This window comes from Papaver somniferum, chromosome 7, assembly GCF_003573695.1.
Source record: "Papaver somniferum cultivar HN1 chromosome 7, ASM357369v1, whole genome shotgun sequence".
Taxonomy (NCBI): Eukaryota; Viridiplantae; Streptophyta; class Magnoliopsida; order Ranunculales; family Papaveraceae; genus Papaver; species Papaver somniferum.
In genome coordinates, this window is record NC_039364.1 from 19,942,884 (window position 1) to 20,087,062 (window position 144,179).

General features: G+C 36.9%; 9 protein-coding genes, 2 long non-coding RNA genes and 1 pseudogene across 13 annotated transcripts; 4 read left to right on the top strand and 8 right to left on the bottom strand.

Moving 5' to 3' along the window:
- The first annotated feature begins 34,559 nt into the window (after nucleotides 1-34,559).
- On the top strand, nucleotides 34,560-35,050 carry LOC113294297 (putative glycine-rich cell wall structural protein 1). The gene is made up of 2 exons (XM_026542694.1): nucleotides 34,560-34,743; nucleotides 34,890-35,050. Exons 1-2 carry the CDS (start codon nucleotides 34,560-34,562, stop codon nucleotides 35,048-35,050), a joined length of 345 nt encoding a protein of 114 aa, XP_026398479.1.
- Nucleotides 35,051-38,078: 3,028 nt separating this feature from the next.
- Nucleotides 38,079-47,018, top strand: LOC113296624 (DNA topoisomerase 3-beta-like). Its single transcript, XM_026544930.1, has 15 exons — nucleotides 38,079-38,215; nucleotides 38,313-38,369; nucleotides 39,055-39,158; nucleotides 39,858-39,951; nucleotides 40,044-40,143; nucleotides 41,238-41,481; nucleotides 41,599-41,761; nucleotides 41,855-41,974; nucleotides 42,448-42,527; nucleotides 43,345-43,623; nucleotides 44,123-44,291; nucleotides 44,488-44,616; nucleotides 44,814-45,026; nucleotides 45,138-45,317; nucleotides 45,944-47,018. The coding sequence occupies exons 1-15, from the start codon at nucleotides 38,189-38,191 to the stop codon at nucleotides 46,577-46,579; spliced, it is 2,595 nt and encodes an 864-aa protein (XP_026400715.1). The 5' UTR covers nucleotides 38,079-38,188; the 3' UTR covers nucleotides 46,580-47,018.
- A 1,359-nt stretch (nucleotides 47,019-48,377) lies between these two features.
- Nucleotides 48,378-50,877, bottom strand: LOC113296625 (cleavage and polyadenylation specificity factor subunit 6-like). The gene has a single exon (XM_026544931.1). It carries the CDS (start codon nucleotides 50,709-50,711, stop codon nucleotides 48,639-48,641), a length of 2,073 nt encoding a protein of 690 aa, XP_026400716.1. The 5' UTR covers nucleotides 50,712-50,877; the 3' UTR covers nucleotides 48,378-48,638.
- Nucleotides 50,878-51,729: 852 nt separating this feature from the next.
- LOC113300570 (probable protein phosphatase 2C 39) lies at nucleotides 51,730-54,127 on the bottom strand. The gene is made up of 7 exons (XM_026549774.1): nucleotides 53,900-54,127; nucleotides 53,698-53,748; nucleotides 53,577-53,621; nucleotides 53,086-53,346; nucleotides 52,704-52,977; nucleotides 52,181-52,335; nucleotides 51,730-51,926 (listed from the first exon to the last, which is right to left on the bottom strand). Exons 1-7 carry the CDS (start codon nucleotides 53,912-53,914, stop codon nucleotides 51,789-51,791), a joined length of 939 nt encoding a protein of 312 aa, XP_026405559.1. The 5' UTR covers nucleotides 53,915-54,127; the 3' UTR covers nucleotides 51,730-51,788.
- Nucleotides 54,128-66,796: 12,669 nt separating this feature from the next.
- Nucleotides 66,797-69,650, bottom strand: LOC113296626. Of its 3 annotated transcripts, none has more exons than XR_003333084.1 (3): nucleotides 69,485-69,650; nucleotides 68,543-69,129; nucleotides 66,797-68,002 (listed from the first exon to the last, which is right to left on the bottom strand). It is a non-coding gene; the product is annotated as an uncharacterized LOC113296626 (long non-coding RNA). The 3 variants fall into 3 exon arrangements; XR_003333083.1 differs by having other exon boundaries at nucleotides 66,797-68,654; nucleotides 68,875-69,129; nucleotides 69,485-69,631; XR_003333082.1 differs by having other exon boundaries at nucleotides 66,797-69,129; nucleotides 69,485-69,631.
- A 24,248-nt stretch (nucleotides 69,651-93,898) lies between these two features.
- LOC113296627 (protein transport protein SEC23-like) lies at nucleotides 93,899-99,699 on the top strand. Its single transcript, XM_026544932.1, has 12 exons — nucleotides 93,899-94,944; nucleotides 95,061-95,234; nucleotides 95,416-95,577; nucleotides 96,240-96,382; nucleotides 96,714-96,789; nucleotides 96,904-97,076; nucleotides 97,177-97,258; nucleotides 97,442-97,519; nucleotides 97,905-98,066; nucleotides 98,182-98,445; nucleotides 99,042-99,146; nucleotides 99,276-99,699. The coding sequence occupies exons 1-12, from the start codon at nucleotides 94,171-94,173 to the stop codon at nucleotides 99,420-99,422; spliced, it is 2,340 nt and encodes a 779-aa protein (XP_026400717.1). The 5' UTR covers nucleotides 93,899-94,170; the 3' UTR covers nucleotides 99,423-99,699.
- Nucleotides 99,700-100,219: 520 nt separating this feature from the next.
- LOC113296629 (protein PRD1) lies at nucleotides 100,220-105,747 on the top strand. The gene is made up of 10 exons (XM_026544934.1): nucleotides 100,220-100,664; nucleotides 100,740-100,824; nucleotides 101,258-101,367; nucleotides 101,462-101,625; nucleotides 101,854-102,165; nucleotides 102,296-103,265; nucleotides 103,344-104,055; nucleotides 104,138-104,418; nucleotides 104,541-105,195; nucleotides 105,372-105,747. Exons 1-10 carry the CDS (start codon nucleotides 100,285-100,287, stop codon nucleotides 105,600-105,602), a joined length of 3,900 nt encoding a protein of 1,299 aa, XP_026400719.1. The 5' UTR covers nucleotides 100,220-100,284; the 3' UTR covers nucleotides 105,603-105,747.
- Nucleotides 101,530-102,374, bottom strand: LOC113296630. Its single transcript, XR_003333086.1, has 3 exons — nucleotides 102,227-102,374; nucleotides 101,847-102,113; nucleotides 101,530-101,669 (listed from the first exon to the last, which is right to left on the bottom strand). It is a non-coding gene; the product is annotated as an uncharacterized LOC113296630 (long non-coding RNA).
- Nucleotides 105,730-107,394, bottom strand: LOC113296628 (pentatricopeptide repeat-containing protein At4g14190, chloroplastic-like). The gene is made up of 2 exons (XM_026544933.1): nucleotides 107,006-107,394; nucleotides 105,730-106,910 (listed from the first exon to the last, which is right to left on the bottom strand). Exons 1-2 carry the CDS (start codon nucleotides 107,360-107,362, stop codon nucleotides 105,753-105,755), a joined length of 1,515 nt encoding a protein of 504 aa, XP_026400718.1. The 5' UTR covers nucleotides 107,363-107,394; the 3' UTR covers nucleotides 105,730-105,752.
- A 312-nt stretch (nucleotides 107,395-107,706) lies between these two features.
- Nucleotides 107,707-110,168, bottom strand: LOC113296631 (annotated as a pseudogene).
- A 999-nt stretch (nucleotides 110,169-111,167) lies between these two features.
- LOC113296632 lies at nucleotides 111,168-116,758 on the bottom strand. Its single transcript, XM_026544935.1, has 4 exons — nucleotides 116,341-116,758; nucleotides 116,148-116,267; nucleotides 112,635-114,302; nucleotides 111,168-111,967 (listed from the first exon to the last, which is right to left on the bottom strand). Exons 1-4 carry the CDS (start codon nucleotides 116,642-116,644, stop codon nucleotides 111,459-111,461), a joined length of 2,601 nt encoding a protein of 866 aa, XP_026400720.1. The 5' UTR covers nucleotides 116,645-116,758; the 3' UTR covers nucleotides 111,168-111,458.
- Nucleotides 116,759-131,501: 14,743 nt separating this feature from the next.
- Nucleotides 131,502-136,298, bottom strand: LOC113294300. The gene is made up of 6 exons (XM_026542696.1): nucleotides 136,224-136,298; nucleotides 134,247-134,384; nucleotides 133,334-133,790; nucleotides 132,301-132,927; nucleotides 131,948-132,044; nucleotides 131,502-131,565 (listed from the first exon to the last, which is right to left on the bottom strand). Exons 1-6 carry the CDS (start codon nucleotides 136,236-136,238, stop codon nucleotides 131,502-131,504), a joined length of 1,398 nt encoding a protein of 465 aa, XP_026398481.1. The 5' UTR covers nucleotides 136,239-136,298.
- Between the last annotated feature and the right edge of the window lie 7,881 nt (nucleotides 136,299-144,179).

Here is a 144,179-nt window from a genome sequence, read left to right on the forward strand (position 1 = left end):
AAACAAAAGCATTCCATTGATTCAGTCTTTGTAAATCCATGACAGGCTTAGCCGAGAGATTTATCCCTACCATCACTTTCTCTCTCTTTCGCGTTTGACCTTAGTGAATAGGTTAGTGCATCCCAGATCACATGGATCTCTTCCTGCATAACAAAACTCCCTAGTAACCTATTTTCATAAAAATATACTGCTAATCCTTGAAAACGTTGGATAAAGACCAAGGAAAACGCCTATAAAGTTACCATTAGGGATAGATCCATCGAGTACATGTTCCCTAGAGAAGGAATACTAAAACTATTAGGAATAGCACGGACAGGATCCAGTCTGTCCGCAATCGGCCTCACCGGAGAAGATGTAGCTCATTAAGAACGCAACAGAGTAAAGGAGCAACCATCCAGCTGACCCCATTTCTCTCCAAGACCAGATGATGATCTAAACTTGGAGGTTCTGACGAATATTTTCTCCAAAATTCGTTTAGGTCAAGGGCCCTCAACCTGATCACAGGGGACTCAGGAAGTTTACTTCATTTTACTATTTTACTTATAACTCTTTCATTATGTATCAGATTGACTAGTTCTTTTTCTGTCGGATTTTTCTTTTCGTCGTTTACAGGATAAACTTAACGAAAACTTGGAAAGGTTCCAAAAAAATTCGTGACCTAGACAAAAGCGTTGCAGAGCCACATCATAAATCGCCATCCGAGATGCATCTTGTCGTTTTCCTGTTTCAGAGGATCATGACCAGAACGCGACAAAGTATAAGATGAGACTAGCTTCCAAGACATTAATCGGCCAAAGCTCATACTTATCCAAAGATTCAAAGCCCCCGGTCGATATGCTATCTCAACACCCGTCCCATTAGAAAGAAGAGGAGTCCTAGCAATTGTACGACTAAGTTGCGATGACCCTCCATCTCGACTTCACCAACGATTATCCAATATCATTTTTCGATGGGATCTCAATTCACTCAAGAAGGAGAAGGATAATATTTTCGCACCTGAACCTACCAAGGGAAAAAAAATCTGAAGTAAGGCAAACAATTCAGATAAAATTCTGTTACTCGACATAAAACTACAACCATCTAGTGTCACTGAAGTAAAACAAAAGAAGAATAAATCTCAACGGTTAATTTTGCTACATAAGTTAACATGAATCCCTATCAAGACACATTGTAGAGGCATAACAACAACTTCACCTTGTCCACAAAGACACATATGGCAGTATGTCAACATGACTCTCCACAGACGTCTCCAACCCACAGATTATCGCTCGCCTGCCTTGAAGACTCAATCTCGTACGCTACAAGGGTCTTACTTCATTTTCCAAGCGTCCCGAGTCAATAGGGATACCTAGTCTTATATCAAACTGGGGACTAACGGAGAATCGTGCGTCACACACCTGCATGGCCAACAGGAGGTGGCCCAAACATCTAGTTTTCGTATAACAGATTTAGAAATGATCGGCTCAAGAGTCTCAAAAGATCGGGACACATCAAGACCATTCAACTCCCCAAACCCATAACACAACATGTTATTACTTGGGATTAGGTGACAAAATTTGATCTAAATAGATAATCAAATAGGCTTATCTGTTAGAGGAAGATTGGTATCAAAGGTATTCACTTCTACTGAAGAAACTCTTAAGATGTAAAGGACATCGTCTAATAGAATCAGGTGCATAGAACCTTGTAAGGTTCAAGAGACTGAGGAGCGTGACTGTAACTGAATCGCTTAGAGGGTGGATTCAGTCTCAACTACATTCTGGTCCGAAGTCTGATAGTAGGCTACTCTTTGTAGCGGCTTAATACGGTGTGGTGTTCATTCTAGACGAGGTCCCGGGGTTTTTCTGCTATTGTGATTTCCTCATTAACAAAATTTTTGTTGTCTTGTGTTTTTTCTTTTCCGCATTATATTTTTTATCTTTATAATTGGATTTACATAGGTTTCTACGTCTGGATCAATTTTGGTACCACAATAGAAGTTAACCAAACAAAAAATACCATAACTTAACGTAATAGCATTTTTTACTCGTCTGACTCATAAAAAGGCAAATTTAACCCTAATAATTGCATTTATTACTTTTATAACCTAATGAAAATGTCGCACCTAAATCACGTATGCCTAATTTTATATGTTCCAGTTTGTTCACCTAGCTCAAATCTCTGGTATACTCGATTTGATGATGGAATCGAGTAGTTTATCTCAACGTCTTCGAGTATTAGATGTTGATGAAAGGTTTTTAGGATTATTTTTGAAGCTTGATTTATGTTTATAGTTTCTTAATCAAATTGAGTTTCTGTTTCAATTAGGGTTTTAAGATTTGTTTCTGATTGAATTATTAGGGTTTTATCTGTTCTTGTGAATCTTAGTTTTCATGTTCTTTAAATTTCTTCAGTTCTGTGGAAGTTGGAAACTTTTTGACGAAGAAGACGACTCCCGATTCAGACGCAAGTCTGAGACTCAGACAGTATCGCATGGAAGTCGCGCATAAGACGCGTAAGTAGTGTCATTTTTGCAAAATTGTTTATAAAGTACCCAGCTTGTATGGCTTATATGTCTTAGGGGGATGTGGGTATCACAGAGGTCGCACATGTATCCAAAAATCAATGGTAGTTTTTTAAGAGCCGAGGTGATTTTCCTCGGCTTGTAGCTGTTATGTCAAGATGATATCGCACACAAGGTTCCCAGAATTAATGGTACTTTTTTAAGAGCCGATCTCGGATTGTAGCTGTTATGTCGAGATGATATCGAACAAGGTTCCAAAAATTCATGGTATTTTTTGGTTATTGATATGCCTTGGTCGTTATGCTCCTGAGTGTTTACTAGGTATGTCCTCTAAGTCAGATAAACATGGATCATCAAGGACTTCCTTTACCATATCTAATGATGGTTCTCAATTGGCTGAACCTGAAGACACTAGTGTAGTTATTTCACTGTTCACATGATATGAAGTTAGGGTTCTGAGAGAGAAGTCAATGGGATCTGTGGTGTTTTAATGGGGTTGTTATACATGGAAGAGAGAGAACTTTTCGTCTACAATGACCTATTTTTTAGATTTATATGAAGCTCGACACTGCGATGGTTATGCGACGTTATTTAAGGGAGTTGGAAGGTATTAATCAAAAAAAAGTACCCGGCTTGGTCCAATTTTTGAGCTTGTGCTAGTTTATGTAAACTATATCAAGTCGTGGTATTGGGCATAAATATACCCCCAAATGTGCCTTCCAAACACAATTTAACCTTCTACGTATTCAATCTAAGTAGATACGTCCGGTTAATTGAAATCGACTACGAGACTAGTTTCTTATAGAATTCGTATCTTGAAATATAGATAACAAGTTTAATAATTTTACATAATTCCGATTGAATTATTTGGATACGACTAAATTGATCTTGGATATTGATTTTTGAGATCGTCCAAGTACTCTGCTTAACAATCAGGTTCACTGACATTGTTTCTATATACATACTGATTGAGTAGAGGTTGAGATATTAACTCTATATACATATTGTCTAGGATCATTAAGTTGGTCTACTTGCAACTGTATTAAGTTTTGTCTATACGAGTTGTCGAACGAAAAGGTTGGGTGTATTTGGTATCCCTGCGTTTTCACTTTAAATTCGAGTTGTTCGAAAAGTGAGCAAACTACACTTTACCAGTTTTTTCTATGCTAGATTCTGGGTGCTTTTTAGTTGATACCTTCATTAGAAATCGATAACTGGAGATGGCTTTCTATTACTCTCTATGGATATCAGTGACGAGAGTTTCAAATAATTACAATTATCAAAAGAAACAAGAAGTATCCGACAATTATTCTTGGAGTGTTGGAAGGGTGCCTTGTGTAATTGCCGACTCATATGTTAGAGATGGGATGATTCACTAGGAAGTATGTGAGATGCTGGGTTATAAAGTTCACGAATCTGGACTAAGAGATATTTCATTGCCCATGAGTTTATGATCACATACCAATTTTTGTATAGGCTTTTGTGGTCTTTTAAGAATGGAAAGATTCTATTATTGAATTGCAATAGTTTAGCTTTATATGGCCTAAAATAAGGAAGTGCTAGAAAGCTAGAAATCTTAAAAAATCGGTGATAAATTATTTTTGGGCGCTGAAAATTATTTTGAAAGCTTAGATTCTCTGAACTCCAGTACTTTTGTGGGAGGAGAAGACAACTATTCAATAATCAATATGATCAGAACATGTGAATATGTTATTTAATTTTTGTTATTGGTTGTTCCGCGCAGTTTTTTAGTGAATTATGAAAGTAGTTGAAGTTTCAGATTAAAAAGTTAAAATGATGCATTTCCGTTTTCTTTTTCTAACTCGTACAACCTTAGCTAATAGTTAAAATGATGCATTTCAGTAATCTGTAACACACGTCGATCTTCTATTACCAAACGATACCAAAAATTTAAGGGGTTCCAGGAGAGACACTAAAAATGGGGAATCTAAAAATATGTTCTTATATTGTTGTATATAAAAAAATAACTAACATAGGTGAAATATATGAATTATGTTAATATAACTACGATAAAGTAATTTTTCTTGTATTAATTTGTTTATCTCAAGGAATTTTCTTATTTTTTTAAAGCTAGTTGTTGATGGTGGTTTTTAGTTCAGGGTTAAAATTGTAAAACCTTCGCATTTGATATGTCGTCACTCTGCAAAGAAAAGGATCCATGTAAAAGTGATGAGTGTTCAACCTCTCCACTGGCGTATTTATTGAGCAACTCAATATTTTCTCATGAAATTTATCCAGAATGGTGCATGCAGCAACAATCCCAGATATTCTGTAAATTTCGGCACCCTGCCTATATTATTCAATTAATATAAGTTTCTTTGAATGCTTTCTGTGCTATGTTCCCCGACTGAATCCTTAATATTGATATGGCATGACAATTTGTGTTCACTCGCAGCAGAGTGGCACGAATTTCCAAGTATCAAGGTTAAGGTCCTTACATAAAAGTACCCAATCGGAAAGCGTACTGCTTTCTGGCAATAAACTTAAAAGAATTCTGTGTCAACACATAGAATTCAATCAATTTTGTGATAATTCACAAGATTCAGATATTACCCCGACTAATTTGCAAAAATTAGGGTTTTGCGCCCTGCGCAGTATATTAGACCCCGTCGGTCGAAATTAAGCTTAGGCGAACTAGGAAATTAATCCGCCATGGATTAGTAGGTGCAAAATTCTACCCAAAATCAGAAAACAAGGGATAAAAGGAGCCGAGGGATAGGAGCAGCAACAAAGGGAGGTGTGGCCATGCCATAAGCCAGCCGGCGCCGCTTGCAAGTGGCCACACCCCATGTTGCCTGACCGGCCCCTATTTCCCATCGACCAATCAGGTCGCTTTAAATCCGCTACACGCACTTGTAACGAGGTCGCGCCCATAGTTCTTGTTGGCCCTCTTTCCATCGACCAATCAGTTTGCTCTAAATGCGCCACACACATTTGGAATGAAGCCGCGCCCATAGTGCTTGCCGACCCTCTTTCCATCGACCAATCAGGTCGCTCTAAATGCGCCACACACATGTGGAATGAGTCCGCGCGCATAGTGCTTGTCGGCCCTCTTTCCTTCGACCAATCAGGTCGCTCTAAATGCGCCACACGCATTTGGAATGAGGTCGCGCCCATAGTGCTTGTCGACCCTCTTTCCATCGACCAATCAAGTCGCTCAAAATACGCCACACGCATTTGGGATAAGGTCGCGCCCATAGTGCTTGTCGGCCCTCTTTCCATCGACCAATCAGATCGCTCTAAATGCGCCACACGCATTTGGGATGAGGCCGCGCCCATAGCGCTTGTCGTCTCTCTTCCCATCGTACAATCAGGTCGCTCTAAATGCATGCATTTGGAATGAGGCCGCGTCCATAGTGCTTGCCGTCCCTCTTTCTATCGACCAACCGAGTCGCTCTAAACCTGCCACAGCAACATGCCATGGCTATCCTTATGCATGTGGTCGTTCCCACATTATGGCCCTGCTATAATTCCTTTGACGCGTCCATGACACCATCTACATAAAAAACGTCACCGTTTCGCGACCACATGCCACAGGCGCTAATTAGGGTTGCGGCATGCCAAACCCTAATTTAGGCAGGGCCGCTATGACACACGCCACACACACTAATTAGGGTTGTGGCATGCCAAACCCTAATTTAGGCAGGCGCCACTGCACCATTATACCACTACTGGCGCCAACAGAGTGTGGCCATAATCAATGGCCACCCTTTCTCATGAGTTACAATCTCAGCCATCCAAATTCTCCACAGCATTGACAGGCCTGTGGCAAGTCTTAGGCGACCAGTCAAGACAAGCCTAATAGCATCACATGCTATTCTCCCGTGGAAAGTCTCCTGACTTTGACTTGCCACACATAGCAATCTGCTACACGTTTTCCACGAAAACACTCGAGACATCAAACATGTCACAAACTGGGGGATGCTCATCAGGGTATTGGTCTGGCGGTTTACAGCGTGCGGCGTGCAACACACCCATTATAAGAAAGTGTCAGAAAGCAGGGCAGTTAGTGGCGGCAAGAAGTAGTGTGTGTAAACTAACCCGTTTCCTTCCTAGTGGGAACGTAGTTTCTGGCATTTACACATGACCCCACTTCTCCATCACTCTATCATTCCCAGTTTCTACGAGATCAGGGTGCGTTCAATATGACTTGTATAAATAGGTTTTACCTATTTCAACCAAACAACAAGTTTTAGTTAAATAACAACGAAGTATCCAGAAAAATACCAAAGAACTGATAGCTTTCATTCCGTAAGCCAGTTCCAAATTATGATACAAGTCATAAAATAACCACACCTTCAGAATTAACCATTCTGGTCTCAACACCTTCTTCGCTTCCCTCCCTAAGACCAACCTTTCTCCTTCACTTTGTGACCAAAGCAAGACTAGAACGACCATTTCTTGGTTTAGGCCAGGATTGCACAGATTGATATCTCGAATATAAATTACTCCCGTGCAGTGCATTTATTTAAGGTATAGATTCATTTCTCATCCACACACCCAGATTTACCAAAACCGGCAGAAACAATTTTACCCATAAACAATTGGCGACCACAGTGGGAGATAATCTCTCGGTTGCTAAGCCAGTTTCTCAATTGTCATTCCAATCCTCCCAAACTCAAGATGGTGGATCTTAGGTCTAAATTCAATCATTAACCAAAATTCACTTCAATCACCAATCCCAACTTTCCGCCTCATGAGTTTCACCGACCATCCCAAACACTTCCAAAGCCGTCGATGCTCGAAATCCAATCACTATGGAAGGTATGGCAAAAATATTAGAAGATGTTGTCGCAAATCAAGCTGCAAAATAAGATGTTTTGTCTCTTAAAGAGTATGGCAAACCGGCTGTAGCAAGATCCAGCAAACATTCGCTCGGGGAATGCCACCAATTTCAGGGATGGCACAAAATGTTGAATCCTTGTCGGAGATCTGTGCTCCTGCCAACAACGATGCGGACATAGTATGTGGACGTATCCAAAGAGAGCAATAGAGAATGACCAACACCAATGTACCGTCCGCAAGCGCAGTCAACACATCACATGGTGTTACACCCTCTAGCACCAGCACCAGCAGCACCAGAAGCATCCACGAGAGACTGGAGGAGCTAGAGGAAACCAACCTCCCATTACCATTGTCGATTTAATGGAGAGACAGGAAGTTCTTGCCAAAAATCAGACGGACATGGACACAACTCAAAGGGAGAGAAAACAACGAACATCCGAATGATTATGTCAAGGGATTCAGAATTCGGGCGTTAGATTGTCATGATCCAGATGTGACTGAACATCAATTGGTGGAGTTGTGCATTAATGCTTTCTGGGTACTCTGTTCACAAAACCGTGTAATCTATGATGGAACATATATTTTCAGCCCTCAACCGCGTTGCGTTGGGCAGGCGATTTTCTTCAATTGGAGAATCTACCCCGAAATCCCAGTCTCACTTGGAAGGTAAGACTGGTAAATGTAACTGGGGATTCCTAACCACTACTCACCTGAAAGGTGTCGAGTAACGCACTGATTGACGCGTCTTCCGACTTCAACATTGTAACCATCAAGACTCTGAGAGTTGCAAGGGAAAATCAAGCAGAAGAAGCGTATTCATTCCCATGAGGAGAAAACACGACTTGCCGACCATCAATATTTGTGTGCCGTCTTCCCATCTTCCATATCGTATCAACTCGTTTTTCGAAGTCAAGGGTTAATGGCGCCCTCACTGGAGTTCTCTCCAGAATTTTTTTCAACGTTCTCTCCAGAAGCCGCTTCAACGTTCGCTCCAGCAGCCGCTCTGCCTCAACGTTCCCTCCAGGAGCCGATTCAATGTTCGCTCTAGCAGCCGCTTCAACGTTATCTCTAGGAGCCGCTTCAACGTTTCTCTCCAGAAGCCGTTTCAACGTTCACTACAGAAGCCGCTTCAACGTTTCTCTCCAGAAGCCGCTTCAACGTTCTCTCCAGAAGCCGCTTCAACGTTTCTCTCCAGAAGCCCTCCGCTTTAACGTTTTGCTCCGGAAGCCGCTTCAAATGTTTCGCTAAGCCGCTCCGCTTCAACGTTCTCTCCCGAAGCCTCCGCTTCACTGAAAATAAAAAAGGAATAAACTCACATACGTGAGTTATCAAAGCCCGTCAATGTTCATGGTCGTGGTCGCCAAGGTTCGTGCTCGTAGCTGCCGCTCCTTCCTTCCAAGACCCATGGTTGTAGCCACCACTCTTCCCTGCCAAGATTTGTGTCTGCAGTCACCAGTCCTCCCTATCAAGGATCGTGACCGTAGCCATCCAAGCACCATCCAACTTTTTTTTTGTTCCCACGAAAACGCAGTCTCTTCTGATCACAGTTGCTTCAAAGAACCGTTGCTGCTCGTTTGTTGATACCAGCTAGAGCTTCATCATGGCAACAACCAATATATATAAAGGTAATCCGAACTTGTGCATATTTTAGTTTCTCATGGAGGAAGTAATGGATCCACCAATACGGAGGCAAGATGGTGACATATTTATCATGGTTAATCCACCGACCATACAAGATAGAACCACGAAAACCACACTTGGGGACTGAGGCTCAACACGGAATCCCTTCTATGACGAGAACCTTTCAACTCAGAAGGGATAACCAACAAAGAAGTCATAACCGTGACAAGGTCACCACTCTTCAAAGATGTAGCGCAAGGATATCACCACCTCGTTGTCTAGAAGGCGCCTGACCAACAAGCAGTATTTGGATCAGCCATTCATAAGCATTGTTTTTAGTGAAGAATCAAAGAGGAAAGTCGTGCCTCAGCAAGACACACATACCAACTACACCATTTATTCTGCATCACCTACTCAGAACTCAACACCGCCTATCCAAGGCCTGCATGAAGCCGCACATCGGCGACAAAGCCAAATTTGGTGTTTTTAGATTTCCAACTTCATATGGAAAGGGTGCATGGGATGCCAGAAGTTGGATACAATGCAGATCTATCAAGTGCGACTCCCGCCCACTGATCAACAAATAACGTATCCAAAAGATTTCCGCCTTCATCAATTCGTCAACCACCTTACCAGCAAATACAATAGAAGTACGTCTTTCAAGAGAAAATAGGCTCAGGATAATTACACCATGGGACTGCCAGCACAGGATGTCCTCACGTCCCTCAACCAGGTTATTTCTGATATCAACATCATCGTCACTGTCAAAGCTTTACGAGCATCAATGACTCCAAAATATGCTGCAGAGATATATCACATATCCGGCCACGCCATCGGATCTATGACCAGACAGAAGTGCAACTGGGAACTGCTCATCGTATCCCGTTCGATACAATAATCCAAGATTCAAAAGAAGGTTCAATGGATGTCTCTTGGAATGAAGTATTTGAAGACTTGATAGCAGCACGTTGGCAACGGAATGTCTCTTAGCTCGCTTACTTCATCCAGCGGTTCCGGAAGATTTCGACCATACAAGCATCCACAGAATACCATCACCGCAATCATAAAGGCAAGAATAGGCCTTCCAGACACAGCTCAACAGTCCAGGAACCAAATAACTTAAAATCAAGGACGGATCAACAACGCAGCTACACTCTCTAAGATTAGCCCTGACATGATCATTGCCGAGCATATCCATCCCCGGAGTACAATGAAGTTTGGTAAATTTTGAAATCCACTGGAGAGGTTAGATGCTCATTCTTCTGGAGTCAGAACCTTACTACACATTCTGGAGAAGATCGATGTTACTGTTTGGTGGCTACATGCACAAAATAGAAAAGAGCACCTACCTTGAGTTCTCCTGGCTCGCCTTGCTGCTGATTATAACTATAGGAGATTGCTTTGTTGTCGTTGACGTTGCGAATAAATAAAGTCATTCACACTGAGCTAAATGTACAAGATTGATCAACTACTCATGGATATTACACTCGCAGCTAAAATACGAAGACAATATGAACTTACCTTGCCGCTAACGATTGACACGCCTATGATCGAGCTGCTACAAACGAACACAAGAAGCAGACAAGCGAATAATAAAAGTGGAGGAAGTTAGCACACCCTTTTATATGCAGAGTGCTTTTGGAATTCGAGTATAGGAGGGTTTTTGTTTTGAACCATGCACGGAAGAAGGCAGCTGGGCCCGCAGCGCCAACGCTGCATGGCACCAACCTCCACGACCGAACCAGCAACACGCCAGCACGAGGAACACCAGTCGCTCAACCTCCAATACTCCGTAGACAAGCCAGTCGCTCAACCTGCAACGCTCCATAGCCAAGCCATCCGCTCAACCAGCAATGCTCAGTGGCCAAGCTAGCAGCACGCCAGTACGAGGAACACCAGCCGCTCAACCTGCAACGCTCCATGGCCAAACCAGCGCCAATGCTCCGTGACGCAAAGCTCCATGGAGAAACCAACACCAATATTCTGTGACGCAACGCTCCATGGCCAAACCGACGCAAACACTCCATAGCACCAACTCCTCGTGGACAAGCCAGAAGTACGCCAACACAAGGATCATGGACCACTCATGCCTCTTGCCAAAGGTTAGTCGAATTTTTCTTGACAATCTCCGCATGTTTTTCCCTTTTGATTTTATCCTTATCTGTCACCATCTCATGCTTACCCGCAACAATTCGACTGTTACGTGTTAAGCATGGGACTTAATGTTGATGGTTGTTTTTAGTTCAAGGTTAAAATTGTAAAACCTTCGCATTTGATATGACGTCACTCTGCAAAGAAACGGATCCATGTAAAAGTGATGAGTGTTCAACCTCTCCACTGTCACATTTATTGAGCAACTCAATATTTTCTCATGAAATTTATCCAGAATGGTGCATGTAGCAACAATCCCAGATATTCTGTAAATTTCGGCACCCTGCCTATATTATTCAATTAATATAAGTTTCTTTGAATGCTTTCTGTGCTATGTTCCCCGGCTGAACCCTTAATATTGATATGGCATGACAATTTGTGTTCACTCGCAGCAGAGTAGCACGAATTTCCAAGTATCAAGGTTAAGGTCCTTGCATAAAAGTACTCAATCGGAAAGCATACTGCTCTCTCGAAATAAACTTAAAAGAACTCTGTGTCAACACATAGAATTCAATCAATTTTGTGATAATTCACAAGATTCAGATATTACCCTGACTAATCTGCAAAAATTAGGGTTTTGCGCCCTGCGCAGTATATTAGACCCTGTCGGTCGAAATTAAGCTTAGGCGAACTAGACAATTAATCCGCTATGGATTAGTAGGTACAAAATTCTACCCAAAATCAGAAAACAAAGAATAAAAGGAGCCGCGGAATAGGAGCATCAACAAAGGGAGGTGTGGCCATGCCATAGGCCAGCCGGCGCCACTTGCAAGTGGCCACACCCCATGTATCCTTACCGGCCCCTATTTCACATCAACCAATCAGGTCGCTTTAAATCCGCTACACGCATTTGGAATGAGGCCGCGCCCATGTATATTACACTCGCCTTGCTGCTGATTATAACTATAGGAGATTGCTTTGTTGTCGTTGACGTTGAGAATAAATAAAGTCATTCACACTGAGCTAAATGTACAAGATTGATCAACTACTCATGGATATTACACTCGCAGCTAAAATACGAAGACAATATGAACTTACCTTGCCGCTAACGATTGACACGCCTATGATCGAGCTGCTACAAACGAACACAAGAAGCAGACAAGCGAATAATAAAAGTGGAGGAAGTTATCACACCCTTTTATATGCAGAGTGCTTTTGGAATTCGAGTATAGGAGGGTTTTTGTTTTGAACCATGCACGGAAGAAGGCAGCTGGGCCCGCAGCGCCAACGCTGCATGGCACCAACCTCCACGACCGAACCAGCAGCACGCCAGCACGAGGAACACCAGTCGCTCAACCTCCAATACTCCGTAGACAAGCCAGTCGCTCAACCTGCAACGCTCCATAGCCAAGCCATCCGCTCAACCAGCAATGCTCAGTGGCCAAGCTAGCAGCACGCCAGTACGAGGAACACCAGCCGCTCAACCTGCAACGCTCCATGGCCAAACCAGCGCCAATGCTCCGTGACGCAAAGCTCCATGGAGAAACCAACACCAATATTCTGTGACGCAACGCTCCATGGCCAAACCGACGCAAACACTCCATAGCACCAACTCCTCGTGGACAAGCCAGAAGTACGCCAACACAAGGATCATGGACCACTCATGCCTCTTGCCAAAGGTTAGTCGAATTTTTCTTGACAATCTCCGCATGTTTTTCCCTTTTGATTTTATCCTTATCTGTCACCATCTCATGCTTACCCGCAACAATTCGACTGTTACGTGTTAAGCATGGGACTTAATGTTGATGGTTGTTTTTAGTTCAAGGTTAAAATTGTAAAACCTTCGCATTTGATATGACGTCACTCTGCAAAGAAACGGATCCATGTAAAAGTGATGAGTGTTCAACCTCTCCACTGGCACATTTATTGAGCAACTCAATATTTTCTCATGAAATTTATCCAGAATGGTGCATGTAGCAACAATCCCAGATATTCTGTAAATTTCGGCACCCTGCCTATATTATTCAATTAATATAAGTTTCTTTGAATGCTTTCTGTGCTATGTTCCCCGGCTGAACCCTTAATATTGATATGGCATGACAATTTGTGTTCACTCGCAGCAGAGTAGCACGAATTTCCAAGTATCAAGGTTAAGGTCCTTGCATAAAAGTACTCAATCGGAAAGCATACTGCTCTCTCGAAATAAACTTAAAAGAACTCTGTGTCAACACATAGAATTCAATCAATTTTGTGATAATTCACAAGATTCAGATATTACCCTGACTAATCTGCAAAAATTAGGGTTTTGCGCCCTGCGCAGTATATTAGACCCTGTCGGTCGAAATTAAGCTTAGGCGAACTAGACAATTAATCCGCTATGGATTAGTAGGTACAAAATTCTACCCAAAATCAGAAAACAAAGAATAAAAGGAGCCGCGGAATAGGAGCATCAACAAAGGGAGGTGTGGCCATGCCATAGGCCAGCCGGCGCCACTTGCAAGTGGCCACACCCCATGTAGCCTTACCGGCCCCTATTTCACATCAACCAATCAGGTCGCTTTAAATCCGCTACACGCATTTGGAATGAGGCCGCGCCCATGTATATTACACTCGCCTTGCTGCTGATTATAACTATAGGAGATTGCTTTGTTGTCGTTGACGTTGCGAATAAATAAAGTCATTCACACTGAGCTAAATGTACAAGATTGATCAACTACTCATGGATATTACACTCGCAGCTAAAATACGAAGACAATATGAACTTACCTTGCCGCTAACGATTGACACGCCTATGATCGAGCTGCTACAAACGAACACAAGAAGCAGACAAGCGAATAATAAAAGTGGAGGAAGTTATCACACCCTTTTATATGCAGAGTGCTTTTGGAATTCGAGTATAGGAGGGTTTTTGTTTTGAACCATGCACGGAAGAAGGCAGCTGGGCCCGCAGCGCCAACGCTGCATGGCACCAACCTCCACGACCGAACCAGCAGCACGCCAGCACGAGGAACACCAGTCGCTCAACCTCCAATACTCCGTAGACAAGCCAGTCGCTCAACCTGCAACGCTCCATAGCCAAGCCATCCGCTCAACCAGCAATGCTCAGTGGCCAAGCTAGCAGCACGCCAGTACGAGGAACACCAGCCGCTCAACCTGCAACGCTCCATGGCCAAACCAGCGCCAATGCTCCGTGACGCAAAGCTCCATGGAGAAACCAACACCAATATTCTGTGACGCAACGCTCCATGGCCAAACCGACGCAAACACTCCATAGCACCAACTCCTCGTGGACAAGCCAGAAGTACGCCAACACAAGGATCATGGACCACTCATGCCTCTTGCCAAAGGTTAGTCGAATTTTTCTTGACAATCTCCGCATGTTTTTCCCTTTTGATTTTATCCTTATCTGTCACCATCTCATGCTTACCCGCAACAATTCGACTGTTACGTGTTAAGCATGGGACTTAATGTTGATGGTTGTTTTTAGTTCAAGGTTAAAATTGTAAAACCTTCGCATTTGATATGACGTCACTCTGCAAAGAAACGGATCCATGTAAAAGTGATGAGTGTTCAACCTCTCCACTGGCACATTTATTGAGCAACTCAATATTTTCTCATGAAATTTATCCAGAATGGTGCATGTAGCAACAATCCCAGATATTCTGTAAATTTCGGCACCCTGCCTATATTATTCAATTAATATAAGTTTCTTTGAATGCTTTCTGTGCTATGTTCCCCGGCTGAACCCTTAATATTGATATGGCATGACAATTTGTGTTCACTCGCAGCAGAGTAGCACGAATTTCCAAGTATCAAGGTTAAGGTCCTTGCATAAAAGTACTCAATCGGAAAGCATACTGCTCTCTCGAAATAAACTTAAAAGAACTCTGTGTCAACACATAGAATTCAATCAATTTTGTGATAATTCACAAGATTCAGATATTACCCTGACTAATCTGCAAAAATTAGGGTTTTGCGCCCTGCGCAGTATATTAGACCCTGTCGGTCGAAATTAAGCTTAGGCGAACTAGACAATTAATCCGCTATGGATTAGTAGGTACAAAATTCTACCCAAAATCAGAAAACAAAGAATAAAAGGAGCCGCGGAATAGGAGCATCAACAAAGGGAGGTGTGGCCATGCCATAGGCCAGCCGGCGCCACTTGCAAGTGGCCACACCCCATGTAGCCTTACCGGCCCCTATTTCACATCAACCAATCAGGTCGCTTTAAATCCGCTACACGCATTTGGAATGAGGCCGCGCCCATAGTGCTCCCCGACCCTCTTTCCATCTACCAATCAGGTCGATCTAAATGCGCCACACGCATTTGGAATGAGGTCGCGCCCATAGTGCTTGTCGGCCCTCTTTCCATCAACCAATCAGGTCACTCTAAATGCGCCACACGCATTGGGAATGAGGCCGTGCCCATTGTGCTTGTCGGCCCTCTTTGCTTCGACCAATCAGGTCTCTCTAAATGCGCCACACGTATTTGGAATGAGGTCGCGCCCATAGTGCTTGTCGGCCCTCTTTCCATCGACCAATCAGGTACCTCTAAATGCTCCACACGGATTTTGGATGAGGCCACCCATAGTGCTTGCCGGCCCTCTATCCATCGACCAATCAGGTCGCTCTAAATGCGCCACACGCATTTGGGATGAGGTCGCTCCATAGTGCTTGTCGGCCCTCTTCCTATCGACCAATCAGGTCTTTCTGAATGCGCCACACGCATTTGGAATGAGGATACGTCCATAGTGCTTTCCGGCCCTCTTTCTATCGACCAATCAGGTCGCTCTAAACCTTCCACAACAACATTCCATGGCCACCCATGGCTATCCTTGCGCCTGTGGTCGTTCCCACATTATGACGCTGCTATAATTCCTTTGACGCGACCATGGCACCATCTACACAAAAAACGTCACCGTGTCGCGGCCACATGCCACACGCGCTAATTAGGTTTGCGACATGCCAAACCCTAATTTAGGCAGGGCCGCTACGACACAGGACACACATACTAATTAGGGTTGCGGCATGCCAAACCCTAATTTAGGCAGGCGCCACTGCACCACTATACCACTACTGGCGCCAACAGAGTGTGGCCATAATCAATGGCCACCCTTCTCATGAGTTACAATCTCATCCATCCAAATTCGCCACAGAATTGACAGGCCTGTGGCAAGTCTTAGGCGACCAGTCAAGACAAGCCTAAAAGCATCACATGTTATTCTCCTGTGGCAAGTCTCCTGACTTTGACTTGCCACACATAGCAATCTGCTACACGTTTTCCACGAAAACGCTCGAGACATCAAACATGTCACAAAATGGGGGATGCTCATCAGGGTATTGGTCTGGCGGTTTACAGCGTACAGCATGCAACACGCCCATTATAAGAAAGTGTCAGAAAGCAGGGCAGTTAGTGACGGCAAGAAGTAGTGGGTGTAAACTAACATGTTTCCTTCCTAGTGGGAACGTAGTTTTTGGCATTTACACATGACCCCACTTCTCCATCACTCCATCATTCCCTGTTTCTACGAGATCAGGGTGCGTTCAATATGACTTGTATAAATAAGATTTACCTATTTCAACCAAACAACAAGTTTTGGTTAACAACAACAACACGGTATCCAGAAAAATACCAAAGAACTGATAGCTTTCATTACGCAAGCCAGTTCCAAATTCTGATACAAGTCATAAAATAGCCACACCTTCAGGATTAACCATTCTGGTCTCAACACCTTCTTCGCTTCCCTCCCTAAGACCAACCCTTCTCCTTCACTTTGTGACTGAAGCAATACTAGAACGACCATTTCTTGGTTTAGGATAGGATTGCACAGATTGATCTCTCGTATCTAAAGTACTCCCGTGCAGTGCATTTTTTAAGGTATAGTTTCGTTTCTCATCCTCACACCCAAATTTACCAAAACCAGCAGAAACAGTTTTTACCCATAAACACTAGTATTTCATATTTGGTAACAAATAAAATGAATTTTTTCTAGTATATATCATTTTATGTTTGTAACTCACGACAAGAATTTTTTAATTTTGTAGTATAATATGTCAATCACATGTATCACATATAATATGTAGTATAACTCACATCATCATATGTGCAGAATTGTCAATATTATATCATATATAATCGTGTAAGCTTCAAATATTTAAATTTGATGGGACAATTTTACACGAGAAAGAATATTTTACTTTTTAAAATCTATTTTTCAAAACTGTTAAAAAATTGATCGGATGTTGAGAATTTCGTTTCTTGTTTTTAAGAAGTTTTTTTATGTTATTGTGTTGAGATTTTTGTTTCTTGTTTGTTTTAATCTTTTGGATTTATTTTGTTACCTTGTTGTAACTTCTTTTTATAAATACAGATTTTAGGATCAAGAATAACTCAAAATAAATAAAATCCCCAAAGATAGTTCTCAGAAGACGAAATCTGCTGAGAAATTGAAAAGTATTAAAGCGTCCAGTATGACACTTTCTTCTCTAAAGCAGCGCGTAAGAGTCAAACCAATATACTTTTTCGTTTTTTCTTCATACCAATTAGGTTTCAAAATCTGAAATCCGTTTTACCTTGATTGGGAACAGAATCTGCCACAAGGTTTGGCAGAAAATCTGTAATGAACTTTGATTCATTATCCATAGGTAAGCCACATAAGCAAGTTGAAACAAAAAATAGTCATGACCGTCGAGTTAGAATGAAGGGTAAGATATGTGGAAATTCTTAAATAATGGTGACGTAAATGTTCTAGCTTAATGCCAATATATTTTCCTGTTTATTAAAAAAAACGGAAACTTACGACAACAATCACAACATTAAATAAACTGGAAAATATAAAAGCCCCAACCTGATCATACAAAATGGTATCCACAATATTTTTTATCTTAACCTATAGACATACCTTGTATAATCTTTTTGATCCAATAAAGATTAAAGATTATCTTAAACAAGGTGATCAGTTGTACAAGTGAAAATACTTTAATTATAATGCGGAAATAAAGTAAAGCACACACCGAATTTTGTTAACGAGGAAAACTACAATATTGTAGAAAAACCCAAGGACCTAGTCCAGTTTTGAATACTCAATGAATTAAGACGCTAAAAAAAGTAACCTGCAACTTCGTATAGACAAGACCAAGCAATCTAAAATCCTAGTTACTCAGCTTCATCAATATTCTTGTTTTGATAACATCTAGCAGAACCCGAGTTCTCAATAGATGTTAGAGTACTAAACATCCTAGCAGAGCATATATTTTCTTTAGGACTAGATCTATTTAGTAGATCTTCTTAACTATTGACAATAACTTCTGCTATAAAGATTTCAACTGGTATGACAAGATTCCTTTGGTTCGTATTCCAAACAGTTAAAGGATCAAAACTGTTTGGTAACCAAACTCACTTTCCAATCACAATATCAAAATATATGATAAAATCTCAGTTTAGGATCTTTCACTTGTGATCTTTTACCAGATCCGAAACTCTTTGGTTAGGAGATCAATCAAGACAGTGACTACCGAAATAATCAATCTTGATTACAAGTTTTATGATAAAATCACAAATAACTTGTAGATCTCAAAAGACCTTTTTTGAAAAAAATAAACTGCTTTCCAATCAAGTCACAAAAAGTCACACCAAGATCAAAAAAAAAGGGTCTTCAATCTTTGATTTGATCTTCAAAGTAACAACTTGCAAAACCACCTGATGCCTCTATTGATTTTTCGTACAGAACAGAGTCTATTAACAAATAGATTCATCTTATAGATATAAAATCACTAAGATCTGTAGTATTCAAATATTCAAAGTCTTAAGTAGCCCTATATCGGAGAAAACTAAAACAACATACGATTCTACTTTCCCACCAGCTGTACATTAGACGCTTCTTGATCCCAAAGAAGTCTTTAAAGCGAAGCAGACATAAGAGATTTCACCTAAATAGATTATTCTCCTCCAAAATCAAGTATTTAAAGAATACTTAGTATTACAAGTAATACTGCAGTCGGCTTCCAGCAATGACTACAAGATGAAGTGTCTGCCTCGGGATCGAGTTTGTATGTTTAACAAACTTCTCTATTTATATACCAAGGTAGTTTCGATACCAAGTAATTACCAAATTCTGAAAATTCTCATAGATATGCAATAAATATACATATTTTTTGTTTTATCAATGTTACAGCTAAAATCCAACTAATATACCTTGAGTATCAAAGAATATATTTGAACCATAGATATATAAAATGTTCAAATACCTAATGTCAACATTCTCGAACTTTCCATATTAACCAAATATAATTTTCGATATCTCTAAAAACCCTAAAGTAATAGATAAACCGAAAAGTTATTTTAGGTTAAATTTTATGTTAAAAACATAAAACGCGATTGGTCCTAGTAGAAACAATTGGTACTGGTTCTACCATGACTCCCGATATTGGTAGTTATTGGTTCTACCTTGACTCCCAACATAAGTTAGGATCGGTTCTACCTTGATGTCTTATATATGTTGGGATCGGTCCAACCTCAGATCTTCAATGAAAACCGGACCATCAATCCTACCGATTTCTTTCAAATATGAAACTAGTTCGTAATTATACTTCCTTAAACTCATGTAGATAAACATAGTTTTCTAGGCATGAAATCAAACCTAAGTTCATTACACAATCTAGTAAAGAAGTTACAAAGATTATGCCTATGTCATAACTATGAAGTTCAAACGATAAGCATTATATTTCATAATTCGATATACCAAGATTGTAAAACAACTTGTATGTTCTTCATTGACACTTTTTTCATAATAAGATGATCAAGTCTCTAATACTAGAGTTACATATATATACTTTGTATGTTATGTTTTCAATGAATAAATACTTGAAAGAAACAAAATAGAAATGGAACAAGTCAAGTATGTAGTAATCTCAAGCTGAAGGATAATGTCTTCGTTTTCTACAATCCATCTTCACATATTCGTGAGTAACTTGAGCAATATTCAACATTCTGTCATTCGTAGTCTAACCTAACAAAGTTGACTCAAGTTCACTTATTAAGAGACTCGAGTTTTGGAACTAAATATGACAACCAAACTTGACATACCAACGTCTGGTGGGTTAAACTGAGCAATGGTCTAATAGTTAATTTGATTGGAAATTATATTGTGTATCATTACTTATTCTCTAGTCATCCCTCCTCAGCTTCGGGTTTAAAATCATTTATTATTGCTTTGCCTTTAGCAAACATAAACCCTATTTTTTCTTCTTTCTATTTCACCCTTTAAGAAATTATAAACTGAACTTGAAGAAGAATGCAAGCATTCCAGAGGAAATCTACCATGAAATCCTTATAAGTTTACCAGTGGAATCATTACTTGTATGTAAGTCTGCTTACAAAAATTTGTATGCCCTAATCTTTACTTCTGATTTGTTAAAACCCATATTACTATCCACAAAAATAATAACCATATTCTCGTATGCTTAGATTTTATGATGAGAGTGTAGTTGCAGGAAATGCTACACTACACTCTTCATGTGATTTCATCATTGATCAACTCATTTTAGGTTTTTATTCTTGATTTTATTGATTAATATTTGGATGTTCTTACAAGAAAAGATAAAGAACTAAAGAATGATCTCTACTCTAAACTTTCTCTCTCCTATTTACTTGTTTCTTCTCCAAAAAAGATCTCATCTTCTTTACAACTCGAATGACTATTTATAAGGAAATACATAGTGGATGACAACTAATCTGTCCTTTATTTTCGGACATGGTTTGCGACATTCTCGCAACCTTACAAATATTAATTTCGCAAACTCTCTAATTTTCGAAGGACTATCACATGTTTCTCGTGATCTTAGCTGTCATCATTTATTTTATCATTTCTGGAATTGTTCTGCGACGCTTAAGTGTTGTGTCATTAATAATTTCGCTGAAATATTATCATTGCGAGATTCTGATCCTACATCTTGCCTCTTCTCATATCTTTTCTGCGAAGTAGAGAATGATGTGAGAAATGGCGCAGCTATTCTCTTCTTTATATTCTGCATTTATCACACGTATTCTTTCTTCCATTTATTTCTCGACACGCCTTTTGTAACCATTGCCTTTTAACCGCTTATATCGAGGAGAAATTCCATCTATATATATTCCTTCTCACTCTCACTCTCTTTCTTATTCTTTTTATTTTCTCTGCAACTTCATCGTTCTTCTGCAAATTCCATTATTGCAACTTTTCTTCTTTCTTCTTCAACCTTTTTAAGTTCTTCTTCATCTTCATACTAGATTTTCATAGTTCGTAATTTTCTTCGAGACAATCTCCCTGCTATTATTTTTCATGGATTCATCAAGGTTAGTCTTCTTTTTTCTTCTTTATGAGTTTTGATGAAATTGATATATTTGAAATTGATCTTGTTTATTGCCTTATTTGATGTTGTTTATGTTGTTTATGTGATTCCCATACTCTTGTTATTTCAGCAAAAGCGGTTCCAACACTAAATTTACAATTCATAACCCTAACATTCCCAAATCACAGCATAAGGTTGTCGCACATAAAAGAAAGTCTGTGAATGAGAAGGTAGTAAGAAACACTATCTTTTTCTAATAACAATATTGTTGCCTCTGTTTCTTATCTGGATTGTAATTCGCAGGGTGATAAAGATCTTAATAAACCTCTCAAGAGATCTCGCCACCTTAAAACTGTTCCAACTTTTGTTCCCTTCCACCTACTCATTTCTTCCAAATCTCCTGCGACGTCTTCGCAAGATAAACCTTTATATCCTATTCGCGAAAATGCTGCCTCTGACTTCATTTCTTCAGCTGACCTTTCTATGATTGAAATTCCCCTTGTGGATCCTTCTGCGAATGAAAACTCTTCTCTTCCCATTGAGAATGTTTCTCAACCTTCTATCTCTACCAGTTCTCTACCCAAGTCTCTTCCTCTTTCGAAAGAAACCGTGGAAGGGATAGATATTTCTTTCAAAGTTTTATCTGAAATTTTGGATGACGGCAAGAAATCTTCTACTGATCCTATCAAGTCTAATGTTTGCGAAATTCTGAGCAAACATTTGGGTTCTGACAGAGCTGCTTCGCAGACAGCTTTAGAAAAAGAATGTAATGTTCTTCGTCTTGAAAATCAGAAGCTTCAGAATGTTTTGCTGGATCGTGACAATCTTCGCAAGAAGAATGATGAATTGAGAGGTATGATTTTCTTATCTATGTCTTTAATTTTCCTTTTCGATGGTTTTATCCTTCTCATGTTTAATTATCCTTGAAATCCCTCTTTCGTATGTTAAGCATTAATCCAGAAACGAATAATTGAGAGACATCAATTTGAATCTGCTTTTGAAGATCCCGTGTTGATAAAGAAATCTTGATGGATCAATATAACCAATTATATAATCTCTATTCATATTCTCTTGATCAGATAAATAATCTTACCAATGAAAATACATAATTAGTTCAAAGACAAGATCTACTAAGTAATGAAGTATATCGTCTTTCTTATTCTTTAACTAAAACTAATTTAGAGATGGAAACTTTATCAGATGAGAATAAAACCTTATCTCAAGAGAAGCGAACTTATTTAAACAAGATGGCGATATCTTTGCAACAACTTAGTATTCTCCAAAAAGTATGTGCTGACCAAGAGAAATCTCTTCGCTCTTTGAGAAATAAACTTAAAGAAATAACAGAGTCATCTATCGCTGAAAGAGATACACTCATTCAAGGTAGAATAGCTTTAAGAGTAAAGGCAAATCAGCTTAAAGAACAATATTCCAAATTAGAAGAATCTTATTCTTCTCTTGCTAAGAAAAATGCCTTTCTTATTTCTAAAGAGAAAAATCTTCAGTCTCGACTTAAAGGTTTAGTTGGAGATAAATTTGATGACGCAATGGATCGTTGGGAGAATAGTTGTCTATCCTTGATTCAACACCTTATTTCATAAAAGGAAGGTAGTCATAATAGTTTGACTGCCTTAATTATCTTTTCTTTGTCATATCTCTCTGAACTCTTTATATTAATGAAATTTTGTATTCTATCTTTCGCAGAGTCTGAGAAGAATCTTCATTCTTCTGTTTCTGTTTTGGAGGCTAAATATGCCAAAATTCGCAAAGAAAATGCATTGCTTGTCTCTACTCTTACTGGTTCTCGCGATCGAGCGGAAAGAAGACTTGATTATCTTGCTTATTTTAAGGATATTCAAGATAGGAATCATCATAGAGCACTTCTTCGCAAAGTTCATCTCCGGGCTGAAGTCCTTGTGAATGACATTTTATTATCCAACTCTCTTCCTCCTACATCAATTGATCCTTTAGAAGTAGATGACGATGAAGTTCCTCGTCCTGCTGATAGTGATTATGATTACGAAAGCGGTGCAGAGGATAATTTCTTGGAAGATGAAGAAGAGGTTCCTTTTAAAGAAGTATTTGCTGGTGTTAATCAGAATGAGAAAGAAATTTCTCCTGAAGAAGTAATTGCTGGCGATAATCAAGATGCTAATTATGGCGAAGATCAAAACCGAAATGAAGGAGAGGCTTGCGAGAATATTTGCGAAGAATTTTTGTCATCTCCTGCTACCGAAATTAATATTGAATCTTGAGCTATCTATCTAGCTTTGTCTTCTTGAATTGTCTTATTTTTATCACTTTTGCGAATTACATTTTTCTACCAACTTTGGAATCAACTTTTCCTTTTAATATTTTGTTGATGAGAAAGATAATGCTTCCTGTGTATTGATTCTAATACTTGCCTCTCATTATCTTTCTTGCAAAAAATAATCTGTTATGAATGCTTATAAATATTTTGTTTCATCATGTGGTCTTATTTTGCCTTCCTAACTAAAGGTCTTATTATGCCACCTTTTGTCATTGCGACAAAGTCGTAGGACGTATTTGCACTTTCATGCAAAAACCCATTTATCTTGCCTTAACTTTTTCTTCTGTATTATGGCCTCTTCAGTAATGTTGCGATAATATGACAGGCCTAATGGAGGGTGCCGCCCTTGCGAGTAAAAATCCTCATGACATTTGCGTCTTAAGACACTTATGAGCTCCCTAATGGAGGGTTCCGCCCTTATCTTCCCCCTGGTTGCCCCTTCAAGGAGGCGTACTTATACCATACAAGGTTAGATCCTCCCATCCAGTCTTAACAACAACCAGTTGTTTTCGCAGCCTCTTATCCCTTTTACCTATAGGGCTTATGGTTACGAGACTGCACCCTAAGTGGAGTTTTCTTCGGGCCGAGTGCAGTATAAGTCAAGACTTGTCAAGAATGGCAAGGATGCTTCAAACGCCCCCGGCATTCTTGACTCAACCGTGTACCTCGGCGCCTTGATCAAATCTGCACTCCTTGGGAGAGTCCTTATTACCTTAGTCGCCCAACCCAAGTCACATGCTTAAGCTGAGAATCCAAGGTGCCTCTCCCGGATGGGATTTATTGACCCCAAATCTCCATGACTCAGGTGCCGGTGTCGGTGTAGCCTTTCCCTGAGCCATGCAACAGGTACCCCCTAATATGACGTACTTTAGGTCTTACATTTGCCTCTTGCGAAATTTTATTCGCAAACTAAGGTGTACGCCATAAAGGTTCGCCCCTTTCTTTTATGTCATTGTTCTGTAATTATCTCTGCGAAAATTTCGCACATCATGATCTTGTTTTGATATGAGTAATCTCGCAATTATTCTTTCAAAATCCATAACTTCTCAAAGCTTCTTACGGATAATATTTTTTTAAGTACAATCTGTTCCATGGTCTGTCTACTCTATGAACAACATCTCTTCCTTCTGGATCCATTAATCTATAAGCTCATGTTCCAACTATCTCCTTAATGATGTAAGGTCCATCCCATTTTTCGCTAATTTTCCACCATTTTCTCGCTGATATATGGGTGTTTCTCGCAGAACTAAATCTCCTGGTTGAAATTCGCGTATTTTGACACGTTTATTATATTCTCGGTCTAGTCTTCGCTGATAATTCTCCATATGTTGTAAAGCTTTTTCTCTTGTTTCTTCTAACTCATCAAGTTTATTTAAAATCAAGCCCGCACTAAGATTTTTCTCCCAAGCTTCTCTTTTTGTTGTCGGAATAACAACTTCTGTTGGTAACACCGCTTCAACTCCATATGTTAAACAAAAAGGTGACATTCCAGTAGCTTCTCTTCTAGTTGTATTATAAGCCCATACTGCATTATGTACTTGTTCGCACCATGCTCTGTGATGTCCTTCCAATTTCTTCTTTAATATATCTGCAATTGTTTTGTTTGTTGCTTCTACTTGCCCATTAGCTTGTGGATACAAAGGAGTAGATTTTCCACATTTTATCTTGAACGCATTAAGTAGCATTTCTATATTCTGTCCTTCAAATTGTTTCCCATTATCAGATACTAACTGTGCAGGAATTCTGAATCTGCAAATGATGTTTTCAAATATGAATGTAAAGATATCTTTGTCGCGAATATGCTGTACTGCCTTCACTTCTGTCCATTTTGTGAAATAATCTGTTGCGACTATTAAGTATCTTATTTGTCCAGTTCCTGGTAAAAATGGCCCCACAATATCTAAGCCCCATTTTCCAAAGGGCCACACACTGGTTGAAGATGACAATGGTGCTCACGGTGCATGTATTTTCTTTCCATGCCGCTGACAATCTTTGCAACGTCTTGATATTTGTTTTGCATCTTCATGCATGTATGGCCAGTAATAACCTAGCATTTTTACGCTATGTGCCAAAGATCTTCCTCCACTATGATTTCCAGCATCTCCACTATGTAACATTTTCAACACCTTTTCTCCTTCCTCTCGTGTCAAACATCTGAGTGATGGTCCACTAAAGGATTTTCGGTATAGCAACCCATCTCTTAATTCATAATTCGTTGCTCGGCTTTTTAACTTGTGTGTTTCCAATCTATTTCTTGGCGTTTCTCCTTTCGCCAAATATGCATGAAGTTCCATTCTCCAATCTGCGACATTGTTTATTTGTTTTTATTTTTTATTATCTATTATCATCACATCCACGTCTTCCTCTTCTTTATTGATTGATGGTGACAGAAGTGTTTGTATTTTTATGCATCTCGCAGTTGGATCTGTCATCATGCTTGAGATGAAAGCAAAAGCGTCTGCGAGTCTATTATCTTTTCTTGAAATGTGCCTCCATTTTATTTTTGGGATTTTCGCTGACAATTCTTCAACCAGCTTCTTGTATTTCTTCAAGGATGGTTAATTTGTAGTATACTCTCCTATTATTTGGCGAATAACTAGCTGCGAATCACTAGTGATCCTGGCATTTCTAATTTCATTTCTATTGCGAATTTTAAGGCATGTATCACAGCTTCATATTCTGTTTCATTATTAGTGGATGCAAATTCCAATCTGAATGAAAAAGCCATCTTTATTCCTTTTGGCGAAATTAAAACAATTCCAACTCCATTCCCTTCTCCATTTGATGATCCATCTACCAATATTTCCCATCTACCAATATTTCCCATCTATTTGGTTCTGTTAATAAATCTTTTGGATCTCCATGCTCTTCTTCTACATCCATCATTTCTTCTACTGCTTCATCTTCTTCTAAAGGAAATTCTGCCAAGAAATCCGCAACAACTTGTGATTTTGGTGAAGACAAAATTTCATATTTAATATCAACTTGTGATTTAAGAGTCTACTTGTGCATTCCATCTCTCCACCCTTCCTGATCTTTTAGAATTCTTCATCACTGATTCAATTGGTACTTTTGTTAATACCTTTATCTTGTGTGCTTGAAAGTATATACAGAGCTTAAATGATGCATAAAATAATGCTAAGATTAACTTTTCAATCTTTGAGTAATTCTTCTCGGCAATATTAAAAGTTTTGCTAATGTAATAAATGGGTTTCTCCACTCCTGCATCTACTCGCAATAACACAACACTTAATGCATGCGACGTTGTCGCAAGGTAGATCAATAATTCTTCTCTTGGTTCTGCTTTTTGTAAAATAGTTGTATTCATAAGATGTTCTTTGATTCCTTGACAAAGCCTTTTCACATTCATCACTCCATTTAAATTTTGCACCCTTCTTGAGTATATCGAAAAAATATCTGCATTTGTCTGATGATCGCGAAATGAATCTCCCAATCGAAGCTAGAAGCCCATTCAACTTCTGTACATCTTTTATTGTTGCTGGTGTTGGCATGTCACGAACTGCTTGCACTTTTTCTGGATCAACCTGTATTCCTTCCTTTGATACAATGTAGCCTAAAAAATTTCCCGATGCAACTCCAATAGTACACTTCTCAGGATTCAATTTAATATTATACTGCCGCATTTGTTCAAAAATCTCCCTCAAGTCTTGTACATGGTCTTTAGCTTCTTTACTCTTTACTAACATGTCGTCCACGTATACTTCTAATGTTTTGTGTATCCATTTTGCGAACACCTTCTCTACTATTCTTTGATATGTCGCTCCCGCGTTTTGAAAACCAAATGGCATTTTCGTGTAACAATATAAACCTCTAGGGGCAAAGAAAGCAGTATGTTCTTGATCTTCTTCAGCGAGAGGGATTTGGTTATACCCTTTGTATCCATCTAAAGATGATACCCTATCATTTCCCGCTGCGGATTCCATCATTTGAGGAATATCTGGTAACGGAAAACTATCTTTGGGGCAATCTTTGTTTAAATCAGTGAAATCTATGCAAATCCTGATTCCTTTGTTTTTCTTTGGGACAATGACCATATTAGCTATCCATTCTGGTAGCTTCTCTTATAATTCCTGCCTCAAGTATTTTCTGTAGTTCTTCTTCTATTTGGGAATGGTAAGTTGTTGCAATTTTTCTTATTCTCTGTTTAAATGGTCTCACATTTTTGTCAATCTCCAATTTGTGGCATGCAATTGATGGATCTATTCCTGGTATCTCATCCATGTTTCCTGCGAAAATATCTTTATATTCTCGCAACAAGTTAACAGTTCTTTCTTCTTCTATATCCATTTTGGTCCCAATTCTCAACATTAGAGGATCCTCTATAGTCCCAACGTTTATTTCTTTTGTTGGTTCTGCGGCAGTGTAACTGGGTTTAGGTTCTCCCATTGGTGTTGGTTCTTTTATTGCTTTTATGGGTCCTTCTCCTTCTTCCAAAATTTCGCTGGGTATTCCTTTGCCTTCTTTTGCCCTTATCATATATACTCTAAATTATTCTTCTTTCTTTGCTTCCTTTGCCAATTTTCTGCGAAATTGTTTCTTTTTTGCTTGTCCTTCGTAATGCTTTACTTCAAACTGATGACATAATTTCGCATTGTCAACATCTCCTCTGATTTCACCTATTCCATTTGGTGTGGGGAATTTAATACATTGATGTAACGTTGATACCACAGCTTTTATCGCATGTATCCATGATCTTCCTAATAACATATTATATGGCGATTCCATATCCACCACGCACAATGTTACATGCGTTTCGATTTCTCCAAGTGGAATTCGTACCACTATCTCTCCTTTAGGTTTTGTTGTGGATTTTCCAAATCCGTGAACAAAATATGTTGAACTGGACATTTCTTCATCTTTAAATCTCATTCCCCGGAATGCGTGATAAAACATTATATCAACTGAACTTCCTGTATCGATTAAAGTCCTGTTCAACATCCATTCTCCTGTGGATTTTATTGTTGTCTCCTTCTCTTTTCGTGTAATAGGCACTGTGATGACTAACGGAGATGTATGGTTCAAACTTTCTTTTGGTATTTCTTCCGCCATGAATGCAATTTTTTGCTTTTCCCAATATTTCAAGGGTGATGTTTTTTCTACCACCATAACTTTCCTTCCTTCAAAATTTCGTTTATGTATTCTTCCTTTGATGTTTTCATGGAATTCATTAATCATCGTTTTTGTTATCATATTACACTCCAATCTTTTTCCATTTTCATTAATTCTATTCATCTTTCTTCTAACTGATTCACTGATTTATTTGATCACTTTCTTGACTTGAATATTCTCAATCAACAATCTTCAACTTTCGATCTTCAGTCCCTGTTTCTAGCGCCATTATGTAGTTGCAGGAAATCCTACACTACACTCTTCATGTGATTTCATCATTGATCAACTCATTTTAGGTTTATATTCTTTATTTTATTGATTAATCTTTGGATGTTCTTACAAGAAAAGATAAAGAACTAAAGAATGATCTCTACTCTAAACTTTCTCTCTCCTATTTACTTGTTTCTTCTCCAAAAAAGATCTCCTCTTCTTTACAACTCGAATGACTATTTATAAGGAAATACATAGTGGATGACAGCTAATCTGTCCTTTATTTTCAGACATGGTTTGCGACATTCTCGCAACCTTACAAATATTAATTTCGCAGACTCTCTAATTTTCGCAGGACTATCACATCTTTCTCGTGATCTTAGCTGTCATCATTTATTTTATCATTTCTGGAATTGTTCTGCGACGCTTAAGTGTTGTGTCATTAATAATTTCGCTGAAATATTATCATTGCGAGATTCTGATCCTACAGAGAGATGGAACAATAATCTTTACTTCATAAATTATGATTACTAGTCTTGACGCACGCGTGATGCGTCTGCCGTACTGTTAAAAAGAAAAGAAAACTCTTCGTTGAATAAATTTTTAATTAGCATCCATTTACGCAAAACGTGTTTGGGTAACATTAACATCACAGTCCTTCAACTCATATAATTTATACTTTGAAAACCCAACTCAAGAAACTATGTTACATCACAATCTGACGATTTTCAATGCCTCCAAAAATATGGAGTTGAATGAAGAGTGTTTTGTTATTCAATATTTATTAGCATTCACAATAGTCAAACCAACATTAAGGAAGATCTCTTTAGGAAGTTTATATATAACTTGATGTCACTTGAGAATATTTTTTGTTGCACCATCTTCTTTGGTTCTTTTAACTTGAGAAAGGCGGACAGTAGGTGGAACATCCAGTAAACTAATTTTCCATGATGGAACAATTCTGAGGTTGCCTTCACCGTCTCCATGTATAAACCAAAACAAATATTTTCTCATGGACATCGAGTCGTTGACTACTCGAGGATCAATAAGATTATCAGCTGAAAGTCCATATTTCAACATATTCCCATACCCCACATAAAGTGGAGTAATTATCAATTATGAGATTGGTTTTAAATCCATGAATATGGATGAAATGAATCTCTAGTTAATTGTAGCTTTCAGGATGGATAAGTAATTTATATCATGGTATTTGCAAACATCACTACGACAGTAATACTCTCTCTAGCATCACGACAAATATACCATATTATTATGGTATATCTTTTGTTAGAAAAATTTGGGTCACAAATATAATCAAAAGAATCCTTAATTCAGCTCTAAATCTATCATTGTAGTTGAACTTTAAAATGTTTCTTTACTTAGGAAAATCAACAAACACCTGAAGTTCACAAATATGCTCTTAGGTATTTTCTACATTCAGCTAAAGTTGACAGTCTAATTAAAGTTTCATCTAATGAAAAATCAATTAAATCTTCACTTCACAAAAACCCATTCAAAAATTAAAGGTTGAGTTCCATGAAAACCCATTCAATTTCATAAATTTGAATTAACCATTACATGATCCTCTGTTTATATTCTATTATCTTTGATTTCTTTCATGTAGTTGTATGTGTATGTGAGAGTACCAGACTGGGTTCTTGGTACTTTGCTGATGTCGGTTGCCATTCATACTTTGCATATCCATAATTGTCTTTTTGTTTCCTTGTTTTATCAAATGACACTTTTTGTTCAAATTTTTTTTTTCAGTAAAAATATATTTATATATTGTGAAAAGGAAAGAGAGCTCTTTATATAACAACCATCGGTTTAATCACCACCACCATCACCAAAATCATCAAAACTCTATTTTGCAGAATTAGTATTGGGACGAAGAACGAAGAGAATAAGAATAGAAAGCCCGCTTTACAGTTCAACCCTTTAGTGTAAATATGCAATTTAAAAGAGAGTTGCCTAACTTGTTAGAGGTAACTTAATAATTTAGCACCTCTGGATCAAATCTGTACGATGATCGAAAAAAGTCTCTGTTGTTATATTATTTAGATTGGCATAATCAATATGTGAACCTAAAAATATTGCTACAAATATGGATTGCCTATTCAAATCTTTAGGTTATGATGTTGTTTTGCGGGGTTCATGTGATGGTATGATTCACATATAGTTGATTGATTATGCTGCTGGTCTTGGAGATTTTTTATGTATTTGGAATCCATCTACAAAAAAATATAATGAAATACCTAAATCACCAAATGCGATTAATGTTTGATTACGTACTTTTGGTTATGATCACAAGACTGATGATTACAAGTTAATAATAGGTGTAGAAAATTGTGGAAGCAAGGATAGTACTCTAGTCTAAGTCTATACTTTAGCATCAAATTCTTGGAAAAACGGACAAATTGCACCTTATCAGTTTCTACCTATATTAGATTCTGGAGTGCTTTTTAATGGATACTTTATGTTAGAGCAATGCTCGGTCGAATTCACAAGTTTTGCTTTCTCAAGCTTGTTGTCAACGTTAGATGAATAAAACTATATCTTGATTTCTAGTCTACTAAGTCAAGTCTCGGACTAGGTATAAAAGTTGGTAGTCGAGTATCAGACATCACCCTCGAAGACTGAAATTGTTGAAAACATATGGAGAACTTCATCAACAAGGTATGCGAAAACTGAAGCATTCTATTTACTCATAATATTTACCATTATATCTTTATGAGACTATGTCGTATGACTTTTAGTAGATTTGATGCAAAAAAGAAATTCCAAGTCAAGCTTGTCTTGTTAAACATCTCGAAACAATTTAATGTCCAACAATTGATTTTGTGGATCATTTGGAATTTCCCAAGCAATGCTTTTATCATTTGGGAAGGCTTCAAATATCAAAGAGAGAAATTCAGAACTTATGTAATTTGGACTCAAGGTAGGTTGGCGAACTATTTCGCAAACAATAGTTATCTGAGTTTCTGGAATGCAGGAGGGTTGGCGAACCTGTTCGCAAACCTTAAAGTTCATAATGGGAAAGTTCACCAACTCAATGCACGAACTGTGGTGATCTGAAATTGGTGAAAGGCTAACGGTTGATTAACCCAGTTTGCAAATTGTTGTCATTTGGTTCACGAGTCGCGGAACAATTGGCGAACCCGGTTCACGAACCGTAGCATCCTGACTCGTGAATCATTAACAGATGCTCAATGAAATAGTCATTAAATATGTTTAACATTGTTATGACTTATACTGCTTATGTTCAATGAACCGTAGCATCATGATTAAAGTCTTAAGTGTTTAAATGAACACGATACTGCTTATTAGTTCGAAAGGTGTATTTTCCAAGAACTATCATTATACACGGTTCACGGTTCCGGACCACTGTGTATATTCTTCTATGTGATTTGAAAACAAACTTCTCACATGCTTACTTGAAACCTTAATTAGAGTTTCATTTAAACATAGAAGGTGTTTGCTTGAATCTCAAGTTATCTTAGCTTGAATTCTAAGCAACTTACAGTCTTGAACATCTATAAATAAAGACACTCTTTCAACTGGGAATTTCAATATCTAACACTTTGTGAAAACACAGGGGACACCAAATACACCCAGCTTTTTCGTTCGGCAACCTGTATAGTCTCAACCTCTACTCAATCGATATGTATATAGAAACAAGGTCCGTGAACCTGATTGTTAAGCAGAGTACTTGGACGATCTCAAAAATCAATATCCAACACAATCTAGTCGTATCCAAATAATTCAATCGGAATTCTGCCAAGTTGTTAAACTTGTTATCTATCTTTTAAGATACGAATTCTACAAGAAACTAGTCTCATAATCAATTATAATTAAGAGGACTTATCTACATAGATTGAATACGTACAAACCTGCATAAATCCAATTATAAAGATAAACAATATAATGGGGAAAAGGAAAAAAAAAACAAAACACTATAAATTTTGTTAACGAGGAAACCACAATAGTAGAAAAACCTCGGGACCTCGTCCAAATTGAACACCATACTGTATTAAGCCGTTATAGACACTAGCCTACTATCATACTTCATACTGGAATGAAGTTGAGAACGAATCCACCCTCCAGGCGATTCAGTTACAGTCACGCTCCTTACATCTCTTGAACCTCGCAAGATTCTACGCACTTGATTCCCTAGGCTGACGTCTTTTACATCCTAAGAGTTTCTTCAACCGAAGTGAAGACTTTTGATACCAATATGCCTATAACAGATAATTAAGCCTATTTATTTCCGTTTAGATCAAAGATCAAGGCGTGGAAATCTGTTTGCAAATTTTTGCACCTAGGATCTCCTTAAGCTCATCTTACCTTGAGGAACGGGGATGACTAGCTGGAGCTAGCTACCTGTTTTATTATTATTTTCTACGGAAAAAGTCGATAAATTTGTACACAAAACTAATAATTAGAACACCGCTGCCACGGTGAGACGGGCCGACCGAAAAAAACACAACACCGCTGAATCATAATTTAAAACAGAAATTCTTAACTGGCCGAGAAAAAAACCACGCAAGAAAAACCGCCTTTCACAGCCCATCCCCTGCACGTCTCCAGATGACGCGGGCCCACTGGGATCCAAAAAAAAAGAAAAGAAAACTGTGAGAGGCGGTTTTAGCCTGATTTCTTCTCTCGTATATAGAGAAGCACTGAATTTAAAATTAACGGATTACTCTTACTTAGCTGACACGTGTTACTTATAAGCTGTCTTACATATATATTGTATATGATACTGTACAAAAGAAATTTGGCCGTACTTTTTTCTTTTCTTTTAAAATCCCCAACTATATTATAGTTTTGGTTTATCATTGGAATTTTCATTTTTGTTCATGTCTGCATCGTGTTCTAATTGAAGGGAATTTCATACCAAGTTAGGTTGCGTGACGTTAGGAGTGTTCTAATTCGTGAACACTCCTAAACGAGTGTATATTTCACATTTTAATCTCTATCCTTGATTTAATTTAGAGTGTTATGTAACGAGGATCATGATTCTAAACATGGAGGGTAATGGGCCATCAGTTAAATAATCAACCAATCAGAAAAATATGTGAAATATACACTCGTTAGAGAAGTGTGACCAGATTTGGACTCTATTTATTCACACGACTCCACGTCCACCGATACAGACACATGGGTTCCGCTGAAACGTGTCTTCCATCTGTGACGCATGGGCAAGTTGTTAGGTGTAATCAATTATAAGAATTTTGGATAGTTTTGTCATTTAATAAAATGAATACCTATCTTCATCCACTGGCTCTTCGAATTTGCAGCCGGCAGTCCGCCATGACCACACCTAACTTCATCTTTCAGTCATCATGGAGCAGGCTCGTATTGTATGATCTATTCGATTGGAATTAGAAGTTGATTATTTTTTGTATATCGATTAGTAGTTAATGGTATATTCGATGGGATTGGATATTTGGATTAGGCAATTATCTTTGATTCGATTAACTTTTGAACTGAAGGAGGTGGAGAGGACTGTGGTGGTGGAGCCGATGGAAGAAGATGAAACTGAATGTTATGAAAGTAATGGTGGTGATGTTTATGCTTTTGCTGGAATGTAATGGTGATGATGGTGTTTTTCTGGAATTTAATGGCGGAGATTCTGGTGGAGGTGGAGGCGCTGTTGGTGGTGGAGGAGCTGTCGGTAGATATGGTGTCGGATCTGTGGGTAGTTGTGGATGTGATGTTGGTTTTGTCGGAGGTGGTGGATGTGGGTGAAGAAATGTGATGGTGAGAGTGCTATCCATAGAGGTGGTGGCGTTGGTGTTGCTGGCGGAGAAGGAGAAATAAGATTTGATAATTGCAATTGCAATTGCAACTGCATTTTTCGTTCGATTGTGGTGTTGATGTTGCTAGCGGAGAAGGAGAAGAAGGGTGGTGGATCTGTCAGTGGAAGTGAAATTGGAAAAGGTGGAGGAGGGTGGCGGTGGGGACTTCAATTTTCTGTCGATTGTGGTGCTGATGTTGCTGGTGGAGGAGGAAGAGAAAAAGGGTGGTCGAGTTGTTTGCAGAAGTGAAATTGGAGGTGGTGGAGGAGCTATCGGTGAAGATGGGGGCGGATCTGTAGGTGGTCTGAATTGATGGTGACGATGGGATAAAGAGAAAATAAGAGATCGATTCAGGAAAGAATGAGGGCTAATTTCGTCTATGAAAAAGTAACGAAGCTACGGAATCTCAAATCTTTTTTTTTGTCAAATTGAAAAATTTCGTTACTCTACTACATTTGACAAAAAATTGGCCATAAAAGGACCCTCCGGTGGGTCGGCCCAATTAACTGATAATTAGATGCAAATTTTATTTTTTTAAGAACCATTTTTTAGGGATCATGGTTTTTTTTGAGAGGATCATGATTTTATTAGGCCACCTTTCCTATAGTTATAAGGGATGTCCTAAAACATTGAAATGACTAACCTATTCTTAACCTAATTTAATTAAAACCAACGCAATAACCACCTATATATATATAACCACCACCTCCTTCCACCATCGTCGATTATCACCACCACCACCAACCACCGATTACCACCACCGCCGCCCACCACCGATTATCACCACCACCAACCATCGATTATCACCACTATATATATATATATAACTTAATTTAAAACATTAACAAAGATATTCTCACAAACCCATTACTTGTCATTCGTTTTTGGTTGAATAAATGAGAAGTAATCATCAAAATGAGTTGGAAATGGAAGTTGCAGAGAGGTTTAATGGAGGGTTTTTTTCAGAGAAAAGTTCGGTTATCAAGAATTAATTTTTTCTTAACCGAACTCAGAGTTCGGTCGATTCGCAAAAAAATACTTTTAACCGAACTCCTTGTATTAGAACAACATAAGTCCATAAGTTCGGTTCCTTCGCAAAATAAGGATATCACTGAACTTTAGTTTACGAAAATAATGAGAAGTCCACAAGTTCGGCTCGTTCGCAAAAATGTTAAGTTTTCTTTGTAACCGAACTCTACCTTTGAAAATTCGTAACCGAACTCTACCTAATTCGTCAAGAAATAAATTTAGTAGTAACCGAACGTTTACCTAATTGCATATATGCATATATATAAGCCCAGTTCGGTTGATTCGCAAAATATGTTGAAGCTTGCGAACCAACCGAACTTCTAACACTAGGTTACTTTTAACCTGCAGTTCGGTTGGGAACTTGGTTGCATTGAAGTTTGCGAACTAACCGAACACAAAAGATGTACCCAAATAAATTGTTAAGTTCAAAGTTCGGTTACCTACCATTTTATCCTAGGTAACCGAACATTATACTGTACGACCAAAACCTCCATTAACGAGCGAGTTCGGTAACCTGCGTGTTTGGAAAACGTAACCGAACTATACTTTCAGGTGTGTTCGGTTACATGTTCTTGACATATGGTAACCGAACTGGCCCAAATCTACATAAAAATTTTCATTTTTTTTTAAAGTTTGGAGCAATTCAACCAACATTATCCAAGTTTGAAGCATACCTGGGTACCCAGATAACCTTCCTCCGGTTGTGGTTGGTAAAATCCATCGTTTTTCATGTTTTCCTTTTTCATCTTCTCTAACTTTACTCTCTCAATAATTCTACTTCTTTAAAAAAAAACCATCTGATTTTTTAATCTCACTAATTATCTTTAACTTAATCATCTCACTAATCATTACACTAACTATTATTAACACTAACTAATCATCACCTAAAATTAATTAGGAGGATAATTTAGGTATTAATATAAATATCTAGATAAGGGGTGACCTAGATTTACTTCTAATGTCTTTACCCAAAATAAAACCATGCCCCCCTCCAAAAAAAAACCATGGTCCCCACAAAATCGTTCCTTTTTAAATTTGAATATTAACAAATGAGTGGGCCCAAAATTTTTGCTTAGGTAGATTTTAAAAGTTGGCACAAAATAAAAGTGTTGTTACAAGTTTACAAAGTGATTTCGTTGGAACAAGATAGAAACCTGTTTTGAGGCATACTCAATTTTTTTTGAGGCATACTCATTCATTACACCATTTAAGATGGGTTTATAAGGGGTGTCTAAAGGTAGTTCAATTACCTATATATCCTTAAACAATTTAAATTACTAGAACGCCCTTATCCTCAAAAACCTAAAATCAAAAATCAAAATAAACTTTAAACTTAAACATCTTGGACTCCAATTCAATCAAGAAATTGATCAAGCAAAGCAAACACGAATCAAAGTGAGCGATATTGAAGTGCGAAATCCAAACCTCAATTGCTCTTAGATGTATTTTAAAATGTATGTGTAACAAACCCATCTTGTTTTTGATTGATTTTATTTTGCTTGATCGATAGAATATGAGTTCAAAGATGAAATTAGGGTTTTCAGAAGATCAGTTGGGCTGATCTTGGAGTATCAATTTTGAGCCGAACCTAGTGTATGATTTAGAGAAACACTATGTTCGGCTCACGCGACTTTGCTAAATTTTGTTTGAATCAGCCGAACCTAAATTTGTCAGTTTCAGAGTGAAGTTCGGCTGACAACTTTTCAGCCGAACCTCAATTTTTTAAAAATATACCTAGGTTCGGCTGACAAGTTATCAGCCGAACCTAGGTATATTTTCAAAAAACGGAGGTTCGGCTGAAAAGTTATCATCTGGTCAGTAGATTTGGGTTTTAAAAATTCATTTTTTTGAAAGATTCAACTTATAAAAAGAAATTAAACCTCGTATAGAAGTCTACCTCTGATTTGAATCACCCATTTTGGTCACTTTTAATCACTAAAATCTCAAAATTCAAAACCCAAGTTTTTTCACTTCTTCTTCTTCCTCTCAAAAATCCCAACTCTCTCACATAAATTTGATTTATCTACTAATTCACCACTATTAATTTTATTTTTAATCAATCCTTAAAATTCCTAGCTAATCAAATCTAATTATAATCATTAATACTAATTATGTAAGGGTAGTTATGCCATTATCAAAAAAAGTGGATAAAGAGTGATGTTGTTTTTTATTTAGTGATCCTATTTTGGCATTATATAGTGTGCCTCATAAAAAAAAATTAAGTATGCCTCAAAACAGGTTTCAAAAGATAACCCCAAACGGGCCCGTCTTCTCTTCAAATTTCGAGCGAGTTCATGAGAAACTAAAACCAAACAGGAGACTGAGTGGGAAATAGTCTCTCTGCAGTCTGCACACGAAATGGCTCCTCCTCCCAAGGTTCTCATGGTGAGTATTCTTCCTCGATCAGTCTTTCTTTCTGTTCTGTATTCTTCTTTAGGGTTTATCTTTGATACCGCTTTCTTTGATGTTGTTGCTATATCAGGTTGCTGAGAAACCTAGTATAGCTCTTTCGATAGCTTCAGCACTTTCTGGTGGTCGAGTAAGTTCCTTTCTACTACATCTTTTGATTTCAATTTACAAAAAATAAAAATAAAAATAGGGTTATTATGACTTTCAAAGTTCTGGATGGAGTTTCGAACGATTTTTGGCCAGTTATCAGTTTTAGGTTGAGTTATTTTTAGGGTTTGCATTGCTACCTGTAATTGCTTAAATTTCAGATGGGAAAATTGTGCTGGACACTTATTTGTAATTCATGTAATTGTAGAGTTAACTTGAAATCAGTTTAGTTCAACACTTAATTTTTGTTGATAAACGTAATCTAAAAAATTTCTCAATGTTGAGTTGAACTTCCTAAAGTCTATTTTAGACTCTAGATTAACCTAGTTTAATATAATGTTATAGTAAGCTTCTGTTTAAACACTTCAATATTTAGTTGATTTCTTTTCCAGTTTCTTTTTTCTTTTTCTCGTGGATTGTCTTTATTTTCTATACGTGGTTTAAAATAACTACGTAATGACTTATTGGATGGGAGCCTTGAGTGTCATACGGCTGAAAGTGCCCCTTGTCCAATCTTGTTGAGGATGCTCTGCAACATTGTCTGACTACAAGCCAATATCTGAATTGTTTCTCATTTGAAGTAGTCAACACTATTGTTTCTTGTTGTGGTATTTGTTACATGTTGATACCGTCCATGAATTATAATGTGTATCGTATTAATGCTATAGATGTCAACGCGGAGAGGTAGTACCGATGTCCATGAATTTGATGGAACATTTCAAGGATCTCATGTGCAATATAAAGTGACGTCTGTCATTGGACATGTTTTCAGGTATCCGTTCTCCTTGTTTCACTAATGTGGGTTAATACCAAGTGATCCAACTAAACTATGTGATTTTGTGAAATTACTTTGAGTAGTCCCCACAATTTTTTGCTGTCAAATATTTCATTGAAATATTGTTTTCTTGGTCATCTTTGTGATGATTTATCTGGCTTGAGTTTCAAAAAAAATCGGATGAGTTTTATCATTTCGCGGATGGATTTGTTCCTAACCATACATCTAGTCTCACGTCAGTTGAAAAACATGCATTGTAAGTGTTGATGCAAAGTTATAATGAGAATGCTTTTGTTCAGTTGTAGTGATTTGGATCTTCATACACTGCAGTGCTGTCCATTTTCAATTGACTTAAAGAAATGGACCAGATATGATCAAATTTGTTAGATGATTTTGATAATATTTTAAGTTAGCATTATGCTAGCTATAAGCATTACACCTACAAAAGTCATACAGTAAACATGATTAACTCGTGAAAGAGAAGGTTGCCATTGGAGTGAGAGGCATATGAATATTTGCACTCCGTTAACTTTTCATCTCTAGCATTTATCAGACTGTCTGAATGTGAATATAAGTGCTTATGAACAATTTGTTACGGAATGGTTGTAAATTTTTTTATGGTGTAATACTATATGTTGCAGACATGCATTTTATTGAGAAAATAAAGTTCTGAAATTGTATTTTCCCCTATCTTAGTGTTGATTTCCCACCAAAATATCAAGACTGGGCAGTCACTGATCCTCTAGATCTCTTCAGCGCTCCAATTTTAAAGTCAGAATCAAATCCCAAGGTTAGGCTCTTAGCTTATTTATTCTGTATTCTGGAAACCTAGATTATATTCTTTTGGCTTTTGGCATGTCCTGATATTTTTCTTGATGAAAGGCTCATATACGTAGGCATTTAAGTCAAGAAGCTCGTGGGTGTGGGCATCTTGTACTATGGTTGGATTGTGATCGCGAGGGGGAGAATATTTGCTTTGAAGGTAATTCTTTCTTCTTTCTTCTTTCTTTACAAGTTATATGGCTATGGAGTGTAAGTCTCACCACTGAGCAAGGATACTGATATGTATGGGGTTTAAAGTATCATTCAGTTTGTATTTCTAGTTAGGTAGTAGGTAATATGTGTCTATTGTGTTTCACCACTGTTTTATCATTGTTAAGTTTTGCCTTATCAATTGGTAACAAAATCATAATCACAAGAATCTATGAGTATCGATTACCACAAGATCGAATGGCTTTGATACCAATTGATAAGTGCAAAATTTGTCGAAGAAGGAATTTTGTGAATTTAGAAGGATAAATTAGAGAGAAGGGATGAATTCAGGCGGAGAAGGAAAGAATAGCCCGCATCAGAGAGAGAAACACAGATAGAGAAACACCATCCATATGCATGCTCAATAACTCCGTATCATATATATGTATATATATTGCGCACAGTAATTACTCTCTAACTACCTTATAGTAGCCATATATTCCTACCATACCAAATATCCTTACCACACCATACCTATCAGAAACCAGGGGTAGGATCACACACAGATTATTTCATGTTCATATTGGTATGCAGACTTAGTATGAAAAATCAGAAATGACAAAATTGTGGGAATAAGCTTCAATTACACATTTGATATATGTGTTTTATGCATTTTGAGTAGTTAATTACACATATATTAACTGTTTGATATATGTGTTTTGCACTCGTTATGAATTCGATTCTTTATATGCCAAAATTAATAGATAAATTGGAACGTGTTCTGAAAATATGCAACATGCTTTTACTATTTCACTTTGTCTTAAATGGTTGCTTTACCCTAACTCCTGAAATCATGTCATTATTGTAATAAACAAAATTAATTTTAATTTGACTACGAACTAATTTAAGAATTAAACACATTGTATGATGTTCTGAGATGTGTACTCTCCAAAAGTAGCTACTCAGATGTGAGGAGGATGAGTTAACGGGGGTAGTACACATAATTGCAGATGATTGCAATTTCCTTTCTTAAACTTGTATCTCAGCCATGTCCGGTGAAAAACAATGTTTCGGTAATATTGAACGTCTTTTTGAATTGTTCAGTTATGGAGTGTACTGGAATTCATGGAAAAGAGGCTGGGAGAAGAGTTCATCGTGCTCGGTTTTCTTCTGTTACTGAGAAAGACATACTAAAGGCATTGGACAACCTTGTTGAACCTAATAGAGATGAATCACTGGCTGTAGATGCACGACAAGAGATAGATTTGAAAGTTGGAGTCGCATTTACACGGTTTCAGACTGGTTACTTTCAAGGAAAATATGGAAATCTAGACTCAAGAGTCATTTCGTATGTTGTACTCCCCTTGTTATCTGCTTATTCTCTTTCTTTTGCTAACTCAACCCCGGCTACTCTTGGTGTTATCTTAGACACTAGATAATCATTTTTTATTACTGCTTGTTTCAGCTATGGGCCATGTCAAACTCCTACTCTCGGATTCTGTGTTCAACGGTATATACAAATTACAGCTTTTAAGCCAGAAAAATTTTGGGTGTTGCATCCTTACCTATTAAAAGGCGGCTATGAGCTTCAACTTGAATGGGATCGCAATAAGTTGTTTGACTATGATGTGAGTCTTCATTTAGCTAGATATTTGGTTTTCCTCCCATTTGAGTTGATCATGTTTAAGGTTTGTTTATGTTTTCATCTTTTGATATAACAGGTTGCTGTGATGTTTCAAAAGTTGGTAATGGACGATGGAAGTCTAGAAGTTATTCATATTTCTTCGAAGGAAGAGACCAAAAGCCGTCCTCCAGGTCTCAACACAGTGAATATGCTTAAGGTAATAAAATCAGCAAACCTTTATCCTTTTAAATATAAAGTGTTAAAAAGCCTTCATCTCACTCAAACAAGCAGAGCCTGTGATTTTTTCTCTGTCACCTTATTCTTTTGACTTATGTCATTTTCGAACAAGTGCGGACCAGTTGGAATAATATGGAAAAACACACAAAAGATAATGCTAAGCACAAGATCAACTATCCAGCTCCCATAAGTACTCAAATTGTATATCTTACCACCTGTGAAACTGAAAGAACTTGGTTTAAAAGAATGTAACTCTCTTCCCTTTTGTTAAGGATCTGTGTCTAGCCTTAATCTACCCCCCAAGTTACAATACTACCAACCAGAACTTCATAACTTACTATTTATGTTTATGGTAGCACTTTCTTTTGCTATTTGTAAAATTTTGGTCCTTTAATACTTGAATAATGATAATCATTAAGAAGCTTAATTATGTGATGGTTTATCTTCTTAAAGGTTGCTTCAAGCGCACTTGGTTACGGACCCCAAATGACGATGCAACTAGCGGAGCGTTTGTATACTCAAGGATTTATCAGGTTTCCCCTCCCTCCCTCTCACATGTTTATTGTGGGCATGCTACAGTTTTTATTTTATGTAAGGCTGCCGGAAGTTTATGAAAACACCACTTCAAAACTTTGTGACCAAGATACCCTTAAATCATGTTTTCTTTTACCAGAGAACTTTATTTTGAAACCCTAAGTATCTAAACAGATGGAACTCAAAGGCAAGCTGTGTCACAACTTTTTCCCTGTAATCGAAATATTGCCTTTTTGTGTTTCTTATTATCGAAGGTTTTGCTTTTAGGTTAGCACTTTAGCTGCACATACTTTAGTTAATCAGTGCATTCCTCATTTCTTAAAAAAAATTCAGAATATATTCATAACCTCTTGGGTTCATGATGGTACTCGCCAAGCCTATTTCCAACCTACACATGCCAACTCTCTATCTTTATATACTGTTGTGGTGAAGTCTATACCAAAACATTCTTACCTGATGTTAGTCGTTTCTTGGGAAGATGCAAAGATATTTTTGTGCTAACATGTGAGACTCTTATATGATTCATTTTGTTCAACACCCCAACAACAAAGAAAAAGAAAGCTACGAACGGGGCTTGGGTTATGTATAGTATATGAGTTCCTTGTTTACTTCATATGTTTCATGCTTACACCATTGTTGTCGCACTGATGTTATGGTTGTTCAAACTGAGGTGAAACTTGTCCAAGAATGCATGAGTATTTTACTGTGAGGCCTATAGTTTTTTAAGTATATGTAACATAAATGATTTCTCCATTTCTTCCTTTTTTTCTTTCTTTCTTTTGTCTTCTTTATCTAATAATCCTATTGCTTATGAAGTTATCCGCGTACGGAGAGCACTGCATACCCTGCCTCATTTGACTTTAAAAGCACCCTTGGAGCACAACTTCATAATCCAACATGGGGAGGTTATGTACGGGCTCTTTTGGATAGTGGCTTTCATAAACCGAAGTCGGGAACTGATGCAGGTGATCATCCTCCCATTACTCCAATGCGTGCAGCAACTGAGGATATGTTAGGCAATGATGCTTGGAGACTATACCAATATATTTGTCAACATTTCATCGGGACTGTAAGTCCTGATTGCAAACATGTGAGGTAATACTTTTAGTCTTTAGTCGTTTCTGCTGCTACAAGTCCTTCTGTTTCACTAATTTGATAAGACTTATACAAGTTGTTGACTTTTGGCGTTAAAGTTGTTACCGCGTTGTTCTAGTTTATACTCTGTGTGTACACGAATCATCATCACTGTTTCTTTGGTGTTTGTTTGTGGTTGTTGTGCGCTAGTGCTTTCTACTCCATATTGTAAAAGAATCAATATGCTGTACTAGTAGATTTCAGACATATTAATTCTTATTAGGGCATAATTTCTTCCTTCCAATTTTCAGTTTTGTGTCTTCAAGGACACTCTTTGTAGTATGAAGATCTTTTTTTGTCTTACAAACTACATTTTATAGTTTCGTTGGGGTTGTAAGCCCTGACGCATCTTTGGACCTACAAAAACAAAAATGTGGAACAAGTTGATCTCAGATTCTCGAATACCCCGAAATTTAGAGGTTTTTATATCTATAATATTTTGTCCTTGTGATTAATGCAGGACAAAAGTAGAACTATCTTCTGGTGGGGAATTGTTCTACTGTGTAGGTCAGAAGGTTACAGTGAAAGGGTTTACATCTATTATGCCTTGGCTGGCAGTAAGTGAGAAGAATATTCCTCAGTTTACAAAGGGAGAGAAAGTAAATATTATGAAAGTTGAACTATATGAGGTACATCTGTAAAACTTCTACTTAATGTTGGGGCAATTTTCAAGGGTTAGTTTCTTAAAACTGCAGACACTCTGTTAGTTGTTGGTTAATGGGATTGATGTGATCACCTACTATGCTGAACCCATACAAATATTTGTTTGTAAGGATTTTCTACTGCCACTGAGTTTATTCTGATATGGAACATTTAAAATCTCAGGGTAATACCTCACCTCCAGATTACCTCAGTGAGAGTGAGCTGATATCCCTAATGGAGAAGCATGGGATTGGAACAGACGCATCTATTTCTGTACATATTAACAATATATGTGAGCGAAATTTCGTGCAGGTTCGAAATTCCCCCTTATAAATATTGTTCACTCTCTTTGTAGTCGAAGTTAACAACCCATAACATCAAAAGGAGATCATACTCTCGGATGTCTCTTAACCTTGTAAATATGCATCTCATTTTGAGTTCTTCATGGAATTAAAAGTTAATATTGATTATAATTCTTCACTGATGTATGGTTTGCATCTTAATTGCAGGTAAATGCTGGAAGGAGGCTGGTCCCAACGGCCCTTGGGATCACTCTTATAAAAGGATATCAGTGCATTGATCCTGACCTTTGTTTACCAGATATCCGCAGCTTTATTGAACAACAGATTACCCTCATTGCTAAGGGTCAAGCAGATCATTCTCATGTTGTGCAACATGTATTACAACAATTTAAGCAAAAGTTCTCTTACTTTGTTAAGCAGGTAATGAAATATTATGAACCTGTTGTAGTCTTTTTTTCAATTTTGCAGTGTAAAACATATATGTTGTAAGTTTTCTGCTTCTATTAAACATTTTCTGTATCTTTACTGTAGATTGATAACATGGACGCTTTGTTTGAAGCTCAATTCTCGCCACTAGCAGATTCAGGGCGTTTACTCAGCAAGTGTGGAAAGTGCACTAGATACATGAAATATATCTCGATCCAGCCTGCCCGTTTATATTGTGGGACATGCGAAGATGTCTATTATCTTCCACAAAAAGGCACAATTAAGGTACATTGTGTTATATTCTTTCATTGCTGGCATGTGCGTAATCTGTTGATAAAACTGCAATCCAGGTTTTCTTGATATGGTTACATAATAATATGACTATCAGACTACACTGAAAATTTCCTGCCTCGTCCTTACCTTCCCCTATTTCTTAGTATATATGGTACATTACATGAAAATCCCCATAAATGTAGAAAAGCTATAGATAACAGACTTACATGGCTACTAAAAGGGGTAAACTTGAAGCATATATTGCAGTTAGGTCTTAGAAATTCATTAAAAGCGGGTTTTTTGTTATCTGAAATTACCTAATCTCTAAATAGTGTTGGGATGATGTTAATATTGGTTATCAGATTTTTCGGGAACCTGTATCCATGTGCATCGGATTAGAGCAAGCACTCTGAAATAATTGATAACCAGGCCCTGGCTAGTGAAACTGTGTATCCGTATAGGCCATAGGGCGGAAACTCATTATCCACCATTATCCTTCATATTTATGCTTTTTTGGTAGTGGCCCCAAAAATCTTTTAGACGGATACTGAGTATTTGTTAAATAATCTTGTTACTGCATTCATAATCTAATCTAGTTTTCAAGTTGTATTCTAATGAAATAATTGATGCTTCTGTAGCTTTATAAAGAAATTGTATGCCCTCTGGACAATTTTGAGCTATTACTCTTCTCGCTGGTGGGGCCAGAAGCCAAGTCGTTTCCTCTGTGTCCTTATTGCTATAACAATCCTCCATTTGAAGGTATCGAGACACTTTTTGGTGCTCAGAAGCAAGGAAGTGCAGGGAAGTTGGGTAAGGGAGCTGGAATGCCGTGTTTCCTCTGCCCGCATCCCACATGCAAACATTCTCTGATTGCCCAAGGAGTTTGTGCTTGTCCAGAGTGTACCGGAACCCTAGTTCTTGATCCAGTGAGCGCTCCCAAGTGGAGACTCTACTGTAACATGTGCAACTGCCTAGTCTTCCTTCCTGAAGGGGCCCATCGGATCTCAACAACTCGCGATCGATGCCAAGAATGTGATTCTACAATTATAGAAGTGGATTTCAATAAGAAGACGACACCTTTAAGCGATGGAGCTACTTTGCACGTTGGATGTATTCTGTGTGATGAGCTGTTGCATTCGTTAATTGAAATGAAGCATGGGAGGTCATTTTTCAAAGGTAGTGGCAGAGGTAGGGGGAGAGGAAGAGGGAGAAGAGGCAGAGGGAGGGGTAGAGGAAGAGGGGAAGATCCCAAGATGAGTTTCCGGGATTTTTGAGATTGATTAAAGATACATTTTTCTGCCCCAACCATCAACAAATGAGCATCATGATAATCGTTTCCATCATAAACAATGCTCCGTCTTGGACCTGTAAACAGATGACTCGAAGTAGAATTTCAGTGTATCCAGAGCTTTTATGCTTTCAACAACATCTAGAGGGGCATCGGGATTAAACTTGTTCAATTAGCTACTTTGATTACGTTTTTATTCATGTCGCTGTATATATGTTTTTTTTTCAAAAGATTCCAAGATAAAATTTAGTTCAGGCTTTTCAGCTTGGAGACAAACTTAGTTCACTAGCCCTGCTTCTCAGCTCTTTTCTATTCACGAAAATGGTGACAAACACAATGACAATCTGGATCTTCACAATTTTCTTTATATCCAGAAAATCCTAAATTTCTCATTTCAAATTGAGTAAAATTTATTCAGAAATGCATTTATCGTTCTTGTTCAATCTATCTTTCACCGAATTATGCTTTTGAATCTTGATCTTGTGGAGAAATAAATTGTAGGTTGTCTTTATTTTGCTGGTTTGTTCGGTGGGTTGTGGGTTTCTATCACATTAGATGCCAGGCTCCAAATTTTACAATTGTTATGCTTCTGTTTTTGTGATTTGATTTGCATTATTCAAGGCCATGGAGAGTTGCACAGGTTTCATTGCAACAAAGTGTAGGCCGTTCGTAAAAGTTACCGACTGCCTCTTGGAAGATTGGGGGAAATTATCTTTAAAGGAAACCCTGCATCGACTTCATTATAATGAGGATGAAGACATATTGCACCGGGAACCGTACAGTATTTGAGATGACTGGATTAAGATGCAACCAGTTTCTGCTTAGAATTCGGAAGATGTATTTTTATGGTTACTGGTGCTAGCCTACTTTCTATTTTTTTTAGCATTAGAGTTAGCATAAGCTGCATCTGGGAAATTACGTAAATTTGAAGGCAGGAAGTTTCATACAGCTATACCCAAGTGTTAGATATAACACAACTCAAAAATCTTAATTCAGATCAGACAACGACATCTGTTAAGACCCTATGGCTCAATCCATACAGATGAATAAACCATGACGATATCGAAAAATAACTCTGGCAAAAATAAAATAAAAGAGGAGATAAAACCCACTGATTTGTAGATAAGAGCAAAACACACTTCACAGGTGAAAGCATCAGTGGAAAATCTAGGGCAACGAGCCAGTTTAGGTAGCTAGAAGAGTTCATTATCAACAAATAAGCAACTGCTGTTCATATACAAAGAGTTGCTAGACCTTCTCTGAATAACAGCCAAAAGAGCAGAGAGATGATATTAGACCAAGAGATGGATATACTTGGTCCCTGCCTTACTTGGCTATGTATCAGCTAGGTGATTTTTCAGTTCTAGGTATGTACATGCATGTAATATTCGGACCCTGACTAACCATAAGTATACATAGAGATATAATAGAAGTGGTATACCACTTTACGTTCATAGTTCTAGCAAAAAGAGCAGTTATCACTGGTTACAAGTCACCTGGGATTACAGCTGAAGGAAGCTTCAGATCTTGTGCATGCCCATTTAATTGCTGCATGAAGAGCTTGGTTTTCACCTTGCTCTGCATCTAGAGCTGAACCTGGGATAGTTCTGGCACTAGAAAAGTTTCCTGCAATACTATTAAGAACAACACCAACACATAAACTATGATCGCTTGCAGATTAGCACTCTCTTTTACTTAGGTTTTGTTTATTTTTACTTCTGCAGATTCAAACATACAACTTACTGATTTGTAGATAAGAACAAACACACTTCACAGGTGAAAGCATCAGTGAAAAATCTAGGGCAATGAAGCCATTTTAAAACTTACTGATTTGTAGACAAGACAGTTCACCATCAAGGTATCAACAAATAAGGAACTACCATTCCCATATAACAGAAAACACAAAGTAACATTTCCCACATAACAGAAAACTCGAAGTTACGGTTCAAAAAGGAAAAAAAAGCATGAAATAATTCTAGAACAAGCCTAACTTTTGATTCTAATGCAAATCAGATAAAGTCTAAAAGAAGCTTCAATGACTTTAGTTACTCTGAGGGTAGCCTTCGCCTTTTCGCATAATCAGCATCCCTTGATCTCGACCGCCTATGCTCCTCATGTGATATACGTGACTTGCTGTGAGAACTTGATCCTCTTCCCCTGTCCCACTCAGTCTCGTGCTCTATATCACGTTCTCTATATCTATGATGCTCCACGTATCTCTCTTTCTCCTCTCTGTAACGATCCCCCCTATCACGGTCCCTTTCCCTCTCTCTTTCACGGTCTCTTTCCCGATCCCTGTCTCGTTCTCTTCCCATATCTCTATCATCACGATGCCTCCTTTCTGGCCAATCGTGATCATGACCCACATCTTTTTCCCTTGGCATGTCCCTCTCAGGTGCTGGTGGCTCTCTGTCATCTCTATACCTTCTGTCAGGAGGAGGAGCCCCCGACCAATCTCGCTCAGGAGCTCTTTCTTTCTCCTTCATTGTATTTGGCCAAGCAGCTCTTTCATGAATCCCCTCCCCGTACTGTTCAGATGCAGCTTCCTCCCCATAACTGGAGTCTCCCACTCTGCCAGCAGGTTCTTCACCACCCCATGCAGCCATACTGGGATCTTGCCACATTCCCATGCCAGGACCCTCAACACCAGCTGTGGGCATCATTCCCATCCCATTAGCAGGCATATTTCTAAAGAAAGCAGGGTTTACGTGAGGAGACACTCCAGGTAATCCTACATTACCCACTTGAGGAAATGGTGACATCATTCCTGGAAAAGGTTGTGCAAGGCCACGAGGGAAACCTCCAAAACCACCCATTCCCATAAACGATGGATCAAATCCCTGTCCCATCATTGTTTGAGGATGCATCATTGGTGGAGCTGGCGCAAACCCATTAGCTCCATTCCCCATGATACCTCTACCTCCCATTCCACCCATTCTGTTCCTCATTGGCCCAACTTGTCCTCTTCCCTGAGCATTACCTCTTCCTCCCCAATTGCCTCGTCCGAAACCACCTCTATTCCCTTCGACGCCTTGGTAGTTTGCACCAGTGGATATGGTGTTGCCTCTACCTGCTCCAGCTCCCGCATCAGCAACTCCTCGTCTTCCTGGAACAACAGCTCCCTGATTTTGGGCCATATTCTGATTCTTATTCAACTGAGCCTCTCCCATCTTCTTAACAGTGAAAGGTGAAGCAAAAGCTACAACACATGGCTTTCCATTAAAGAGATGCCCGTTCATCCCTTCCTTACAAGCTGCTGTGGCAGCAGGATCAAAGAACTCAACCTGGCAATACCCTTTCGACTTACCACTGGCTTTCTCATCAAAGAATTTCACCTCCTTGACAACCCCATACTTATAAAGTTCTGCTTCAAGCTCAGCATCAGTTGTCCACCAATGCAGCTCACCCACATAAAGAATCGTTCCACCATTGACATTTCCAGCCGCATTCATGTTTCCTCCATTAACAGCATTCACCATCGGACCCCCTTGCCTATAAACTTCATTTCCAGCATTCATCATACCAACTCCATGAGGTTGTTGTTGTACTGGCACTAATCCTTGCGACGGCATACTATGCTGAACCATTTGGTTGTTGTCTACTTCCATTTTAACTGGTGCTGCTTCCATCTTCACAGATGTGTGATTCTGACCTAACGAAACTCGCATCCCACCTCCACCACCACCACCAATTGAACCCATCCCATTATTCTCCCTAAACCCTAAATTCTGATAACTAGGAGGAGGAGCCCCGGAACCACCAGACTCTAAACCACCACCACCACCGCCCCCTAAATCCTTTTCCATCTTAACTTGTAACCCACCACCACCAGCACCAGCACCACCAACAACACCAGGAATAGAAACCCTATTAGCTGAATAAGAAGACTCTGAAACGGGTTGTTCAATTTTAACCCCGTCTTGCTGTTTAAACCCTGAATCTTCGATTTTAGGATGAAGGGACTGATGAAAACCTTCACCCACATTAACATCATTATAAAGATCTTCATAATCATCATCTTCTTCTTCTTCACCCATGAAAGCTTCATCTGCTACAGCTGAAATAACTTGGTTTCTATCTCCTCCTCCTTCACCGTAACCTCCATCAACTTCATCCATAATTTATATAAATAATAAAGACTGAATTGATACAATTGATTATGTAAAATATTTATTCATCAAATAAAAGATTTAAAGATTGGAACTTTTTACCTGAGAAATACGATAAGAGAGAGACAGAGCTCTGAAAGAGAAAGAAACCCTAGAAAATAAATAATCTGAGAGAGTTTTGAGACAAGGGGGAAACGAAATCCTTTATTAAGTCACACTCTAGGATAAAATAGCGAAATTGATAGAGGCTGACACCAACTGAGGCAGACGCTCGATTTGTTAAGGGCACCCCCGTAGTCCCAAAGCTGTAACGTGGTGATACAATATAGAGGACACAACATCACCGGCATGTGGCTCTGTAAAAGTTAAGACTAAATGGGAATAAAATTAAAAATTTGGTCGTGCATCACTGGAGCATTTTTAATCTGGTAGCATCAGACAATACTTGCAAAAACACTTGATATATGTGTGATTTTTGTTAAATAGTATCACACCGCCTAGAACAATCTAGGTTCCATGCTTAATAAGTCTTGGAAAATCCTAACCTTGCAAGCCGGTTTTTGAGGTTAGTTAGGCCCGAGAATTCCTAACATGGTATCAGAGCGAGAATTCCTAACATGGTATCAGAGTCAGACCCCTCAGAACGCTATCCATGTCCATCAGTCAGTGTTCCCGTGGTGTCCGTACCGCTCATCAGTCAGTGTAGCCCAGTCAACGGCATGTCATACCCAGTGTAGCCCAATCAACGGCGTGTTCAGTGTAGCCCTAGTCGTTGAGGGGGGTGTTAAATAGTACCACATCGCCTAGGGAAACCTAGGTTCCGTGCTTAATAAGCCTTGGGCAATCTTAACCTTGCAAGCCGGTTTTCGAGGTTAGTTAGGCCCGAGGATTCCCAAAGCCGGATCAATCTTTAAAAAACACTGACAGAACGATTCCGAAACCAAAATGATGTAAACCAACACATGTTTATTTATGAATTACAGTACAAATTTTCAAGTCTACAACAATATTAAAAGAGTGTCTTTTCTTGAGAGATTGGTGCATAAACTCGAAAGCAAGCCAACTGTGACCCCATAATCGAGATGGTCACTGAAAAATTACGACAATACATGAAATGTCATCTTTACTTCCTCTATCCAGAGCTTCCTCGACTAAACTTTCAGCCGCTTCCTTAGCGTCATCTATGTCTTTGATGCAGTCTACTGCTTCTTGGTTAGACATCACCTAAAAAGAAAATCGGATTAACCTTCCGGCCTCTTTTTTCCATTGCAGTATTTCTTTTTAATCTATTCACTACTACATTGTCCATAATATTAAACAGTATTAACCAGTACAGAAGAGGCTGACAGCAGTCAAAACAATGTTATACGGAAAAAAAACCATCAAATTTCCATTCGAGTAAGGATAAAAAATAATTAGCGCTGAAGAGCACAGTGGAATGTGAGAGTCTACAGTTTCTCTAAAAAATAACCACATACCTTCCACAACCCATCACTTGCCAGAATAACAAATTCAGTATCCTCGTCGATTTCCTCTACAAATGTATCTGGTTCTGATGTTATGTGTTCCTTTAGTCTCCCATCTCCGAACGCTCTCGCCATTGCCAACTGTCCATCGACACGTGGTACGTTTCCTGTGGCATTAGTCATTTGCAATTTTCACAGTCAAGCGAACTGTAAGAAAAAAGATGCTAGCTAATTTACCCAAATGCTACGAAGAAAAAATTTGTTGGTTCGTTTCTTCTTCATAATTAGAAAAAAGAAACATCATAAAACTCGTAGAAAAAAATGGAATTGTGTACAATTGTTATACTTAGTAATCAAATGTCTCCGCAGTCTAAAACTCCAAGTCCTCTTAAGTGGAGGAATTTCAATTGTACTGCTTAGTTATCAAATCTCACTGCGGTTTAACACCACAAATATATAATTCTCCAAAGTGGGGGCTAACACCGTAGCTAGTAACATTTAACAACTACTTCAAGAGAAAATGAGTCAGCAATACCTGGCCTTTTTATTACACGTCCACCTCTGCTCTCAATTTCGTCCTTCTCTTTCAGTGGTTCATGATCTACAGTTATCTGTTTGGCCACACCGCCATTGCATATAACTGCACGAGAGTCCCCAACGTTCGCTACAACCAGCTTTTTCATATCAATCAGTAGAGCTGTAACTGCGGTTGAACCCCCTCGTGCACCAACTACTTCATTTAGTATTTCATCATCGGTATTCTCATAAGCTCTTTTGACTGCAGCCTTTGTATCCGTCCAGAAGTCGGGCTACAATATATTCAATTCTCTGTCACCATTTCCATAACCGCATTCACCTTTTAATATGGATGGATTATTACTACAATATTACACATCTAGTTTCATGAGTAGGCTTACCTCACTGAGGATATTTTCAAACAAATGCTTCTGTAAATACTTAGCGACATCACGACCTGAATGTCCGTCAAAAATTGCGTATAAACCTAGCTCGGAGTCATCAACTTGTCTAGTTTTCGCAACAATATAGTCTTCCATAGCATGACCCTGTTTCCCTTGTACCAAATGGTAACCATGTGTAACATACTTGCTCATACCTGACAAACTCTTCTTCTCTTCTCCTTTCTCTTCTGTAGACAACTCCGGCGCAAACCCGTCTTCCTGCCAAGAACCAACAACATAAATATTAGGAATTATAATCAGAATTTTCCTCGTTACAGGCAAACAATGTACAGATGCAAAAAATTTAAACACAAGTGAACTACTTGAGCTACAGACTGAAGTTCAATTCGTAACTAAAGGGCCACTGAATAATGTTAAGGCGGGTTATTTTTTGAACACTAGTCTGGACAGATGAGATTAATCACCCAGAGTTAAGTTCCTTAACATACCTCAAATTTGGTCGATAACTCGTCCTCTAAAATTGCTTTCTTTTTCTGCCATTAAAATAAACTATAATCTCAATCCATTAACAAGTACCAAAGATGAAACAACAATGTAAAACTGAATGACCTTCATTTCTGCTTTGAATTTGTCTTTCGGGTGATGTTTCCTCTTGTGTACCTGCAACATAGTTAAAATGACAAACAATTGACATGCATCATGATTTCCTATGACCTTCTTCAATACAATTGAGCAACACTGCTATTCAGCATAATGCACATTCGGATGGCGAACTAAATGAGTGTGTACTATGTAAGTATAGCTGGCTTACCTCAACCTTCATCATTTCGATGTTCTGATTAATCGAACGTTGAGCAGCACAAACTGATTAAGAATCCCTCGAGCAAAAACTGTACAAATACAAATGAATTTCAAGATATCAATATAAGAAAGTTTAATGGAAAATTGAAGAGTTGGGGTGCATATATGTAGTTGTTTGTAAGGAACTAAAGAAAGGCAGAATTGATGATAGACGCGTGTTAAGAGGGTTTTTGATTATGTGTTGAGTGTCGAGCGTAGTGGGCGGGACCCCACTTTGGATAAATGGAAGATTTTATGTTAACCCGATACTGTATTTATCATCTCTCCGACACTGCTGCTGTGACGAGGTTGTTATTGCCTGGTGTATATGTCTTGGGAAAATTAGGTGCAGGCTCAAAAAATAATAATATTTTCATTGTCAAGCCCACATTTAAGTTTAAGTACCGTGACACCCATAATTATTTTCGTGACATTCATAATTATATGAAATTATTAAAAATGTCTGCATGACGAATTATGTATCCGCATAACGGGTTATGCATCAGGGGTATAATTGGCAACGCAACTTGGATATAACATATCTAAAAATCCGCGCCTCGGAATTTTACAAATTTTTTATCGTTGGAAATCTTTTTAAGAGAGCTACGCAACGAGTACAAACAACAATATCAAATTTTTGTTTTTACGAAAAAATTGTAGGTGATCAACATTTTAGGCAAAATTTTCGAAAACTTGATACATAACAATTATACAGCCACCAAAAAAGATGCATAACACATTCTGCAGACGCATAACGAATTATGCAACCATTTTCTCGACTGCATAACAAATTATGCATTTGCATAACAAAGTTATGCATCTATAACAAGTTATGTAGCCATTGTTTTGGTTGATTTTAGTGCGTACATAAAAAAATTGATGCATTATGCAGCCATATTTTCGAATGCATAACAGGCTATGCATCAATTTTCTCAATGCATAAAAGATTATGCAATAATTTTCTCGTTGCATAATGCATTATGCAACCATATTTTCAGATGCATAATAGGTTATGCATCAATTTTCATGACTGCATAACATGTTATGCAGATATTATTATTGGTGCATGACAAGTTATGCATTCTTTGTTTTTGTTGGTTTCGGTAGTGACAAAAAACCACGTATTGAAAAAAAACATATATGTCAGCAAGATGACTAGGATGCGAAGAATGGACAAAATATTTTGCAGAAGGCACTAGCGCATATCAACAAAAATGACAAAGAAAAATATACATATCGAGAGTTACCTATAAGAATAAATTTTTTTAATGCCAATGTTATGTACCTTATTGCTTTTGCAGTGCCAGATTGATTTCCTATAAAAAGTAAACAACTTAAACGTCACTACCAAGGAGTAGTCTACATCTCTTCTCCATCTTCAGTTACCGATAACCCCAACAGCTCAAATGGACGACAGTGCACTTCCTCCTTATCCATCATCACCGTTCATACTACTGATAACGATAACATCAAACACCATTGATAGCACAACATCATTACAATATCGAGTCTCAACTCCATCTTCTTCATCTCGGTCTTCCCCATCACTGATTATCATCACTAATGCCATTAATTACAGTAACCTATTTCTTCTTTCCCTGTTCTTTTCAAACTTGGCCAAGCTCTCTATCCGCCTCTTGAATTTCACCATCAGTCACCTTAACCAGCAATCCATGATCAGGGACGGACCCAGAAAGGATAATTTTCCTTTTAAGGTCCGGGATAGAAGTCTTGGTCGAGTAGTAATCTTTTTTTTTTTGCTTGTGGACTGAAAAAACTACCTGGGCTAAAGCCCCCTTTAGCCCAGCTGTTGGTCCGTCCATGTCCATGATCATCACCACTGTCTCATATTCCTCTCATGTCTTATAACTGAACACCCATCCATGAGTTTCTCTGCTAGTAACACATCAAATCTCAACCACGGAATCCATTGATTGAACCGGCATCAGATCTATACCTTGTCCATAACCCTTATGAGATACAGAATAAAGAAACCTTAGGGATATGACGAAAAAAACGAAATATAGAATTTTAGAAAATATGGGTTTCAGAGAAATTTTATCCCAAAAAATAGGCGCGCGCATGAAAATTCTTGTCCGTGGGTTTCAAGGTGGAGAAAATGTGAAAACTGGGTTTCCCTGTAGTTTTCACATCAGTTGTATTACTGAAAGACAGATACACCAGGCTTCATGTCCAATAGTATGTTTGTCTAAGGCCCAAGATCGAACTTCCTTTTCCCAATCGAAGATAACTTCCGAATCGCAGTCCTTCCTGATTCTAGAATTTTAATTGGTTTTTGTGTTTCTCATAATCATACACTATATATATATATATGCGAACAAAGGTATGGTTCTCACGTTCCAGTGTTCTGCGCACTTGGAATAGGGCTTTTAGACATGGATAACAATGAAGCGACTAAAAAGGTAAATTATTAATCTCATTAATCTTTGTTTTAAGTTAGTGATTGTTGTGTGATCACCAAATTTATGCATTTTTCTTTTAATTAATAGAGTTGGGACCAAAAAAATTTATTATTTTAGCGAAGTTATTAACTTATCGAGTTAAAATTCTGCTTTTCCAAGTCCAGGGAATCATAGAATTTTATTATTTTAGCCAAATAATTAATTTATTGAGGATTAATTTATCGACGTTATACTGTATTATGCAGGAATTTTCCGATGTTATTCCCGTTGAACTACCTGAATTATTAAAACAAAATTGGATCGAGGAATCACAAAAACTTTGGGATCTTAATAATGATAATGAAATTAGGTCCCGTATGAAGCATGAGAAAATGTGTTCAAAAATTCATGTATGTGGTTCCGTAGGTGAAGGATATGGAGCTGTTTTACAAGATTCCCAGATGGTTCCGATTGCTGCTAGCTCTAGAAGAGTACATAATCTTTTTTTTTTGATGCAAACCAACATATATTAATACTAAGCAAAATACAGATATCCTAGACTGGCTTTACATTTATCCTTCCTGATTTCTTCCATGAAAATATCAGGAAAGTTGCATGATAATCAAAAGATGATCTGCCAGTTCTAGCTTTGTTAGCAATTACATGCGCCACATTGTTTGCCTGTCTTTTAACATATTTAACATCAAACCAAGAAAAACAAGATAGCATTTGCCTTATTTCATATACAATACTTCCATTCGTACAATGGACTGAAGATTTGGCTTGCTTCACATAGTTGATCAGGTTAACATAGTCACCCTCAAACACCACCTTTGTCAGGTTTTTATCTCTAGCCCAGTTAATAGCTGCTTTAAAGACTAGACACTCTGCCTGCTCCAAATCTATTCCTCCATCAATGATCCTCCCTCTGATGCCTTCACAGTTTCCTGCAGAATTGCGCATGATTAAACCAATGCCAATGTAAAAGTTATTACTATCAAATGATGCATCCATATTGATTTTAAGGATATCAGCTGTCGGTGGAGACCAGCAAACAACAGTTTGCTCCTTACTGTGGTGTTTCTCAGCTGCACATTGATTAATCATATGCTTTATAGAATAAACCGTGGAGTGCATATTTGGTGTTTTATTTTCAAACTCCTTGAGACATCTATTTTTTCCAAATGAACCAGGCAGTTATCATAACAGTGGGAGTCCAAACAGAAGCATTATCAGCTTTTTTAGAGAACCACGAACTGAGCCAATTTCTAACCTGAGTCTGATTCTGTTGCAAAGAAGAAGCATTTATGTTCATACTGAACCACACTGCTCTTGAGTAATCATAGTCAATTAGAAGATGCTTTAAAGTTTCCTCATGTTGTGAACATCTTGCACACATTAGATTTATATTTTGGTTTACCTTGTGCAGTTTTTCTTTTGTCAGAACAATATCTCTAAAACACTTCCAGATGAATAATTTAACCTTGTGTGGAACATTCACTTTCCACAGACTTTTCCAAACTGAACTAGGAATGTCAAAGTTTCTTTGGTTATTAAAAGTTCGTGATTGTTTCACTAATTCTTTGTAGGTTGACTTGATGGTGAATTCACCTGTTCTATTTAATTCCCAAATTAGCTTGTCTGTACCATGTTGAACTAGAGGCATTTTAAGAATAAGTTCTGCCGTTTCAACTGGAAATACTCTATATATTAATTGTGTATTCCACCTTCTAGGGTTTTGTAACATAAAGTATGAAACATAGACTATTCTGATTGGCTCTAAATAATCATCTTTAGGAAAAGGGGGCATGTTTAGTCATCTCACCCATTTATCATACCAAACCAAGATTTTTGTACCACATCTTACATCCCATCGATGCAACTGTCTAACATAAGCTAGACCCTCTTCCAATCCTTTCCAGATCCAGGAGCTATTGTTATGTGTTTGTTGAAGATGAAGAAAGCTGCAGTATGGGGAATACTTAGCTTTCATAATTTGAGCCCAAGGTTTGTCCTCCTCAGTACACAGTCTCCATGTTAATTTGATCATAAGAGATCTGTTGTACAACTCTAAATTCCTGAAAGCCAATCCTTCTTCTTCTTCCGGAAGACACAGAGAGTTCCAAGCAATTGGATTGAAACCCCTTTTTTTTCCGACCCCACCAGAATATTCTTTGAATTAATTCAAGCTTAGTGATAATAGTCTTGGGAAGCTTGAAATTACTCATATAGTGTGTTGGCATTGCATCTAATACTGACCTTACAAGAGTTGTTCTTTCCTCCAAGTTAAGAGTTTTAGAACACCAGCCCTGCGGTCTGTGCTCATAAGAATCCTTAACAGTAGCAAATGAATTAGTTTTGGATTTTCCTAGTAGTATAGGAAGACCTAAATATTTGTTGGAAGTCACCAATTCCTTAACTCCCAGATTACTTAAAATACTTTGTTTTTGTTCATCTGAAATGTCACCTACAATAAATGCTGACAACTTACTGAAATTAATGATTTCACCTGACATAAGACTGAACTTGTGTGAGATATCTTTTAAGTGATCAACTCCCTTCTCCGTAGCATGAAAAAACAGCATACAATCATCTGCAAACAACAAATGATTAATGGCTATTGATTTGTTTGTTGCTTGTATCCCTTTTATGGAATCTGTAGCCTCTGCATGCATTAAGGATCTAGTGAAGTATTCCATGAATATAATGAATAAGTACGGGGACAGTGGATATCCCTGTCTAAGTCCTCTCGTAGGTCTGTATGCTTTACACATATTACCATTCAGACGTACTGATACAGAAGTAGACGAAATGCACTTTTGAATAATTGTTCTCCACTCTTCACATAAACCCAAAGAGCTCAACATTTTATCAACAAAAGACCATTCTATTATGTTAAATGCTTTTGACATATCAAGCTTGAGAGCTACTAATCCTTGTTTCCTCTTAGATTTCTTCATTGAGTGAATCAACTCATGAGCCACCACAATATTGTCATTTATATATCGCTTTGGAACAAAAGTTGCCTGTGTATGAGAGATGATTTTCTCCGTTAGAGGTTTCATTCAGATTACTAATAATTTCGAGATTATTTTGTAGGTAATATTACAGAGCCCAATTGGCCTGTAATCACTCGGAGTCGAGGGATGATGAGTTTTAGGGATCAAACATGTAATGGTTTGGTTGATATGAGGTGGTAGATACTTAGTACGGAAAAATTCTTGTACTAGATCAACCACATCCTTTCCAACTACTGACCATTGAGTTTGAAAAAAACCCAGCAGGGAATCCATCAGGCACTGGAGCACTCCAGCTAGGAGTAGTGCTTAAGGCTTCATAAATCTCTTCTTCCGACGGAATGGAGATTAAATTACTATTTTTCTCAGCTGTAACTATTGGGTGTATTGATTCAAAAGAATTCTGCTGAAACTCTGGATTAGTAGAAGTAGCAATAGATTGAAAATAAGAAGTAATAAGGTTCTCCAGATCTTCCATGGAATAACACCACTCCCCATTACTTTTCTTCAAAGATGATATGTGATTTCGCGACCTTCTTTTATTTGTTATAGTATGAAAATAACTTGTATTATTATCCATATCATGAACCCAATGATCTCTTGATTTTTGATTCCAAAAATCTGCTTCAATCTTTTTCCAGTATTCAAGTTGCCGAATAGTATCACATATCTCTCCCGAAATAGTGTCACTAAACGGTTGTGCTTGTCACTGAGAAAGATGTGTAAGTAAATGCTGGACATGAGATTGGATACTACCAAAATATTCTTTATTTCATTTTGATAATTGCCTTCTCGTTGTCGCTAACTTAGTATTGAGATCCACATTCGTTGGTGTAGAAACCCAGGTATTTGAAACTAATTCAGTACATGTAGAGTCATGTAACCAACACATAAAGAACTTCCAACCATAGCTTTGTTTAGGCCTAATGCTATCAGTAATCAATAACAATGGACAATGATCAGACCCCAAAAATGGAAGGTGCAAGACTTTAGAGTTAGGATAATCTCTGACCCAATTAGAATTTTGTAGTGCATAATCTATCCTTGATCTTTTATGTCCCTTTCCATTAATTTTGTTAGACCAAGTATGTTTTGTACCTACATATCCCATATCCATTAAGCCCACACTGTCTATAACATTGCACACCCAATTATCTAAAGAAGTTATACTAGTAGAAGCTTGCTGATTATTTAGATGAATGTTTAAATCACCTATAATCACCCAAGGCTGATAGACATTATCACCCAACTCTCTAATGAACTCCCATTGCTTTTGTTTCATCTCATAATGAGATGACCCATAAACACAAGAAAGAAGCCATTCTTGTTTAGACGCATTTGAACTGATTAAGAGGTGAATCATGTTATCATTGCTGCAAGCTATATCACAAGGGAAACCATCTTTCCACATCAATACTAATCCACAAGAGAGACCAATTGAACTTACAATGAAGATATTGGGTAACAATGTTGCTGTGTTAAAAACCTAGCTCTAGATTCAGAGATTTTGGTTTCCATTAGAAAGACAATGTCTGGATTATTCTGATGTATAATGTAAGCCAAGAAGTCCCTAGTATCTTTGGAAGCAAGTCCTTGTACATTCCATGATAAAATCTTCATGGTGACTTGAGAATAATGTATATGCTAGTTGGCGTTATGACAACCAGTAGAGTAACTACTATGGATAACTAGTGAAGAAATGGGAGACTGAAAAATGCAATACTAATTTGAAAAAAGGAAACGCAATCAAAGTGTAAGAAATATGAGATTGATTGATAAGTACCTGGTCATCAGCGCTAGAAGATGTTGCTTTATGTCTCTTGGATTGGTTTTGCTCAGAAACTGTACCATGGAAGGAAGTGCGAGAATTAGTAGATGGTGAATGCTCATCAAGACTCACATATTCATACCCTGACCCATATAGATTATAATCTTTGGGATTGAAACATGATAGATTATCCTCCACCTGGTTAATGAGTTCCTTCAGTGGTTCCTTATAAACTTGATCAAGATGAACTGTGTCTGGGTTCAGGTTAGATACATTGAAGTCATCAAAATTAAGATCAAATTCACCTAGGGCCATATAAGCTTTAAGGAGCTCCATGTTCGACCCATATCCACTTTTTTGACCCATAGACATATTAAATTCTCGCAGTTGATTCTCCACATAGTCTTCAGACATGTTATCTAAAAAATTACAACTTCCTAGATTCCTAAGAGTATCATACTGCATGTTATTGGAGTTGCTAGGACCACCTTCTTCAATTCTTATTATTTTCCCCTGCCTCTGGATCAATCTGTCCTTCAAATTTTCTATTGCATGTATTTGTTACATACCTTGAGAATTGCCTCCAGCATCAGTATCAGAGAGATCAGATGACAAAGGAATATCTCTGACCATTTTGTCTTTATGTTGCTCCTTTAAATTAACTGAATCTTTAGAAACTTCCACAATGAATTGCGCTGGATTCTGCTGGATTTCATGCATGTACGTTTGTTCAGCCACAACAATTTGAGTATTCTGATTCTTGCTAGTACCCTCACGATTTTACTCCTTAGCCTTTTGACTAGCCTCCAGTGCTTGTTGCTTTGCATCTTTGGTTTTCCTTACATCTGGGTTTGTCCATGATGGAGGATCATAAATTGAAGTGGAGAAAAGATGTCCCCTTTGTTGCTGAATTAGATAAGCTGCTATTGTAGAACAATCCGCTTCATTATGATCTATGGTTTAGAAGAAATCACAGAGGTTAAAAGGCTGTTTTTCATAATACAGTCTGATCCACACTTCTTCACCGGCAACATTTTTCACCCAGAAACCCCTACGAAGAGGATTACACACATCTATAACAACTTAAACTCTTTGTATCTTTTCTTTAGGGACAATACAATCCGGCGGATCTAGTTCTTTAACCTCTCCCATTGCTGCAGCTAATCCATACACTATATTGACAGTTGCGAACCCTGGCTGCATGTTGTAAAGCCTTAACCAAAATAGTTGTTTTGTCAGATCCACTAAACTTTTTGGTATTTCTGGATTCCATGGAACAAGAACAAACAAATCTCCCTCTAGAAACCAGGGCCTTAACTTTAAAACCACATCATACTCCTCTTGTGTCTGAAATTTTACCAGATAAGATTCATCTTCCTCTTTTTTAATGAAAATATCTCTGCTTTTTGGCCAAAGAATCTTTAACTCTTTATCCAAGTCACTAATTGAGAAAGTTCTGTCTGAATAAACTTTTCCCAGAACGCTGTATTTGAATTGTATTGCTCCTTATCGCAAATCTTCTGAAGAAATATTTGGTTCTTTCAAGGCTCTTAACCTGTCTGTTATCGATGTGGAAGCCATTTTGTGTTGGACTTGGATAAGTTCAGAGTCCATAGTAAAATCAACAGCAGAACAGAGAAATGCTATAGAGAAGATAACGAGGAATAAGTTCCTTATAAAAACTACCTTACCTCTTTTCCAATATGTGAATGTTGAACACTTGTTGGAAACCTTCTTACAATCATTTAATAAAATCATCTTTGTAACTGGGCGGCAATAACTGTAGCAACTCGAAACCCTAAAAAGCATTTCTACACTAATCAAACAGATAGCTTTTAATACCGTAATCAATAATCTATAATCAACAAGTATTAAAATAGTCTACGCGTGCATTAAGTGAACCAATAGTGAATCCATGGCAGCAAAACTCATTGATTGCGCAGAAAAAAGGCAAAACCGCTCCAATTTCCAGCAACCCTTATGCTCTGAACCAGGACCTAAAAATAGAAGAAAAATCTAACCATGTTAATCAAATGTGTCAACGATTAAGATTAAACTGTAAGGAATGAAAGATAAGATGAAATCTGTAAGATTGAAAGAAAATTTAGATTTTGCAGTGCATGAGTTAAACCGATTTTTACTGAGTTAGTCGCCGATTTAGAGGAAAGAGAAGAGAGCTCTAGAAAATTCCTTTAGTTGCCAATGCTGAAGAGTACATAATCTATCAGACAGTATTTCTGAAATTTATATCACGCTGAATGCCGTGGCACTAGCTGCCAAACTTGCTCTTATTGCCAAGTTTTGTATTTTAAATTGTTTGTCCCTTCCTTTTATTTCTATAATGTTGTTATGAGTATTTGTGAACCTTAGTCAAGATATGAGAGTCCTCCTGGTGAGCATGAAGGAGGTGTAGAGCATTTGGAGATGCTAATGCATCCTGAAGATAAGGGAGACATCGAAGACATTTATCGTCTCACTTCGTCTATTATCAATGATCTTAAACTACTTCGTCCAAGTGGTATAAAATACTTAAGTGTCCAGCCAGTGTATACCCCAGACGGCAACAAAGCTGTGGAGTTTCTTGCTAAGCTCGGTGAAGGCCGGGATATGAAGTTTGCAGAAATCTTTGAGAACGAAAGGCTATCTGACATCCTCTTTGAAGATGCCTTTTCTTGATTTAAGGTTACGTTATTTTCAAAAACAGTGACATTTTCACTTTTTGAATTTGGTCTGTTTTTTGGCAAACTGAAAAACTGAAAGTATCACGTTTCCTGAATGGATGTAGTAAAAGATATTAAGCCAAGATTTTATGTTCTTTTAGCTTTAAAGACATTCTCTATATGTTCAAAGATTTCAAAATGAAACTTATTATCGATGTTGGAGGAATGATTTTTGTGTAGAATTTTTAAGTTCATTTCTCAAAAATCTTGTACACTATACCAAATCTGTTACGAAAGTCCAACCATAATTTCAACTGAGAAATTATATGATAACTTTAATGCCAGATGATAATGAAATCTCACCAATAATTATAGTATCAAGCATTTAACAGACCTCCGAATTACATGAAATCCAAAATCAATATACTTAATCATCATAATTATCGTTAATGAAATCGAGGATATATAGGTATTATTAAAATTAAAAATAGTAGGATAAAGGATATAACAGCTACTACTTAGTAACCCATTAAGCCCCCAAAACCCATAGACTGCTCAGCCCCGGTAACATGATTCTTTCTTTAACTGCACAATCCATCCAAGATGAGTCAAAAAAATATTAATCAAGTACCCAATCTTTGCAAATATAATAAATAAAGTACAACGTTTTGTTGCAAAGAGTACATAATTTTCCCGAACAGAGTGACGAGACAAGTTTGTGGCCTACATTTCATAAAATGCCAAATAATAAATAACAAACTAACCATGCTCTAAGACATTTTCTGGACATCCACAATACTCAAATTCCAGCCAATCCTATAAAGAATTACTCCCTCCATTACTTTTTAATAGACCAGTTTTTATAAATAAAATATTTCTAAAAAATAGGCCAGTTTATTAATTGAGAAAGTCAAATGTTATTTTAATTTTCTGTGGACCATTTCACTTATTTCTTTGGCTGAGAATTGTCTAGAAGATCACTTTCAATAATTAGTTCTCTTAATTTCCTTAATTTTTCTTAAAAAAAGAAACTGGTCTATTAAAAAATAACGGAGGGAGTAAATAATAATCACATGCTTATGGCGACTTCCTAGCCTTCCCTACTGCCCACAACAAGCATGCAGCAAGACAGAATTAGGGATTCCCATCATCTTTTGAGAGCCATATCTTTGCACACGTAATGATACGTTCTATTTTTTCCCTGAGGGGATAGCCATCCCTTCTTGACGGTACTGCAAAACATAGAAGGCCCCAGTAAAAACAGCAGTAGATCAATTAAAATTCCTATAACAGGTTTAATCTGATAAGTATAATAACAATGTCTCAATGGTGTGGCGAGGGATATGCGCAATATAAGAACCACAATCAGTTTGCTTCTAGAACATAAAACCCTCTAAAAAACGATTGTTACAGAATAAGGAACAATAGCAAGTATCTTCAGCATGAACAACGATATTGCAACGACCAATCTAACAATCCGACTTGGCATAGTTATTGCTATTAATCGAGGGCGATTTCAGCACCTAGTGCCACTGCATTCAACCCTATACAGAATACAGAAACACTGTTCGATAGAGATCTAGAGCTAGCAGCAATAGGATTTAGTTGAGAATCCCGTAAAATTGCCCCATAGCCTTCACCAACAGAACCACAGACATGAATTTCTAACGGCATTGTCTCACGCTTCACACGAGACCTAATTTCGTTAATATTCTTAAGATCCCATACCTCTCGGGATATCTTAATCCAACTTTCTTTTGATTCAGGTGGTTCAATATCAGTATCAGTATCATCATCAGAAAGCTCCTGCATAATACATGATCAAACAACAACACTAACTTAAAACAAAAACACATGAGATTAATATAAACCTCTACCAGTAGGTATATACACACCTAAAAAAAACAAGCTATATTACCTCGATGGTGTTATTTTGTGGAGTGTTATTTTGTGGAAGATGGTAAACATCCTTGCATGTCACGCAATATACATGGGCAGGATGGATGGAGATGTATTTCATGTATCTAAGGCACTTGCGACACTTGATGAACGAGCGCGCTGCTGGCTGTGAGAATTGTGCTTCCAACAGCCCGTCCATGTTAACAATCTTCAGTGAGGATATAGAGTATGTGACGTAGCGGAAGTTTATGTTTTGGATCAAAAATCCGATAAAAGACCGAAAAAACTAATGTGAGATCAATAGATTCACAAAAATGATGATAAAATAAAGATAATAAAAAATAAAAGATAAATTTGATATATTAATCAACTTACGGCACGGGCTGTTGATTGTTGCTGTTATTGGTTAATTCTTAAAGTGGGCACAACATCTACTCCAAGGCTATGCCCGTGCTCTTTGAGCTATCCTTGTTACCGTAGAACGGGACGGGTACACCATGCTCATATACATAGGTTTGTCGATGTTGTTGTGCCCAACCATGGACAATAATTGTTTATTTATAATTATTTTGATAAGACGGTAATTAAAATAACAATTTCGGGACTAAGTTTTTTCCAATTAATCTGTCATCCTATTAATTATTATCTTTTGACATCCCTACAATTATATGAAATTTGGTATGCGAGCTCTAAGACCAAGCCATAGAGTAGCGTAAATCCTTTAGCTATGACTATATTTTAGCCAAAAGCAACCGTTATGGCCCATCCCTTGGCTAGAAGGTGGGGAATAGGTAAACCTTGGCAGATGTGGGAAGCGTTCTAGCCAAGAAATAGCAAGAGACATGCAGTTTTATTGATAATGAACTTCTAATGTCGAATGAGTGTGCTTTCCACATCATGTAAATTTCTGAATGTAAGAATTCTTTACGGTCATGCTTCATCCCAATATATGCCTGGACTTGCGTTATTCAAGTGCATTGTCATGTAAAAGTTGTACCTTATACAAAGGTAACAAATGGTTAAAATACAAAGGAGAAAGGGCTAATGACATCCTGCTTTAATCACCATTACACATTTTTTTTTTATAAAGGACTACACATGAGTCATCATGTTACACGGTGGTATAGTTACGTTAAACTATTAGATTGTGTCATGCCTTTGAGAAGCTAAATGTGCTATAAGAATTACAAATTTAACTAAACCAAAGGAAACCTGTAATTCCCTAAATTAAAAGCTATAAAGGATTACAAATTTAACTAAACCAAAGGAAACCCACAGATCCGTCTAATTTAGCCAACTTAGAGCTTAATTGTTCGTATATGATTCATAAAACATTACAGTAAAACACATCCTCATAGGAAGAACCTTGCATGTTCATAGCTCTCTAAATGATTTGCAGAAGAAAAGGGGGGAACAATAATCATTTACATGGTTGACATCTGACTTGGGCGTACACTGACCTTGTCCTGGTCACTCTTTTCTTTCGCCAAATTGTCTGCAACTTCTAAAAAATATTATACACAGGACGCTGTATGTGTGAATATTCTAACCTTAGCCAACATTGGGGAGCTGCTACTGCCATCATGTGTACAACATTGTAGGGGATGAGTGTGGCAATGAATATTGTAGGCTTCGTATTCAAACCCTTCAATCACCTTCATGTGGTCATTTCCTTGCATGTAAAACATATTTCAATGGGGAGAATTAATGTATTTGAGCAACATATATTGAGGTACACATAAATATACACTCTTCTTTGGAAAAAAAACGACCGATATAAATACATGTATTATAGAATTGACAACATAAGCGTCTACAGAAACTAACATTGCACCTGCTTTATTGTATATATAATTGGATATATTTGATATTCGAATTCGCAGACTGCATATAATACGTCGTAAACCAAATAAGGGAGAGTATCTAAGACAGTAGAATACAAATAAGAAGAACACGCATATTTTACAATTAACAGAGACAAAATAGCCAAATAATTGGAGAGATACCAAGTAATACCAAGCAAATTCACAAAGAAACAACTAAAACCAACACCTCAACAGATTGGCGATTTGCGGGTCTGTACGAAATGGAAAAACAGCTGAAGAGAAAGGAAAGACGAAAGGAAAGTATAAAAGATTTTGGTGGTCAGAACACCAACAATATCCGGAAGCACATCAAAATGCATTATTTTGAACCTTAGGCTATTTCAACAAAGTTGTGAATAATTTTTCAAAGACAAAGATATTAGTTCCCTGACCTGTTATATATGTGTAAATTGAGTGCAAATTTCAGCATCATGTGAAGTTGAACTTCTGCCCGAGGATTGAGCTGCCACCAAGTGATAAGGGAACACTTCAACTTGTCGATTGCCACTCATCAAACATGATACAATAGCCCGAATTTTTTTTTAAAAAATTATCACCATAATTAGCATGCGAATGAAATCAGTTGCACCTTATATGTGTGGTTATGTCTAATTATGCATAGAGAAAAGACCATCAAGAACCCTCATATGATGAGATTGGTTAAAGAGTGGCCTATAGGCTCTAGCCCAACGTGCAGGGTCTAAACTCTGCACACAAAGTTCTAAATGTTGGATAAATCAAGGACTTAAAAGTTAAAACTCACTATATATTACCACCATGAGGGTTGAACCGAAAACCAAATGAATTTAGAAGTTAATTAATCAAAGTAATAGACAAACTTTTTGCTTTGTGGGTTATCCAACCTTTAGTTGGATAAATGGAGAGGTCAATGCAGACATACTCCTAATTTGGGTTTACATCATATAACATATAGCTTTCGTGATTAGGTAATTTGATTCGTCGAAACATTCTTAATGTGATCCAGTAAAAGATTGCAAACTACCTGGAAGGTCATCATAAATGACTCAAATGTATAGTTAAACCACTTTTGCAACTTTTGGGATCTCCGTTTCATAGCCATCCAAAATAGAAAGAAAAAGAATGAAGAGTTGATACTGCGGAAACAAATATCCATAGGAGAAACCATTTTTGCAAGTTGTTAGATCTTCCAATTTCATAGTATTAGTAAACGAATGAATGGTTACATGACACAAAGAAAGACTTACAGTCTCTATGTTAGGACAACTTAAACAGAAAGAAAGATTCAAGCATCACATATACCTAGTCAAAATATTTAAAAAAATCACTAATCATTTCGTGTAGATGTTGTAGTACCTGAAGTTTGCCAATGTCAGGTTGAAAATCAACAAATGATTCAGAGCATCAATTAAAGGTCACCAACTCAATACATAAGCAAGTAAATGGCCGATTGAATAAGGCTGCAAATTATCCTGTAAGTTCGTACAGTTTCAAACCAAGAACCTAAAAGTAACTTGGGTTACTTACATTGTCATCGAGCATAAATCTAATTCGCCCAGTGAATTGCTACACCAACAATTCATGTTCCATCCTGTAGTATCCTCCCAAAAACTGAAATAACAAATTAGAACTTATATCGATCAGAAAAACAAATTTGAATCTATTGAGCAACAACAAAAAAGTTTCTGTAGGAATATAAAGTCTAAAAAATCACAAATTTGATTATAAAAACATTGAATTGATAAAAATACCATGCGAGATCAGTAGTAAGACGTTATTCAACGATCAAAATCAGATAAATTATTTCACAGTGAATAAAAAAATGCCTAGTTTTAATTATCTATTATAGTTCAATGGAAACCTGATTAAAAGAAGGAAGGTCTTGGGAAAACAGATCAACAATACGAAATATCAACAAAAACAATAAAGATATAGCTCAGAATTAGGATCAGAAGAAAAAGGAGACCTTCAACTGAAAATCCAAGATTTCAAATTATTTTTTCTTCTCTCGAATCCAAAAGTTGAAGGGGTTTTGAATGGTATTGATTGAGTTCTTTTTTTTTTTTTTTCTTTTTTTGGGTTTTTTTATTTGTGTTTAACGGTGTAACGGAAGAATAATTATGAATGAGATTTAATTATTTTGGACGACATAGATTATGTCGTGGCCCGTACCAAAACTAATTTCAAGCTAGACATGGTTCTGAAATAGGCTCTGCCCGACCACCAAAGTAACGAGCCCTTATTAGTTAACCTGACCTAACGCGCCTAAGCTACCAAAAAAGAAAAAATAAAGCGTGAAAGCGCAAAATAAAAACGAGTGGGACTCGTTTGGTTTTTCTTTTTTTGTGAGCAGTGTACAAACATGAAGGAAAAATTAATTTTCTTTTGCAACGTGGTTAAGATTTGGACTTAGACTTTTCTTCTCGGGATTGATAATTTTTTATCCTTTTTCTTTTTTTTTTGAAGCATCCTATTGATATTGAGAATCAATATTTGGGATATATAGTCGATCAGATACGGGCCATGCGGCAACGTCATATATTTGCGAGACTACGGCAGGGCTGTGGGTCCTGGCTAATTAGACCGACCAACAAAATACTGAAATTCGCATAAAGGACTACGGTCGGGGTTGTAGGCCCTGGCTAATTTGATCCCATTAACAAAATACCAGAATTTGCGTAGGGGACTACAACTAATTTGACCCAACAAACAAAATACTGGAATTTGTGTAGGGAACCACGGCCGGGCTGTAAGCCCCGACTAATTTGACCCCATCAACAAAATATCGGAATTTGCGCTACAGCCCCGACTAATTTGACACGACAAACAAAATACTGGAAGTTGCGTAAGGGACCAAACAACAAAAAGAAAAGAAATCAAAAATGGTTGAGCCCCGGCCGTAGGTCGGAATTTGCGTAGGGGACTACGGAGGGGATGCAAGTCCCGGCTAATTTGGCCCGACCAAAAAAATACCGGAATTTGCGTAGGGGATTACGGCCGGGACTGCAGGCCCCGACTAATTTTCCCAGACCAACAAAATACAAGAATTTGCGTAGGGAACTACGGCCAGGGCCATCAGCCCCGGCTAATTTGACACGACCAATAAAATACTAGAATTTGCCTAGGGGACCACGGACGGGGCTGTAGGCCCCGACTAATTTGGTCCGACCAACAAAATACTGGAATTTGCATAGGGGACCATGGCCTGGGCTGTAAGCCCCGACTAATTTGACACGATCAGAAAACACTAGGGTCGCAAGCCCCAAACAACAACAAAAAAATCGAAAAAAGGTTGAGCCCCGGCCGTAGGCCGGGGTGATACCTAGTATATATATATTTGTTGCACTTGTTCGATTAGTTATATAATTGTAGATCATACTCCTTAGGAGTTCAAAGTGGAATAAGACATCGTTATTGTGACGATTTCGCAATACTATGAATTTGTATCATGTATATTACTTTATATCATCAGTTGCTAGTGTGATGGACCTGATGGTCGATCTATCAGCAATGGAATTGACAATGAAACCTTTTTCCACCATTATTTTTATGTTTCTGAAGTTGTAGAATGTGATGGTCCTATTTCTATACCTCCAAAGTATCACTTACCGTTTTTCTACCCATTGTAATCATTCGATGATGTCTGTGAATGCAGTTCAATTACTTCAATTTACTGTAACTTTTTAATATTCCTACTTATAATTTAAATTGAATCTCCAATAATATTATTATTAACTCGTTTAGAGTGCCAATTCGTATGCGTTAACCCATAAAACCGAACTACATTCGTGTCTCCCAGTTAAGAAATCCCGTGGTTGCTCATTTTTTCCCGTCATTAGATTTTAGGCTCCCTTTCCATTGCTTGAATAATTCTATCATTTTTTCCATTTGGGTTTATCAGTGTAACCTTTGCAGAAAATTAGTGAGTATATTAGATTTTATTGGTGCTGAACGGCTGTTAAACCTAAAACGTGTTCCAATTATAGTATCCTTTCTAAATTCCTATTCCGTTGGCGATCAACCTATGAGGGAGGTAATGTATTTTCAGGGTATTTTTTGGTCCTCTTTTATGTTCATGGTGCAAAGAAATTTTCAATAAACTCTCATTAATTATAAATTTTGCAAGCGATGCGTGAAAATATGATTGATATCTTCAAATTTTGACCATATATTGTGAAGTAACACATGAGAGGGTGCTTTGTGATCATTCTATTTTAAGATCCTACGCGAAGGTTGTGCCAATCAAATCCTCATACGGGTATCAATAGGCATAAGCTGGTCAATCAATGGTTCTTCATGTTCTAATGCAGTTTGTTTCATCTAATATAATTCAAAACCAATCACATCCTCTTGGAGTCTTAGGATCTAGGATGGGAAAATATGGATTTTAAAAACGGCTTCCCTTCAGATTTCATGTCATTAAAACTTTTGCTTATTGTCAGAGTCCTATACAATAATGCTCTACGAATCTAGTGTGAAGGCTTCTAATCACGCCATAAACAGTATGCCAAAAACCAAAATGGTTGTTTCTCGAAAATGTATTTTTGTCTGACATTTCCCCAAAAAAGAAAAAAAAAACATAAAATCTTTATGGTATGTTTGCACCGTATGAAGAGATGTAATTTCAAGTTTCATATAATATAAAGAAAAAGAATATTAATCAGGAATCCCCAATCCATTTGATACCAACATGTACATGACATAGTGCAAATAAGAGGCTAAAATTCTGCAGCAGAAGTAGCAATACAGTTAAAAAAATATTTAAAAATTCTAAGGTCAATAACAATGGAACCAGCGCTTTCTTCGTTAATTATTTTCACTCCATGAAAATCTTCTTGGTTTTGGCCGAAGAAGTCAAAGTTAAATTGGACAACATAATAAAAGATTAAATGGTAAGGGTATTAAGAAACATAATATAAGAGTAAAAATGAATAGAGAACAATCATATTTGAATATCTTTTAACTGCAAACGAAGAAACAAAATCCAAATCACAAAATACGACATTAATAAATAGAAACGAAAAGAAACCAAGTTGCATATATGACCAAAAATTTAGGCATGAGGTACCACCATTCTTTATAGGCTAAAAATGTAGATTTTGATTATGAAAGAGATTAAGTTAAAAGGGCATTTAATTTAGAATAAGAGAAACGGTTTCATATTAAATGAGAAAAGTAACTCCCAAATAAATGGCATTGAGAGTGTGGAGAGGAAATTAAAAAACTTACATATGTGGCACAATCTAGACCACTCTTTGCATATAGATTGAAAATCTTAAATCTGGAGCTTAATCTCAACCCTTCTTTATATGTTAAAAATGTAGACTCAAAAACTTAAATCTAGACCGTCCTTTATGTGTTCCAAATATAGATAACCGTCCATATGGAAAAATACCATTGTCCCTTATAATATAGATTAATAATATTAATTGTAGAATTGTATATCTACTATGCCTAGGCCTTCTTATATAGACTTCAAGGGTTCTAAATATAATTAGGACTAGAAAAGGAAATCAAAGAAATTAGGAAATAAATCTTAAACAAAGAAATAACCAAGAACTAATAAAAGGAAATTCTAATAAGAACTATAATAGGAAATATAGAACCAATGAGTAGGATGTCCTACATCAGTATGATTAGCAAAAGCAGAGAACCCCAATAATAACTGTTCAAATGCAATGCACAACTAGTATTATATCAACAACCTAAACACTCAATCACATCTCTCACACCACGTTAAGAGTTGCGCTTACCTCCTCTCTCATCGGCCGGTGAACAAAACCCTCGCTCCTGATTGGCTGAAAAACAAGTTAGCCCCCTTACATTTCGTAAATGTTAATCCACAACCTAAACACCCAATCACATCTAACACCACGTTGAGAGTTGCGCTTACCTCCCCTCTCATTGGCCAGTGAACAAAACCCTCGCTCCTGATTGGCTGAAAAACAAGTTAGTCCCCTTACATTTCGTAACCGTTAATTTTTAATAGAATTTGCTCGATCTGACGCTCCAGACCGAGCGATAGCTTAGCAGAATTCTTACACCGTGTTTACATGATTTTAATAAAATCTGGAACTTCGGATTGGCTGCAAATAAAATGCCATATATATCGGATGCTAAAATATCTATAAAAATCTTTGGGGAAAAAACGAAAAAAAAAAAGAAGAAGATCTTTCAAAAAGATCCGATAACTTCCATATTTTAAAAAAATCAACGTAAATAGATTTTTACGTTGAATATATAGTTCGCATAAATTAAAAATAGTTTCGCTGAAAATATCTTTTTGTCGTTAAATTAGGCATAATATAAATTTATTTTTATTTCTTAGAAAAAGTCTTGTTAATTTCCGTATTTGATTTTTTATGTTCAATTCTTAACTTAAAAAAAAATATTTAATTAATCTAAATATGTGTATATTTAAGACGCCATGGATTATTTTTTAGGATATTTTGATTTTTATACGGAAAAATCTTTAAAACATCTTATTAATTTTCATATTTTAGAGAAAATCACTTACCACACGGTTGCCTTTTTATAGATACCAAGATCTTTTAAGATATCCTTGGCATGTAACAAAATCTTACCAAGATCTTATTAATTTTCAAAACTTTTATTACTTACCATACGGTCTGTTAGCACAACATCCGGTTCGTGACTCAGTGTTATATACGGCATCTTAAACCTTGTTATACACGACAGTTTCTCTAATTAGAGTTTGGATGTTTTTGGTATTATTGTATATTAGCAAATTGTCTCACTGTACATATATATCTATGTATGTCGAGTCCTGTGTAACTCTCAAGTTATAAAGTTATAAAAGAAGTTCTGTTAAACCGTCTTCTTGTCTCTCTTCTCTTCTTACTCTAAACCTAAATAACATTTACCCTAACCTAACAAGTTCTGTTTTGGTATCAGCCCTTCTCGATCCTAAACCATGTCAACAGAGTCTTCCACCATGTCTTCAACAATGTCCTCAACTGTTTCTGTTGTTATCAACTCTACCTTTTCTTCTCTACAATCCTCTGCAATGTCGTCCATTCAGTTTTCTCAACCTCATCATCTGATTACTGTCAAGCTTGACGAAACCAATTACCCTTTATGGCGTGCCCAATTTTTGCCCTATCTTCAAGGATATGATTTGGATGGTCATGTCACTGGTGAAACTCCTTGTCCTACAGCTACACTTGCGGAAGATTTACCAAATCCAGTGTTTCTTACATGGAGAAAACAAGACAAAATCTTGGTTAGTTGGCTGTTTTCATCTCTTACTCTAGATGTTCTTCGTCATGTGCATCGACTAACTACATCAAAGGAAATCTGGTCCTCTCTTGAGTCTCTTTATTGTTCCAAGTCCGATGCTCAAATCCATCACCTACACTGTGAATTACGTGCTTTAAAAAAAGGCTCTCAATCCATGCGTGCATACATCGATCGTGCTCGAGATCTTGTCGACAGTCTTGCTGCTGCAAATACGGTTGTTACTGATAAGGAATCTCGTCATTGTTTACTTGCTGGGTTAGATAGTTCCTATGATGCTATTGTGACTTCTTTAACTACTACCATGAGTTCATTGACTGTGGAAGACTTCCTCACTTTTCTCCTTACCTTTGAGTTGTGTGTCGAGCAACAAAACAAGACACTGAACTCCCAGCCAGTTGCAAACGTTGTTTCCCCATCTCGTTTTAATGCACCAAGCTCGTCTCACCCCTCTTCAACACAACATGTTGCTCCACCTGCTCCGTCTCGCTTTCCTGTTTCCAACCGGCTTCAAACCCAACGTAGTGCTATTCCCTGCCAACTTTGTGGACGTAAAAATCATGAGGCTCCAGAATGCTGGAATAGGTTTGATCGCAGTTTCCTTCTTCCTCGACGACAACCACCATCATCTGCACCTCGTGCATATACTGCATATGGACCTGGTTTACTTCCTTCCCCTCCGTGGACTCCTGACAGTGGTGCTACAGATCATATCACCAATGATATCTCTCATCTTCAATTTTCTACTGAATACACGGGACCGCATCAGATTCAGATGGGTAATGGTTCCTCTATTCCGATTTCTAGTGTTGGAACATCTATTTTAGGAACTCCAAATCGTAAGTTACAACTGCGTAATGTTCTTTTTGCTCCGCAAATATCTCACAATCTCTTATTTGTTTCTCGTCTCACCAATGATAATAATGTTCTATTTGAATTTCATCCGAATTTTTGTCTTGTGAAGGATCGATGTACCAGGAAGGTTCTTCTTCGCGGCAGTAGTAAAGGTGGTCTCTATCATCTTGATGACTCGTATCAATCTTCTAAAGTTTCCGTAGGAAAAGGTGCTAAAGTTTGCGTAGGAGAACGTGCTAGTTTACAAGATTGGAACTCTATATTGGGACATCCAATGATGCGTACAGTTCGTAGAGTCGTATCTCAGTTTTCTCTTCCAGTTTCAACCCATACTATCAGTTTTTGTTCGGCTTGTCATGAACATAGGAGTCATAATTTACCTTTCAATTCTAGTAAAAACTACGTATTCAAATCCATTAGATTTAATTATTTCCGATGTATGGGGACCTTCTCATATTTTATCTAATGAAGGATACAGATATTATATCATTTTTATTGATGCGTTTAGTCGATTTACTTGGATGTTTCCTATGTCTTATAAATCTGATGTCTTCTCTATATTATTTTTGTTTCAAAAGCATGTTGAAAATCTTTTTGATCGAAAAAATCAAAAAATTTCAATCTGATAATGCTCTCGAGTATCGAAAACTTACTCCGCATCTTCAAAAACTTGGCATCTTCCATCGTTTTTCATGCCCACATACTTCTGAACAAAATGGTTTAGTAGAACGTCGTCATCGTCATATTCGTGAAACTGGTCTTACGATTCTAAATATGGCTTCTGTACCATATTCTTATTGGTATGATTCCTTTTACACTGCTTGTTATCTAATGAATCGTGTTCCTTCGACTTTTATTAATAACTCTTCTCCATATGAAGCTCTTTTTGGAATTCCACCAGACTATACTTTTCTTCGTGTGTTTGGATGTCTATGTTTTCCTTACTTACGTCCGTATAGGTCTCATAAAATGGAACCTCTTTTTTTTTCATGTGTTTTTATTGGCTATAGTCCGTCTCAAAAGGGTTACAAATGTCTTCATATTCCTACTGGTAGAATATATGTCAGTCGTCATGTTGTTTTTGATGAGACTACCTATCCATTTGTTGCTGCGTCGTCACCTTCTCAGGTACATCCTCTTTCACATACTTATGTATCTTTACCACCTGTATTCCCCACCACTTCTACACATCCGACAACACCTGCCCAAGAATCTTCGTATCCACCTGCTACTACAGCTCCAGCTCCACGTCTGACAACACCTCCACCTACTTCAGAACAGCCTACTGCACCTGCTTCAGAACACCCGACAACATCTGCCCAAGAATTTTCGTCTGCACCTGTTTCTAATACAGCTCCAGCTTCGCGTTTACTACTGTCAGCTCCTGCTACGGAATTCTCTTCTTCACCAGCTACTTTCCCAGTACAGTCAACGGTCTCTTCACCTGCTACAGCACCAGTTCCAAATCTCCTCTCGACATCACCTACTTCTAATCAGACATCATCTATCTCTAATTCGGCAACATCTAGTCCTAGTCTGATATCACTTGCTCCCGTTACAGCTGAAGTTCCTGCTCTTGGGACACATACAATGGTTACTAGAGCAATGGATGGCATTTTAAAACCAAATTCTAAATATGCATTTGTATGTGATTCGCTTCTTGAACCAACTTGTATTTCACAGGTTCATAAATATCCACAATGGCGTACATCATCAGATGACGAGATAAATGCATTGCTTCGAAACGGTACCTGGTCACTCGTTCCATATCATCCATCTATGAACGTTATTGGATGCAAATGGGTTTTTCGTATCAAACGAAATCCTGATGGTACAATTGCACGTCGCAAATCTCGCTTGGTTGCAAAAGGCTACAATCAACAAGAGGGAATCGATTACTATGAAACGTTTAGTCCGGTTGTTAAACCATGTACTATACGTATTATTATTACATTGGCTTTATCTTCCAATTTGCATATTCATCAACTTGATGTGCAAAATGCGTTTTTACATGGACAACTTGAAGAAGAAGTATACATGAAGCAGCCTTTAGGTTATGTGGACTCTCGATTTCCTACGCATGTTTGTAAATTACATCGTTCTCTCTATGGACTTAAACAGGCTCCTCGTGCGTGGTACCACAGACTTGGTACTTTCTTGGTCCAAATTGGATTTCTCACTTCAAAGTGTGACTCATCTCTGTCCATTCACAATGGTACCTATGGTACTATTTATTTGCTGGTCTATGTGGATGACATCATAGTTACTGGTTCAAGTACCACAAGTATTACTTATATTCTCAATCGTTTACAAAAGGAATTTGCAATTAAAGATCTAGGTTCCTTGTCTTATTTTCTTGGTTTATTTCTTTCTCAACAACGCTACGCTCATGATCTTCTTGTGCGAGCAAAAATGGATGGAGTTAAACCAATTCAAACTCCACTTAGTACTTCTGGTGATATGTCTTCCGATCGTAGTACCTTATTATCTGATGCTACTGAATATCGTAGTATTGTTGGAGCTTTGCAGTATCTAACATTTACTCGTCCAGATCTTGCATATGTTGCCAACAAGGTATGTCAGTTTATGCATGCTCCTACCGAGTTTCATTGGAGTTTGGTTAAAAGAATACTTCGTTATCTCAAAAATACAACTACTTTTGGTATACTTCTTCGGCCATCACCTTCGCTCCAGTTATCTTTTAGTGCGCACACTGATTCTGATTGGGCAGGTTCTCTTGATGATCGTCGTTCTACTAGTGGTTATTGTGTTTATTTGGGTGGTAATATTATCTCTTGGAGTGCTCGTAAACAGAAAACGGTATCTCGTTCTAGTACTGAAGATGAATATCGAGGACTTGCAATTGCTACTGCTGAAATTATGTGGATTCAATCACTTATTTCGGAGCTTCGTATATCTACTAGTTCCCCTCCTATTTTATGGTGTGACAATCTTGGAGCGACTTATCTTACTGTCAATCCTATATTTTATGCACGAATGAAACATATTGAAATTGATTATCATTTTGTTCGTGATCAAGTTACTTCCAAGCTTCTTGATGTTCGTTTTATATCATCTAAAGATCAAATTGCGGATATATTCACAAAACCGCTTTCTAAAGATCGGTTTTCTCTTTTACGGTTCAAGCTTACGGTTCAGGATAACCCGTTACTCTTGCGCGAGGGTGTTAGCACAACATCCAGTTCGTGACTCAGTGTTATACACGGCATCTTAAACCTTGATGTACACGGCAGTTTCTCTAATTAGAGTTTGGATGTTTTTGGTATTATTGTATATTAGGAAATTGTCTCACTGTATATATATATGTATGCCGAGTCCTATGTAACTCTCAAGTTATAAAGTTCTGTTAAACCGTCTTCTTGTCTCTCTTTTCTTCTTACTCTAAACCTAAATAACCTTTACCCTAAACTAACAAGTTTTGTTTCGGTCTATGCCCATTGGATATATTTTTGCTAACAAATCTTGGAACTGCTAGAAAAAATATTCGTCCATATTTAGATGAAGCCAAATATAGTTGTTGATCCAAGAAACTTAGTGAAAGAATAGGAGAAATTTCTTAGTATCCAAGTTACCGAGTTATATATAAATGATACAAGGATACTTGGATAGCTGGATCGGAATTTTTGGTTGGTGCCTCTTGGACATTCTAGCAAAAGTCCGAGGCTAGGTTTAGGTTTTCGTTTTTTCCTAGGTTTTCGATGTTATGTTTCCATTAGTTTTCTTAAACACATCTCTCTGATGCTTCTTTTTCTTACAGAGTGATCTGATGTTTCTCTTTCTTATATACACAGTGACGTTTCTCTCTTTGTAAAGCAACACCATCTAACAGAGGTGGAAGTGACGGGATAAATAACGTGGGAGAATTTTTTTATTGTAAGCTCTATTAACCATCGTTAGTCTATTATTCGTCTTTCAATCTGTCATTTGAATCATTTTACAGACAAAGGTTTTTTTTTTTTTTGGAACGAAAACCCACACTTGATGAGTTTGCCGTCAGGATTGCTCGCCCGATATGTCTTTACGTTTTTGTTGAATGGAAAACATCATGAATTGACGTCATCTTTAATTTTGCATTTTTTGTAGGGTTTGTGATGCGAATCAGGTCCAGTTGCGGTCTGGGATTCTTGGTATATATTTTTAGCTGGGCTGTCTTATCCTGGCTACTACTGCTAAACTGCTAACCATGTTCTCTCGAACTTCTTGGTTATTGGGATTTAGCAGAAGTTTCCAGGGAGGGACAACTTAGTGGCCATCACATATTAAAAATTAAGGAGTCGTTCGAAAGAGCTGTAGCGATTTTTGTTCACTGCTGTTTGTAGTTAACGCATGAGAGAAAACAATCTTCACCTAAGTTGTGCCATACCATTTTAAGGTACTTATACAATCCAAAGAAAGAAAGATATAAACAATCTTTAAACAAAACAATCTTCACATGTATGACTATTGCTGATATACGTGTACCTAACACCTGTGAATGTGATGAAAAACAATGAGCAAAAGAAAATTTTATTTTCATGTTAACTTTTACAGCTTGTTGTTGTGTTACTATGAAGTGTTGATATACGTGTACCTAACACCTGTGAATGTGATGAAAAACAATGAGCAAAAGAAAATTTTATTTTCATGTTAACTTTTACTGATGAATATAACTGGGTATGGTCCTAATCAGTTTGTTGTTGTGTTACTATGAAGTGTTGGTTCAACTATGGGAAAGGAATAACTTTAACGAATGTAAATACAGAAAAATATTGTTGCATTCAACCATGTCAGGTTTGTCTCGAGTTTCTATCTTAATACTACGGTAATTATACTATTTGCTAGCCGGCACGATCTTTTGGTTTTGGAGCATCAATACATTGTTGCATTGTCTTTAACAGAATCGGTGAAGAGTTTGACAGATTCTGAGCTCAACTTAAGTAGGATTATTATTATTATTATTATTATTATTATTATTTATTTATTTTTGAAGCAAAGTGGGAATTATAGGATTGCTAAATACAGTGCACAAATGCTCATTGCCTTATCTTTGCTCATTTGCCTTCTTGGTAGATAAGATCTGTTAATCCAAGAATTTCTGAATGAACATTTCTCTGTTCTGAGGCTCCAACCACCTATATAACTCTTATGTACTCGCTCAAGTGAAATGTACCCATACCGACTATTGCTCAAACTGCGGTCCTCATGTAAGTGGTATATTTGTTAGTTTGTAATAGCAGTATATCAATATATACTTGACTTTGATATTGCGCAACAAGGCCCTAATTTTCTTAGTTACCGCGGTTCCTGTTGTTAATGTTTATTTCTTAATTTCGAATTCTGATAATTTTTTAAAATGTACAGGTTCTTCAAGTTTGTAAAATAAAAATGGTGGTACAACAGAAGGCTTATATGGTAATGTATAAGTTTGTTGATTTAGTAAAAAAAATGGTGTTATAGCAGAAAGCTTATAATTTATAATGCAATTATAAGCCTTTGTAAAATAAAAATGGTGGTACAACAGAAGGCTTATATGGTAATGTACAAGTTCGTCGAGTTGGTGGAAAAATAGTGTTACAGCACAAAGCTTATAATTTATAATGCAATTATAAGTCTTATAATGTTATTTTACGTTCGTGACTTAAAATTACGGCCTCACTCCCAATTACGTTCTTATAATGTCAAATAAACATCATGGCAAGTGTGATGGGAAACTTGGAATGAGAGATAACTATGTGGCTGAGGCACGTCTAAATAACCTGGCATTTTTAGGGGCGACCCCGAAAATATTAGGGGCGACTTTTTTATTCCCAACCCATATGCAATGTTAAGGAATGTCCAAAAATGCGGAGAATACTTTAATGCCCTTACATAATCAGAAGTTATTTTGTGTCCGATTGTAAATACTTAATCGGGAGTTAAGCAACTTAAAGATGCTGCTGACTGACATAAATTTGTGTTAAATGCGTATTTGGGGCTATTATTAATCGGAAGTTAACGATAAATTCATTTACTACCGATTATAGGCTCAACCAAAATTCAAAAAAATAGGGGTTTTGTAAAATCTCATTTTGGGGCTACTCTGTATTGGGTAGTTATATAAACTATTTTGACTACCGAATATGGTTGAATATTTGCAAAGAGAACCACTGTACAATCGGAAGTCAGGATTTTACCTCATCTACTACCGATTATAGGCTCAACCAAAATTCCAAAAAATTGAGGATTTTTGAAAAATCACATTTTGGGGCAACTCTATATTCGGTAGTTATATGAACTATCTTGACTACCGATTATGGCAGGATTTTCGGTAAAGAGATCTACTGTATAATCGGAAGTCAGGATAGCTTCATTTACTACCGATTATAGGCTCAACCAAAATTCCAAAAATTGAGGATTTTTGCAAAATTATATTTTGGGGCAACTCTATATTCGGTATTTATATGAACTACCTTGAATTCCGATTATAGTAGGATATTTGCAAAGAGAGCCACTGTATAATCGGAAGTCAGGATACCTTCATTTACTACCGATTCTAGGCTCAACCAAAATTCAAAAAATTGAGAATTTTTGCAAAATCTTATTTTGGGGCTACCCTATATTCGGGAGTTAAATAAACTAAATTCACTACTGATTATGGTAGCATTTTAGCCAAAGGTCTACTTTAATTGGGAGTCAAAATAAACTTTTTCACTGCCGATTATAAGATAATCAAAATTCAAAAGATAGAGGATTTTATTTTGGGGGTACTTTATATTCGGAAGTTATATAAACTAAATTGAATTCCGGTTGTGGATTAACTTCCCGATTGTGAAGTTATTTACCGATTGTAAAGGGTAGTTTGGCTATTAAAAAAATGGGAGATAAGGGATGGCTACATTTTACGTTTGAGTGACTTTTTTTTGTCTTTTTGTGTCGTTCCTAATTCTTTCGGGGTCGCCCCTAAAAATGCGAGGCTAAATAAATGGGCTAAGCGCTCATCAAGCTTCTTTAAAAATAAAAAATTCAACTAATGACAAGTAGTTCTTTTGGTTATTGAGCTCCAATATGTGCAGACATGAGAACTGGTGCACCAATTGTAATGAAATGAATTCATTTGAGCTTTCTTAATCTAAATTAATTTCCTAATTACAATCATGTTAAATATTAATTTCCGAAATAATTTGAGGGGCCACGATCGGAGCGGTAGAATCCGGTTAATTTAATATGAACAACAAAACACCATGCCACAGGCCCAGACTAACTTATATGCTCAATCTCATAGCTAATTTTTAAATGAAGACTATGTAGGACCTTAGATATTATAATCCATGGTTGGGGCCATAAAACCCGGCTAATTTGGCCCGACCATGGTTTGTCGATTTTTATTTCTTGGTTTTTTTCGGTGCGGGATTTTGTTTATTTTATTTTTGATGATTTTTTGCATATACTCATCGATTAGTCATTCAAGGCTCATGAATACCAATTTTAGGTGAAAGACGACGCGAAGTTTGGTTCTTTTGAAGCATTAGAATTTTGTGATTTTGCAGCTTACATTTTTCTTCAGGGTTTTGTTGGTTTTTATTTTTTTGTTTATTTCAATGCAGGGTTTTGTTTAATTTATTTTTGATGATTGTTTTGCATATACCCATCGATTAGTCATTGAAGGCTCACGAATACCAGTTTGAGGATCGAAGCTTTGAAAGATTAAGTAATAGTGATTTATTTTTGTTTTGATTTTGTAGGTGAAAAGAACCTACAAAATCTTAGGTGGCTAAAAGACTGGTAACAAGTAAGTTTACTTTTTGCAAGAGAAGGAGTTACGGTGTTCATCATGGATGAGAAAGATAGAGAAAGAGCAGTTAAATCTTAGTCGTCCGTTTTGAAAATTTTCATTTCTCAATCATTGGTCATTAATATTCCAAGGTTTGGTTCGTTGTACTCCAATTATACCCATTCCTTCATAGCCTATCTATATTATTGTGTGGATAGTTTGAATTTATGTATAACAGGGTGAATGATACCAGCACCAGTATTTAACAATTTTCTTTGGCTTGCAGCAGTTCTTCTTTTTTTTTTTTTTTTTTTTTTTTTTTAAATTTGCGGATGTGGTTGGAGAGATCCCGTTTTGTATATCTTATTCTCTTCATTCATCTAATACAATACTTATGCTACGCAGGCACATAAATTCTTCTGAGGTCTGCAACTGATCAGTAACTTAAATACACATTTTACAACTCTTCGAATTTATAATGGAAAATGGCAGATAAAGTGTCAAGCTTCTGGGGTCCTGTAACATCAACAACGGAGTGGTGTGAGAAGACTTATGTCTGTTCTTCCAATATTGTTGAATTCCTCTTGCCATTTTTTGGACTTATAAATACCTTATCACAACAATGAGACATCAATATGTTATTCTCTTCATTCATCTAAGACAACATTCATGCTATGCATGCACATAAATTTTTAAGAGGTCTGCAACAAATCAGTAACTTGAATACATGTTTTACAACCCTTCGAATTTATAATGGGAAATGACAGATAAAGTGTCGAGCTTCTGGGGTGCTGTAACATCAACTGCGGAGTGGTGTGAGAAGAATTTAACGATTGAAGTTCCAATAAGTGGAATTTTGATCCCTCTCTAAAAAGATTGGCGGAGAAACAATATTTTAATGGATTTTGTTTTAAGCAAACTCTAATATCTTCTTTTTGCTATATATATAAAATAGTTATTGGTATATATACGATCCAAGCTTTGAAAGATTGGGTGATAATGATTTATTTTTGTTTTGATTTTTTAGGTGAAAAGAACCTACAAAATCTTAGGTGGGGTAAAACACTGGTAACAAGTAAGTTTTCGAGTTTTGCAAGAGAAGGAGTTACGGTGCACACCATGAATGAGAGAGATAGAAAGAGAGTTTTTAAATCTTAGTTGTCCGTTGTGAAAAATTGCATTTCTTAGACATTGGTCATTAATGTTCCAAGGTTTGGATCGTTGTACTTCGATTATATCCATTCCTTCATAGCCTATCTATATTATCATGTGGATAGTTTTAATTTATGTATAACAGGATGAATGATACCAGCGCCACTATTTTGCAATTTCCTTCGGCTTGCAGTAGTTCTTTTTTTGTTTTTGTTTTTATTTGCGGATGTGGTTGGAGATCCCGTTTTGCATATCTTATTCTCTTCATTCATCTTAAGACAATACCTATGCTATGTAGGCACATAAATTTTTCTGAGGTCTGCAACTGATCAATAACTTAAATACATATTTTACAACCCTTCAAATTTATAATGAAAAATGGCAGATAAAATGTCGAGCTTCTGGGGTCCTGTAACATCAACTACGGAGCGGTGTGAGGAGAATTATGTCTGTTCTTCCTATATTTTTGGATTCCTCTTGCCATTTTTTTGGACTCATAAATACCTTATCACAACAAATGACACATCAATATGTTATTCTCTTCATTCATCTAAGACAATATTTATGTTATGCAGGAGCTTCTGGGGTCCTGTAACATCAATTACGGAGCGGTGTGAGAAGAATTATGTCTGTTCTTCCTATATTTTTGAATTCCTCTTACCATTTTTTGGACTTATAAATACCTTATCACAACAATGACACATCAATATGTTATTCTCTTTATTCATCTAAGACAATATTTATGCTATGCAGGCACATAAATTTTTCTGAGGTCTGCAGCTGATTAGTAACTTGAATACATATTTTACAACCCTTCGAATTTATAAAGGAAGATGGCAGATAAAGTGTCGAGCTTCTAGCGTGTTGTAACATCAACTACGAAGTGGTGTGAAAAGAATTGTATGTGTTCTTCCTCCTGCCATTTTTTGGACTTATAAATACTTTATCATAACAATGACACGTCAATAAGTGTATACACTGATTAGCAGTTAGTATGATTAGCATACACATCGATGACCTTGAGGGTAATCAACACTATATAGCATTTTTCTCTTACAAAATCTACTGACCAATTTTGACCCATCTTTGTTCTAATTCTAAGCAGTTAGTTTGATTTTATATAAGCAACTGAGTGTTAGGATTAAATAGAGTATTTTCCAGTTTTAACGGATAATCCATAAATTTTTCTTTTTTTCCACATGAATCATTTAACTTGAGGATTGGGTATTTTATTAGTTGATGATCATGTAGAGAGTCTGAACTTTCTCGGCTATACAATATGATGTGAAACATTTTATACAGTAATTTGTGTAGCAACCTAACAAATATACAGTAATTTGTGTAGCAACCTAACAAAATATTTCGTCGAACATTATTGCAGTCAGAACCAAACCGTGGTTGTCATAAACATGGTGATTGCAAAGACAGCTAAGTTACTCATTCAAGTTTTCAGGGGTAACTACGCGATTCTCACGCTGATGTGCATACACGTTGTGAATTAGTGAATTATGCATACACATTATGAGTAAAAAATGTTTCTTTTGTCTGTAACCATCGATTATGCTGCCCAATAATTTAAAAATAGGAATGAATATGAATTTTTAGTTTAGGTACATGCCTCTAATAAGATAACAAAGGTTTACAAGAATGTGAAGTTTTGTATCATAGACACTGAAGATTGCATTATGTTTCTCACCAACCAAACATGATCTATGATTCATCTTCATATATGGATAATCTTTGAAATTTGAAAAGGCCATTAAATTTAAATTTGCAAATGAGTAGCCTTTAAAAATTAGTTCGATGTTTTAGAACTTATCTTTTTTGTTGTTTTTGTCTATTAAATGGAATTTCAAATGTAAATTACACGCAATAATGTTTCTTATAAACTGGTATGGTTGTGCAATGAACTCAAAATTATAAAGAGCAAGACCAAATACTGGATTTCCTCATCGGCTTCTTTAGACTATCATCAGATGAGTAGCTTCCCAATCTCCCTCTTGAATTTCAAAGGTCAAGTACGCTGCCAATGAATAAAAATGTTTTCTAGGTGAACACAATTGCAAAGAAAACTTTGGCTTCGAGCAAGTAATTCAGTGCATTTAATATATTTTGTTTGTGTTCATTTGTTTTGCACCTTTGGCTAAAACTCTGTTTACGAATCATGTCTATCAGCTATCAACCAATATGTTCAAGTATATTTCTACTTATTTGGGGTCATGAAATTTGAACCATAATTTACAAATTTTACAAAAACTGTTAGGACTTCTTAGTACATTTTAACTATAAATGTGGGTCTTTCTTTTTTATTGTTAGGAATGGAAGATTTAATGAGCCATGCTGCTTGGATATATAGGTATTGAAATGCACATATAAGCTTAGCTGGTGGGATCAACATTCAATAGGCGCAGATAAGAAAACATGGTGAGAGCGATAAAGTAATTCAAAAAATCGTATAGTGTGTTATTTCACAGGTACAACAATATATATATATATATATATATATATATATATATATATATATATATGGGTGTACCGGTCATTTTTAGAAGCTTTGAATTTTGGTAATCTTATTGTCACTGTAATTCCAACTATCTTCATCTAAATTAAGTAAATTTGATTTACTATGTCCGCAATGTTACGGTTCCAAATGAACATCGTTGGTTCAACAAGGAAAAAATCCATGTGTGTTAGACCAGGCACAAAATTGAGCACATAAAATTAGCGGATTTCTCCCAGATTGTTTTTTATATCACACATTATATAATATGCTAATATATATTTGAAAAGGTTCTTAAGTACGTACATATAAATCTCTTTTAAGGTGTGATATAAAACTAATGATGCACCATATCTTTCTTATGATGACATTGGGTCTACTTCACAAATTGAGTCAAGGAAAAAAACGTGGATAGGCCAAAAACAATGAGCTCAAGGAAATGGTGAATACCCATAATCCTTCTTTAGTGCCAACCTTCTTTCTTTGATTGAGTGGTCAAGCAATTTAAAGTAGCTTTTTTCTTTTTTGATTCTTTGTCATGCTATGGCTTCTCATAAACGTTAAAAATTGTATTGTACTTGATGTTTTCTAAGGTTTTAAGTCATACTTACCTTTGGGGCATGGAAAACACCACTAACTTAGTAAAAGATGTGCCAATAGAATAAGCTTGAATATTCGTACCGTGTCATCCACATTGACTGGGACAGGGTATATGGGGTCTGGAAAATAAATAATCAGCATTAAAATAAATATTTATTTACTGGAACTACAAATGGGTATGTTTGAAGGGGCAACGATGCAATATGTGTTCCTAGCTCAAATCCTAAGTAACTTTATTGTGTGAACATGGAGCAAAAGTTTTTATTTTATCGGTAAAAAATTGGTGGTTATGAGTTGATTAAGTCAGAGCACAGAGCAAAATATAGAGCCGAATTCTCAGTAGCCACAACGAATGAGATGAAACATGGAGAAAAAGATGAAGGCGAAAGAGTAGATGAAAATGAAGAATACATCCATGTGTGTGCTTTCACGTCAATGGGTGTACACCTTGACAAAGACATGGAAAGTGGAACAGATGGTATGCACCTTCCGCTTGAAAAGATCAGTATACCATACAATCGTTGATTTTCTCCCACAACCACCAAAGAAGAAAATATGCCACCAACTTTGGGTTTTGTAATCACCAATTTTAATCTAATATTTAAGAAAGAAATAACGAATCATTTATCTCAACTTTGATAAAGAGATTTAAAGAAGAATAAGTGAATTGGGTGTGTCAATTGCTTCTCTTTTTAAGGAGAATAAAATGGTTAAAACTCCTTGCAATGAAAATGAGATCGAAAAGGGGTCCATGAAATGCTGAAGAAGATGAAACTTTGATACCTTATGTTTATCAATCTGGTCATAGAAATTGGCCTGCTCTTCCCAAATAAGTTGGTTAGTTAACCTCATACCCTTGCTTCTATGATCATTCTTTTATTAATTATTATCTGCAACTTGAAAATTTAAGCATAAAATGGGTAAGTTAGTGCATAATTCAAAGATCTATTTCTGAAAAATATCATTTTTTAACTTAAGTTAATGCACAATTACATTATTACACAAGTATACATTATCGACCATGTTGACATGATGGTCTGTTGGATCAATGATATCTTACAACATTGTGCTTTACCGGATCGAATTGTTTGTAGGACTCGGATTGAAGAAATAGTACTCAGGTGGAAATGTATTGTTGTGGCGTGGGAGTCCCTATATTTATCTTAGGGCATACTTCTTACATACTATATGCTACTTCTCGATATAAATAGGTTTCTCATGATAGGCTTAAAAGTAGAAACCACACCAATCTGCGTAGATAATCTTCAATTATTTGACATTACATTGGACTAAAACTCATAGCAATTTATAAAATATTATGTAAGTCATTGATAGTCATTGGAGTACTAAAACAGAGACTACCATTCGGTTAGCTTATACAATGTGAAATATTGGTGTTTTGATTGACGAAACGATATTTGATATTGAAAAAGATTGATGATTATTACCGATGAGGTCAAAGAACAATGGGTTAGTAACCGCTGGCAATGAGTTTTACCACATTTCACGTAAGTGCCTGTATTGAATTTCTTTGTATCTTTTTTTTATAGCAGAGAGCAGCACAGAAGGGATTAAGAACATGACTCTACTATTATTAGTATCTTATGATCAATAGCAGACTCCATTATTGTATATCATAAGTAATTGTTCAATTTGTTATTATTTGTATCGGACGACATACTCCATTAAAAGAGTATGTTTTTTTTTATTGATGTATATGGATCATCCATAAGACAAGCAATTGGCAGTTGATTCGGTATGGTGAGTCTTCATAGGTGTAATGCCAGTGAATTATAGCTTGGTGTGTTTTTTACTTTATATCTACGTATAAGTGAGATGTTTAAACATCGTTTTAAATACATATGGTTTTCAAATTTGGAACTTTTATACTTGAATCTGCGTGGTGGTTGTGAGTGTGAAGTGCATGTTTGGTGGTGTTGTGCGTGATTGGTGGTGGTGATAGCTGGTAATAGAAGCGTGTGCGGTTGTGAGTGTCTGGTCGAGGTGGATGCTGGTGGTGGTAGTTTATGTGGTGGCATAACTATAATAATAATGATAATAATTTTTGGTTTTTCTATTATCCAGATTTATCATTGATCTGTTAGTTTAGGATTAGGGAGAAGGGGGTTAGAATTTGTCGTAGTCGGATTTAGGTGGTTTCCCTATCACTAAACCTACAATATATCTTCACTCTATGTATTCTATAGTCGATATTTTAAGTTGGTCAATACATATTTATGCATATGGATATATTGTCAAATTCAAGATTGGCTTCATTCACAAATAGTGAGGCTTCGGTGACTATTTTGAACAAATCTTAATGACATGCTAAACCAATGACTTAATATCTACTTTGCAAAAAAAAAAATATGACGGGATTCTTTATAGCATATGAAATAGAAAAAGACTTTTCAAAGTTAACAAAGTTCACAAACCTATGATGTATTCCCCAGTCCGGAGATGGTAGAACAAGTGATATGCTCTAGACCGTTTATAACACGAATCAAGAGAACATGTAATGGGATTAACAATAATATATGGACGTCGGTATAATTCGGGGATAATTCTTACGATAACTTTTTTTTTTTTAAATTATTGCAATTATTATTTGTATGATACCTAATAGAACAATGAAAACGGGGAACCACATACATGCTTACATTAAGATAAAATATATTCCTTCCTTCAAGAACATAATCAATGATCGATATTTTAATCTACAATCGTACCACGAAGATTTTGGACCGGTATCTGGTGCAAGAAAAATCTGGGTGAATACATTCACGAGCATAGTTGTTCTCTGGAAAGGATCATCAAATACCAAGATAAAATTTGCAATATCAGATTTTACAACACTTAAAGAAAAAATAAATAATTCAATAGATCTGATATGTAATATATCAAACAATGCAGTAAGAAAATTTATTTATGTATAATAAGAACATTTGAACATAGTATTTAAAAATTTTGTTGGGATCTTTGAAAATTTGGATGAAAGGTAGAAAGCGAAAACCATGCACCCACACGTGATGTTCTAATACAAAGCCACAATGGAGTTTCAATAACGGTAACTATATGGGATAATATGACCACCCAACTAAGTGATTCTATCTTGGAAAACGATGGGGTTAGTCGAATAATAATAGACGCTTCAACAACCATTGAGCAATTTCAAGGTATGTGTAAAATTCAAATTAAATTGAGCTTAACAATATACTTTACCAACAAATATGTAATGCTAACAAATAGTATCGTTACATTGATAAACTTTTAAATCTCGACATAAATAAAGCTATCTCTGCAGTAACACTGCATGCACACATTTCTTATTATTTATTTTTTTGAAAATTGCATTTCAAAAATCTACATGTGATCTATATATCCTCCACGTTGGACCGTTTAAATTTGTTAATAAAGAAAAGTTTGGACAAAAAAAAAACGTGTAATTAAGTATTATTGCAAGTAAATATAGGCATATAAAATCTATTATTTTAAATCTAAAATTTGTTGAGTCAACTTCTTTTTAATTATTTTAATATCTGCCCATAAAATCAATACATGGATTTAGGTTTACAATACCTAAAGTGTATCAGAGTTCCTTATCCCTTTGAAAATTCAAACTAATAAAAAAAAGTTCAGGAAAATATAATAATTTGACCAGGGGAGCGGAGCGAAGCCCTGCCACACTAAATTAGCTGATCCAACTGGTCCCGGTGCGTAGTACGGGTTACATACTAGTGATGATACAAATACCAACTACCAAAATAATAAAACACATTACCTGCTTAACAAAGAAAGAGAACTTTTTCATAAATAAACGTAATACGTCTGGCACGACATTAGAATAATCTTCCATGGCAATGAGACTAATCTGTTGTTCGATAGGTTTGTGGATATCTGGCGAACAGAGGTCATGATCAATGCTTAGATATCCTCTAATAAGAGTGATCCCAAGAGCCGTTGGGACCAGCCTCCTTTCAGCTTTTTCAGCTTTTACCTTCAATAAGATGTGAAGCAAACATTAATAGCATGTTCCACAAATGCAAATGTTGTATACAACACTACAATATATAACCCTTTAATTCCATGGAGAACTCAAAATGGGATGCATATTTTCAAGGTTGAGTGAATTGTATTTGTAGAGCGAAATCTCAAACCTGCACGAGATTGCGCTCACATATATTGTTAATATGAACAAAAATAGATGCATTTGTTCCAATCCTATGATCTTCCATTATGATATCAACTCAGTCTCACTGAGGTAATCTGGAGGTGAGGTATTAACCTGCGATTGAGAAGTTCCAGATCAGAAAGAATTCAGCGGAAGTAGAAAATCCTTATAAACAATTATTGTGTCGGTTCAACATAAAAGACAATCATATCAATTAATTAACCATAAGGTAACAAAATGTCCACAGTGTCAAGAAACCCAGGAAACTAACCCTAGAGAATAGCCTCAATATTAATTCGAAGTTTTGCACATATACCTCATGTAATTCAACTTCAATAACATTTACTTTCTCTCCCATTGTAAACAGAGGAATCTTCTTCTCGCGTAATACCAGCCAATGCATAATAGATGTGAACCCTTCCGTTTTAATCTTCTGACCTATACAGTAGAACAATTCCCCACCAGAAGATAGTTCCACTACTGTCCTGAATTGAACAAAAAGAAGAGATGTCATGGATATAAAAACATCCACATTTCGCAGTATTTGAGAATCTGAGGTCAAGCTGTTCCACTTTAAAGTTCTTTAGGTCCAAAGAGGCATCAGGACTTACAAGCACAACGAAAATATATAATGTAGCATGTATGACAACGAAAATCCTCATATTATAAAGAGTTTTCTGAAGACACATAATTGTAAATTGGCAAGAAGAAATTATGCCCAAATGGGAATTAATATGTGTGAAATATTGACCTTGTACAATATAGACTCGGAAGCATTGGCGCACAACAACCACAAACAAAACCCAGATAAACAACAAAGTATAAACTAACAAAATGCAATAACAGCTTTAAAATGCAATAACAACTTTAACACCAAAAGTCAACTACCTTAATAGAAATGGTTACAGATATACTCGAACAGTCTCCAACCATATGAAACACTGTCGTAGTTATTGCAGCTGTAGGAGTAATGGGCGGATGATCACCAGCATCAGTTGCCGGTTCCGATATATGAAAGCCACCATCCAAAAGAGTCCGTGCATGATCCCCCCATAATAGATTAAAACATTGATTTTTAAGAATGCTTACAAAGTCGAATGATGCGGGGTATGCAGTGCTCTCTGTATAGGGACAACTTCACAGACAATAAGTTTATTAGATAAAGAAGACAAAAGTGAAAGAAATGGAGAAACCTAACATTACATACATTTGAAAATTTATAGGGCCTCACAGTTAAATCCTCTTACATACTTGGTTTATAGGATCCCCATATATGGTTTTAGACTTTCAGTTACATGTCCCCAAAAGGCAACAACAGCAGCAACAGGTTCTAAGACACCAATAACGACACTGAAGACATTGAAGCCACATAAGCCACATAAGATACCAACAACTAAGAGTTTCAGACCGATCCCGATGAAGCTCGGTACCGATTCATACCGTGTTCGTTATCCAATGACCGATTCAGGTTATATATGTTACCTTTACTGTTACTTTGAAAAAACATTTGACTAATGGGTGGATTTTTGGATCCGTTTATACCTGGGGCATCTGTTGTACCATATTTTTATAAAAACCTTTGAGAAATGGTTGGATCTTTGGATCCCAGCATCCCCACTGACTGTAGTTGTGTTATATGGTTTGAATGAGTTACTTTTAATCCAAACCAGACAATTTAAACCTGTTCTGATACATAGAAAATTGTCTGAAATGGTCAGGATACTGCCTCACATCTTGTAACTGTATTGTTCAGTTGATTTCTTATGCTTATGTTTGTTGCCTGGTTGAAATACTTGTAATGGTGAGAAATCTCATGGTATGTCGTGTAACTGATTCCGACTTTGAATCGGAGTGTGTTTATCAATACAGTTGTGGTTTTTGCCACTTTTTCGAAAAATATATAAAATTAAATTATAGGCTTGTTTGTATAACGTTTTCTTACCCCCGAACACCTGTGTGGCATCATCCATCCAATCAAAACCTTCTCCTCCTACAAATACATCTTCCAAATCCGAATCCTACCAAAAAAATCCACATAAGAAATTACCGCTACCCAAAAATCGACCATATAAATAGTAAAAAAACTCCAGCGATTTCCAAGGTATGCCCTTGAAGTCAAAATCTGTCTTTTATTTTCTCTTCATAATTTCTCTGATCCTCTCTCTCTCACCTTCTTCTTCTTCCCTAATCGAGTTTACCTCCGGTGACCCCTTCCCATCTCCGTCAAGGGGTCTCCTTCTTCATCCTCCCCACTAAACAGATCAAAGGAGAAACCCTACAATTCCTTCAAAAAAAAAAAAAAAAAATCAGAAAAAATCAGAAATTTTTTTGTAATTCAATTTTGATTTGATTTAATTTATCGAAGAGATGGCAGGAGAGATGGATGCAGAAGGAATTGATGGAGTACGTATGTCATGGAATGTTTGGCCAAGATCTAAAGTTGAAGCAAGTAAATGTGTGATTCCAATCGCAGCTTCAATTTCACCGATCTGGCATCATAAAGATATACCTAATCTTCCTTATTTACCATTAAGATGTAAATCATGTTCATGCATCTTAAATCCCTATTGTCGTGTTGATTTTACTGTTAAAATATGGATCTGTCCATTTTGTTTCCAGAGAAATCAATTCCCACCTCATTATTCATCCATTTCTGAACAGAATGTTCCTGCTGAACTATACCCACAATATACCACTGTTGAATATAATCTCCAACAACAATTTCAACAAAACCCTAATGATCCTGCGTCTGGGTCTGCTCCACCACCTGTATTTTTGTTTGTACTTGATACGTGTTTGATTGAAGAAGAGCTTGATTTTGTGAAATCGGCTTTGAAAAGAGCAATTGGGTTGTTGCCTGAGCATGCTTTGGTTGGGTTTGTATCATTTGGTACACAAGTTCAAGTACATGAGTTAGGGTTTGCGGATCTGTCGAAAGTGTATGTTTTTCGTGGTACAAAAGAGATTACCAAAGAACAGATTTTGGATCAATTGGGTTTAAGTCTTTCAGCTCAAAGAGGAGCTGCTCCTGGGGGTCCTGGATTTCCTCAAAGGGGGGCTGTTGGTAATGGGGTTGTGGCCAATGCGAGTGTTAGTCGATTCTTGTTGCCTGCGGCTGATTGCGAATACACCCTTAATTCAGTAAGTCAATTTTTGACAGCTAGATTTGTAGGTTATGGAAAAACTTATTCTGGGTCAATTTGGAAGAAATGTGGTTTGATTGTAGTGGTTAATTGTTGTCAATATTTGAATTTCAGGTATTGGACGAATTGCAACCAGATCAATGGCCAGTTCAACCAGGTCACCGAGCAGCACGATGCACAGGTGTAGCGCTAAGTGTTGCAGCGGGTCTGTTAGGAGCTTGCTTGCCTGGAACTGGTGCGCGCATTATTGCATTAGTCGGTGGGCCATGTACTGAAGGCCCTGGCACTGTAAGTCTTATAAATCCTCCTTGTGTGCGTGTTATGATCAAATGAAATTTGGAACATGGATTATATATTCTGAGTACTGAGTGAAGTCAAATGTACAATTTCCCAATGTTTAAGCAACATTTTTGCTGATATGTGCAGCTTTACTGATAATCATTAACGTTAATACTTTTGTGGTCAACAGATTGTGTCAAAAGAGTTGTCTGAACCAGTGCGTTCACACAAAGATCTTGACAAGGATGCAGCACCACATTTCCGTAAAGCTGTCAAGTTTTATGAAAATCTCGCCAAACAGCTTGTTACTCAGGGTCACGTTTTAGACCTTTATGCTTCTGCACTTGATCAGGTTTGTTGCCGCATTCCTGTGACTATCTTCTAGTATTTAATTTTTTGGCTACCTGCGAGTAATAAACACTTGTGCACAAGCAGCTGGTCTTTACTTTAGTCATGTCTAAGCTTTTTACTGCTTTATTAATGGAAAGCACATATTTGCTTTATTAATGGAAACACAATTATCATGTTCTATAATTTCATCTATGTTTAGTGTTTAAGAAGGTAGTTAATGGTACCTGTGTTCTTCTCCCATATCTTTCGGTAAATAATAATTGGTCCTCTCCTTGATGCTTATGTGCGATTGTTTAGTTTTTTACCCCCAACAGTTTGCTTCATTTAATAAGATATGGTTCTTTAGTTGTAGTTCTTAAAATGGATTCTATGCGTTGACACTTTAACTTGTGGAGTTGCGGTGTCCTGATTTTAAACTCGTCTATTTATTAGATTATATCCAAAAATAATAATTTCTGGGAATCACATGAGATGTTTGATTATATCCAAAAAAACTTCTGGGAATCACATGAGAATAGGTTTATGCGTACGGTTTATGCGTACATGAGAAGCCTTGGAATATATATGTTTAATTTCACTCGACATGGTTGAATACTTCTATATAGCTGAAAGATGATTTTTAATTCGAATGTCATACATAACATTTTGATTATAATTGTTCAGGTCGGGGTTGCAGAGATGAAAGTTGCTGTTGAGAGAACGGGCGGCCTTGTTGTTTTGGCTGAAAGCTTTGGACATTCTGTATTTAAAGACTCCTTCAAACGCATGTTTGAGGAGGGAGAACAATCACTTGGCCTTTCTTTCAAGTGAGTTTTCTCTGAATGATACACCAATTGCCTGTCTGAGAAAGTGCCTGGAGATATTTTGTGTTATTCGTTATAATTTTTGGTGGAAGAGCATGATTGAACTCAATTAAGAGTGCAACTTTCTCTGATGATCCCTGCACTTTTTCCAATGAGTAGTATAGCCAAGTGAACAACCAATCTTTTTCCTTTGTTTTTTGATTTTCAATATTTCTTCCTTTTAAGTCCTGTAGTTTTTGGCTATTCTTTCATCTTTCTGCTGGACATTATGGAGCTTGGGAGTTGTTTTATTTATCCTTTATGTTATCATAATAACCTCTGTGCATTATCACAGTGGCAACCTCGAGATCAGTTGTTCGAAGGAAATCAAAATCCAGGGAATTATCGGACCTTGCACATCTTTGGAGAAGGTTGTGATCTGCTCTTTTTGGATATGATATTAAGAACATGTTTTTTCTATCTAGAATTCAAACTAATTTTCTTAATGGCAAGACAACCTTAACTGATTACACCAAGTTTTGCAGAAAGGGCCAGCAGTTTCCGATACGGTCATTGGGCAGGGAAACACAACATCGTGGAAGATCTGTGGCCTGGACAAGACTACTTGCTTTACAGTTTTCTTTGATGTTTCACCAACTGATCGATCAAACCCACAAGGAACTGCAAATCCCCAATTGTACCTACAGTTTCTAACAAGGTACACCAAGTGTTTTCATCAAGGAGCTGTTGTTCATGTATTTCTATGCTTTTTTTATGTTTCCTACTTAGTGTTGACTGCATCTCATGTATGACTGTAGTTATCAGAATCCTGAGGGTCAATTGAGGCTACGTGTGACTACAGTTACAAGAAAGTGGGTCGATAGTGCTGTTAGTACAGAGGTGAGGTGCAAGAATTTCAAGGCTTCAGTTAACACTTTCTGGCCTTGAAACTTTTATTTTTCACATGCTTCTAAGTTCTATATGTTGTTGCTTGTCTTGATTACTGTTCTTATTAATTTCTCGAAGTTATCTTTGTAATATCATTGTTTATTCTTTTGATCCTAAGAAATATTGTCTTTACAGGAATTGGTAGAAGGATTTGACCAAGAGGCTGCTGCAGTTATCATGGCAAGGTTAACTTCCCTTAAAATGGAGATGGAGGTACTTATCAGTTGTAATTGATTTTGTTGTTTGGTGGTGCTTATGCTAAATATTGATTAGGGTTTTCACACTAGGTTCTCATGTTTCCATACCTGTCAAGATTATCTAGTCCATCATTTCCAAACATATACACCAGGATAGACTGGAAATGTTGAAGTCAAAAATTCAACCTAAATAACAATCAGAAGGTTATAGTTGATTAGGCTAGTTACTGTTTGGGTACATGTTGGTTTTGCTAATAGCTAATCTGGTTGATTCATACAGTCTTTTTTGTCAAGAATCAATTCAATTTGGTCAAATTAGAAGTGTTTTCCTTTAATAGTTTCTATGCATCTATTATTTTTTCGACATAAGTTTAAAATTACACTTCTTTTTCTCTCTGTAGGAAGAGTTCGATGCGACGAGATGGATAGATCGATCTCTTATACGTCTCTGTTCCAGATTTGGTGACTATAGGAAGGATGACCCGACTTCTTTTACATTAAATCCTTCTTTCTCAATATTTCCGCAGTTCATGTTTAACTTGAGGCGCTCGCAATTTGTACAGGTGACTCATGGAAGGGTTTTTTTGTAAATTAATTATGATCTTTAAATGAAGGCGATTAAGCATTCATTGTACATCAACATCTCTCTGAATTTTTTCTTTCAAAACTCTTATACAGGTCTTCAACAACAGTCCTGACGAGACAGCTTATTTCCGTATGTTGTTAAACCGGGAGTGTATTAAAAATTCTGTGGTCATGATTCAACCATCACTCCTTTCTTATTCATTTAACATGGGAGCTACACCGGCATTGCTCGATGTATCTTCTATTGCTGCCGATAGGATCCTGTTGTTGGATGCATATTTCAGCGTGGTTGTCTTCCATGGGATGACTATAGCTCAGTGGCGTAACTCTGGGTACCATCATCAGCAAGAACACCAGGTATTCCCTATATCATGCTGAAGATTTTTTGTATCAAGTGGTTACTCATCTGATTCAGTGACGTCCGAGTTCTCCAAAAACCAAAACAACTGTCGACCATTTACTCTCACCGTTCTCGAGTATAAGCATATCAGACTATCAGTGCATTTAGAAAAAAACATGCTCTTCTGATTAGAGTTTCAGGACGCAATTAACACGTAAAGAACAGTTGATTAAACATAACAGAAGAGAAATGCAAAATCTGTTTGCAAATTTGGTCATACTTTCTTTTTCCAACAAAATATTCCTGTGTTCTTTCTGAAACTGAACTTAGATGTCTTATAAAATGCATGCATAGATTGAATTTTTTTCCCCAAGAAATTTTAGTGTCTGTTTATGTTCCATTAGCAAGTTGGCGTCATGTGTTTCGCTTTGGAGTGCTATAATCTTACAAAAAGGAGTAAGCTTAATGCTGTTGTCATGTTGGTGATCATAATGTTTCCTAGTGCGATCCTGGACACCATAGTGTTTTGATGAATCCCATCATGAATTACTGACGTGAAAAGTTTATAACCAAATACTTGTAGTTTTCTCTTATCCTTCTATCGGTTCTGCAGGCATTTGCCCAATTACTGCAAGCTCCTCAAGAGGAAGCACAATATATCGTCCACGAGAGATACCCCGTCCCAAGACTGGTGGTTTGTGATCAGCATGGCTCCCAGGTCTGTATTTCATCCATGTCTTGTTGATAAATTGTTGTCACTTTTTTCTCTATACTCATCTTCCATGTTAATGGACACAGCTAAATTCCAGGATCTGTTTTCACACTGTACATTCTCTCTCTGTTTCAGGCAAGGTTCTTGTTGGCGAGATTGAACCCGTCAGCTACATACAACTCCCAACATGATGTTGCCGCTGGTTCAGATGTAATCTTCACAGATGATGTCAGTCTACAAGTGTTCTTTGAGCATCTCCAGAGGCTGGCAGTGCAGTCGTAAAAAATATTAGAAAGAGTTTTATTTATAGAATTTGTTTTTGGGATCTCAATGTGGTGGAAATACTTTTTGGGAGTGAGATTTTTCAGTCTTTCCCCCACTTCTGTTTCTCTCTTTTTTTTTTTTATTGGCCAATGTAGGAGGCCTCTTTATATGGTGATCAGATAATTTCATCTGTCATTCACGATTTGTGTCCTCAATTTTTACAGCCTTGTTCAATTCCATCAAGTTCAAGTGAATTAGATATAAAATTTAACTAATCAAAACAGTTTTTTCTTCAGTTTGATTCTAATATAGCGGCAAGCTGCGCTGCAAGCCCTTTTATAATCCTATTGAATATTTCCCAGCACCCACACTAGCAGGTTGTTTGTTTCTTCTGACTCGTCTGACTCATTTTATCCGAATCTGACTCATTATGTCTGGCTCAAAACTTATCAATTGGTAGAGTCGGACATCAAATCATTATGTCTGACTCATGTCTATCGTTTGAATCCGGTTAGATATGTGCCTATGAACAAAGTACTCAAATATCCTTGCGCCAGACATCAAAGCAATGAAAAAACAAACTGACATCTGAGTCAGATTCAAATTGTGAGTCGGACCCAAACAATGTAAATGCCCTGCAGCCCTGGCCCCTGGTCTATAAAAAAGAAAAAGTCAGTCAGACGGCAGTACAGTTTTTCTGACTCGGCTAAAATGCATCCGATTTACACCGTTAAATCTGCCTCAGTGACCTTCCAAAACTAACATAATTTCAGCTTCTCTCTTTCTCTCTCTTCTCAAATCAAAGAAAGAAAAAATGATACTGAAAAGAAGAAGAGAAGGAATTCGAAGAAGAAATCCTTACACTTACACAGATTCAAACATGGTAGAAGAAGAAGAAGAAGATTTCATAGAAGAAGATTTTGATTCAGGAGAAAATGAAGATGATGATAGAAGTAATTCATGTTCACAAGGTCATCGATCATCACTACGAATTGAAACGAAACAAGGAGGAAGTATATGTATATTATGTTTTGTTAACCTAATTTCAAACCCTGATTCACCAATTATTCACATGTCTTACGCACTTTCACAACTATCTCAAGCTATTTCATCGTCGACTGTTTTCTTAAATAAACTTCTTTCTTTTCATATTCATCTAATTATTAATCCGCTCACATCTGTTTTATCTAATTTTGATGATGAACCTGTTGCGAATCAAACTATTGATTTGATTTCGATTCTATGTAAATCTGATTATTCTGGTGGTGGTGGTGGTGGTGGTGGAGGAGGAGGGGATAGTGTTGATGATGATGGTGGTGGTGGTGAGGGTTATCGATCTGTTTCTCGTGAATTTATTGTCAGGATCTCTGATTTTCTCTCTTCTGGTTCGTTAGCTTGGAGTCGTCGTCAGATCTACATGGTTAGTGAACACAAAATCCCTCAAAATCACTGAATCCCCTACTTCTATGGTTGATTTTTTATTGTTTTCGCTCAATTTGAAGTTAATTTTGATCGATAATGTTTATTAAGTTTTGATTGCGTTTTCGTTTTAGGTTTGGAATTTCAATGTTGAAATTCGAAATTCAAAATTTAGATTAATGGCGGGAAATGAAAATTTTCAACCAAATTGGTCCGGTAATTTGTGCGCCCAAATTATGTTTGCACTCTCTTTACACTCTTTTCTATATGGGCCTTAGGCTTAGAGTAAAGTAAAATGATACTGTAGCCCATCCCCAGAGGGGGGTCAACTGCCCCTACCACACTGGATGATTACAATCTTATTCCTGGCATGCCTTGTACTGTAGTTTGCAATGTGGTCAGTTGACACCAACTCCTCCCTCTCTTTACTGCAGCTACACTGTTTTGGGGTTCTCTTAAGTAATGAGAAAAATGATCTTTCAGTCCACATCAAAGATAGAGGAGCTCTCATTTCTAACCTTGTCAATGGTCTTCAGTTGCCAAGGTAAACTCAGCATTTTGCATTTGAATGGAATGTTTAAACCATGCATCTATTGGCAATCCTGGTATAGTAATATTTTCTTGTAATTTTACCACAGCGAAGAGATTCGTGGAGAAATCCTGTTTGTTTTGTTCAAAGTATTTTTATTACAAGCTGGAGATGATCCAGAGGATTTACTTATCTACTGCCCCAAACTCTTGAGTTTATCACTGGAAGCACTCATGAAGACTCAAAGTGATGAAGTACGTACAAACTGTATAGGTTCGTTTTACATCTCCTCTTAGATAGCTTCTCCATTACCTTACCTGAAAGGAAACAATCAACTCAGAATTGTCACTACTACCTGAGCACTGTTCACGCTAACAAAGAATCAGCCGCAGTATGAGATAACTGGACTCTCTGGTCTCAAATTGCATGTGTTTCTTATGCGCCTATAAAATCTGTGCATTCTCTCCTATCTTAGTAACAAAAGAAAATTTTACCTTTCAGCGCTGCTGACAGTATTAGCTCAAAGGGGGTACTTCGAGAGCACGTTTGCAAACGACAACACTTGGAGGAGTTCTGGAGAAGAAGATAACTTCATGCAAGCAACAGGACCTACGACAGATTATAATACTATGACGAACTTGTTTGCTGAAGCCATAAAAGGCCCACTTCTTTCTTCCGACACGCAAGTCCAGATTGGCACACTAGACTTGATTTTTCATTGCTTATCAAGGGAAGGCCACAACACCAGTGGTGCAGCAATCCTGGTAGAAGAAAACATTGCCGATTACGTGTTCGAAATACTCAGATTATCAGGTAAGTAACCTTGCACTACATACTGGAAGAGTTGCATGCATTAATTTTTGTAAATACCCACCTGTCAATAGTTAAGCAGACTTTGAAACTCTTCTTAGTTGGCTAATACCAGTCTCATTATTCGTAGCAGGGTACAAAGATCCAGCAGTCATTTCTTGCCTCAGGGTTCTAGGTCTTCTATCAGTGGCTGAGAATCAATTCAACCAAAGGCTTGTTATCGGGTTTTCAACTCTGGTTCCTGTTTTGCATTATGTGTCTGAAGTGCCTTTTCATCCAGTCCAATCTCATACATTGAAGCTTATTTGGACTTGTATCTCGAACAGTCCAGGAACAGTCTCAAGTTCTCAACTTGAAGAGCTGGCTTTGCTCCTGACAGGTATGTTCAAGAGACATACCAATGGTGATATGGGCATGCTTCCAGAGACCTTCACGTTGGCTTGCTCAATCTTTGGGTCTATCCTGCAATGTCCATCTTCTGAAGGAATTACAACTCTCCTAGCGACAGCCAAAGAAGCCACTAGAAATGCAATCTTATCCTGTCTTTGTGAACACCAGAAACATCCTAACCATCTTCTTTTGTATGCTTTATATCTGTTGAACGAAACTCACGCATACAGTAGTGAAGAGAGAGATGATGTGTCGAACTCTGCAGAGTCAATGAGCTGTACCATAGACTTATGTGAGAACCATCTATTACCTTGGCTGCGAAGAGTTTTAGATGATATGGAGGAGGAAGACGCCATTTTAGGAATACTAGAAACTTTTCACATAATATTGCTTCAGGGATCTGATCAGCAAGCTAGGAAGTTCACCGAAGTTTTGGCTTCATCAGCTTGGTTTAGCTTGTCCTATGGTTGCATGGGGTTATTTCCAACAGAAAAGATGAAATGCAGAGTATATCTGATACTCAGTTCAGTAGTCGATTGGGCTTTAGGGGATGAATCTGGCCAACCCATCAGAGATGCAGCTCCACACCTCCCATCAGATCCCCATGACTTGCTTTTTCTGCTCGGGCAGAAGAGTGGCCATGATTTAGACTTGCTTTCCTGCCAATCTGCAGTTCTTCTAATATTATATACCGCCTCTTTATATGATGAGAGGTATAAATTTAGAATCCTAATGTTCTTTTTTATCATATAATCAGTTGCTGATTCTTATCCTTTCCGATCTTCTTGCAGACTTGCAGATGAAAAGCAGGTACTGGCTTCTTTGGAGCAATATATTCTTGTCAACCAAAGCAATTTTCTCTCCGGGGTTGTCAATTCAACGATATGGATCCAATTCATAAACTTATATGCACTATATAGGGGTAAAGCTAAAACGAGTTACCAGATTCCATACAGTCCAGAGGCTGAAAAGCTCGTGTTCTATCTAATAGACAAAGAGTGGGATCTGCTTTCTTCAAAAATTCATCCAGTGGCAGTAAAATGGTTGTTTCAACAAGAAAAAGTCACTGCACCTATGCTTAGTCAGATCTTGAATTTCAGCAGATTAACCTGGCCATATGGTGCCCACATAACTGTACCTGGCAACCAGAATGGGAAAGTAGATGTGAAATTTTTTGCAGACTTGGTTGCAGCAGAAGACAACTTCGCAGCAAGACTGCTAGTTTCTTTGTTGACGCAGCTGCAAAAGGAAGAATGTCAAGTAGAGAACACCACATCAGTACTGAATCTCATGGTACTAATCATAAACATCTCCCCAGATGCCTCAGATCAATTGTGCGTGCATGGAATTGGACATGCACTCCACAGTTTGTGTTGCATCTCAAGTTACAATTCTTCACACGAGATCTTCTTCACTTGCGCACTTCTGATCTTCAACATTCTACGCTCAGTAAAACCTGAACTACTCTCAGACCACGAAATTTGGCTTCTGCTTACCACGAAGGTAAATTGTCTGAAAGCCCTCTTTGATCCATTTTAGTAAGAAATGTAAAGTTGCTAACTGAGTCATCACTATACTTGTGAAGTTGCTGGAAGTCTTAATCCCAACATTGGCAGAAGGTACCTGTAAACAAGAAGGGCTCCTAGTGATAGGAATTCTTTCTCTAGTCCTTCACCTCTCCGCCACGGAAGCATTCAAAGAAGCTTCGCTTGCCATACTTGTCAATACACCCTTGATCTCTGCAGTCGATAATATCATCCACACAGCCTGCTCGAAAGGTCCAGCTCTAGTTGACCATGATGAGAGTACAGGGATTGGGGAGACTCTAATATTTGTGCTTCTATTGTATTTGTGCTCTTTGAAAAGGTTAGTCTTGTTCCGGTTAATAATCAAATTTGAAGTGCGCATTCTTTTGTTTGCTTACTCATTTTGTGAAGAAATACGTTGATCTTTTTCATCATTCTGGCACTAACCTTGTTTCCGCTCAGTATGCATGCTCTCCCTGCAGGGACTCTTGGCTGGAAAAGTAATCTCGAGCCTTCTGGTGCAGCAAAGCCACTTCATATGATCTGCATCCAGTGCCATGATTTATGCAGGCTACTACATTTTGGTACTCCGTTGGTGAAGTTACTTGCTTCAAATTGCTTGTTGGAACTGTTGAGCAGAATTTCAGATCAGAGAAGTAAAACATGTGATGAGTTAAATTGCTCCAATAAATACCTAAAATCTGTCATGGCTGTTCTGGAAGGCTTGGTGTTCGACAACGACGTAGGAGTAGCTATAAATTGTGGACTTTGTTTGTCAACAATCTTGGGATGGGAGAAACCAAGACTGATTGAAGATAGCAAATGGTGCAGGCTGATTGTGGAAGAACTGGCTTTGACATTGGCAGCTCCAAGTTTGGCGTCAAAACTGTTCACAAATCAACACAAGGCTGCAAGCCATGTAGCAATTGCATTGCTAAGACTAGACCCCGTGCCTCGTTGGATGAGATCTGTAGTCAATTGTTCTTGCATTTCTGGTATAGTTAAAAACCTTTCAGCTAATAATGTCACAGAAGAAATGGTTCGATTATTCCGAGCACTGTTGATCTCAGATTACCTGAAGACAGAGCAGATAGATGGTCTCAATAACGTATTCCAGGTGAGATTTCCAGGGTGTATTTCATGCTTTATTAAAGTATCTAAGCATCCTTTCCCTAGGCTTGATTTCTCACATGGTTTTTTAACCGCTTACCATTAGGCAGTAACTGCATACACTTTTGAATAAACACTTGAACATTATAGATACCCAAATAACTTTTTTCCGTCATATTGCAGGCTTGCAGGCAACACGAGTACACACAGTGTTCTGAGGAGATTGTTACAGAAAATCATTTTGAGATGGTAGTTGCTGTCCCAGATGACCTAGACAAAGTACGCCGGCTGCTAATCAGATTGATTTCCTCCGGCTCATCAACAAGTGAGATCTCCAGGGGAGTCCAATCTAGGAATAGAAGATTGTTGGACGAAATAGAACTGTTTTTCCAGGATGCATCTCAAAGAGAATAACAGTGAGCACAGACAGTGTAATAGATATAATTTATCACTTGTATATCAGTATATGGTTCCTCACAATATTGAGTCAGATCTCACAAACGATCAGTTCAAACCCAAACCTACCACGATAACGTCTCAAATAAACATTGTTATGACTAATTTTTAATGACTGGAATCTATTGATTTGTGTTTGGATACCAAGTCGATGAAATCGCGATAAGTCCAGGCTCTCTTTTCTCGTTCTTCTGGTTCTGCAGAAGTATACATTACTTCACAACTACTCAGAAAATAACCCTTCCCAAAAGCAGTTAGAACCAACGGATCAGTGTTCATTTCAACCTTTTTGTCTAAGAAGCCCATCCGCCTCCATAAATCAACTACCCCAGACACACGAAAGCCGATTACAGCAGCATCACATAGAACTCCCACAGTAATAATATCAGGTTTGACAGCCCTTGCTTGAACTTGCGAAAGCAATATATCCAACTGCCTCATATCTTTCATCTTCAGATACGCGAGAGCCATAATATTCATAGTTGTTATATTCCATGGAAATTTAGCTGTTTCCATCTCCCGAACAATGGAGTCCATGCCTTTTTTACTAAGAAGACGAGCCGCAGAAAGAAGCCGAAGACACCAAATGAGATCCTTCTTCCCATATCTTGAAGCCATATCAATTCCAAAATCATCTAACCTTGAAAACATGAAGCTTTTAATGTAAACTCCAGCTATTTTTCTAATCAAACTTTCGCCAAACGAGATCCTCGTGTTCAAAGCCCTGCGATATATCTTCTCCATCTCCTCTACAATTCCTAAATCTGTATAAGCCTCAAGCATTGCAAACAAAGTCGAAGCTTTCAAATCCAGCCTCTTTGACTGCATAGTTCGATAAGCTCGTTCCATTCTTTTGAGCAGTCCACCTTTTGCAAACTCCACAATGAGCAAATTATACGTAACACAGTCAGGCACACAACCTTCCGACTCCATCCTTTTCACACACTTACCCATCTCATCATACATTCTACACTTCCCATAAGCTTGAAGAAGTCCATTATAAGTTTCAACTCCAGGCTTCACACCACTTTCTTCCACCATCTCTTTCAAAAAGATTAACGCATTTTCGAAGTCACCTCCGTGGGCAAGTCCATGAATCATGCAATTGTAAACTCTCAAAGATGCACCAAAACCATGACCCTTCATTTCTTGCAAAAGAGTGACAGCTTCTTCCATAAGACCTGCTTCACCTAACAACACTATAATCTTCTCATAATTAACTTCATCAATTCGGGTTTTCTCCATGTTCTTCCATGATTCAAACACCTAAACAAATTCGTTCACCCCTAAGTTTCTTTACAAAGTAAAATCACAAACAAATTTAATCAATTTATAAAAGAACAAACAAAGGGTATGTATACCTGAAGAATTTGATTATACTGAGAGGTTTCTTTGAGAAACCTAATAACAGTCCAGAACTCATCTTTGCTCCAATCTCCTTCATCTCTGAGGATTTGAAGAGGGTTTGATTCCTCTTGATTGAGCTTATTCACTAAATCTTTCAGCTTTTGAGTTTGGGTTTTCTGTTTTATGGAGTCTTTTTCTTGGGTTTGGTTGTAGGGTTTAATGTAAGGTTTTGGAGATGATAAAGAAGAGAAACATAGGGAATTTCTTGTGTGTGATTTCAAAGGTGCGGTTTTTAATATCTGGGTTTTGCACCAATTCTTGTTGTTTAATGGGGTTTGGATGAAAGTAAATGAAACAGCAATCGAGTTCATGGGGGTTTGCTGTTTGTTAGTGAGAAGGCAATTTGGAGGTCTTGGGAAGAAATAATGATGTCCTCCTTCTGAAATGGTTTTCGAGGACAATACCATTTGCCCAACTCTTTTGAATGGCACTTATTGTTACACTCTGCTTACACCATGTACCGTGTGGCCGGAAAATTCCCGGCCATCATTTGGGAGGATACTGATTTTAAAATCAGAAATACAAAGGCTAATAGTGGACCAAAAAATGAAACTCAGTTTCCATGGACGTGAGAATTTCTCCGCCATGGTGTTCGCTCTTGGCTACATTGCGATCACTAATGGAAAAGAACACCAAATAAAAGCAGGCATACTTCTAGTCAATTTCAATGAGTAATGATCGAAGACGGATAGATTTACATGAAGACAGATAGATTTACATAAATTTTGTAATAACAATTACCATGAAAATTTCTATAAGAACTAAAGCTGGTAGTCCTGTTTTTTCATCCGCCCCACGAAACATAAAATGGAAAAAATACATATACATATATCTTTCACGGAGCGAGAATGTGAGCACATTCAAAATGAGCTTTCACCACTGTAGATAGGTCCCAGATTATCACCTTCCAAGCTTCCCAACACAAGAAATTCCCTCTGCGTTTCGTCCCACCTCGTATCAAGGACCTTGAAACGAACCAGCACATACTTCTCTATCTTGGAGTCCTTGTCATTCTAGAAAACTGGATTTTTACCAGGAAAGTGGCAGTAATCTCCCATCTCTTTAGCTGAAAGATAAACATTTCTTTTTTTAATGGGACCACAGCTTAGGAAAACCCCCAGTTTCATGATATTGGTTACAACGCCGCAGAGGATCTCTTCCCTGAACGGTTTGAAGGTGATACAGTTGAAAACAATGGGGAAGAGAACGTCGCCTGACCTTTTCGTCCCCTATGCGTTCCAAGGAAGTAGGAGCCACAAAATACCCATATTCTGAGGTAGCTTTGTGGTCTGAGAAGTCCTCCAACAACTGCAAGATAATAGCTTCTTCGAGAAGCAGCCCTTCACCATGCAGCTGCTCAGCAGGCACCACTACATTCCATGGCAATTCCGTGTTGAGATGCATGACTATTTACCCGCCCAAATAATAGAGAAAAAGAAAAAGCAGTTAGCTGCTTCACTAAATATTGAAACTAGGAAATATCTTTCTTCAGTTTTCTTCTTCTTCTTTTTTTGCTGATGCCAGAGTGTATATTGTTCAGTTGAACATATTATGGTGGGCAATGACAACAATATAATCCTAACAACTACACAATCATTTCCATTGCAACGATAACTAACACTCCAAAAAATAAATGCATCAGGAAAGCTGTCAATAACTAGGAGAAGGTTTTCAGGTTGTACACATGGTAAGAATGCAACATATGCCAAACTGTGCAAGGCTAGTGTCCGTTATCAGTTATTACTACTAGCCGTACATGAAAAGCTTTACCAACATAGAGCATATATCTAGATGTGTACTCAAATCTGATACAATTTATGCATTTGATTTGGATAGTCAATTTAGTAAGTCCACATGTGCCTCATATGCTTAAAGGAGCTCATACTTACAATTATGTACATTTTTCCCAAAATCATATCTCACTTAAACAAGGCAGACAAATAGTTGCATGATTCGTGCAGTAAATATACTGATATACGAATAAGTAATGAAATAGCTAAAACGTCTTTTAGGTGCTACGAGTGCATAAACAAGAAAGTACTTGAGTGTCTAGATAAACTAACATACACCAAACAAACTCAGATGTATGGAAACACGGGCTAATTGCCCTAAAAATGGCATAACTTAGCTAGAAATTGTAGTCTGCAGAGCTTGTATGGAATCCGCAAAACCAAAAATGGAAACCATGTTACCCACCAAGTAACTGTGACATCCACCCTAAAGTCGTTTCCATCTCCCTTTAAGGTCAGGGGATTTCTATGTCTCATTTCACCCCTTTTTCGAGATCGTTTTACTTAAAAAGAGTTGTTTGATTTCTGTTGATGCAGTAACTATAATGACATACTAACGAAAGAATTCTTATGTAACTTTCAAGGGTTTTTCACAGCTTGTACGAACTAATAACCAAGAGAGGCCAAGTATTTGACTGTCTAGATCAAGTAACTAGTACTCCAATATAGATGTAAGAAACGGATTAGTCAGTAATACTAAACCAAATACTGTACTAAGACTCAATGTGATATAACTCATAAAGAGAATGCTGTTAATTTGATGATGGGTATTCTAAGATACAGTTGATAAGTAATAATGCATATGCTAATCGAGTTTTTTCTCAGTCTCTAAGACCAATATAAGATAGCTAAATCTAGTCCACAGAGCTTGTATAAAATCCAAACAGTAACAGTGAAATTCAACCTTAAATTCTAGCATTTTCCGAGAATGGTTAAAGTTTAACCCAGGTTTGGAGTTTTAACATAACAATAAATAACATAGAGTGCTAGATCTCTCATGGATTTCACACACACCACAAACCCTCCTTCCCATTTGAACCCTTTATTTATTCTTTACCAAGTTTCTGAGACCTAATTACAACTAGTGTTCTTGCACGATTGATAACACAGAAAAAGCATAAACCTTAAAATTCAGTAAATGAAATTTAGAAAAACCCTAAATGCAAACACAAACAATTTCTCTTAGAATGAGCTGAAAAATACCAATCTGAAGAGAGCCAGAGAGTGATCAACAATGGGGGCAGCAGCAAGATGGGGTGGTAAGGAAACGCCTCCTCAACTCCTCTTTTCTTCACAGTTCACAGTCACACTAGAGCTTCCACTTCTTTGTTTTGGTACCAGGAGTCCAGGACTATGTATGGTGTTTGCCTGAACAATGGAGTTACTTTAGGCCCTTCAGGACATTGGTCGTGCTAAATCAGCGTTGAGGGCAATGCCAACCCTTTGGAATGGCATTAGACGTTACACTCTGCTTACATCCTCTACTGTGATTGGCATGGTGAACTTTTTTACTCAAGTCAAAATTTGAGGTTTATTTTTAAGTTGGACTGCTTATGTGTCACTTAGAAGTTATTTTTCAGTTTCAGGAAATCATGTCAGAAGTCAGTTTGCTAATATTATTTCATAACAATTTCTAAAAGTAGAAAAGTTAACCTTTTGTAAAACAAAATAATTTTACTTCTGGCTTCTGCTTCGACTTCTACTTCTGGAAAAACAGACTTCTGTTTCTGGTATCCAAACGCGCATGTTTGGACACACATCCAAATGTAGAAGTTACTTTTTGACTTTTGGAAGTCCAAAAGTCAAAAATCAGTTTGGTATTAAATTTCAGTACGATTTCTATAAGAAAAAAAAAGAAAAAAAAATTTTGTGAAGCAAAATAGTTTTACTTCTGACTCTTGCTTCTGATATCCAAACATACTATTAGTAGTGTTCAGAGAGCATCCACCGTGTTGGGTGGTATAAATGTCAAATTCAACGCGAAACTGAGTACATTGGAAGAAGGAAATGCCAATTTGGAGGGGCGCCCACGCACATCAGAAGTGTTTGTTGCCAGGTTCAATTTCATGGGGATGGAGCGTTAATTCCAAAACAGCCCGTCCGTAAAGCAAACTAAAACCCTGTTTGGCGAGGATCAAGCTGGATTAAAATTGAGCTTATTACCAGGCGCAAACAGCAATTCTCGTATGGACTGATGAGAAACAGTGCTGTGGCGCCAGAGTTCTGAAAGACTACTAGTAACAACGGATTGCACAACCAAGCAACGTAGTCTCACACTCTAACTAAAATGCATACAAAGTTAAGGAACAGGACCAGATATAAGATCTACAAGAAGAAGAAGTAGAAATTCCTCTTAAAAACAAAAAGATATCAACAGAATTTGCTTATTATCACACAAAATTAACCAATGAAATAGAAAAGCTCACAAAATACTTGTACAACCACACACAAAAACTATGGTCCAAAACTGAAAAAGAAAACCTATCCCAAGCCCTGCACAATTTCTACATGAAAAAGGTAGTAATATGAAACTTCACACACCTGAATCTATAAACTAGTAGTATCTCTACAGTAACCTAACCAGAGAACTTTGAATATTCAAGATGGCTCATATTTATCACTGGGTTTTCAAATTGACAGCAGATGAGCAACACATGAATGGTACCCATTGTTTCGCTTTCCTCTTTTCTCTGTGCATTGTCACTGGAAACCTTGCTGGGGAATCCCATTCCTTCTGCTGGTTTGTTTTCATGGCCCGTTCTGTGGCAGTTGTAGAATTCACAGTCTTGGGTAAGTGATCATCCTCATTTTGTTTGGTTTTCACCTTCTTGCTTTCAATTATTGACCCAAGGAGACTTCTTAATGAAGTACTATGTGCTTTCCCAGAATCAGAACTCAACTTTGCACTGCCATCTTCTTTCTTCTCCCCTTTAGTTAGCGTCTGGATTTCAGAAGCAGATTTTAGGTCTCCTTCATCACTGGATTTGGCCACAGATGTGACAGAAGGTGGCTCAAATCTGTCGATGCTTCTATTCTGCGAGTCAGTTCCTTGTGCTGCCTCCATCGACACAGGGGTATTAGTTCCTTGTACATCACTCGCATCTTTCAAGGAAAGAGACGTTCCATCTGCAACAAATAAATCAATCAGAACAAATTTACTAATTGCCTGGCACTATCGCTTCCTTTTCTCATTATCTTTGTCATGTTATCATCTTTCTGCATGAATTTAACCCATCTAATATGTTGAAGAACTCTATATATGACATACTATGGTACCCTCTATTTCCTAAACAATGTGGAGGAAAAGAGATACTTCTGTAACATACATACGAATTACAATTACAAAGAAATGGAGGATATGAACATTGATGTTAAGGTACTTGTATAAAACAAAATAACTGCTAAGTTCTAACCAATATTAGCAACAAGGACCAATCCAAAAAAAAATCAACAGTCTCGCAACAAGAACATGAAAATGGGACTCAGGTCAATGTGGTGTTCAAAGTCCACACCTAATAATTGAGTACAGTCTTTCTAACATATAATTGCATGGACTTCCCAAATCGGGTATCCAATAAAGTTACTGGTAGGTTTTCCAGAGCAATAGAGTGGGGACTTGGACCAGTTCCAACAACCCCTGGCCCCCATACAAAGCTATAGAGTGGGGACTCGGACCAGTTCTACAATCCCTGGTCCCCATGCATCCCCTCACTAAGTTTCTGAATTCGATCACAAAATAAACTTAAGGGGATCAAAATAAACTTCAGAGTAAAACATAATCCAAAAAAAATACCTGAAACAGATCCCCAATTTGCCTCCACACTATCAGTTTGACTAATTGTATCAGTGGAGCAATCTGGAGGCTGGACCACTAAACTATCAGACTGTTGCTGTTTCAGAAGGCTATTACCCTCTTCCACCAATAACGACTGAGAGTGAACGTCGGATGGTTCTCTAGCAGAATTCTCGATAATGGTATCTTCAACTTTTCCATTCACTGAGGCGACCAGCAACTCTTTGACTTCGGAGTTTTCAGCACAACTGTGGATCACTTCACTCCCACCACTGTCATTTAAATTTCTCTCTTCATGGATTAAATTCTCCACAGGTTCAGTAGGACAAACTGCAATTACAGGGGATTTTTCTGTGGAATTGGTGAAACTTCCCTCTGTAGCTACTCCGTGGCTGGTTACACTTACATTAGGATAATCAACTTTAGCTTCATCTTCACAAACAGCAATAATATTTACGGCATCAGAGGGAGAAGGTATTCTATCAGCACCAGCTGCAGCTACTGAATGTGCTTCAGGCACAATGTTGCTTGATTGATCTTCCTGACCACAATGAAGTTCCTGCACCCCAAGAACGGCATCTATTTCGTCCTTCTCGGTTTGGCTTAAAGCTGAAACATCGTTTGTATTATCGGGAAGGGATTCAACCCCATTATCAACTGAATCCATTGCTACCGGAATATCTGCTTGACCCTCAACAATTACCTCTTGTACCACCATTTTGCTAGTGGCCTCCTCCTGTTGAAGGTTGTCTCCATGAACTTGCTCTTCAGGCACAATGGAGTCGGCATTTGGACCCGATTTGCTGGAACTCAAATGAACTTCTTCATTATCATTTTCAATCACTTGGCTACAGTCAGCGACTACACCTAATTCTGGTTTCAACAGTTCATGGTCATCAGAATCCTCCACATTTACCTCAGATAGTTTTTCTATATCCACACGAGCATTTTCCGGATGAACAGATAAGTCCTCGTTCACTTCTCTGGTGATAAAAACTTCAGTATGACTAGGAGAAATTTCAGCTTGGGAAACCTTTGAGTCCATCATTGCTTCCTTGACTTCATCATCTGTCACTAACACTTTAAGGGCATCAACAATATCTGGTGAAATTTCCTGTTCCATAAGACCATCCAATTTGGAATCTATCTCAGAATCCTCGCCAGAAATTTTATCAGCTGAAGAATCAATAGCTGATGACGATGTTTCGAAACCTTCGACTCCATTATCAGCTTGGGAAACCTTTGACTCTATTATTGCTTCCTTGGCTTCATCATCTGTCACTGCAACTTTACAGGCATCAACAATATCTGGTGAAATTTCCTGTCCCGTAAGACCATTCATCTTTTCCGATTTGGAATCTATCTCAGATTCCTCGCCAGAAATTTTACCAGCTGACGAATCAATAGATGATGACAAGGTTTTCACTAGGTCATCCTCATTTATCTCACTGACCTGCTTGACCTCCGTGATATTCTCATCATTCGGTGTATTCTCAGAGTACAGATTTCCGGATTTATTTGCGCTGGAATCCACCAATAACGGCATATCAGAACTAGAGGCAAGATCTTCCTTTCTGCCATTCTCCATCTGATCTTCTACCTTTTCAGAAGCTCCAGGAGATTCGCTGTTGCTGTCATTTGATGGATCATTTGCTTGTTGGATAATACCTACACACGAATATCTAGCATGAGCCCGCTATTTAAAACGACTCATATGGGGAACGATAATAGCTTAACCAAAATTTGGAAATACACTACTTGGCTAAACAAAAAGTTATAAAATAAAGCAAGAAACAGATAATGCTCAGAGAAAGCCATATCTCTGAACATGAACAGTGACTTCTATGTACACTGTACTGCCAAATGCAAATATGCAGTATACGTGAACCAGTTTTATAGTTTCACCAGGTAACTAAGGTATTAAGATCAAGGAGAGCTCAAAGTATATAAATGCCCCACATAAAGACAGTTCCAGGGAGACGAAATTTGCTGAGAAATTGACAGTATGGCACTTTCTTCTCTAATGCGGGCATAAGAGTCAAACCAATACGGGATACAATAGACCTTCATAACATGTGCACATATGGAAGTTGTTATATCAATCAAGGACGAATGTTAACTATCATTCTGAAATTCTGTTCTACAGCTTAGAATTCTAAGTGTTTACACTTGCTAATTCTTGATCCCAAGCAATTTCAAACAAACAAAAAAATTGTTTTCCCCAAATTTTGAGTCCTAGCATTTTGTGTTTCTCCCTGAAAATAGCATAACCGAGGAATTTTTAATAGCCATTACGAGGAAAATAGCTACAGATCAAGGAAGATTATACAAATATCTTCACCTTGATTAGTTCACTGTGCAAAGAGAAAGTAACACAGGGCTACCTACAAACTGGAGAATGTATCACAAAACCAGCCTATATTCTCGAAACATGGAAGTTATCAACCCAGAATTTTGTAAATATGTACTCATGGTCACGGCGGCTAAAAACATGTAAGAAGAACAAGACAGCTTTGCAATTTTAAGAAGAACATAAACTACCACAGATGATTCATTAAAATATGAATACCTTATGGACACCCTGTAAGCAACACACTGGATAAGATACAATGTGCTTAAACAGTATAATGAGACAAAGTTTTAATACTTGCAGAGGACACTAGAACAATGCTACCTAAAAATGTAAGCTAAAAGCTGATGCCAATTCATTAACTGCAGGACCATTCAAGGTTTTGCAACAATATGGGACCACCTAAGAAGCATTTCACTATTGAGTATCTATTGTACTGTCACTCTGGTTTCTCTAGACAAAGGAAGTTAATTATGTAAAGTTCTTCTTTATTTGTAAATTTCTTTAGCCAGGCTTTTTTGATAATACCTACTGCATGACTGCAAGTGTTGATATCTTAGATACTGCGATCTCCATCAATCAAACGTCTCCTCATCTAGAAAATCCTAGGCTTCTTTGACCCTAACTCTGAAAACACTGGAATACAAAAAAAAAAAAATCGGATCTCATAGATACAAAACCAAATTTAAAGCCATCTAAAATTTAGTTTCATCTGTCTTATTCTTAAATGTCCAATTCATACGCCAAAACCAACTTCAATCCGATTAATGATCTGAACATGACATCCCAAATGGAATGAACACTCCATCAATTTAATATAGAAATCTCTAAAGTTCATCTGCATAATTATTAGCATTATCTTTCTACATCTATACCCTATCTAAGGAGTTTACCCGATCGCTTTCTGAAAGAAGCCATGAACTGAATCTATTAAACTTAAAAATTCATAATAAAAATCTAAAGGACCCACAGTTTATTTATAGAATAAGAAAAACTAATCAAAAATCAGTATATCCAACCGTGAATCTTCTTCCAAAGTCTTGAATTAAACTACCAGTCCATGCAATCAAACTGACCCCATATGGAAACTACATGATTGAAGATATAATCCATCCAAATCACCGGAGAAAGTTCAAATATAAAAAAAATTAAAAAATCCTTACTATTAGTCCTTGAAAGAGGGTCTGCTGCAAAATCAGTAGTCGCATCAGAGAATTCATCTCCTTGGGATTTAGCTGATAACCATTTCTCCATTTTACCTTTAACATTGCTTTTCTCTTCATCTACACAAAACAAAAATCACTTCATCAATCAAATTAGATGATCAAAAAATCAAGAGAGAGAGAAGGCCCTAACCCTTGATTTGGATTGGGATTTGGTTTTTGCTTTCATCAGGTTGTTGTTGTTTTTCATCAGAACCGTCTAAATGAGTAGAAGCAGTACCATCGGCATCATTATTATCAATAGTACCATCACCATTCGATGGTTTATCATCTTCATCAGTAGAAGTAGCAACATAACCTTGAACTTTGCCACAAACTTTCTTATGATGTCTTCTTTGTTTAGCACTTGGATGTGGATTTGCATACGGCCAATTACATTTAGAACATCTATGATGTCCGTGATTAGCCGCCGTCGTCGCTGCTGTTTCTCCTTGCATTGTGGTGGTGGTGGTGGAAAAAGAAAGAAGATGTGAAGAAAAACAGTCTAGAGGGTTTTAATTAAGTTTCTTTCTTCTGGAGAAGAAGGAGAGGGAGAGAGTGATGTTATGATGGTGTATTTGATATATTTACAGGGTGTGCCATGTGATGGAAAATGCTCACGTTAGTTAGTGAGGACTTTTTTTGTTCGTGGGTCCTTCTGTATTTTTTTTTACCAGCTGCTCGTATTTATTTGTTAATGGTGAAATTTAGGGTTCGACTAACGTGCGCGTGTTTTTTCTCACTAGCTGGTCGTACCATCTATTTGGGTCACCCCCCCCAGCCCAAGGTTTTCAAAGCGTGGAACGGAACATGACTCAGTTTTTTATATTTAAGAAGCCAATATTTTGAATCATGACGCGCCGTTTCATCGGTGATGTTTGAGTTGTCTATAAATAACTCAAAGATTTTACTAATAAAAGTAAATGAAGTTTAAACTATGTACTAAAAATGTTTTAATAAGTGGATTTTTTTTGTTTGCGGATTAAAAAAACAACCGAAAAAGAACAAGTTCCAAACACCAGGGCGTTGGCAGAGTTATAGAGAGAATGTTAGGTTGGAAAATAACGATTCCGGATATCTTAATCTTTCTAATTTTTTGTTTGCTCACGTAGAAGAAAATACGGGCACCTAACGTTTCTTAAATTAATTTATTTATTGTTACATCCCAACTAGATAATAGACCAAACTGGGATTTGTCATTTCTTAATCCTACTATATTTTAACCTCTATGATTGTGGGGTTCGACGAAGACCTGTTTGTAAGTGTGACACATATGATAAGGTTTTTGCATATGTCTGGAATCTCGAGTTATGGGCCGCTCTATTCCAATGCTTGCTTTCTCACCTATGGTATGCCAAAGATGCTAAAATGGCACGTCCCAAATAGTTTGGTACACCTATTAGCAATCTTGTGATATGGTACTAACCTGAAATTCCTGATTCATGATTCATTCAATAAGCTTCTTCAATAATCCAATGGAGCCGTTTCCTAACTCTTCTTACTTGGATCACGACCTTGATAACCGCCCGTCCATGTCTCTGCTCCCTAGTACCTACAGAGATTAACTTGGCCGGAAAACATCCGTAGAGTAGATGTGAATCATCGGTGAAATAAAGAACAAAAATATGGTCATACATGTGCAAGTAGTAAATAAGTGATGTCTTTTTTCTCTGCATCTATATTATTTTAAGAAAAGAATTTTTGGTTTTCTTTATGTGTTTCTATTTATTTTGTCATTTGCTTTTGAAATTGTTTAGGTTTATCCGAATAACGCGATTTTATGAGCCTAAAAAATTCAATATAAAGGTTATCAAGTCTATTAGTAGAGAAGTGCACGCTAAATAGCTTTGATAATCTTTATCGATAAAAAAATGCTGATAAAAGTGTTTTATCAGTATAGCATATCCATCTGGATAACAAACTTTATTCTCGTTTCCCAAAATTTTTATGCCTTATCGGCTAACCATCTATGTCTTTAAAATTTCAAACTTTTCCAGACAAACTAGCACATCATGTGCTTGTTTTATTTAGGTCAACTTTTTTTACTTAGGTCCTCGTAAGAACCTTCCCATCATGGTAACCATTTTTGAGTCAGAAATGGCATAAAAAAAAATTAAAGAAGCAGATAGAATACTTCTTCAAAATTACTTTTTAAATTCGGGAGGAAAAAGAGAGTTATTTCTCCGTTTTTCCCTTTAGGAAATATCCGACGAGCTCACATCTGCTTTATTGGAGCATGTATGAGGTCTTCTTACCTCTTGATTCAAAGCACGGTGTAGGTTCTTTCGTCCAGCTATTATATTTTTTTTCTAATTATTTTATGAGTTTTTACGCTTCTATTGTATTTTCCTTTGCTTGTAAGATCGACTTCGGCTTCTTTCCTACGTATTAAGCTTTTTTGACTTCACCTTCATAATGATTTTGTCTCAGAGTAATGGATGTTTGCCCTTGATTACGCGGTTTTAGGCTTTTATTTTTCTTTCTTTGTTGGACAGCTGCGGCTTCTTGCATGCTTCTTAAGAGCTTTTTCCTTCACCTTCATGATGATTTCTTTTTTAGTGTAGTGGATGTTTGGCTTTGGTTATGCGGTTTCCCAAGTAAGTAATTAAGTTTTAGATATCAGAATTCTCAGTTTCGAGGCAACAAATTTGGGGAAAAAAATACATATTTCATTAAAGTGTGACCTCCAAAAAAAAATAACCTATAAGAAGTAGAAATATCTTAAAAAGACTATCTTTTTTTCCATTCAATTTATTATTTTTTTGTTCTATTACGTCGTTTCTTGAAAAAAAATTCTCTTTCGTGTCGAAATTTTCAATCATATATGTATATATAAAGTTATAAGCATGTTAATCTTTGATATACTTAACTGGTATTTATGTAGTCTTGGTTTGCTATCAGTGAAAGTATACATATAAATAGACAAAAACTCAGCATTGTCCGAGTATTTATATAGTATACCCTAAAATTCCGATATAGATCGACGTGGTATCACATCACAGGTAAATTACTGCCTCCTGTTACCGTGGCTCTCATTCGTCACCTCAAGTACTAACCTAATTATTAAACCTTAAGGGAAAGTTTTGCATATTATAGACCACTTGAATGCATATGTCCGCACATGTGAAAATATCTTGAGAGTAGATCTTATCCCCAAAACAAGAGCACACACATATAAGAAACGTCATAAACTTCAAAAAGTATGAAGTCATACTCTAAAAAACCTGGCGTTTTTTTGGGAGATTGATAAAAAAAAAGTACTAAGAAGTAAATTGAACTGACCCTTATCCACATATTTTTCGTAATGTCTAATTTACTCTTAATTAATTAGTGTTAATCGGTAGTTAATTTGTGTTAATTTGTAGTCATTGATTATATAGTTAGTGCTGGGAAATCATTTGAGTTATTGAGTGTTAAGGTTTTCGAGAAGAAGAAGAATAAAAAGAAGAAGTGGGAGAAAACTAGGTTTGCCTAAAATAAATAACATAAATGGATGAGTATAACGGTAATTTCGTGATGTTCATTATCTACCGATTGTGATACTATTCCCAAATAATTTTTTTTCAAAACTAATAAAATACTGAATTTATGTATTCTGATGCTTGTTTTCTCACATATGGCTATGGTACTAACCTGAAATTCCTGATTCATGATTCATTCAATAATCTTGTGGAGCCACTTCAGTTCATACCTCCTTCTTACTAGGATCATGACCTTGATACAACGGGCACGCAATTTAGTACACGCCCTTCCATGTCATTACTCTCTACATGAAATACTTCGATTATTTTTGGGCGGAAAATACCGATAGAGTATAAGTGTATCAGCAATGAAATAAAGCATTAAAACATCGTTATATACATGCAAGTAGCAAATCAGTTGTGTCTTTCTCTTTCCATTTGTATTATTTTAGAAAGAATATGTGCTTTTTGTTGCGTGTGTCTATTTGTTTGTCATTTGCTTTTGAAATTATTTTACTAAAAAATATGCAACTCTTTGTATTTATCCGAGTGTCGTGATTTTATGAGCCTAAAAATTCAGTATAAAGCTAATCAAGTCCAATTAATAAGGGAGGTACACGCTAAATAGCTTGATAGTCTTTATCGATAAAAAAATGATAAGAGTGTTTCACATGCATATCCATTTGGATAACAAACTTTATTTCCATTTCGTAATTTTTATGCCTTACCGGCTCCCATCTATGTTTTTCATATTACAATATTTCCAAAAAAACTCAGTACATCTTCAGCTTGTTTTATTTAGGTTCCCGTAAGAACATTCTCATAATGTTAACCATTCTGGCAGAGTCAGCAATGGCATATAGAAAGTTGAAAAAACAGATAGAGTACTTTTCCAGAACTACTTTTAATATTTGCAGGGAAAAGAGAGAGTTGTTTCTCCCCTTTTTCCTTTAGGAGATATCCGATGAGTTCATATCTGCTTTATTTGAGCTTATATGAGCTCTTTTCACCTCTTGATTCAAATTCCGGTGTAGTTTTCTGAGATTTGTTTCATCCAACTACCGTATTAATTTTTTTTATATAATTATTTTATGAGATTTTAGGTTTTTATTGTATTTTTGTTTGTCTGCTGGATCGGCTTCGGCTTCTTGCCCGCGTAATAAACGTTTTTGCCTTCACTTTCTTGATGATTTTATCTCAGTGTAATGGATGTTTGTTTGGCCTTGCTTATGCGGTTTTAGGCTTATATATTTCTTTGTCTGTCGAACGGCCGCGGCTTTTTTCCTGCGTTAATCTCTTCTTCCTTCACCTTCATGATGATTTTCTTTTGGTGTAATGGATGTTTGGCCTTGATTATGCGGTTTTTCGAGTGAATCATCAAGTTTCGGTAATCAGAATTCTTAGTTTCCGGGTAAAAAAAATTGGGAAAAAAAATACATATCTAATTTAAGTGTGATTTCCTCACGAAAACAACCTATCAGAAGTTGACATACCTTATGAAGACCATCTTCTTTTACTATTCAATTAATTCTTTTTTCTTGTATTATGTTGTTTTTTGAAATTCTTTCTCTTTTTCTCATCGTAATTTTCAATCATCAATGGTATACTTAACTGATGTTTTTGATATACTTTCTTATGAAGCTATAACATGTTATTTTTTGACATACTTAACTGGTAGTTACGTAATTTTGGTTTGCTATCAGTGAAATTATATATATAAAGAAACAAAAAGTCAACGGTGTCCGAGTATTAATATAGTGTACCTTAATATTCTGATACAAACTCAATGATGTCCGAATATTTAGATACATAAATTGTTGCATCGCATTACTGTGACCCTTATTCGTCGCCTCAAGTACTAACCTAATTATAAATTCTTAAGGAGAAGTTGAAGTTCTGCCGATTATAGACCACTTAACGGATATGTCTGCACATGCGAAAATATCTCGAGAATATGTCTTATCCCCAAAATAAGAGCACATGAATATAAGAAACGTCGTAACCTTAAAAAAAAAGTTTGAAGTCGGACTCTACATAACTCCTATAAAATTTTTTTATTGTTAATGTGAGTTTCAAGTTTAATTATTTATTTTATTTTAATTTTATTGTTGATGGGTTTGGAGAGTAAGTGCCCCGGCCGTTAGAAACAAGATTGTTTGAGGTAATTGAGTATCTTTTACCTAAACAATCTTATTTCCGGATATAACTACTTTTTACATTCACCGTTTAAAGAAAAATAAAATCAAAATCCCCTTTTTCTCTGAATAGAAGAGATACATTCCATAACTTTTTTCTTTTTGTCTGCCCGAATAAGTGAAGTGTGAGGTTCGCACTCGCACAAAATGGCTTTGAAGTACAAAATTTGGGATATAAATTAGTTCCAAAACAAAAAATAAAGACACCCCTATAACTATTAGAAATTTTGATCCATTCATTTGCCTAATATTGACTAACTAATTAGGTGATGTTGATCTCTGATTTGATATGGTGATTAAGGAGTTAGAACTTGTATGTTTGAAAGTTAGTTTTGCATATAAATAAAAATAATTTTGGTCTATTATTGGATGGATATTATTACATGAAACTAGTTGGAAGCCTAACAAGCTAAGCTCCAACGACATACTATTACATTAATTAAACAGGTTGTTGTGCTAACCTACCAGTGAGCCTCATGGATAACCTAGCCAAGGGAGCCGGAACGGCGGGAGGGGGATGAGATTGTGTCACAAGGGGGACAAACTAACACTACCTTCCATGTTAATTCCTGCAATATTACGTCATTGGGGACTCGAACCTGGGACCTCCTGGAACGCATTGAACTTTGGGAAATGGGGATGACCAGCTGAGCTAGGAACCCGTTCTTTTGTGATGATGCGAATAATATTGTGGGAGTTGTGGGTTTCAAGTTGTAACTTTCTCCTTTTGTGACTTGTGGGTTGGCTGATCTCCATCTAGCTGTTTGCAACCCTTTATCTTTTCTAAATGTTGTCATCAATTTGGCTAAAATTATCAAAATTAAAAGAAAAGAAGAGGAGCATTGAACATTAGTTATGCGTAGGGCACCACATAATTTGATCATCACGTATCATATCACAACTCGTGCAACATATGCCAAAGATTAGCTAGCTCTCCAAATTCCAGGGGTGGTTGTGCTTCACATGACGTTGATTATAGTATTATAAGAAAGGTCACAAAATCCATAAATTGGTTGAAAGTTGAAACCGTGTAAAGTCTCTGTAGGATAGTATCGGAGAGATTTGTAGGATATGAAACAACAATGGCAATTTCCTTAATTTAATTTAATTTAAATAAATATATTGTTTCGTAATTAAAAAGCAAATGAAATTTGATTATGTGTTGTATGTTCTCAGTCTCACGATCTAAAATTATAAAATGAGCTGGACGTGGCGTCCACATCTTCAACGTGCCTGTTAATAAGCAGACAGACAGACACAGATAAGGTTTTTCCCGAATTTGTTTGGATATCAATATGGGGCCGGTCTTAATCTACAGTGTTTCAATGCACCGTCAAAATACTGTGGTAAATCAAAAAAAAAGCCCATGTATATGAATGCAAAAAGGCCCATGTGTATGAATGCAGAGTCGTCATCAAATGCGCCAAATGAGAGACAATATGGCTATTTCTCGGGTAATCCAAAATTAAATACGTGTCTTTGTGGTTTTATTAGGTTTTGATTTCGGGGATTTGGCAGATACGGTTGTTTGGTGTGATGTGATCTATCCGTTTTGTCGCAGCAATTTGGATTTATCTTCACGTTCTTCTTAGTGTTTTACCTGCCGGCCTATAATCTTCTTTGTTATCCTTAATCATTGATACAGACCTAATCATTTCCCACTATCATTGTTTAGATTGGCGGCCAAGACTCCTAAAAAGAATCTACCAACGCAACCAACCCACTGGCAAATGAGGTTTTATTTTATTTTCTAGCAAATAGCATGTGCATTTTTCAACAGATCAACTATAATGCCACTCAAGGATCCCGACTCGGTGGTTAAGGTGGAAGTTGTAGGCGTTTAGGCTTCAGAAGTAAGTTACTACGCGGCAGAAAATTTATTTGCTAATGAAGCCAATTTTTGAAGCTTTGGGGGGACAAAAAAGATTGTGCAGTGTGGTTGAGAATTATGTTTAGCTGGCCAGCAGTGTCATGGACGACAATCCTATTAATAGAAAAAAAGTAAAGGAAAGAAAACCTTCCTAGTTTGAGGTTTAGGGTATTTATCCGAGGTATGTTACTAAAAGATAAAAATAGGTTATTATGAAGTAATTCCAATAACCCCGTATCTATCTATTTGAGTTAATGGCTAATACGTCCATGGTTTTTATCAAAAAAAGGTATGTTACTAAAAGATAAAAATAGGTTATTATGAAGTAATTCCAATAACCCTGTATCTATCTATTTGATATGGTGATTAAGGAGTTAGAATTCCAACATTATTACAAGGGGAAATGCTACTAATACTAGAAGCAATAAAAATTGGAATCCTCCCCTCAGGTGAAAAATTAAAATCAATATTGATGCTTCTGTTTTACCAAATTCTTTTCATACTGGTATTGCTCTAATTATCAGAGATTTTACAGGGAAGTTGGTGGAGGCCTGGACGCTGGTAGAAAGGGCTAGAGATGTTGCTCAAGCTGAAGCAATGGCAGTGTTAAAAGCTCTTCAGTGGATTCTCCAGCTGCAGCTTCAGAATGTCATTGTGGAGGGAGACAACAAAGAAGTCATGGATAGTATCAATGGAGACAGTATAATCACCAGATGGGAAGACAGTAATATCATCAGGGAGTGTCAGCATTTAGTGAAGTGTCTAGGTAATGTTCAAGTTTTCTTTCAAAGTAGGAAGTGTAATCAAGTGGCAGACTTACTTGCTAAGTATGCTAGAATCAATAATTGTACTAGGAAATGGAGTTCTATACTCCCAGTGTCTGTCATGTCTAGGTTAGAGTTTGAGAAAGAGTCTTACAATGCTTAACTTCGTTGATGCTTTGAGCTTCAATGAATATCAATTAATTTTCTTTCAAAAAAAAAGACACTAAAACTTATCTTAAGAATGAGTTTCCTTTAAATGTTCTTTCTCATGATATTGAAGAAGGAAAAATTTTTATCCTCTACCACTGCTTCTTTACCATAAGACTGTGTGATTCTCTTCAGTGATGCATCTTTTGACAAGGAAACTAATATGTCTGGAATTGGTTTAATTTTAACAGATACCTCAGGTAGGTACATTTGATGCAAGCTCAAGGCAGGGTCAGTAAGGAATGCAAAAGAAGCTGAAAGTCTGACTATTCTTGAGGCTGTACAATGGGCAAGAGAGAAAAGTTTGCAACAAGTTTGCTTTATTAGTGATGCTAGCTAAAGTAGTAATTGAGTGTCTGAACTCATCTTCTAACCAGTTATACTGGTATAATAAGTCAGTCATAGATGACTACAAAATTTTAGTTTCTGATTTCCAATATGCACAATTTTCTTTTTTAAAACGAAATCATATTATTCTAGCTGATCAAGCAGCCAAGTTTAGTAAGAGGTCTAGAACCTCAGGGGAATTGTGGGGAAATGTCCCAAGTTTCCTTAACCTTTTAATGTAATAGCTTTCTCAGTAATAAAAAAAAATTCTTAGAAAAAAAAAAACGCTTTTTGGGTTGGTTTTCTTCATCCATCAAGAACATGAAGAGTCGGTGGATATTAAGTACCCATACAACCAATTTTGAAAATTACACTACATAATCGGTTTATGTTCACATTGATATCAACTTATTGTAACTTCAAAAAACATACAATTTTTATTTTTTGAAATTTGCTTTTACTCAGAATCGGTTTATATGAACCATCACATCCACCGATTATAATGTTGAAAAATATTAAACATAATTTAAATCCATACTTCATATACATATTCAAATTAAGAAGAGCATGATTTCATACTCATTTTCAAATCGAGTATGAATGATACACTATTTGAGGATGGGTATGAAGTCATACTCATTATCCGTTCGAGTATAAATCATGCTCATTTTCAGTTTTGGTATAAAATCCAAGGATGAAATAATTATCTGAAAAATACTAGAACCCCCTACTATATGGGTTCAACCATATACAAGCCCCACAAAATGGATCTTACACCCTCAACTCCACACTTTCCGTTTTTGATATTTCTAGGCCCAGAATTTTTTTTTTTTGGGCCTGGTTTTCAATTTTCCCGGATTGCTGACGTCATCAGGATTTTTAATAAAAGTAAAAATACCGAAATTAACCTTCCCTATTTATAGACGTTTTATACCTACCAGAAACTGAAAACCAAATCAGATTCAGCTCTTTCTTCTCTCCGCTCTCGTTCAGAAACAGAATTGGAGATTTTTCTTCAGACGAATTCGTGAATTTTGATAGTTTCATACTGATTTTCGTTAATTTGATAGGAAGAAAACGAGAAGAAGAACAACATAAACGAGAAGAAGAAGAAAACGAATTTTCTCTCAATTCGTTGAGGTGTATTCGTCTGTTTTTCAGATCTGACGAGATAGTGAAGCTGCATTGATGAACAACAAATAGGTTTGTTCGTTTTTAGCTTTTCTGTTGCTTGATTCACTAGTTTTCTCATCGATTTTTTGAATCTCGATCTTCTACTGATTACGATTTTTGTTCTGTTTCGAATTTGTTGAGTCTGAGAAGAGGAAGAAGACAGTTGGGAATACATAAATCAAAATAGGTACGAATTGTGATTTCGATTTAGTTTTCAAATTCAATTGATTTTGATTTTACCGTTTCGATCTATTTTTGTCACTTTTGATACTTACACATGTTTTTGTTGATGCTTACACATGTTTGTTTGATACTGAGAAGAGGAACAAAATAAACATTGTTTCAGAAGAAAGAAAACAACAAATCTAGGTAAGAATTTTATGTTGTTTTTGATTTCAGATCTGTTTTCAATTTTTTTTTTGAATTATTTTGTTGTTCTTTCATGTGCGATCTGTTAATTTGTTGTTTTACTTTTTGTTGATACTGAGAGAAGTATGAAGAAACAATTTTGTTTCAAAAAAACAACTTCAAATTGATTTGTATACATGCTGTTTTTTTTGTTACAGTATGTGTAACTTGAGGTTACACATATATATCATGTTGTATTTTAAGCATGCTTAAAGAAGATGCAGATGTTTTTTAGTTGCAGCATGTGTAAATTTATTTTACACATATATATCCTCTTTGTATTTTTAAGCATGTGTGAGGAAGATGCAGATGTTTTTTTAGTTACAACATGTGTAATTTTAGTTTACACATATATATCCTGTTGTATTTTAAGAATGTGTAAGTTGAAGTTACATATATATGTCCTGTAACATGTTTTATTTGTAAACAATTGTATCATCTGTATCTTTTACTTATATTTAGCTTGCCGCATAGAATATACTTCTCACGAGGGGGCAACGCCCCCGAGTGAATTGCGTTCGTTTTCAAATTTTGATATTCTTATTGTGTATTTGATATTTTCAGGTTGTCATGGCTGTTGTTAGTTGCGCTGCTGTTAGTTGCATTGCTGTTGTTCGCTACTTTTCTGATTTCATTACCCTGCGTGTTAATACTGATATCAAACTTGATGAGTTTAAGGAACAAGTTTGCAAGGAATGGAAGCAGTATACTCCACTTGGTATTACTTTCTTCTTTCGAGAAAGTGGGAAAGATTTTCCGCTTGACTGTGATTTTTCTTTGCAAGCTCTTATATCTATCACAAATAGTAAACAGAAGACCAGTGTTGATATTTTCTTGCAAAATGTTCCTCGTGTGGCCTCTTCCTCTAGCTCTAGGGCAGATTCTTCTATTTCTAATGGGTCTAGTAGTACGTCTTCGTCCACAAACAATCTTACTGTTGCAATGTATTTGGAAGATAAAAGTAAGCCAGCGAAACCTTTGTTATCGGATGGTTGGCCCAAGGTTCTTGGTGATATTGGCCATGTGTTTGTTGAAGGAGTTAAGCAAGTCAGGGTTGCTTTTACCAAGTATCGTCTTCGCACTGGTTTCCAAATGATTGTAACTCACAATGAGCGTTCTAGGTTCACGGCTAAGTGTGCAGATGAAAAATGCGGCTGGAAATTCCATGCAGCTTCTATCGATGAAAGGAACGAAATGTTTCAGGTAGGTTTTCCGTGTTCTGTCATCTAATGCTTAGCATATGTTATGTTTTGTTACAGTATGTGTAACTTTGGTTTACACATGATGTTTTTGGCACCATATTGTGTTTTGGTTGAATTGTTTATATTTTGTATGAATCTCTTCAGGTCAGGTCTTATAACCCTGAGCACATTTGTGGTGCTGGTGGACGCAACTTGAACCAAACTTACTCCACCAGCTTCTCGTCTAGTTTGATTGAGGAAGAAGTTCGCAAAAATCCTCACAAGAAGCCCAAGCAAATTGCTGCTGATTTCCAGACCAACTATGGGATCAACATGGAGTACTACCAGGCATATAATGCTAGGGAAAAGGTTTATGATACGATTTATGGCGACGATGTCAAGTCCTACTCGCACTTGGTATGGTATATTGATGCTATAAGGGAAACCAACCCTGGTAGTGTGATAAAGTTTGAACGTGAAAATAAACAGTTCCAGCGGATTTTCATCGCATTTGCTGCATGCATCAAAGGGTACCGGTTTTGTCGTCCAATGGTATACTTGGATACTACTTTCCTTACTGGTACATTCAAAGGTTGCTTGATGGCAGCTACTGAGATCAATGGTGGTAAAGGTATGTTTTTTCTATGTGTTTTTTTTTTATGAACAACTTCAGTTGACAAATAACTAACAGTTACACATGTGTAACTCTCAGTTACACATTACTTTACTCAGTGTGTAACTAAGAAAACAGCATCTGTAACCTTAAGTTACATATTTGTTTTAGCATGTGTAACCTTAAGTTACATATTTGTTTTAGCATGTGTGAAACTTATTATTCTTTCGATTCTGCACAATTTTTTTTGTAAGATTTTTCCCCCTTGCTTTTGCACTAGTCGATTCTGAGACGATCGACAACTGGGAGTGGTTTTTAAGGAATTTGAAAGAAGTTGTTGGTGATGGGAGGCCAATCACCTTCCTTTCGGATCGCCATGAAGGACTCTTGCAAGGTGTTCCACTTGTTTATCCAGATGGGTTCCACAGCTTCTGCTACTATCATTTGACGAAGAATATACCCATCACTGCAACAGATCCTAGGTACTCACTTGTGATGGACCATTTCCGAGAGGCGACATACGCACTCTCACCTGAAAACCATGCGAAAGCCATACAGAAGATTAGAGATTTGAACTGCGATTGGGTGGCTGATTACATCGAGAAGATTAGAGATTACACCTGAAGCATATGCGAATGCCTATTTCAAAGTTAGTCGGTATGGACGAACATCTAGTACTCTAGCAGAATCAGTCAATAGCTGGGTTCTGGTTCACAAGAAGATGCCTGCATCTGCTCTTCTTGATCAGGTTAATTGAGTGTGTGTGTCTGTTTTTTTTTGTTGTCTTTTTATTTCATGTTTTGTCACTTTATGCATTGATGAGTTTTTTTTCTCCTTTTCAGATTAGGAGGAAAAATAATGTGTTTGATGGCGGAGCGTCGTGAAATTGGTGCTAATATGATGACTCCATTAACCCCTGAGTATGAAGAAAAGCTTGTGGCTCTTCAAGATGAAGGTTTGGCTTGGGAAGTATTGGTTTCCTACCGTGTTTGAAGTTATTAGTGAAAGGTCTCACATGGTGGACCTCGAACACGAGACTTGCACCTGTCAAAGGTTTGGTTTCTTATGCTTTTTTCTTCTCTTTGTATGTTCTTTTTTTTAAGAATGTGTATATCCACTTTACATTAGATATATGCATGTGTTAATAATAGTTACAAATTTATTTTGCAAGTGTAACTTAAAGATACACATCCTGTACATGCACCTGTAGCTAGCTAATTTTGAGTGTTTTATGATTTGTATGTGCAACTAACTGATTTTTGATTTGTTTTTTGTTTTCTTCCAGGTGGCGCGTATATGGTTTTCCTTGTGCTCATGCTCTTGCAGCCATACGCAAGATTAAACGTGAGGCTATTGATTTCACCGTATTTTACAAGCGACTATTTTAGGAAGACTTATATGCATGCCATCCAGCCGATTCCCAACTACAACAGGCCTGTTGAATATCATCCAGACGACACCGTCAACCCACCTACCGTGAAGAAGCAACCAGGTAGACCACCAGGGAAAAGGATTATAAGTAAACACGAGAAGAAGGTGAAGAGGAAAGTTCATTGCAGCAACTGCAAGGAAACAGGTCACAACAAGGCAGGTTGCAGGAATCCTCGGAAGTTCACACCCCACTAGCTTGAGCCTAACAAAATTCATTTCTGCAACTAATGATTTGATTGTTATTTATCTTTGATTATTTGTTTTTTTAGTTTTCTTCATGTTGGTTTTCATGGACCAAACGTTTTTATTTTTCTTCAACGTTGATTATGTGTAAGGATGATTCATTCAGATTTTATATTTTGTCAGTTCACAGTTGAAATGCATTTTATTCTATTTTTGATTTATTGTATACGTCTGATCAGTGGTCAAATGCTTTCTGTAACTTTTGTTTACACTAAAATATATGGATGTGTAACCGGAAGTTACACTGCTGTGAATGCATGTGTAACATTAGCTTACACATGATAAATGCTTGTGTAACTTCAGTTTACACTCAAATATATGGATGTGTAACATTAGCTTACACATGATAAATGTATATGTAAACTCAGGTTACACTTTCTGCATCAAATTAAGATGTGTAGTTACTTAACCTGTTGCATACTTTCTGAAACCTGTACACACAGCAGTAGTAGTTCTAACAAGATAAAAGTTTTTAATTCAAAGAATTTCAACCCAAAAATATTTTGCAAAACTAAGAACTGCTAAAATCTACTAACTGACGAAATTTAAAAGTTTCTAACAACATATTTTCCAAGTCTAACATCTGTTTGTGGCTAACAACATATTTGCGAGTATAGAATTTTTTATAATCCTAATGACTGCTTTACACATCTCTAGATGGATCCGAAAGAATCTTGTATAGCATGCTTCCTCTCATGCGGTTCAGCTTGTCAGTCCACCATAGCATCATAGTTGAGGTTAATTTTTTGTCAAGTGGTTTATTCTTCATCCTGATCTTCATGTAATTGCATACACATGGAAGACAGTCAGGAATTGTACCTTGTGGGGGCGCATTGAGATTCTTGGCATTTTCATTCATCCCAAGAGCAAAAGGACAGCGGAGTCTCAGTTCTATAGTAATTGCAAATGCATATTTCTTGGCTTGAAGAAGGTGTTCACCCTTGAGTTCCTTAACGTTTGACGAGTTCATGTAGGACCAAGGATTAGAGCTCCTCAAGTCATACTCCAGCAGTTTGTAGTGTGTGTTGTTGTTGCACATTGGGGCGAAAAGTCTGACTGCATCGTTCTTGTACTTGACATACTCCTTCGCAAGCTTCGGAATCCAAAATTTCTTGAATTCTTCGTAATCCTTCAAGTAAGAGATCTGCAAAAACCATTTGGAATGTCAAACTCACATTTTTAATCAAAAGTTACAAATGAACAAGTGATTATGTAAACAGAAGTTACACATAGGGCCTTGGGTTTTACACTTCTTTGTAATGCAGAGACATTATAAATGCAATAAGATTTTAAATATATCGAAGTACTTACGTATGCTTTTGGCGACAGGAATATCGCCTTGTCATACTTGCTGTTAGAGTTCATCTTCGTCCTCAATCTGCTAATGTAGAAGTCGATGAATTCTGACTCCAAGAAGGATTCTTTCTTTGTAAGCTGTATCATTAGTTTCCAGATATATCAAACAGCTTGCTACCATCTTCTTTGCGTTCCATCCAAGTAATGTCTCTGCATTACAAAGAAGTAAACTATTATCAATCAAGATAACAGAATCAAGTAGTAAAATACAACAATCAATAACAGAATCAAGCCTACTTGGAGTCAAGCTACTTACGTTTTCGTATGAGTATTGAAATATTCAAGCACTTTATTCTTTTTCTCGCCTTCCAGCCTTTCGATAACTTCTGAACCTTTCACATCGTTTCTCATTGTTCCATCATCTTCTTCAGCAACCTCAGCCATTCTATCTTCTTCTACTTCTGGAACTGCGGCCATTTCTTCTTCATTAGCTGTCTTCTTAATCCTCTTTGAATTTCTTTGATATTGTTTCAGATCTTGTGTTGGGATTTTTCTATTCCTCAGCACACGTTGTTGTATGAATGATGGTTGCCTTTCTCTTATTGCATTTGCAGCTTCCTTCAGTAACTCTCCTGCAGGTTTTGGAGTTTTTTCTAATCCAAGGCTAAAAACGTTTTCCTGCGTTGTAGCTGCGCAAACAAATATAGGCAGAATCTCAGTAAAATTAGCACATGTATGTAACTTAAAGTTACACAAGCCAAAATAATAATGTACTGTATGTAACCTCAAGCTACACATGCCTTTTACAATGTGTAACTTGAAGTTACACTTCCATTACAAACAAAACACACTGTATGTAACCTCAAGCTACACATGCCTTTTACAATGTGTAACTTGAAGTTACACTTCCATTACAAACAAAACATAGAACGGAAGAGTGGTTACCAGTTGAGGTAGGTTCTGCATTCTCCGTCACTGCGGGTCCATGTTCAGTTTTGTTAATGTTGCTGACGATCTCATCTATCATTTCACTCACTTCAACATTCGTCATATCATCGGGGTTAGCTCCTAGTTGCACCAACCTGTAGGTCTGAGCATTGTCAGGCTGTGTTTGCGGTGTTGTAGCAGTTATCACCATGGAGTCCTCAAACTGTGTTGAAGCAGAACTGTCATCAAAAGTTCCAGGAGTTGGCTGAGTTGGAGCAGTCATAACCAAACCGTCACCAACAGTTGCAGGTGTATCCTCATTGACTTTTGCAGTAACATCATCACCTACGGCTTTTGCAGCTACATCATCACCTGCCCCATCCACAACTCCACCATCTGCAGCTTTCTTCTGTGCCTCATCCGTAACAGGTGTCTCTTCAACATCTTTCTTCTGCTCCTCATCAACATTATTTGTAGGAGTGGGCTTTTGCTTTGCGACAGGCCTTTTCTTTGGTGGAGTCTTGCAAGTTGTCACACTCTTCATACTCGAACTATATGTCCTGAGTGGTCTTTTGTGCCCCTCTGCAGCAGTTTGAGCTTGCAGAATTGTTGGCGTATTTCCAGCTGCAAGGCTCATACATGGAACTGCACAAGTATTGAAACGAGAATTAGGATGATGATGATGATGTTAAATTTTTTTAATAAAATTTCAAGAAGAATATATCATGTGTAATCGACTGGCTTGGATAACTAATATGTGTAACTTCATGTTACACATGAATATGGCATGGATACCTAGTGTAACATGGAGTTACACATGCATCTAACTAGTGTAACCAGAAGTTACACATGCATGTGGCATGTGTAACTAGGGATTACACATCCATATGATCAGTTTACTCAACATTTATTAAGTCTAATCAAGTTAAACAAGCAAGTTAAAAATGAACAAGTAAAATATGAAATTAAAAAGGTTCAAAGACCTTAGTGTCAACTAATTGGGTACCTCTATCAAGTTAAAGAAGCATATTAAAAATGAACAACTACTTACATTCTTCATGGAAGGAAGTTTCCGCGTCATCTTTCTCTTTCTCTTGCTCAGTACTTCCATCTCCTTGTTGCTCTGTCTCAACTAATTGTAACTCTTCTTCTTCATGCTCAGTAGCTCCATGCTCAGTACCTCCATGTACATCATCTTCATGTTGCATAAACTCTTCCTGGGTCACTTTGTAAGGATCAATACCCATTGCTTGCATAATTTGGCAACTAAATTTGTGAACCTTGAATTCCGCTGTTCCTGAAAGGTCCCCTTCTGATATCCCTTCTCTTGCAATTGCATACACTGCTTTAAGCATTGCTTGCTTTTCTTGCAGTTGCTCTTTCAGATGGCTATTCTCAATAGTTTGCGCTTTCAGCCAACTTTGCAGGTCGTCCTTGCTGGGTACCACGGTTGATATACCCAGCTGCTTCTCAAGCTGTGAAAACTCAGCCACAAAGCTAGGAGTTGGCTGCAATTAACAGATGGAGAGGTTAAAAAGATATTGCAAAAAACAGTTGAACATTCTAAATATACATTTTTCGGTTGTATGTGTAACTTAAAGTTACATAAGCACATTTTATATGTGTAACCTATAGTTACATAAGCACATTAGATATATCTAATGTAAAGTGGATATGTGTAACTAAAGGTTACACATATCTAATGTAAAGTGGATATACATATAAAATGTGTAACCTATAGTTACATAAGCACAGGATATATATACAAACAGGATATATATGTTACATAACCTATAGTTGCATTCACTTGTGTTATCTTTTGCATGTGTAACTATAAATTACACAAGCACATTTAAATGTGTAACTTATAGCTACACATGACAATTTTGATTACATCAAAGTTTTATCTAAATTACATTACCATAAATTTACAAAACCTAAACCAACTGACATATAACACTTACCGAAAACTGTGTCATGTCTGTTTTCCAAATGTAATCAGAAATCTGGTATATATCCCATCTCCCAACCCTCGGGATATCTTCCTCGTGGTTCTCAACTTTCGGGATTAATCCTGCTGGCGTGTGTTCAGCAAACAATAACTGCAACATATAAATTTTAATTAGTCGATTGAACAAAAATATCCATCACGTAACACTAAAACTGCTGGAATAGAAATTACACACAAGCTTTTTACCAGTAGGTATTGCACACAAGCCTTCACATTTGACAAACAACTAAGATTAGTATGAATCTCTTCAAACAAGTGCTCGTGTATTAAATCAGGCCACGACACCTTGAGCACCGTATCATAAGTTTCAACGATACTAAGATATTTCGCGTTCACTCCATTGGCATTTTTGTCGCCAAAAAACAATACACAGCAAAGATAAAGACCTATCAGGCAAACTAGATCCTTTTCATCAACTTTCTTTTCTTTTCCCACTTTTTCTCCTTTTTGCCATAAGTTGTTTTATCTTCTCTAAAATGTTTGTCTTAGTCACCGTCGTCTGATGCTTTGTAGATTTGATATCGGTGAAGTATTTGCTGTATAAAACATTGTCAGTCAAATCACTAGGACAATAGTACTTTAACAGCTTCTGACCCTTTCTGCTTCCAATCCTCTGCATGCAAAATATACCAGCCAGCTTTGCCGGTGTAGACTCTATAATCTTATCATCAGCAAACTTGAATGAACATGGTGTCTCACAATCCATGTCAAAGCAGTTCAAGAGCTTCAAGACGCCGTGTTTGTTGGTAGTTATCTGTCTTGTTGTAGTTGGTACAGTTGTATCATAGTCATCGTAATACATCATTACGAGTTCTCCGTAAGCAGCTCTCCTAAGATATCTATGAGCCCTATCAGTCAGTCCTATAGGCTTTATCACCTTTACTAAATCCTTTACTGCATTCAACGACTGCCTTAGGTTTCCTGTACACATCACACACAAAAATAGCATGAGTCAGTATGTTGTGTACTTATCAAATACACTCGTTTTTAACTACAAAATGAAAATCATGTTACAAACTATGTGTATTTGCCAAGTACACAAACTGAATCATTCTATTCTGTGTTGTGTAACCTTAACTTACATGCATATGAAGGTTTAAAGGGGTCATTTTTTTATGTCCAACTATAATTTACAAACACAATACAGTCATAGGTTATATTTTTGCATGTGTAACTTTTAGTTATCTAGGCAATTGCCAAATCAGTTATGTTATTATGCATGTGTAACTTGTAGTTACACAGTCAATTGGCAAGTCAGTGATTAGATTTTCAATGTGTATCTTACAGTTACACAGCCACTTTGCAAGTCATTGGTAACATCTTGAATGTGTAACTCACAGTTAAGATGTGTAACTACAAGTTACACAGCCACTTCTGCAAGGCTCATTTGTATGTGTAACTACAAGTTACACACTCAATATACAAACCACAACATAGTGGTGAGATTTTGAATGTGTAACTTAAAGTTACACAGGCCCTTGTTTGCGTAGTTATACATTCAAAAGCATCACTTACATTAGAAACTTTTAAATTTCTTCAGTTAGTAGATTTTAACTACAAGTTACACACTCAATCCTAGACATTCTACAAGGTGTAACTTTAACTTACACATGCATATTAATGAGTAACTTTAATTTACACAACCAATTTTCTATGTGTAACTACAAGTTACACATCCTAAACACAACCAATTTTTTATGTGCAACTACTAGTTACACATCCCTAGGCAAGTCAGTGGTGACAGGCTCACTTGGTATGTGTAACTATAAGTTACACAATCAATATACAAACCACAACACAGTCAGTGGTTACATTTTGAGTGTGTAACTTATAGTTACACATGTCCTTGTCTGTGTAATTACATATTCACAAGCATTATATGAGAAATAAACATGAGACCATGACAACAATAGTTTTCACAACTTAGTACCTGTAATTGTATCATCTTTTCTAGGGGGATTCATTTTTCCTTTCACCATTTTTATTCCAAAAGAAATTTGATTCTGAATCTGCAGTTGATGTAGTAATAAAATCAAGTTAGTTGATTGCAATTCAACTTAGAGTTTCTAGGGTTTTCAAACAGTAACATCTCAGAAATGAAATCCACTAAATCATTCAGTTATATCACATCCATGACTTACCTTTGTTTCTATTTAATCATTTATTTCATGGATTTTATGCACAAACGATTGTTCTCCTTCTCCTTCTCCGATCTGTAAAAGGAATTATCAGTCAGAATGAGTTATGTTTGTTGTAATCTCATTACAAACCCTAGTTCAGAAATTTTCGACCCACGAATCAGTAACAACAGGAATCAAAACTAACAGCTTCAAATCAAAACTTACCTAGTGATTAATCGTCGGAGTATTTCATCAACAGGAATCAGTAACAACGGCGATTTAGGTTTTGAATCTGAAACTGAATCTGAAACTGTTTCTTTTGATTTTTTTTGGTTTTTGAATCTGAAACTTTTTCGATCTGTTTCTCTGATTTAGGGGTTAGCAAATGATGAATAGTTTTTGATCTCGATCTTTGTTTTGGAACAGATTTCAGGAAGATTTCTTGATTTTTTTGGGTTTTTTTCTAGATTTCTTTCTGTTTCAGGTGAGTGAGATTTGTTTTCTCTCTCCTTGGAAATGAAATAATGGCGTCTGAACGAGAGAAAGGTAGGTGACGCGTCTTATATACTTGAGGCTAATTTAGTTTTTTCGCTTTTATTAAATTTATTTTTTAATTCAGGGCCTACTAATAAAACTCTTTTATCTAGGGGCCTCATATTATGGGTTATCCATGGGTTGGGCCTGAGCCTAATTTCCCCAATAATTATACACATGGTCATTCTCAATTCGGGTCTAAAATTGCTTTCAGTAGTACTCATTTTCCGTTTGAGCATTACCGGAATCAGTTTATGTTAGTGCCCACATCGACCGGTTCTAGGTTGTTGTAAAGACCCTCAAGTTCGTCAACGCTATTAGACTGGTCAAGAGTCAATCAAGAGACGATTTATCCGCTAATAACTCAATTAGTTTAACACGAACGTTAATTAATATGAATTACTCTAACAAGATGTAGTTGAGAAACTAGTATCATCGAATAGGTCTCGAAAAGTTATGCGAAATGGACTACTCGAAAATGTCATTCGGACTCCGGACGAAGAATATACGAGACTCGGAAGAAAGAAGCAAAAATCAGTTAACTTCCGTAGACCGTCGCTGTTGACCTATGATCTTGACCGTTGACTGCACTTATGAAACAGACTGGACCTTTACCTAAGAAAAGGTTAGCCTTTAGTAGTATTTTAGGGTCAGAATAGTAAATCCTAATGTGGGTGTAAAGGGAGTGTTAACTTACATTTAATTTGAATTGAAAATAATAATGGGAAGTTTTATCATCTTCTTTAGTTAGCTGTAGGTGCTGGGTTTTTAAGAAAGTTAGTGTGAATCATAACTCATAAGGTGGTTACTATAAGAATATATAAGTGGGTTGGGGCCGATGTTGTGGGTACAGTTTAGGATAGAGATATTAAGAGGAATTTGTTAGAGAAAGAAGAACTTTATGATGATAAAGATTATTGTGAAACTAGATGAACTACTAGGATTGGGGTAATGAAACTATTAGAAATTTTTGTAGAGAAAGAGACTGAAGGAAAGTAGAAAGAAGAGGGCCGATATTATTCATTAGAGGTGATGGGATGAAATACAAACTAATGGTGTTTTTGGTGAAAAGTTGAAGATGGATGATGGAGAGTTAATAAACCAATCAAGGTAATCATATTAATTGATTCGTATGTGTTATTTATGCTTTGGGTAGATCTTAGATGTTAATTATAATTAAAATCTTCCATGAAATGATAGCTTTGACGTTTATTTATTTGCATGAAAATCATAATTTTAAGTGCTTAGTATTTTGTTAGCTGGCCAATATCTAGGGACGAGTTTATCTATCTTAAAGGAACAACTAGGTGTAGATCTATGAACAAGACTTGTAGTACTCCGGGTTGGATTTCTTTTGATATAAAGTTTTTTCAATTCCGTGGAGCAACGAGTGAGATATAGCTGTTAGAAAACTAGTCAACGTAGCAAATACCATGTGTATTCAGTCGCGAGGGTTGATTTGTATGAGCTTAGAATGATAGGTTAGAATCTGGTATAAGAAATATCCAGTACGCGAGTTTTGTAGAGAGTGATCCTGTGTTTCTTATGAACCATATTTTGTTTAGTTTGGATTAGAAATGAGTGTTTTAGAGACCATAAAAGTTGGACCCATATGCTATTTCCAGAGTTAGAAATATTTCTGAAAATAAACTTTCTTTATGAAAATCATTAGAGGTGTCTACCAACTGTTTGTGAGAATGACCGACTTGACTCAGTGGGTTAGAGAGTATGATGAATCAGATATGTGACTTAGTCAAGACAGACCAAGTGGGTTAGTGGGCCAGATTATTGAGCCATGTCAGTTCAAGCACTTGATCTTGGGCTTAGGGTTACAAACCTTGTTTTGTGTTTTTGGACCACTTCTGCTGTGAATTAGCTTCCAGTTCCTTCTGCAAAGTTGTAGGCTTTTTCGAGGGTTTTCTGTTGACACCCAATTTGACCCCATTTGGATAAGTAGGTATTAATTTATGCCTAAATTACATATTACCAGGTTGTAGAACTATTGATAGAAATAGAACCGTTAGTCATTTGACTTAGCCTATAACTAGAAACTTGTATGAAATTGTGTTATGAGCCATTTCGGCTAGATTCTTAGACTTCTTGTGTGATTAACAGTTACTCTATTAACAACGATCGATTCAAAGGACGAACCACTGGATCGTGGATCTCAAGGTAGGTGTGGCTTGTCATCAAAAGAGGTGGGAATACTTTCAACTCTTTTGAAACCATTGTTTGTTTCTTTTACAAAAGTTTATGTTTAACAAACTCATGCATTGTCTGTTCGCGCTTTTCATGTATTGTTTAATTTGTGTTATGATTGTTCTGTTGATTCTTTGAATCTTTCCATGAATTGGAAAGGACCTGTAATGTTTTGTTGTCAATATGAATTGTTGTGGGAAATGAGAATTTCCACGTGTGGTATATAGGATACGCTCCTTCGTATTTATATCTATTTATTTTCATCTTTTATGCTTATTAGGTGTGGAACAACCCGACATCACTAATATATATTGTTTGAAGAAGGAGTTTATCCATATAAATTGTTTGTGCATTTTCAGTGACTTAGTCACTTTGATGTTTGGGAAAACATGAATTGTTTTCCAAATCTTGCTCATGATTTCTTTAAAGTTAAATGTTATTCCTGCTGGGCAGCCCTTTTAGGGATGATGTGCTCACCCATTCCCAGTTTCAGTTTCAGAGACAGATCAGAGTTGCGCAGCGAAAGCTTCGGGGAGTTGAGTGTATTTGTTAGATTACTTCTGCTATGTTTATTATGTTGTATATTTTATCCGTAACAAAATGACTATTGTCTATTTATCATTTGAGAGGACTTCTTGTATATGTATATGCTTTAGAGCGGGTTAGTTTTGGGTTATGTTTACCATCGCATTTCTTAATTGAATGCTTAAATATATGATTTAGATTCTTAGTGCCTCTATATTTAGTTAATCTCTTGGATTAGTCAGCTGCTAGCTTAGGGGGGCGCTACAGTTGTGTTCTTTAACAACGAAGAACAAAAACCAGAATCAGTTTATGTGAGCGACCTGTCAACCGATTCTGGTTTGTGTTCTTCAACCATGAAGACACTAATAGAAATTGGTCGACATGTATATGATCATCGATCGATTATGATGGAATCAGTCAATGTAGACATGGGCATCAAGCAATTCTGGTTAAACACAAAAAATCTGGATATATAAATCTTGAAAGGTTAAATCAATCAAAAACTTAATTAAGTGAAACGAATTAATAAAATTACATCACCATATTGCTGCACTCGACGATTTTTAGTTTAAGAAAAAAAAATCAGACGAGAAGTTACGGTTTGATTGTTGAGAGAGAGAAGATTTTAGTGAAGTGTTAGTTGAATAGATTTGATTGTTAGAATTTTAGAATTAGGTTAGAATGGTGAAGGTACCTTAGTACTTTTGCCATTTCTAGACACCCCTTATCCTTCTCTATTGAGTAGATGAAGAAATCCATAAGTCTCAAATAAAAATCATATGCCTGAAACTAGGAAGGAAAGAAAACAAAAGACCCAATCATGAGTAGAAGATAATATGTTAGAGCAATGCTCGGTCGAACTCGCAAGCGTTGCTATCTCAAGCTTGTTTTTAAAGTTTAGTTTCCAAAACTATAAGCCATGATTTCTAGTTTACTTATAGCTAAGTCTCGGATTATGATAGAAAGTGTAGTTGAGCTTTAGACTTCACGACGTTCTTCTATTGAAGACGAAAAACTACTTAGGGGATCTTGTGGAACTTCATCAACAAAAGGTATGTGGAGACTTGAACTCATCTAACACTCAAAAGTTTATCTACTCTATCTCCTATTTGAGACAAAAGTCGTATAGCTATCTAAACTTCATTATGCACATTTGATATTTCCAGTTGAGTTTAACTCGCTTACATATTTCTCGAAATATGTGTTGGTAAGATTTCACTTTAACCAAGTTGATCTTATATTCTTGACGAAAGTCAAAAGATGATCATGTGAAAATCGCCTGGTAACATCTTATCTGATTTGTGTGAGACAGTCATTTGGTGTGGACTCAGAATGTTTCGTATTGATCATTCGGTCACTTGAAAATTGCTTTGAAGCTAATAATTTGTGTGAGACAGTTATTCACGTCTTCTAAGAATGTTTTAATGATTGAAATGTGAGTTTAGAACATTTAACCATGATTGGATATAGTAAAGTATGCGTACTTGTATGCTAACTGTTGCAAGTTATTCCAAGTCCGGGAACCATAGTATGCATACCCGTACGTTTACTGGTTGGTTAGTTGAAAGTCCGGGAACTTAATATGCATACCCGTATACGTACCTGCGTAATTTCATGTCCGGGAATTCAACCGAGTTTGGCGGTGTATGACAGTATGCGCACCCGTTCGCATACTGGCGAACCCAGATCAAGTACGACTACTTAGGTGTGTGTACGCGTTTGCATACTTGAGTGGGTTATGTTCTAAAATCCGTTTGTTCATGAACTAATACATTTGTAAATTAAGGATTGAAATCTTTTGCAAACCGTGGCTATAATGTTCATGAATTGATTCGGGTGAATCAAAATCGATTTTGCTTCAACTGTGTCTTGTATACTTCTATGAGAATATAAACAATTGAACAATTATACAACTAGTTTCATTTGATTCATTTGAACTAGTTATGATTGTGATGAACAAGGTTGATATGGAAGTGCTCATATGACTAACTTCGGTTAACTATTGTTGAGCCAACAAGGTGTACACGTTTAGATACGGTTACCCATATCAAAATAAAGTCACTTTTCATTTGTGTTTAACAAGCTAAGTTAAATCTGACGGTTGAAAGATATTATCTTGAGTCTAATCAGGTTTTCATCTAACGGTGAATATTGAATTCTTTGTTAACAATGTAGCATTAATTGCAAACCCTGATTTGAAGACTATATAAAGGAGAACTCTAGCAACTGGGAAACCTAATCCCCACACCTCATGTGTGATACTAGTTGCGACTAGAGTCGGTTCTCCTTTAACCTAGGTTTTTCCTAAAACCATTACAGGTTAATGACTTAAAGACTTCATTGGGATTGTGAAGCCATACCCAACTATCTTCTATGTAGTTGCGTGTTCTAATCTTTCTTTATTCTATCGAGTAATATATTCTCTAAGATTTGCCCGAGATTTAATCTCCGATAGGCAAGATAAAAAGTAGTCACAAACATCTTCGTCTCATCATTTGTAATTCCACAATATTTTGTTTATATACCATATGATTAAGATTATTATGAGGTGATTGATATTACTAGGCTGTTCTTCGGGAATATAAGTCTGGTGTATCAATTGGTTCCTGTTCACATTGATTTATCAAAAGACGGAACAAAACTCATATGGATTTATATGGGAGACAGATTTATCTATTCAATAGACTTTTCTGTGTGATACAAATTTGTTTATCAAGTCTTCGACTTTGGGTCGTATCAACTCTTAGTTGTGGGTGAAATCATCTAAGAGAATCAAGTGCGTAGAGTCCTTCTGGAATTCAGTGGCGTAAGGAACGCGACTGTACCTTGATCAGTGTGAGATTGGTTAGGGCTCAACTACATTCCAGTCCGAAGTTAACTTGGAGTAGGCCAGTGTCTGTAGAGGCTTAATACAATGTGGTGTTCAAATCTGGACTAGGTCCCAAGGTTTTCCCGCACTCGTTAACAAAACTTCTGGTCTCTGTGCTATTTCTTTTCCGTATTATATTTGTTTATATAATTGAAATATCACAGGTTGTGCATAGTTCAATCAATTAGATAATCCAACCTTTGGTTGTTGATATAAATTGATTGACACTTGAACATTGGTCTTTGGTACCGTTCAAGTTGTTTTTCATAATAATCAGGCACACGGATTCTATCTGTTTGATTTGTTGATTACATTGAGAAACAGAGATACAAATCTTGGATATATTTCCATTGATTGAGTCTGAATGTCTAGTTGATTTTGTTGGAATTATATTGGAGTTTTTCCATAAAGATTGCCTAAACGAAATATTGGGTGTGGTTGTTAGACCCCCGCCTTTTCAATTGGTATCAGAGCAGGCAAATACGTTTAAGACCTTATAAGTATGTGCTTGTAGCAATCTGGTTTTCTGTGGATAAAGATTTATCTCAGTGTTGCGCACACAAATGCCTTCCAAAGTGTTTGATTATGCCAAATTTCTTGGGCTTATCTCAAAGGATAACTCCTTAGCCGATTCTTCCGAATCCCGAGGTAGAAACGAGACAATTAACATTGTGACAGAAGCTGAAATGGAACTCACCAAAACTTTTAAGAACTCTGCTGAGATTATTAATTTTCAAAGTGCTAAAATAAAGTCTCTTGAAGAAAATCAAGCTCAACTCATTGATGAACTTGAAAAGTCTTTTGGTCGAGAAGGGGAACTCTATAGTATCGTTGAATCCTTCTCTAACAATATCGAAAAACCTATTCAAGAAACTACCCTACAGTGTGAAAATATTAGTGTTCTTGAGGATATTGTTAAAGAAGATTCAATTAGACAAAAACGTTTGATCGAGACTCATTCATCAGATCTGAACAACCTTCATGTTGAGAAAGAGAAACTGGTTGCATCCTTCTTCTAGCTCAGGAACAATGCAATTCCGTGAAAAGGGAAAACTCAGTTTTAATGAGAAAATCTTCAGTGCCAGTCGCTAATTCTCAAGTGGAATTATAATTAAGAAATTGTATTTGAGTTAAAATGAAAGACAACCAAGTAAAAATTCTTGGAGATACAATTCATGCATGGTTAGCAAATCATAGGGGTTAAGGAAGTTAGAAGAAAAATTGGGTGATGACAAGTTGTTAATTCTTTTAGACAATATGCATTATCAGGGTGAGGTTGTTGGTCTCAATGCTTTTAAAACCTGGTTATTCTCTTTTGTACCTGATGAAAATAGAGTGTTGGTAACCACTCAATCTTCTCCGTTTCCGGTAACACATGTTGCGTTTGATCCGTACGAATACCAGTTATCGTGCTTGTCGAAGAATGACTGTTGGGACATTGACCAACAACAAGCATTTTTTCTTGCCGGAGCAATACGAACCGAACACACAGAAAATGTAGGGAAAGCGATAGCCAAGAAGTCTAATGGTCTACCTCTTTTCGCAACAGTCTTTGGAAGTCATCTTCGTAATGCCCAAGCGGATGATCACTGGTTGTTGAATCCTTATAGACATTTGTAGGATACTAGTATCATGGTAA

What these genes read in the sequence shown, in the direction of transcription:
- LOC113296632 (XM_026544935.1), bottom strand. Translation starts at nt 116,644, where the DNA reads ATGCAAGGAGAAACAGCAGCGACGACGGCGGCTAATCACGGACATCAT. An exon ending in AATCCCAATCCAAATCAAGG is followed by an intron (nt 116,268 to 116,340) that starts GTTAGGGCCTTC and finishes TGTTTTGTGTAG; the next exon opens with ATGAAGAGAAAAGCAATGTT. An exon ending in AAATTGGGGATCTGTTTCAG is followed by an intron (nt 111,968 to 112,634) that starts GTATTTTTTTTG and finishes TATTTGTTGCAG; the next exon opens with ATGGAACGTCTCTTTCCTTG.
- LOC113296628 (XM_026544933.1), bottom strand. Translation starts at nt 107,362, where the DNA reads ATGAACTCGATTGCTGTTTCATTTACTTTCATCCAAACCCCATTAAAC. An exon ending in AGTATAATCAAATTCTTCAG is followed by an intron (nt 106,911 to 107,005) that starts GTATACATACCC and finishes GAATTTGTTTAG; the next exon opens with GTGTTTGAATCATGGAAGAA.
- LOC113300570 (XM_026549774.1), bottom strand. An exon ending in AATTCAAAGCAGAAATGAAG is followed by an intron (nt 53,622 to 53,697) that starts GTCATTCAGTTT and finishes TTTTAATGGCAG; the next exon opens with AAAAAGAAAGCAATTTTAGA. An exon ending in CAAGTGATGGGTTGTGGAAG is followed by an intron (nt 51,927 to 52,180) that starts GTATGTGGTTAT and finishes TTTTCTTTTTAG; the next exon opens with GTGATGTCTAACCAAGAAGC.
- LOC113294297 (XM_026542694.1), top strand. Translation starts at nt 34,560, where the DNA reads ATGGTGGTGATGTTTATGCTTTTGCTGGAATGTAATGGTGATGATGGT. An exon ending in TTTTGTCGGAGGTGGTGGAT is followed by an intron (nt 34,744 to 34,889) that starts GTGGGTGAAGAA and finishes TGATGTTGCTAG; the next exon opens with CGGAGAAGGAGAAGAAGGGT.
- LOC113296627 (XM_026544932.1), top strand. Translation starts at nt 94,171, where the DNA reads ATGGCAGGAGAGATGGATGCAGAAGGAATTGATGGAGTACGTATGTCA. An exon ending in CCCTTAAAATGGAGATGGAG is followed by an intron (nt 97,520 to 97,904) that starts GTACTTATCAGT and finishes TTCTCTCTGTAG; the next exon opens with GAAGAGTTCGATGCGACGAG. An exon ending in ATCATCAGCAAGAACACCAG is followed by an intron (nt 98,446 to 99,041) that starts GTATTCCCTATA and finishes TCGGTTCTGCAG; the next exon opens with GCATTTGCCCAATTACTGCA.
- LOC113296624 (XM_026544930.1), top strand. Translation starts at nt 38,189, where the DNA reads ATGGCTCCTCCTCCCAAGGTTCTCATG. An exon ending in GGAGAATATTTGCTTTGAAG is followed by an intron (nt 40,144 to 41,237) that starts GTAATTCTTTCT and finishes TGAATTGTTCAG; the next exon opens with TTATGGAGTGTACTGGAATT. An exon ending in ACACAGTGAATATGCTTAAG is followed by an intron (nt 41,975 to 42,447) that starts GTAATAAAATCA and finishes ATCTTCTTAAAG; the next exon opens with GTTGCTTCAAGCGCACTTGG.
- LOC113296629 (XM_026544934.1), top strand. Translation starts at nt 100,285, where the DNA reads ATGGTAGAAGAAGAAGAAGAAGATTTCATAGAAGAAGATTTTGATTCA. An exon ending in AGTACGTACAAACTGTATAG is followed by an intron (nt 101,626 to 101,853) that starts GTTCGTTTTACA and finishes TTTACCTTTCAG; the next exon opens with CGCTGCTGACAGTATTAGCT. An exon ending in CGAAATACTCAGATTATCAG is followed by an intron (nt 102,166 to 102,295) that starts GTAAGTAACCTT and finishes TATTCGTAGCAG; the next exon opens with GGTACAAAGATCCAGCAGTC.
- LOC113296625 (XM_026544931.1), bottom strand. Translation starts at nt 50,711, where the DNA reads ATGGATGAAGTTGATGGAGGTTACGGTGAAGGAGGAGGAGATAGAAAC.
- LOC113294300 (XM_026542696.1), bottom strand. An exon ending in AACTTCCTTCCATGAAGAAT is followed by an intron (nt 132,928 to 133,333) that starts GTAAGTAGTTGT and finishes ATACTTGTGCAG; the next exon opens with TTCCATGTATGAGCCTTGCA. An exon ending in GCAAATGCAATAAGAGAAAG is followed by an intron (nt 131,566 to 131,947) that starts GCAACCATCATT and finishes TTTGTAATGCAG; the next exon opens with AGACATTACTTGGATGGAAC.